This window comes from Phycodurus eques, chromosome 20 (genome assembly GCF_024500275.1).
Source record: "Phycodurus eques isolate BA_2022a chromosome 20, UOR_Pequ_1.1, whole genome shotgun sequence".
In the NCBI taxonomy this organism is placed as follows: domain Eukaryota; kingdom Metazoa; phylum Chordata; class Actinopteri; order Syngnathiformes; family Syngnathidae; genus Phycodurus; species Phycodurus eques.
Window position 1 is genome coordinate 15,375,418 of NC_084544.1, and position 144,179 is coordinate 15,519,596.

General features: G+C 44.4%; 2 protein-coding genes and 1 long non-coding RNA gene across 3 annotated transcripts in view; 1 reads left to right on the plus strand and 2 right to left on the minus strand.

Moving 5' to 3' along the window:
- Positions 1-11,568: 11,568 nt before the first annotated feature.
- gmeb1 (glucocorticoid modulatory element binding protein 1) lies at positions 11,569-92,222 on the minus strand. The gene is given in 11 exon segments (XM_061664204.1): positions 11,569-12,072; positions 12,074-12,603; positions 40,743-40,865; positions 41,042-41,179; positions 41,273-41,383; positions 66,262-66,407; positions 69,411-69,514; positions 81,618-81,733; positions 81,841-81,893; positions 91,155-91,344; positions 92,158-92,222. Coding segments are annotated over 10 exon segments (1,746 nt in total). The 5' UTR covers positions 91,283-91,344; positions 92,158-92,222; the 3' UTR covers positions 11,569-11,775.
- LOC133395379 (uncharacterized) lies at positions 17,220-20,049 on the minus strand. Its single transcript, XR_009767233.1, has 4 exons — positions 19,603-20,049; positions 18,250-18,385; positions 18,073-18,138; positions 17,220-18,006 (listed from the first exon to the last, which is right to left on the minus strand). It is a non-coding gene; the product is annotated as an uncharacterized LOC133395379 (long non-coding RNA).
- A 49,056-nt stretch (positions 92,223-141,278) lies between the features above and the next one.
- thrb (thyroid hormone receptor beta) overlaps positions 141,279-144,179 on the plus strand; it is a 47,956-nt gene continuing 45,055 nt past the window's right edge. The window contains exon 1 of the mRNA XM_061664249.1: positions 141,279-141,728. Within this exon, the coding sequence (XP_061520233.1) occupies positions 141,392-141,728 (337 nt within the window). The 5' untranslated portion in view covers positions 141,279-141,391. The remainder of the gene's footprint in view (positions 141,729-144,179) is intronic.

Here is a 144,179-nt window from a genome sequence, read left to right on the forward strand (position 1 = left end):
TGTCCGTACACCAGTTTTTGTTGATATAGAAGCATATCCCGCCGTCTTTTGTTTTCCCTGATAACTCCGTGATGCGGTCTGCTCGGTGCAGATGAAAACCCAGAATCATGATGGGTCCATCGGGTACAGCCTCACAAAGCCAAGTCTCCGTAAAGCATATGGCGGCGGAACGTCCGAAGCCTTTACTGGTCTTTATCAGAAGATGAAGCTTGTCCATTTTGTTGGGTAGGGAGCGTACATTCGCGAGGTGGATGGACAGAAACGCCAATCTGTATCCTCTCTTGCGGAGTTTCACCTGGATGCCGGCTCGCTTCCCTCTGTGGCGTCACCTCCGTTTCCATGCGCCGAGGACCGCGGTCGCTGCTCCGGTGAGTAACTCGGGGAAAAAACTGAGCGGATTTGCGAAAGTTGGTGAAAGATAGTCCGGAGTAGCCTCCTTGATGGTTAGCAAGTCTCCCCTTGTGTAAGTTAGTTGTGTAATGTCTCCAAAGACGAACGAAAAACACAAAAACAAAAACAATACTAGAGAGCGCTTGAATGAGGCGACCACACTTGTTGTTTATTGTGTTACAATAACGCTTTTCCTCATTGATTTAAAATGGCTGCTTTAATGTGCAAGTGCTGTAGGATATGACGTAATGGTCGGCCAATCAGAAGCCGTGTCGTGTATGACATAAGGCTAGGCTGCTCGGCTATCAAGAGCAAATAAATGTGCCTTTCGGGCTAAAGCGCAGTGGACGTGTGTTTACTCCTGCACTTAAGACAGAGTTTCAACACTGTTGCGTTTCAATCTGAAAAGTATACGGTTCGTTGCAGGCAGGATAGTCGCATTTAAGCTCCCCTGCGCCGGTGTACCTAATGAGGTGGCCAAAAGGAATGAAGGAATTTAATTGTCGTAGTGAAACTCGTATCAGAAATATGCACTACACTCTGACTGTGTGTAGTTACACAGTCAGAGTGAAATATTTCATGACTTTTTTAAAAATAGGTACATCTCAATAAATTAGAATATCGTTGAAAAGTTTTTCTTCAATACTCAGAGAGTGATTAAACACTGAAGTACTTTTCAGAGGGCAAATTCCAGCCTAATTTCTACATTAAAACTCACTTTATGTCTTGAATTAATTCACAATTTCGTTTGACGTATTTTAGTTTCTCAATATGAGAATTTTTAAAAAGTATTTGCTATGTGCTATAATCATCAAAATAATACATATTTTAAATATGAAATACTTCACTCTGAGTGTGTGCAGTTCATTTCTATAATTTCACTTTTTGAATTGAACTACCCAATAAAAGATTTACACTATTCATGTGTGAGTATAATCGATGTGTGCGTGCGCATGATTGACATGAACTCGTGAATGCCAGTGATGTGTGCGAGAATGTGATTGAGGTGCTCGCGTGAACGAATTTCAGTAGTTAATGAGAGCAAGAGTCATGCTTATGAGAGTGAGTAATGTTAATGAGAGCAAGACTTGTGCGTGTGAGAGTGTTTGAGTAGTGTTAATGAGAGCAAGAGTCATGTGACTGAGAGTATTTGAGTCGTGTTAATGGGAGCAAGACTTGTGTGTATGAGAATGTTTGAGGAGTGTTAATGATAATGTTTGAGTAGAGTTAATGAGAGCAAGACTTTGTGCGTACGAGTGTTTGAGTAGTGTTAATGAGAGAGTTTGAATAGTCCTTATGAGAGCAAGACTCGTGTAAACGAGAGTGTTTGAGTAGTCCTTATGAGAGCCTTTCAGTCCTTTGTGTGTGTGTGTGTGAAAGCATTTGAATAGTAAGTGTGAGAGCTAATCCTGAATAATGTCCCTAACGGCCCCTCATACATGACCCTGTCTGACCATACGTAACCCTGTCTGACCTCACGAGGCCCTTGATTACGTCAAGCGATACTTTTGTTTTACAAGAGGCAATTTTATAGCATGCACCACGTTTCCAATAATGATGACCCCGTGTGACCCTCTGAAGCGCCAGATTTTATAATGTGATACTTTTCTTGTTTTACAAGAGGCAATATTATTCCATGTTTCCTGTCTGGGGATAACCGCGTGTGACCCTTTGAAATGGCGAATATTAATAGTGTGTGATCAGAATCACAATCATCTTTATTTCACAAGTATGTGAAAAACACACAAAGAATTTGCCTCCGGTAGTTGGAGATGCTCTAGTATGACAACAGACAGTCAACTGGCAGAGACATAAAAACACAGTCACTGAGCAATAAAAGGTTACAAATAAAGTGGTAATGCCGGTACATTATTTCAGAATCAGAATCATCTTTATTTGCCAAGTATGTCCAAAAACACACAAGGAATTTGTCTCCAGTAGTTGGAGCCGCTCTAGTACGATTGACAGACAGTCAATTGACAAAGAACACTTTTGAGACATATAGACATTGACAAAAAACAGTCACTGAGCAGTAAAGGGTTGCTAGTTATCTGGTAATGCCGGTACATTTTTTTTTTGTTTTATTTTTTTTTTGACAATTGTGCAAATAGATGCAGAGTCCTCGAGCACTTAGAGCAGTTCGAATGACTAATATTGCAACAGTCCGTTGCAATGACCATTGTGCAAAGGGCGCTGAGACTTTAAGGAGTGTATGCGGTTTAAAGTGACGAGTAGTGCGATCATCTAGGACAATGTTGGTTGTGCAAATGTTACAGATACTCCTCAATCAGTGTGCAAATGGAGCAGATGCTACTCTGGCATGAGTGGCCAGTATATGCAAATAGTGCAGCATGGCGAGACAACTACAGTGAGTGCACGAGTAATACATCATTGGCCCCACAGAAATGTGACAACGAACTCAAGTCAAAAAATTCCAGCATGTTGTAATGGAATTATAGGTTAGGTGTTTAAGAAGTTGATCGCAAGAGGGAAGAAGCTGTTGGAATGTCTACTAGTTCTAGTTTGCATTGATCGGTAGCGCCTACCTGAGGGAAGGAGCTGGAAGAGCTGGTGACCGGGGTGCGGAGGGTCAGAGAGGATTTTGCACCCCCTTGTCTTAGTTCTGGCAGCGTGCAAGTCCTCAATGGTGGGTAGGGGGGTACCGACAATCCTTTCAGCAGTTTTGATTGTCCGTTGCAGTCGGAGTTTGTCCTTTTTTGTAGCAGCACCAAACCAGACTGTGATGGAAGAACACAGGACTGATTCGATGACCGCTGTGTAGAACTGTCTCAGCAGCTGCGGTGGCAGGCCGTGCTTTCTCAGAAGCCGCAGGAAGTACATCCTCTGCTGGGTCTTCTTGAGGACGGAGTTGATGTTGGTCGCCCACTTCAGGTCCTGAGAGACTGTAATTCCCAGGAACTTGAAGGTCTCGACGGTTGACACAAGGCAGCTGGACAACGTGAGGGGCAGCTGTGGCGAAGGATGCCTCCTGAAGTCCACGATCATCACTACAGTCTTGAGCGTGTTCAGCTCCAGGTTGTGTCGGCCGCACCACAGCTACATGCCGCTCCGCTTCCTGTCGATATGCAGACTCGTCACCGTCCTTGATTAGGCCGATGACAGTGGTGTCATCTGCAAACTTCAGGAGTTTGCCAGTCGGGTTCGCTGAGGTGCAGTCGTTCGTGTAGAGAGAGAAGAGCAGCGGAGAGAGGACACAACCTTGGGGCGCCCCAGTGCTGATGCTGCGTGTGGATGAGGTGGCCTCCCCCAGCCTGACCTGCTGTGTCCTGCCCGTCAGAAAGCTGTAAATCCACTGGCACATGGCTGGTGAGACGCTGAGCTGGAGAAGCTTGGATGAAAGGAGTTCAGGGATGATGGTGTTGAACGCTGAGCTGAAGTCCACGAACAGGATCCTCGCGTAGGTCCCTGCACTGTCGAGGTGTTCTAGGATGAAGTGCAGTCCCATGTTGACTGCATCATCCACAGACCTGTTCGCTTGGTAGGCAAACTACAGGGGGTCCAGCAGGGGTCCTGTGACACTCTTGAGGTGGTCCAGCACGAGACGTACAAAGGACTTCATGACCACAGATGTCAAAGCAACAGGCCTGTAGTCATTTAGACCCGAGATTGCAGGTTTCTTGGAGACTGGAATGATGGTGGAGCGTTTGAGCATTTTTATTTATTTATTTTTGACAATTGTGCAAAGTGATGTTGAATCCTCTAGCAATTAGAGCAGTTTGAAATGACTAATATTTTGGATAAAAAACGTAATTAAGAAATAAATTTGTCAAAGTTGAACGTCTGCATTCACTTCTGGTTTAGTCCGATAGACGGTTGTCAGAATCAAACTAGTTTTGTCTCGTGAAAGGCACCACATCACTTTTTATATGTGTAAAATGTAGGAAAAGCAATGACAAAGCTTTTATCAGTCTCATAATCTAAAGGTTGCTACATTTCATGAAATAGGAATCCTCGATGACAGAGGTTTGCTTATTGAACTCAAAACACAGGAAGGAGTGGACTTCTGTAGAATATTTAATAACATCTACAAGGGATCTATAGGGCAACACACAGAGTCTAACTCCAGGAAGAAAATAACATTAATAATGGTGAAAGAAAGAAAGATAGGCGCACAAAAATGGAAATAGAACACTGTGCTTGCTGGACTAAACTGGAAAACGTGAGCGTTCAATGCGTTCAGTCCGGACAAGAGAGAGATAGAACAAAGTTGGGATTTTGTGTGAAGCCAGTCATTTTCCTGAAATTATTAGGCACTAACATTGTACATTCTAGCAACCGTAGATCAGTTGGTCGGCGGGGATGATCTTTCATCTCAGGAGGAAATCGAGGCAGGTTTAGTTGGAGAAAAATGTGGAAAAAAATAAAACAAAAGAGACGGAAGAAGAAAAATTGTTGTCCCCTCGGGGTACTTTCCTGCTGATAGAACTGGTGGCAAGGCCAAGCTCTTGTTCTCAGCTGCGTGTGTGACTGGTACGAGATGCTGGCAGTTGCTTGCTGAGGCCCCGCCAACCGATCACGGTTAGGGAAAGCGATCGAATCTGCATGGTCAGTTTCATCGATCGTAACGGCGCTTGGTTGAGGCGGGCATTCGCGCAGATGGTGGACAACGGAAAAAGGAAGGGGGGGAGGGTGGCGGCCTCCACCAGCCGGGGCTTTATGGCAGAGTGGTCCGATGGAACCCTCTCCTCAGTGCAAGACACATGAAACCCCGCCTGGAGTTTGATCAAAAATACCTGAAGGACTCCAAGATGGTTGAGAAAAAAGATTCTCTGGTCTGATGAGACCAAGATAGAAATTGTTGGCCTTAATTCTAAGTGGCATGTGTGGAGAAAACCAGGCACGGCTCATCAACTGTCCAATACAATCCCAACAGTGAAGCATGGTGGTGGCAGCATCATGTTGTGGGGGTGTTTTTCAGCTGCAGGGACAGGGAGACTGGTTGAAATCGAAGAAAAGATGAATGCAGCCAAGTACAAGAAAACCTTCTCCAGAGTGCTCAGAACCTCAGACTGGGCCAAAGGTTCACCTTCAAAAAAGACAATGACCTGAAGCACACAGCTAAAATACTGAAGGAGTGGCTTCAGAACAACTCTGTGACTGTTTTTGAATGGCCCAGCCAGAGCCCTGACTTAAACCCAATTGAGCATCTCTAGAAAGACCTGAAAATGGCTGCCCACCAACGTTCACCATCCAACCTGACAGAACTGGAGAGGATCTGCAAGGAGGAATGGCAGACGATCCCCAAATCCAGGTGTGAAAAACTTGTTGCATCATTTCCAAAAAGACTGTATTAGGCTGTATTAGCTTGAAAGGGAGCTTCTACTAAATACTGAGCAAAGGGTCTGAATACTTATGGCTGTGTGATATTTCATTTTTCATTTTTAATAAACCTGCAAAGAATTTCCAGAATTCTGTTTTTTTCCTGTCAATGGGGTGCTGCGTGTATGTTAATGTGGAATAAAAATGAACTTAAATGATTTTAGCAATATAAAAAAGAGTGAACATTTTAAGGGGGTCTGAATACTTTCCGTACCCACTGTATAATTGGCTCGACAGAGATGCGACTACAATCTCAAGACAAAATTGGCAGCATGTTACAATGGAATTGTAAGTTAACTGTTTAAGAAGTTTATGGCAAGAGGGAAGAAGCTGTTGGAATGTCTGCTAGTTTTAGTTTGCATTGATCGATAGCGCCTCCCTGAAGGAAGGAGCTGGTGAGAGAGGTGGTGACCAGGATATGGAGGTTCTTAGATGATTTTGCATTCTCTTGTCTTAGTTCTGGTAGCATGCAAATCGCCAAGGGTTGGTAGGGGCGCTGTGATGGATGAACACAGGACTGATTCGAGGACTGCTGTGTAGAACTGCTTCAACAGCTCCTGTTGCACGCCATGCTTCCTCAGAAGAAGTACATAATGTGCTGGGCCTTTTTGAGGATGGAGTTGATGTTGATCTCCCACTTCAGATCCTGAGAGACTAATTCCCAGGAACTTGAAGGTCTCGATAGTTGACACAGGGCTATTGGACAGCGTGAGGGGCTGCTGTAGTGAAGGATGCCTCCTGAAGTCCATGATCATCTCTCCAGTCTTGAGCATGTTCAGGTACAGGTTGTGTTGGCCGCACCACAGCTCCACTTCCTGTTGATACTTTTATTGTTTTACAAGAGACAATATAATACGATGTTTTCTGTCTGCGGATGACCGCACATGACCCTTTAAGGTGCCAGATTTGATAGCGTGTGATACTTTTATTGTTTTACAAAAGACATTATTGATTGAAATTATTGGCTGCACGCTTACACAACACTGCATACATACTTTTGTCTGATACATCCCATTACAGATACACGCCCAGATCTACTTATAAACATATGGTTGCATTACACGTAGTCGCACCGACAACAAACACACAAAATATCAACACAGGGTGCGCTGGGAAATTCACTACGTTCACGCTCTCTGCACCCCGGAACCTTCGGTAACAGAGCGTTGTTGGAGTGTGCGGTTCGATACGAGAAGAACTGACACATTCAATATGGCGGATGTACTGACGTATTCTTGCCAATGGCCAACACGCTCATTAGTACCGCTATAGAAAATGGAGCGCGCTCTGTCTCCAAGTACCGCAAACTCAGGGCGCGGTGAGAGTATCGGACTGAGGTACCGAACGCACCCAGTCACCAAGGCGGAGCTAGGATTGGTCCGAGACTGCATGGCATCATGACAGGAAGCAGCTTTGGCCACAAAATAATCGGACGAACGCTTCTGCGGTCTCTTTCCTATGGACGCTGTTCTGAGCCATGTGCGGGAGAGCCCAGCGCTGAACCTTCACCAACCTTGTTGTTTGACTCTGTGTTTTCAAATAAATTGTTAAACTTTTTATTCGGCTTAATCATTGAAGAATTACCTCGACCAGAATAAAAGAACCGGGTAACAGAGTTTTGGAAGGCCACCTGGGCCGCGACTTATCTTTGTTCTCTTTTTACCACTAACTTTATTATACTATATTTCCTGCCCGGGGGATAAATGCAGCCCTAAGGGGGGCACAAGCCAGTGCAAACTCTAAGCTCGGATAAATGCAGAGGGTTGCGTCAGGAAGGGCATCCGGCTTAAAACTTTGCCAAAAAAATATGAGCGTTCATCCAAAGAATTCCATACCGGATCGGTCGTGGCCCGGGTTAACAACGTCCGCCACCGGCGCCGTCAACCTGCAGGGTGCCGTTGGAAATTCAGCTACTGTGGGTCAAAGTCGAAGAAGAAGAAGAGTTGGAAAGCGGGTTCTTTGGCAGAAAGAGAAAAGGAACGCACAGAGCCTAGAATTGAATGTTGGGACTATGACAGAAAAATCTCGGGAGTTGGTTGACATGATGATTAGGAGAAAGGTTGATATATTGTTTGTTCAGGAGACCAGGTGGAAAGCCAGTAAGGCTAGAAGTTTAGGGGCAGGGGGTTTCAATTATTTTACCATGGTGTAGATGGGAAGAGAAATGGAGTCGGGTTATTTTAAAAGAAGAGTTGGCTAAGAATGTCTTGGAGGTGAAAAGAGTATCAGATCGAGTGATAAGGCTGAAACTTGAAATTGAGGGTGTTATGTGCAATGTGATTAGTGGCTATTCCCCACAGGTAGGATGTGACCGAGAGGGCAAAGGTAGAGGTGGCAAATGACACATGGCAAAGGTAGAGGTGGCAGATGCCAAACAAGAGACATATGATGAAATGTATGGCATGTTGGACACTAAAGAAGGAGAAAAGGATCTATACAGGCTGGCCAGACAGAGGGATAGAGATGGGAAGGATGTGCAGCAGGTTAGGGTGATTAAGGACAGATATGGCAATATGTTGACTGGTGCCAGCAGTGTGCTAGCTAGATGGAAAGAATACTTCGAGGAGTTGATGAATGAGGAAAATGAGAGTGAAGGGAGAGTAGACGAGCCAAGCGTGGTGGGACCAGGAAGTGGCAATTATTAGTAAGGGGGAAATTAGAAAGGCATTTAAGAGGATGAAAAATGGAAAGGCAGTTGGTCCTGATGATATTCCTGTGGAGGTATGGAAGCATCTAGGAGAGGTGGCTGTGGAGTTTTTGACAAGCTTGTACAATAGAATTCTAGCGCGTGAAATGATGCCTGAGGAATGGAGGAAAAGTGTACTGGTGCCCATTTCTAAGAACAAAGGTGATGTACAGAGCTGTGGGAACGATAGAGGAATAAAGTTGATGAGCCACAGTATGGTTTCATGCCTAGAAAGAGTACCACAGATGCATTATTTGCCTTGAGGATGTTGATGGAAAAGTACAGAGAAGGTCAGAAGGAGCTACACCCACCATTGAGGACTTGCACACATTGAGGACTTGCACACTGCCAGAACTAAGACAAGGGCGTGCAAAATCCTCTCGGACCCTCCGCACCTCGGTCACCAGCTCTTCCAGGTCCTTCCCTCAGGTAGGCGCTACCGATCAACGCAAACTAGAACTAGTAGACATTCCAACAGCTTCTTCCCTCTTGCGATCAACTTCTTAAACACCTAACCTATAATTCCATTACAACAAGCTGGCAATTTTTTGACTTGAGTTCGTTGTCACATTTCTGTGGGGCCAATTATGTATTACTCCTGCACTCACTGTAGTTGTCTCGCCATGCTTCACTATTTGCATATACTGGCCACTCATGCCAGAGTAGCATCTGCTCCATTTGCACACTGATTGAGGAGTATCTGTAACATTTGCACAACCAACATTGTCCCAGATGATCGCACTACTCGTCACTTCAAACCGCATACACTCCTTGAAGTCTCAGCGCCCTTTGTACAATGGTCATTGCACCGGACTATTGCAATATTAGTCATTCGAACTGCTCTAAGTGCTAGAGGACTCTGCATCTTTTTGCACAATTGTTTTTTGGTCAATGTCTTTATGTCTCCAAAGTGTTCTGTAAATTGACTGTCTGTTGTACTAGAGCGGCTCCAACTACCGGAGACAAATTCCTTGTGTGTTTTGGACATACTTGGCAAATAAAGATGATTCTGATTCTGACATTGTGTCTTTGCAGATCTTGAGAAAGCCTATGACAGAGTACCCACAGAGGAACTGTGGTACTGCATGCGGAAGTCTGGAGTGGCAGAGAAGTATGTTGGAATAATACAGGACATGTACGAGGGCAGCAGAACAGCGGTGAGGTGTGCTGTAGGTGTGACAGACGAATTTAAGGTGGAGGTGGGACTGCATCAGGGATCAGCCCTGAGCCCCTTCCTGTTTGCAGTGGTGATGGATAGGCTGACAGATGAGGTTAGACTCAAATCCCCGTGGACCACGATGTTTGCAGATGATATTGTGATCTGCAGTGAAAGCAGGGAGCAGGTGGAGGAACAGTTAGAAAGATGGAGGCATGCACTGGAAAGCAGAGGGATTAGGATTAGCCGAAGTAAAACAGAATATATGTGCATGAATGAGAGGGGTGGTGGGGGAAGAGTGAGGCTACAGGGAGAAGAGATAGCAAGGGTGGAGGACGTTAAATACTTGGGGTCAACCGTCCAGAGCAATGGTGAGTGTGGTCAGGAAGAGAAGAAACGGGTCCAAGCAGGTCGGAACGGGTGGAGGAAGGTGTCAGGTGTGTTATGTGACGGAAGAATCTCTTGCTAGGATGACGGGCAAAGTTTATAAAACAGTGGTGAGGCCAGCCATGATGTACGGGTTAGAGACAGTGGCACTGAAGAGACAACAGGAAGCAGAGTTGGAGGTGGCGGAAATGAAGATGTTGAGGTTCGCGCTTGGTGTGACCAGGTTGGATAAAATTAGAAATGAGCTCATCAGAGGGACGCCCAAGGTTCGATGTTTTCGAGACAAAGTTAGAGAGAGCAGACTTCGATGGTTTGGACACGTCCAGAGGAGAAACAGTGAGTATATTGGTAGAAGGATGATGAGGATGGAGCTCTAGGCAAGAGAGCGAGAGGAACACCAAAGAGAAGGTTGATGGACGTCGTGAGGGAAGACATGAGGGCAGTTGATGTTCGAGAGGAGGATGCAGGAGATAGGCTGACATGGAAAAGGATGACACGCTGTGGCAACCCCTAAAGGGACAAGCCCAAAGAAAAAGATTTCCTGCCCGGGGATGACCGTGTGTGAGCCTGTCTGATCTCAGAAGACCTCCTGAAATTATGTCATGTGATCAACACAACCCCATAAAGGTCAAAGGTCAAAGCTACACACCTGTCAAGGGACAAACTGTCAAAGCAGGTTGATAAATTGTAAGACGTCAGGGTCATAAATCACTCGTTTGACATTAGCTCCACATTCTACTTTTTTCTGTGGTGGCAGATGGCAAGATACCTAAAGAACACCAAACACATAACACTACAGGGAAGATGTATTTTTTTCGAGTTGTGGGCATAGTTTCATGGCCAACTGCACACTATACTGGTGGAACTCGGTGGAACTAATTATGAACAAGGAAGTGCAATTATGGCAAATGTCCACTGCATGTAATAAGGGCGCTCTGTGTTTTTATAGCGTGGGGAGCTGCATCAGTGACATCACGAGGATACCTTTTTGCCCCGCCCACAAAATTGGTAAAATTTAGGTGAAAAAGAGTTTTAAACCATATATAAACAATTCAGTACTATATTGTTCTCAGTCTTTGCACGTGTTCAGCACTTCCAGTATCTTCAAACAAATACAATAAGTCAACGTTACTAACTTTATTTATTCCTTAATAAGCTTTATGGCGGCACAGTGGACGACTGTTTAGAGCGTCTGCCTCACAGTTCTGAGGAGCGGGGTTCAATCCCCGGCCCCGCCTGTGTGGAGTTTGCATGTTCTCCCCGTGCCTGCGTGGGTTTTCTCCGGGCACTCCGGTTTCCTCCAACATCCCAAAAACATGCATGCTCGGTTAATTGACAACTCTAAATTCCCCGTCGGTGTGAATGTGAATGGTTGTTTGTTTATATGTGCCCTGCGATTGGCTGGCTACCAGTTCAGGGTGTACCCCGCCTCCTGCCCGATGATAGCTGGGATAGGCTCCAGCACTCCCGCGTCCCTTGTGCGGAGAAGCGGCTCAGAAAATGGATGGATAAGGTTTATCTTAACCCATTTTGGGGCAGTTACATAACATCACTGAAAGGCTACAGGCTTTCACACAAAACCACAAGCAAAAATAAATAACTAAAAAAAATACAGATGACGCAGTCAGTCCTTTATTTCTTGGATAAGAATTCAAATGTGAAGTGTTACGAGAAGCATGTGCAAGAAAACCTGAAAGCAAAATAAAGTATATTGAATTATTTTTATGTAATTTATTAAATTCAGACTATGATATTTAAGTTCTTAAAAGGCTATCCAGTTTTTCCATACCTACCGTGATGGATAGGTGTGTCTTATTTAACTTGGTAGTCTTTCTTCCTGAGTATTTTCTTTTACCACCGCAATCTGTACAGCAGGTACATGTCCATTGGCACCCAGCTCCAGCTCCTGAACCTCCCGTTTCTGTGCCTCCTGCTCGTCTGCAATTGTGACGGCCATTCTCCGCTGAACCAATCCAGCCTTATCTCTAGCTGACTCACCAGTCTGCTGCTGCACCATGACTCCAACACCTTCTCCTGAACATGGGCTGATCTCAATGACTGTGTGCTCTTGGCTGGCCTCTACCTCTTCTCCCTGCATTGACTCCTGTTGCATCCAACATGGCGCCATCAAGCACCTGTGCCTCTATGGGTACTGCTTCTGCACACACATCTGGCTGGCTAAGGTGTAGCAGCTCTACAGGTTTGACCATTGAACCAAACTGGCTTGAGTCATGCATGGGACTAGTATTCACCAATGTGAGGTTGGAAGATGTGTGCAAGGTAATGCTGTCAGCTTTCCCATCTTCGGTCACCATGTATTGTGTGAAGAGCTGTGAGCCGGTGGGGAGCAGGGTGACAGTGTTCGATGACTGGGCTAGGGATGTGATTGGCAGGCCTGCCACAGTAAATGGCTGACCAAAGGAGGGTAATGAGATTGGGGACAGAAGGGTGAACAGTTGAGGTGTCAGGGAAGGCTGATGGTTGATGCTGGAGGTCAGGAGTGTATTGGTAGTAACAGGCCTCTGCAACCGAGGTCGCTTTGTCTGCCGTTTGACGGTAGTAATGGTTTTGGCAGGGTGTGGGCATGACAGGAGAGCTTGAATCTGTTGCTGCTTTCGTTGTTCTGCCAACTGCAACTCCAGTTCTACAGACAACAAAAACATTGGAGTAGAAGAAATGAAACATGTCATGAACAAAAAATTACAATCTCATAAAATCATGCCTAATTTATCGATATAAATGCAACAAAGTCACACACTTGGAGTTAGGCATGGGATGATTAGCGTTTTGAAGTTATACAGCGGTTTTAAAAAGTCACGGTAACCCTCACCGCTAAAATTGTCCGCTACCAGTAATAGCGGTTTTTTTTTTTTTTTTTTTTTGTGTCTTCAAAGAAAGTCCAGGAAACCGAGGTGTTGTTATGACTCCCATTTGAGTTCTAAGCAGGAACCCCCCAATGCCAAGCAGGATTGGCTGCTTGCAGTCAGGATGCTTGTGCAACTCATAGTGAACACGGACTCACACAGAGCAACTTGACACACTCGCTCTTGCTCCTCGTGTGTGTTTGGTTGTTTGTTTAGCACAATTTAAAAAGAGTGCAAAGAGGGAACGAAGCTGAGAAGGCGTGTACAGGATTCCACTCCCTTCAGAATGTGCTGTGAATGAAGATCGAAATAAGATCAATCTTGTTAAAACGGAAGGCTGTTACTTTGGATGCTCGGGTTAGGCTTGCGGCTGTCAAATCTCGCTTATTCCCTATTAGACAAGCACCGGTCTCTGTGCTCTTTTTCCTCCCTCCTGCTTCAGGGACACGTGTTCGTGAGCAGTTAGTTTTGTCCCGAAGAATTGCGCATGCACTAAAAGTGAGGACCTGTTTATGAGTGTACTGTACCGTTCCCGCTGTGTTTTGACTCACTTTTGCTCGCTTTGTCTGGTCATGTACGCGACGCATCTGTGTGCTCATTTTTGCCATTTGAAGCACCTCCATTATGCGGTAGTTGTATGTTGCAAACATAGGTTACTTGTGCTGTATATCATTCCCACCGTTGCAGAACCACAAATGTCTTTGGACATCTCGGACTTGCAAGTCTTTGGACTTGCCAGTGTGCATTAACGGGTGAAGACTATCATAGCCAACCGTACTTTTTTAACATTATTCGATAGTATACATAGTGGTTATAGTGTGGTGGAGTACTTTTCCACAAAAATCTATTAGATCATATAATACTGTGTTTAAATTTATGTTTAATCCAGTACTATGTTTCCAAATAGGGCTGGGCGATTCTATAATTGAGATTGAAGATTGTGATAAATGTCCCGCTGATCTCGGTTAATTGGTGTGTCAGTATCTCCTCCATCTAACACGGCGGGGATGTGCCTGACAACAGCCAATCAGTCGTCCTTTCCCTTCCTCTCTTTGGTCTTCGTTGACTGGAATGGCGGTAGAAAACTGTCGCAGGGTATCATTCAAAACATCAGCAGTCAAGTGTTCAGTTTGTATTTGTCATTGTTTGTACCAGAAAGTGTCCCGGTGTTTTAATCGCCTATTTTGTTGTTTGCTTCACGTTGATTTCATCATTCTTACGTGCAGAATCAGCTTTATTGGCCAAGTATGTTAAAACACACAAGGAATTTGTGTCGGGTAGTTGGAGCCACTCCAGTACAACAACAAACAGCTGCCATGACAAAATATATATAAAATACAAAAATATATATTGCTTTGACTTTGCGATCCCAAACTTGAGAAACGAGTTCTGTAGGGCCGCAGAAGGTTCCACTCACTTGACAACAATCAGCACTTTGGCTGATACAATCAGTAAAATATTTTTCATAAAAGAGGCTTCAAGCTGTACATTGCCAAAAAAACAGTAACTATAAGAGGATGAGATGTACAGTATATTTGAAACAACCACAGCCTCCATCAAGCATATGATGGAAAACACCGCAGCCATACGGAGTAAAAATTAACATAATACCAAAATAAAGTACAGTAACACCAGCCAGGTGTTTAAAAAAATGTAAAGCTGTGGACAAGAGATCGCTGGTGAAGTTACGGAGATGCCCCAAGCCACTGATGCGGAGGAATCACACATCGGCACGTAAAACATTATTCAAGGAGAACTGAATGTCACATGGGGTGCAAATCGTTTTTCCACAAGGTTTAGGAGTGTGTTTATTGAAATTCATGACCATTTTTCCAGAAGTGCATCTGTGAAGTTACACACTGATGTTGGACGAGAAGGCCTGGCTCTCAATCGCCACTCGAATTCATCCAAAAGTGTTCTATAGGGTTGAGGTCAGGATTGTGCAGGCCAGTCAAGATCATCTACATTAAACGGTCTCATCCGTGTCTTTATGAACCTTGATTGAACCTGATGTCCAGTCATGTTGGAACAGGAAGGAGCCATCTCCAAACTGTTCCAGCAAAGTTGGAAATATCCTAAATATTAGCCCTTTAGCTCCAGTGAAATGAACTCTGAATGCTTCAGCATACCAAGAGATTTTGGACGGTCAAACAGCTTGGGGATTACCCCTTCCTGTTCCACGATGTCTGTGCACCTATGCACAAAGCAAGGTTCATAACGACATGGATGAGAGAATATGGTATGGATTAACTTGACTGGCCTGCCCAGAGTACTGCCCTAAACCAGATAGAACACCTCTGGGTGTTATTTTGAGTGGACAGTGACTAGGCCTTCTCGTCCAACATCAGTGGGGGACCTCAGAAATATGCTCCTGAAAGAATGGGCAAAAATTCCAATAAACTCACTCCTAAACCTGGTAAAAATCCTTCCCACAAGAGTTGAAGCTGTTACACCTGCAAAGGGTAGACCAACATATTAAACCATATGGATTTAGAAAAGTTTAAATCACTTAAACTATATGTTAGTCAAGGCAAAAGTGAGCGAATAATTTTGGCAATTTAGTGTACCTCGGAAGTGGGAAGAGGGAGCTGAGAATGATGTCACTCCCGAGTTACCAGCGTTCCATTTACCAAGTTGAAAAACAAGGTGGCGACCACCGTGAAAGCTATCTCGCGTTTGCCTTGTCCGAATACAAACATTTTCTGGACAAATACGCAGTCCTTCTGGAACCTTCAAACACGGTGCATCAAGAGGAAACACAAAGAGGCAGAAGGTCGCCTTTTTTTTGTTTCAGCGTATTTCATTGTTTACATAAAGTAAAAGGGCACATCTTCATAACAAACAATGGTGTTTGTCTTTGTCTTGTCTCTTTTTCTCCATCCTGTAAAAGTTTCAGGATGAAGTTAAAGTGGAGGCGCCTACGAGAACACATGGATTGATACAGTGGCGATGATCATAATGGCACCTCGTTTTTCTACACGTGCATGGGTGCTTCACAGATCTGTCAGGAATACCTAACTGGATGCCCAATACAGGCAGATGGAAATGAGTAGAGGACACTGCAAATGTCACCAGGTCAAGCTATGAAATGATCCTGCTCTTTTTTTAAATGTTCATACTGTATAAAGGTATCAATAATGCACTGCTGTTATTACTTTTTTCCTTCCAATAAGTGCTTTGCTCAGTTGTTTTTTATTATTTACTGCAATGACCCCAAGTAGAAATACAATACAGTTTAATAAAATATTCCAAAAACAAAAGAATTGGGCAAAAAAAAAAAAAAATTCTGCTGATAGTAATTTAGTGAACATTGTGCAAAAGTGTAAAAATAAAATATAAACTATTAAGTGTCATCAATTTAACTTAAGAGTTGATCTATGAGTTGACCCATCAGCGCCTCAAACCCTTGCTGGGCTGACTTCAGCTGAGCCAACAACTGTTCGTGGCGCCTCAGACTAGCCTCCTTGAACTCACAGAGGAATTGGAGGGCGTCATCTTGTTCTTGCCGACATTTATGAGGCTGTGTGGGTGCTGGAGCAAGAGGCAGGCTGATACCTAACGGTCAAAGCTTCTCTGGTTCCACCCCCGCTTGAAGTGCCAACCACAGGAAAGATAACATCACGATGCCCTCACGTCAATAAGGAACCACGTCCGGTCCCTATTAAAACCTTCATTTGCAGGCATGCAGGAGACACAAACAGGAATAATTGGCTATCAAGCTTTGTAATATAGACATCACTTTAGTAACTGTTGTTTTTGGTTCCCAACTTGTGATGTGACTGTCCGCAGCCATAACGAGGCAGTCGCACTGATATCGTTCGTAGCTGCATCATGTACTCGCTAGAACAAAAGGGCCAAGGAAAAAGTGTCCTCCTGTGTCGATCCGAATATAATCCAGAGCTGTTGTCCACATAGACTGGAGGGGTGGGGGGGAGGTTTACATTACAGCTATCTCCCTTAGAATTTTTTTGCATCACAAATATTTTGGAATAAATGTTACATCCAGATTACTAGGGATATGCTGTGGGCATATCCCTAGTAATCCCTTGCTATGGGCAATGACAAACAATTAACAGGCTAAAAGAATATTCAGAATGTGCATCTGTAGTCCAGAAGTGATTCACTGCTACATAGTACTTCAGTTTTAAACATTCGCCACATAAACAGGTCACGGAAACGTAAATGAAAACAACGTTTAGCATGAAGCCGCCGGGCTAATGTTAGCACGGGCTGCATTGTAGCTCCCATATACATGAAAAAGGTATTTTGCACTCCAGCAAAAATAGCCGCTGTATACGTCAAACAATAATATGTATACGACTGATTTTGTGTGGAAAACAATATATACGGAAGTGATAAGAAACAGATTATTACAGGAGCTTGTACTTACTCTTTATACTCGCGGCAGCCATCTTTGAAAGCCAGCTCGGGGGGAAGTGGAAGTCTCCGACTTTCCGAGTACATCCATCTGGAAATCTCGACAACCTCAAATGACTCATCACAACATACTAACTAAAGTGGGAACTTTTCAAAGTGAGGGTCTCAGTTGTACCCCTGCCTTTGAAATGTAAGAACACATTCAAGTTGTGGTAGTGCATGAAAATATTTTTCCACCAACCCAAACTCTTTTGAATCGAAGCTATTGACATATTTTGGCATTCTCAGTCTCGTAAAATATTTCTACAGCGGGTATTCATTTTCACAGAACTTCTTCACAGCGCAGAGGTGCATTTTATCTAAAGCAGGCCTACTTTGCTCCTGAAACATGGCATCTTCATGCTTTCACAAGTGCATCGAGATGAAACGTCAAATCCTGAGAAACAGCCAATTGCAGAACATCATTTGAGTGGTAAATGGTCAGTTAAGTGGTCATCCGTGCTCCCTCCACTGGACAAAATTAGCAACCATCAAGGTCAAGGTGGTCAAGGTGCTTTTATTGTCAATTCTTCAATACGAGAGAGAGAGAGAGGCAATATTGGCTTTATGACAAAATGGTGGATTGCCGATGATGTCATCACTTGGCACGCTGCCAGCGGACGTGTCCGATGACGTCGCCTCTCGGGCCACCTTGTCCCCATTGACGTCAGATCTGGTGAAAACAAAATGTCGTCACAGCCGGTGAAAACAAAGTGACATCATGGTCCCTCGCGTTTTTTGTCGCATGACATCATGTTCGGGGACACCTGTAGGAACAAAGGAAAATAAAGGGGTGTCATATCGGCAACAAAAAAGGTCATTTGTGATCATACCTGTGAATATGTTCCTTCGGCCTCGCCCCGCGTCGATGGTGGGTTCCACGGATTTTGGCAAGACAGCTGCAAAGAATGAGGTCGTCACGTGACTTGTGCAGGTGACATCGGGTGTCTGAGGAGTTAGGGGCGCATGTCCAGAGGTCACACAGCATTGGCAAAAAATGAGGTACTCACGTGGCTTCAGCACGTGACATCGGGTGTCTGAGATGTTTGAGGGTCATGCCCAGAGGTCACAGCCCCGCACCTGTAGAGAACGGGACACTCACGTGGCTTCAGCATCTGATATAGGATGTCCGAGATGTTAGAAGATCTGAAAAAAAAAAGAGTAATTAGCCAAGAACATGTGTTTTCTCCTCCAACTCACCACAGGGTTGTGCGAAACGCTGAGCAGTCCATCAGTCTGAAAAAAAAAAATTCCCTCTGAGTGAACATGCCCAGACGTGTTCTCATTTTCAAGGCTCTTATCAAAAAAAAAAAAAAAACATGCAAGTGTAAAGCATCATGTGATGAACATTAATACATCTAAAGCATGAACATGTCAGTTTTACATACCACAAGGACGTCTGAGGCGAAAAAATGCCTCATGTATCTTTTGGGATTCCTCCAACTATCTTCACTCTTTTAGGACGAGGGTCTCATTTTTTAAAATTGCACGCGTGTGTGCGCGCGCGTGATCCAGGAGTCTCTCGTTTTCCATTATAAAATGTTAAAACATATTAGAAACAAATGGTTTGATGAATCTAGTTAAGATACATTCCAGAGGTTAAAGTATAGTTTCATGTTTTGCACTTCATCACCACCGAGTACAAAACCAGTGTGTGTGTGTGTGTGCGTGATCCAGGAGTCTCTCATTTTCTTTTTTAAAATGTTGAAACGTGTAGAAACAAGATGTTTTCTGTATCTAGTTAAGATACGTTCCAGAGTTTAAATTATAGTTTCTTTTCATGAAGCAAGTGTATCTTTTAATTGCACAAACAGGAGTACTCAAGGTCTCTGAACATTATGTCTTAATACATTCGAGAGATGATGGTACAGTTTTGCTTTGATCACATCCTCCCTTGGCGGAAATTAACTGGCACTACCAGGTTCTTCTTGTCAAATTGACATGACAGAAGCGTAACCTTGAAAAAAACGTGACGATCATTTATATATCTCAACCATAAACATATCAGTTTTACATTCCACAGGAACATTTCCAGACATGTTCTTGACGATGAAAATATAGATCGGTCAGATGATTCTGAAGATGTTTTGAGTTTTATGAGTATGATATAATAAGATTCAAAAGACTATTCCATAAACGTGCATCAGCAATTTAGAATACGGGCAGAGATATCGCAAATGTTTTCATGAAGACCATATTTCAGCCTGCCATGTCTAAGCAAGCCATATACCTACTTGATACTGATTTTCTACACGCCTTACATTCCCACAAGCGCAACCTTTTAAAAAAGAGGAAACAAATGGAAATATAATTTAAAGAAATAGTTTATCGGAAAACTATTAGCAATGCTAACATGTACTCACCTAATGTGAGAGCCTATCTCCTGCATCCTCCTCTCTAACGCCAACTGCCCTCGTGTCTTCCCTCACAACATCTATAAACCTTTTCTCTGGTCTTCTTTTATTTCTCTTGCCCGGCAGCTCCCTCCTCATCACCCTTCGAGCGATAAACTCACTCTCTCTCCTCTGGATGTGTCCAAACCATCCAAGTCTGCTCTCTCTGTCTCCAAAACACCGAATGTGTGAGCCTGACCATGCACAATATTTGTTCATCTGGTGATTTGCTGAAGTGGCCTATGTGATAAGAAAATGAAGTTTGTTCGTCTCCAAGTCATATTTTGACATCAGTCACATTTGATGATGAGGTTCTTCACTTGGACTCAATAGCTGTACGATATTTACTTGCCGTCACTTCATTTTTTTCAGAGCAGAATTTTTTATTTATTTTTTTATTAACTACATAAGAGTAGATGACAGTTTTTTCAGTATCAATAAATGTCAAAGGTATATGTTTAAAACAGTGTTTCAATCGGAATGAGAAAAGGTCTGCATGTATTACTCAGTAAGATTAAAAATAGGACTTCTGTAAATAACCAACAAAAGATCGTATTTACCTCGATCTTGATAGTAAGGTGTGTGCGTGCGTATGTGTCAGTTGACAGCACTTTTAGGGGTTAAGACTTGGTTTTATTAGTCTGTTTTTTTTTCTCTTCCAACTTTACACATCCTTAACTTTTAGCGCTAAAAGCTTCAAAAACTGATGACAAGATTGACAACTACAAAGGAAGCAGTTTTCACAACAGCGTTTCAATATTCCAAACTGTATTACTGATGAACAAATCTAACGAAATTGAGCTAAAATCGTTCTAATTTGAATTTATGATTGTGTGTTACTAGTAATAGAATTGGCTAGATCACAATAAAACACAGTCAAATGTAAATAGTGACCCTAAAGCCAAACCAAATGAATTTGGGAAGGTGGTTATCCTTCAAGGTGTTTACATTTATGAACATTTTCTCCCCATAACAAATAGTGGAAATGGAAAAAACAACAAAAACATTTAAACTTTTTTTTTTTAATAGAAGGAAATTAGTCACCCATCAATGGTGTGTGACATAGGTGTCAAGTCCACACCTTTTACCATTTTGAACTGTCATACAAGTGTAGAAATAAGTTAAACCACTCTGGTAAAAACACAACTTAGACTGATGTGGTATGCTTTGGATCAGGATTTGTCTTGAATAAACTTACAAAACAACACATTTTGTACTCACCCTTAACTTTGATGACACTTGGCAGACAATTGCAGTGGCAGGATTTCTCCGCACGCCTCGGAAGTCAGTCTCTTCAGCAACATAACTTACTTTGCCGCGTCATTCTTCGTTATTATTGAGGTCAACGGAACCATATTGTACTGAGCAGGCAGGACGGGTAGTACCAGCTTCTCTATGCTTTCATAAGTTCTATTCCTGCTTCCATGGCTATCATCGCACTTTTCCACTTTGTCATCAGTGTCCTCCCTTCTGTTTTGGGATCATAATACAGAAAAAAGACAAAATTAAATGGAACGTTATTCCTTAGCCAAATTCGTGCAGGATTTGTTGATGTCGCCACATGATGATGATGATGGTTTGACCTTATTGTATAACTTTGAGAGGCATACTATTCCAGAATATTTCGATGGAACTCGAAATTGTACCACTTGAAGAGCAATCGACTCCAACCATTGCATTCATAGTAGGCTTTACACCATCAGGATTTTTGGGGCCGATCTCTCCGAGTTTAAAAAAACGATAACCGATCACCGATCCGATCACAAGATAGAGGAATGTGTCTCTTTAAATGACCTGTTCATTTACTGTATATACTTGTGTATTTAATTGCTCAAAAAGTTATATTTACAATAAATAATGTATCTTTGTTTCTCCATTTATGCCAGTGAGGCATAGTGACAGACAGAACAAATGAATGGTCGTCTATTAGATGGCAGGAAGTAAATGCAGTCATTAATGTATCCACTGTTTGTGACACTTTTGTTTGTTGATGTCCCGTGAGATTTTTCAATTGTAAAATATGTTCCTTGGCTCCATAAAGGTTGGAAATCACTGCTCTCGTCACATCGTGTATTCTAATCAGTCAGGTCAAACCAGCATTACGTGACAGAAATAATGGGTGCTAATTTACTGTAATTGAATGACTTTATTTTTAATTAAATTACTTCACCCACACCGAAACTTTAGAGCATGATTCGACAGAACGGCGGCATGTTTACGTTCAACCGTTTGTGCTGCCGCTAGCTTGCTAGGCTCCATAACATTTTATTGCGTGCTTTTGCGAGCCGCATCGTATCAAAAGTACGTGAACATACCTCAAGCAAGCCTTAAACGAATGTCGTCTCCAGTCCTGAGCACCGGTGACCACCCACACACGTTTTGCCCCATTTTGTCCTTATAATACAGTCGAGCCAGCTCACTCCATTCTTGTTGTCGATGCCACTGGTAACGAGCGTATACGGTCGCATTTCAGTTGACAAGATCAAGCCCAGTGATCGTAAAAAACGGGATGCGGTGGTATCTGAATACAAGATTTTATTGAAGTAGTCTGCAATCGTGAAAGAGCTAGTTTTTCTTGTAGTCTGATTGGCATTACGTGTTGTCCGTCAAGGTGGTGAGTCTGTCTGTCCCACACCGCTGACTTTTTTTTTTTTTTTTTTAAATCACTTCAGTGGCCGTCAGATATTTACAGTACTACGTCAAAAGACACGCAACAGGGCTAAAAATAAACTGGCCTTTGGATTCAAATACACAGAGTTAATGTATTTTGCGGAGCGTCATTGATCGGATCGGCAAATTATGACATTAAAGCCGATCAGCATAAAATGCTAAATATCGGCCGATAAAACTCGGTGTAAAGTCTAAGCGGTGGCGGTAATGCAACTGGTTTGTCAACGACATTTGAAATTGAAGAGAGAACACATTAGGTTCCCTCTTCACACTCATGACACCCGACACAAGATATGTAGCAAAAGCATACCCATATAAGAGAACAATCCTCAATCAGTTTTGTCATGATCAGAGGTGCATTAATTTTTTGTCATGGGTTTATTGTTGTAGTTTGCACTCAATCATACTGCCGATGGAGAAATTGTACAGGTTCACCTCATGTTTCAGTGGATCACTTTAGTTTCAGTTTATAATCACTATTATTATGACTCTACCCATATTCATTTACAAAACTCAAGCTTCTATACAAGAAATAACCATGATGTAGACGAGATATCTGTGCCCCATGTCAAGCATAAAAACACAACACAAGCAACCTGTTGTTCAATTGTTCTAAAGAGTTGGACGTCTGTGTGCAGGAGAGGTTGGACCGGAGGCGGATTGAGCACTCTCTTTTTGTCTTGGTATTGTTGTAATATTTGATAGCTTGATGGCAATGAGAATGTTGGATTAAAAATAACACACACAAGTTGATTTTAGCGAGGGACCCATCATGTTCAATGGCTAGTTAGGTTTTTCTGTGATGAGATGGTTCAATCCCTTCTTTATAAGCAGAGAGAAAATACTGTTTTTTGAAAGTTGAGGTGAAAAAAAACGAAAAACCTTGTTGAGTAATAGATGTTAGTCAGTCAGCGTATGCATAATATTATTAATAAATACAGGAAGTCCTCGATTTACGAACAAGTTCCGTTCCTACGTTGCCGACGTAACCCGAATTTCTGCACAAGTCGGATTTCACCGTTAAAGTCGCAATTTACGTCGAAATACTTCTGTTACGGGTATTGTCCCACGTGACAGCAAGCTCTGTGTGTGAGTGAGACGGGACTGCGAAGGAGGAAGGAGTGCGCGCAGGTGCGAGTGTGTACAGTGGCAAGTGTAGTGACGGCGACCGGGGAAGAGTATAGCGATCAGCGCAGGACCCGTTGACGTTGAATGTGCAGAGGAGCTAATAAAGCCATTCAAATAGCAAATCGGTGATTCGTGCCTTTATTGTTGCCGCCACCAAGCTCAGCTGTGCAACGAGAGAAGGGAGTTAACCCCGAGGAGGACGACCTCGGCCCTGGAGAAGGCGTCTCCCCTGCGTCTCCCGACCACGGTCAGGTGACCGTAGCAGGAAAGATTAACACTTCGTATAAAGAAACTAAAATACATTAAAATAAACAAATAAGATGTTATACTTTAGCATTACTTCTGAGAGTGTGAAAAATGGAGGGCGAAAAAGGCAAAGATACTCCCGGCGCACAAAAACAAACAAGCACTTATGCACTAGATAAGCAGAAACACTATGGTGCTGGGGACAAAATGGCGGACGAGGTACGGGCGTCATAAAGTCCAAACGTCATAGGCCGAGTACGTCGTGACTCGAGGACTTCCTGTAAACGGATTTTGCAATGTTGGAGTTGGAAAATTTGAAAATGTCATCGGCATAATAGATCTATTGTTAAAACTCAGGATTTGTAAGAAACACGGAAGTCACGTTTTTGCAATTACCAATTGTCTATTGTAAAATATTGATTACTGATTTGAAAAGTTGAGGTGGAAACAAAGTCAAAAACCCTAAAACCTTGAATAATGGTATGCTAGTAGGCCTTGAATATGACCACGTGACACATTAATCGACTTCTTTCATTCCAATTCGAAAAGAGGACAGTGTTAGTATCTGACCATCTGAATTGTTTTCTTAGCTAGAGAAAACATCTGCTTACTCCTCTGAGCGTGATGAAATAAAGCTCATTATACTGTCAAAACCAGATTTCAATTTCAATTCCAGTTCTATGAATGCAATGGTTGGAGTCGATTGCTCTTCAAGTGGTACAATTTTAGAGTTCCATCGAAATATTCTGGAATAGTATGCCTCTCAAAGTTATACAATAAGGTCGAACCATCATCATCATCATGTGGCGACATCAACAAATCCTGCACGAATTTGGCTAAGGAATAACGTTCCATTTAATTTTGTCTTTTTTCTGTATTATGATCCCAAAACAGAAGGGAGGACACTGATGACAAAGTGGAAAAGTGCGATGATAGCCATGGAAGCAGGAATAGAACTTATGAAAGCATAAGAAGCTGGTACTACCCGTCCTGCCTGCTCAGTACAATATGGTTCCGTTGACCTCAATAATAACGAAGAATGACGCGGCAAAGTAAGTTATGTTGCTGAAGAGACTGACTTCTGAGGCGTGCGGAGAAATCCTGCCACTGCAATTGTCTGCCAAGTGTCATCAAGTGAGTACAAAATGTGTTGTTTTGTAAGTTTATTCAAGACAAATCCTGATCCAAAGCATACCACATCAGTCTAAGTTGTGTTTTTACCAGAGTGGTTTAACTTATTTCTACACTTGTATGACAGTTCAAAATGGTAAAAGGTGTGAACTTGACACCTATGACACACACCATTGATGGGTGACTAATTTCCTTGTATTAAAAAAAACAAAAAAAAAAAAGTTTAAATGTTTTTGTTGTTTTTTCCATTTCCACTATTTGTTATGGGGAGAAAATGTTCATAAATGTAAACACCTTGAAGGATAACCACCTTCCCAAATTCATTTGGTTTGGCTTTAGGGTCACTATTTACATTTGACTGTGTTTTATTGTGATCTAGCCAATTCTATTACTAGTAACACACAATCATAAATTCAAATTAGAACGATTTTAGCTCAATTTCGTTAGATTTGATTTGTTCATCAGTAATACAGTTTGGAATATTGAAACGCTGTTGTGTAAACTGCTTCCTTTGTAGTTGTCAATCTTGCCATCAGTTTTTGAAGCTTTTAGCGCTAAAAGTTAAGGATGTGTAAAGTTGGAAGAGAAAAAAAACAGACTAATAAAACCAAGTCTTAACCCCTAAAAGTGCTGTCAACTGACACATACGCACGCACACACCTTACTATCAAGATCGAGGTAAATACGATCTTTTGTTGGTTATTTACAGAAGTCCTATTTTTAATCTTACTGAGTAATACATGCAGACCTTTTCTCATTCCGATTGAAACACTGTTTTAAACATATACCTTTGATATTTATTGATACTGAAAAAACAGTCATCTACTCTTATGTAGTTAATAAAAAGGCCACTTCAGCAAATCACCAGATGAACAAATATTGTGCATGGTCAGGCTCTCACATTCGGTGTTTTGGAGACAGAGAGAGCAGACTTGGATGGTTTGGACACATCCAGAGGAGAGAGAGTGAGTTTATCGCTCGAAGGGTGATGAGGAGGGAGCTGCCGGGCAAGAGAAATAAAAGAAGACCAGAGAAAAGGTTTATAGATGTTGTGAGGGAAGACACGAGGGCAGTTGGCGTTAGAGAGGAGGATGCAGGAGATAGGCTCTCACATTAGGTGAGTACATGTTAGCATTGCTAATAGTTTTCCGATAAACTATTTCTTTAAATTATATTTCCATTTGTTTCCTCTTTTTTAAAAGGTTGCGCTTGTGGGAATGTAAGGCGTGTAGAAAATCAGTATCAAGTAGGTATATGGCTTGCTTAGACATGGCAGGCTGAAATATGGTCTTCATGAAAACATTTGCGATATCTCTGCCCGTATTCTAAATTGCTGATGCACGTTTATGGAATAGTCTTTTGAATCTTATTATATCATACTCATAAAACTCAAAACATCTTCAGAATCATCTGACCGATCTATATTTTCATCGTCAAGAACATGTCTGGAAATGTTCCTGTGGAATGTAAAACTGATATGTTTATGGTTGAGATATATAAATGATCGTCACGTTTTTTTCAAGGTTACGCTTCTGTCATGTCAATTTGACAAGAAGAACCTGGTAGTGCCAGTTAATTTCCGCCAAGGGAGGATGTGATCAAAGCAAAACTGTACCATCATCTCTCGAATGTATTAAGACATAAAGTTCAGAGACCTTGAGTACTCCTGTTTGTGCAATTAAAAGATACACTTGCTTCATGAAAAGAAACTATAATTTAAACTCTGGAACGTATCTTAACTAGATACAGAAAACATCTTGTTTCTACACGTTTCAACATTTTAAAAAAGAAAATGAGAGACTCCTGGATCACGCACACACACACACACACACACACACACACACACACACACACACACACACACACACGTGCAATTCTTAAAAAATGAGGCCCTCGACCTCACATAGTGAAGATAGTTGGATGAATCCCAAAAGATACATGTTTGGGCATGTTTTCGAAAAACGAAAACATGTCTAGGCATTTTTTCGCCTCAGACGTCCTTGTGGTATGTTAAACGGACATGTTCATGCTTTAGATGTATTAATGTTCATCACATAATGCACATTTGTTTATAAGAGCCTCGAAAATGAGAACATGTCTAGGCATGTTCACTGAGAGGGATTTTTCTTTTTTTCCTGACTGATGCTCAGCGTTTCGCACAACCCTGTTGTGAGTTGAAGGAGAAAACATTTTCTTGGCTAAATACAATTTTTTTTTCAGATCTTCTAACATCTCGGACATCCGATATCAGATGCTGAAGCCACGTGAGTGTCCCGTTCTCTACAGGTGCGGGGCTGTGACCTCTGGGCATGACCCTCAAACATCTCAGACACCCGATGTCACGTGCTGAAGCCATTTTTTGCCAATGCCGTGTGACATCTGGACATGCGCCCCTAACACCTCAGACACCCGATGTCACCTGCACAAGTCACGTGACGACCTCATTCTTTGCAGCTGTCTTGCCAAAATCCGTGGGACACGGTCACACCCACCATCGATGCGGGGCGAGGCCGAAGGACCATATTCACAGGTATGATCGCAAATGACCTTTTTTGTTGCTGATATGACACCCCTTATTTTCCTTTGTTCCTACAGGTGTCCCCGAACATGATGTCATGCGACAAAAACACGAGGGACCGTGATGTCACTTTGTTTTGATCGGATGTGACGTCAACGGGGACAGGTGGCCCGAGAGGTGACGTCATCGGACACGTCCACTGGCAGTGTGCCAAGTGATGATGTCATTGGCAATCCATCATTTTGTCATAAAGCCAATATTCCCTCTCTTTTATATGCTTAACACATACAGAGGATGGAAATTCCGGTAGTCAAGGGCCCGCGGTGCTACAAATAATAATATAAAAACCTAAGTAAAACTATGGTATATACAGTATAAAAAGTATTAATTGAAGGTGCAATATCAAAGATCAGGTGACGTGTGTAACATGGTCAAGGTCAGAGAGCCAAGGCAAATAGGACATAATATATAAATTAGATGACAAATCCCCGATGCTGCTGAAGTGGCTGGTGCGACCCTGAGTCTGGTGTGTGTGTGTGTGTGTGTGTGTGTGTGTGTGAGTGTGTATGTGCATGTATGTGGGGGATCAGAGTTCAGGCGGGGACAACACCCTGACGCAAGGAGGTGTTAATGGTGTCCGTGAAGACATCTGTGAGTTCAGCTGCAACAGTTCCTTAGAACACAACCAGGTATGTTATCTGGGCCCGGGGCTTTTCGTGTGTTGATCCTGTCGAGAGATCTTTTCATGCTGTCCCGGGTCAGTGTCAGCACTTGGTCACCAGGAGGGAGTGGAGTCTTGTGTGCAAGGGTGCTGTTGTGTACCTCAAAGCGAGGAAATAAGTCATTTAGCTCATTTAGCAGGGAGGTGGAGCTTTCGCAGGTCTGTGGTGAGGGTTTGTAGTCCGTATTGGTCTGAATACCACGCCACAGATTCCTGGTGTCACTGCTGTCACTGAAGCTGTGGGCAATCTTTCTGGAGTACTCCCTCTTGGCCTCTCTTATGCCACGGGACAAATTGGCCCTGGCTGTCCTCAGGCCCTCCTCATCCCAGATTTAAAAGCCACGTTGCAGACCTTCAGTAGTCTGTAGACCTCCCCCGACAGCCGTGGCTTTTGATTAGCTCGGACGGTGATGGACTTAGTGGTGTGACATGATTCATACACTTGCTGTTGTAGGCAGTAAAAGTCTCTGTGTACTCCTGATGGTCTGTGATGGAGTTGTAGGTGGCAGCCTGTTTAAAAATGGTCCAATCTGTGGTGGCGAAACAGTCTTGAAGTGTCTCAAGGGACCCTTATGGCCACGCTCGTACCTGTTTCCTAACTGGTTGGGAGACATTAACCAGTGGCTTGTAAGCTGGCATTAGTATAACCGTGAGATGGTCTGAGGCGCTGAGATGGGGAAGGGGAAGGGAAATGTAGGCCCCTCTCAATGGGGTAAAGACATTGTCCAGAGTGTTATTTCCCCGTGCTGGAAAGTCAATGTTTGAGTAGAGTTTAGGAAACACAGCCTTTGGGTCAGCATTGTTAAAGTCCCCAGCTAGGATGAGGAAAGCATCTGGGTGGGCTGTCAGCTGTTTAGTGATATGATGGTTTAGCCCATTTAGCGCCTAACTCCTATTATTGATGGAGTTTGGCGGAAAAAGACTGCTACAAGCAGTATGGCACTGAAATCCCTCAGTAAATAAATTGGCTGGCACTTCAGAGCCATAAACGCCAGTAGCGGTGAGCAGTGTTGACTGACCAAGATAGCGTCTCAGCACCAGGCGTCATTGATGTAAACACACAGTCTTGCCTCCCGCAAGAGTTCTGTCCACTTGGTAGCATGCTAGCCGGTCGAGCTGAATGGCGCTGTCTGGAACGCTGCTGCTAAACCATGTTTCCACAAACACAAAAACACAGCACTCTCTCACAGTCTTACGGGTAGAGCAAAGCAGTCGAATGTAATCTAGCTTGTTGTCCAGCGAGCGTACGTTGGCTAACACGATGAAGGGAACAGCCGGCTTGTGTGGTTTAGCCGCTAGCCGAGCTCAGATACCTCCGCGGTTGCCCCGTTTCTGCTTCCTCCTTCGCCGTCCGTGGCGCCTCCACTCTGGGCACGATGCAGGAGTGGGGGCCGGAGTTGTTGCAGGCACCCGGAGCAGACCGCAGTTCCGTAGCTCCTCAGTGAAAGTAGAGTCTAACTCCGTAAAAGTAGTTCTGCCGATGTCGAGCAGAAGCTTACGACTGTATCTGCGTCTTGGAACATGTCGACATGACAAAGACGGACTAAAACACTCGGACGTATAAGACGATAAACACAAACACACCGCTTGTTTGGGACAGAGAGCAGCTTCTGCGTATGCACGCGCCACCATCTTGTGTAACATCTTGCGTAACTGCCAGTGGCTGCGTCACGCAGCCAGTTACGAAACCAAGTTGCAGTTGCAGTTACTTTAAAAAATTGCAGTTAATATGTGCTATCCCCGTGGACCGGTTTAGTGCATAGGCATAAACGACTGTCATGACCTATCCCTCCACTCAAAGGCGCGGGGGGGTGGGGGGGGTCCATGCGTAACCCATTGGGAGGTGGACCTCGGTTGCCTCTTGGGCTGCAGGCATTCAATATTTTAGTCTTCGAATATACAACTGAAAATTCTATTGAATAATTGAGTAGTCAGATAAAATAAATTTTTACTTCCTTAAAGAAAAATGTATACACAATAGAAAAAATATTTCACTTAATAACAAACAACCAATTGGTTTCCTCTTTTAGATAAGTTTCTATCTTTTAAATTCACATTGTGTACAGCAGGAAACTATTTTCTTGTCTAGCAACATTTTTAGTGAGGCAATTTCAAACAAACAAAAATAAATAAAACACAAATATGGATACATTTCAGTTTAAACTTAACATTTCTTGAAATATAAAGACAACGCATTAATTAAAAAAGGCATAAATAGCCTTTGTGCGACTTCACTTCAGCAGATAGCATTTTAGCATGTGACATTGTAGCTTCATGGCTTTGCGTTGATGAGCTTAGACCAGCTGGTTTGGAATATTTTATATATTTATACATATATATATATATATATATTTATATATATATTTATATATTTACCATTTTTCCTTTTGGATCAATCTATTTGGGACTATTTTTTATTTATCCTCCAAATTCTGGGACTGAAGTATTTATTGTTCATTTATGAGTGAGCAGACATTTCGGAACCAGTTCCTTCTAGTAATTTTTATTATTCTTTTATTTTAATAATCGTGGCGCCTAATGTGGGGCCCTAAACAATATCCAAGTGCATATTTGTAATTTACTCAGTGTAAAGGGCCCTACGAACCAAAGTGTGAGTTTGTAGTTCTTCTTCCCAAATGACTGTGAAACTCTACTCATAAATTTCGTGTTAGATGACCCTGAGTTGTGTAGAGTGGTGGCATAATGTAATGAATGATGTGTATGATTGATGGTACAAAATATTTGTTGATCGGATACAGGTTCCGAAAAGTATTAATATGATTGACCAGATGTACCACAAATGTCCACCAGATGGAGCCAAAATAGATGTCAAACAGGTCATTGACGTGTCTTTCAGAGATGCCACACACAGTCTTACAAACATTTGCTTGCTTCATGCATATTAAGCAAACATAAATAATCTGGAACAGCTTTTGGCAGCACATCATATATATTGTTCTTTATGGTAACCAAGAGCTTGGACCCACAATCATTTGTGCCCACACTATGATATGTGAGTTAGATGATGAAGTAATAGGACCTTTTTATTGTGATTGCGATTGCAACGAAGTGTTATTTACTGAATACATGTTGTCATGTTTGATGTTATGCACACAAGTACCGTTTTAATAAAAAGATTGATCAGATGTGAGCTGTGCACCCGTATTGGGCAATAAGTTACTGTAAGTCATCTCCATAGCAACACAGGAAAGGGCTGTCTAATGGAAAGAGATGGTGAAATGTTACCGTTTGTCTGAGGAAGTGAAACCTCTGTCTGAAACAAAGGACTTCAAATAGGGTGAGCCGGTTCTGTCTGGTTCTGTAATGCCCTTGACAACGGCCAGTCCTATACAAAAGCTGAATGCTTCTGCTTTTTAGGACTTTAGTCGCCCATCCATCTTTGTGTAATACGCAAGATGATTAGAGCGGCAGCTTCTAAAAGACTGCTTGAAAAATCTTCGACAAAGATTAAGTGAAACCAAAGTGAGCTTTGCAACGACCTCAGGGACAGAGCCCTTAACCTCTCTCCTCAAATCCTTACCTAATTTTAATACACATTTTGAAGATTAAGCTCGTCGGAGGAATGCTTGACCTGATCCATCTGATATTCCTTTTGAATTTGATCTTATTTTTATCATGTTTTGGATTTACACATTTTGGAATTTTCATTTACCTTGAAAGAGACTTTGAATGGAACCAACTATTTCCTCGGACAGATGTTTTTGGATTTCATCTCAAAGGATCGGCTAGAAATATTTGATCTCATTTATGAGTGAGTAGATGTTTCACATACAGTTCCTTTTTGTGAATTTTATGATTTTTATTTTTACAGTTTGATGTTTACGCCCTTGCAAAATTATATTTATAAAAGAGCCTTTTTCTAATAGAAAAATGCCCTCTCTTTTATTCTAAGAATGTTAGGCACAGTGTTAACCATGTTAGCAGACATAATAACACTTTACCAACATAGCCTATGACCATTTTTCCTCCTATTCTTGAAAGGCTGTTTCGGCTAGAACCCAAATAACAACAGGTCCTGACTGTCGTGCAAAGACAGTCGAATCCTCCTTGGTCAGTACCAAGTGCAAAAGATCGTTAGAGGGAGCAGCTTTAAAGAAGCGTGGTTAGAGTTTCGCCTGACATCTGCTAAGGTTACTTTGTCGCGGTGTGGCCTAACTTAAGCGGGGCTGACGCTTCAGAGGAGGCCGTTAGAACCTAGGTGAATCTTTCTCGACACCGGCTTAACAAGCTCCCGTCACCATTTATGGTCCATTGTGTAATACGCAGGGATAACGGGGAGCTTTAACCCTTTAAACGGAGAGCCGATGAGGGCTCCATTAGTGCCTAAGGTGCAGGAGAGCCTGGGGTAAGCGAGATCGGACACAGTTGACATAAAATAGTTTTCTTTGAGGAAAGGTATTTCCTGGAAAATATTTGTTTTTGTCACAGCACTGAAATAGGCATGGCACAAAGAAGAAATAACTTTTATGTTAAAGACAACAGCAACAAAAGACCTTTCCGGTGACATGGCAGACTTGAGAATGCCGAGAGAAAGCATGTGGCGAGGAGAGAAACTTAGTCTTGGAACAGCATCATGGGTGAAGGACAACCTCAAGAAGTGGTATGAAGAACATCATACCACACAGCATCCGCTCTTTAAGTGCGGCAGCCCGATGGATTACAAATATTTTATTCCTTGTGACTGAAATTATATTCCACAGATCATCCGCTCTCTGAGGACGATAGTCGGGTGGATACAAATACTTTATTCCTTGTGAATAAAATTATATTCCACAGAGCATTTGCTCTCAATGCAGTCCAATGGGGGGCACAAGCCAGTGCAAACTGTAGGCCGGTCCCAAGGCCGGATAAATGCGTCAGGAAAGACATCTGTCTTAAAACTTTGCCAAACAAATATCTTCATCTAAAGAATTCCATACCGGATCGGTCGTGGCCCAGGTTAAGAACGTCCGCCCCCGGCACCGTTAACCTGCAGGGCGCCGATTGAAATTCAGCTGCTGTGGATCGAAGATGAAGGATAGGTGGAAAGCTTGTTCTTAGGCAGAAAAAGAAGAGGAGAGCACAGAACCTAGAAATTTAATTTGGGGACTTTGAATGTTGGGACTATGACAGGAAAATCTCGGGAGTTGGTTGACATGATGATTAGGAGAAAGGTTGATATATTGTGTGTCCAGGGGCCTCATGTACAGACTTGCGTGGATTTCCTACTGAAACATGGCGTATGCTCAAATCCAGAAAACGTCAGACGGACAAAAATATCCAGATGTATGGATCTGTGCGTATGCATGAATCCTTGTGGCATCCTTCGCCACAGCTGCCCCTCACGTTGTCCAGCTGCCTTGTGTCAACCGTCGAGACCTTCAAGTTCCTGGGAATTACAATCTCTCAGGACCTGAAGTGGGCGACCAACATCAACTCCGTCTTCAAAAAGGCCCAGCAGAGGATGTACTTCCTGCGGCTTCTGAGAAAGCAAGGCGTCCCACCGGAGCTGCTGAGACAGTTCTACACAGCGGTCATCGAATCAGTCCTGTGTTCTTCCATCACAGTCTGGTTTGGTGCTGCTACAAAAAAGGACAAACTCCGACTGCAACGGACAATCAAAACTGCTGAAAGGATTGTCGGTACCCCCCTACCCACCACTGAGGACTTGCACGCTGCCAGAACTAAGACAAGGGCGTGCAAAATCCTCTCGGACCCTCCGCACCCCGGTCACCGGCTCTTCCAGCTCCTTTCCTCAGGTAGGCGCTACCGATCAATGCAAACTAGAACTAGTAGACATTCCAACAGCTTCTTCCCTCTTGCGATCAACTTCTTAAACACCTGACCTACAATTCCATTACAACATGCTGGAATTTTTTGACTTGAGTTCGTTGTCACATTTCTGTGGGGCCAATTATGTATTACTCGTGCACTCACTGTAGTTGTTGTCATGCTGCACTATTTGCATATACGGGCCACTCATGCCAGAGTAGCATCTGCTCCATTTGCACACTGATTGAGGATCTGTGACATTTGCACAACCAACATTGTCCCAGATGATCGCACTACTCGTCACTTTAAACCGCATACACTCCTTGAAGTCTCAGCGCCCTTTGCACAATGGTCATTGCACCGGACTATTGCAATATTAGTCATTCGAACTGCTCTAAGTGCTAGAGGACTCTGCATCTTTTTGCACAATTGTTTTTTGTCAATGTCTTTATGTCTCCAAAGTGTTCTGTCAATTGACTGTCTGTTGTACTAGAGCGGCTCCAACTACCGGAGACAAATTCCTTGTGTCTTTTGGACATACTTGGCAAATAAAGATGATTCTGATTCTTATTCTGATCCAAGCACATTTGCTTCGTACATCCCAATCAACGTAGAATTGAGCGCATGTTGGAGTAGCCGACTCCTCCCTGTCCACATTTAAATATGCAAATCATATTGAAATGAACCCTGCACCTGAGATCCCGATCTCTGCATGATCAGAAAAAAAGGAAAATGAGCTAGGTAATGAATAATCTTTTTTTTCTGAATGTGAAGTTGCTCAATGAAGTGGAGGTGCGCAAGAAAATCCCCTTTTGGCACGCTGTCTCCGGCATTAACAACAAGCAAAAGAGGAGTCCATGGGAGAGCGTGTGTGCGGCTGTCAATGCTGTGGAGTCAGAACAGTGCACACACACTGAACTAAAAAAGAACTGGTTAGGTGGATGTGAAGCGGAAGACAGCTGCCCACCGCCAAAGTGTGGCCAAAACAGGCGGAGGAACCGGCGCGGAGGGCGCCGCCTCCTGCCCGATGATAGCTGGGATAGCTCCAGCACGCCCGCGACCCTAGTGAGGAGAAGCGGCTCAGAAAATGGATGGATGAATTCAAATAGAAGCACAAAAAATTTGACTCCTGTTTGATTACTCAATTATTTTAATACACAGGAGAGGACACGCAGTCGCAGCCATGTGCTACATGTTCGAGGGATTCGTGCACCGTCCCCGGTGTCTCTAGTGTCACAGACGCGGAGGATTCCTCCAGCGTCCCTTACTGGAAGGAAAACAAAAAACAAAAAAACAAAAAAAAAAAAAAAAAAAAAAGTCCTTTGAATTGACTTTATTTGAACATGTACATCGGTTGCAGATGATTAAAATCAGTTTTTTAGGAGAAGAGGGGTAAAATATGTCATTTTAACACATTTTAATCATGTGCAACCGATGTACATGTTCAAATAAAGTAAATTCAAAGGACTCTTTTTTTTTTTTTTCCCAGTCCTCACCTGTGCTGTGCTGGAGTCACAAGAGGAGATTATGAGGGCAATAGGCACCATAAATGATCGCCTTGATCAATTTATAGGCGTCCTCACAAATATTAGGGATTCATTTAATAAACTGCTTAACAAGTGAATTCCAAGTCCTTGTTTCTTTTACATTGTTGAAATCAAATGTTGTCGGGCATTAATAGTTCATCAGTACGAATTGTTCATGTGTCTCTGATGTGCAGATTTATTATAACAGTTTCTAAGCATCACCTCGGAGTGTTGCCAAAGCACCAACAGGTGTATAAACGTGCGTATGCTAGCCATGAAGTTGGGGTGAGGCATCGCACATTTCCACGGTCATTTCACTCTTGATACATCTGAACCTTTACGTGAAAAAGAACGTACGCCATGTTTTTGTGCGTACGCACCTTTTGTACATGAGGCCCCTGTAGAGCAGGTGGAAAGACAGTAAAGCTGAAGGTTTTGGGGCAGGGCTTAAATTATTTTACCATGGTGTAGATGGGAAGCGATATGGAGTAGTGGTTATTTTAAAAGAAGAGTTGGCAAAGAATGTCTTGGAGGTGAAAAGAGTATCAGATCGAGTGATGAGGCTAAAACTTGAAATTGAGGGTGTCATGTATAATGTGATTTGTGGCTATGCCCCACAGGAAGGATGTGAGCGAGAGGTGAAAGAAAAATTCTGGAAGGACCTAGACGAAGTAGTTCTGAGCATCCCAGACAGAGAGAGAGTCAAGATTGGTGCAGATTGCAATGGACATGTTGGTGAAGGAAACAGGAGTGATGAAGAAGTAAATGGGTAAGTACAGGAAAAGAACTTGGAGGGACAGGTGGTGGTAGACTTTGCAAAACAGTGTAAATGGCTGTAGTGAACAATTTTTTCCAGAAGAGGCAGGAACATAAGGTGACCTATAAGAGCGGAGGTAGAAGAAGAAGAAGAAGAATCACCTTTTATTGTCATGAACAAGCATGCAAGCACATTGTTCTCTGAATTTTACCCATCGCAGTGAACACATACCCATGTTAGTGGAACACACTGGAGCAGGGTGCAGGTGAAGCGCCCGGGGAGCATTTCTGGGTATCAGTGTCTTGCTCAAGGACACCACAGTCGTGAGTCCGGGGGATGGTCGAGTCGGGGTCCTGAACTTAGGTCCCCCACGGTGACAGGCTTAACCATTAGGCCACGGCTGGCGCAGAATTCCACACGTGCACATGGCACCAGGACACCCTAGGTCGCAGTTCGATGATTGACTTTGTGGTCGTGTCATCGAACTTGCGGCCGCATGTCTTGGACACTCAGATGAAGAGAGAGGCAGAGCTGTCAACTGATCACCACCTCGTGGTGAGTTGGCTCCGATGGTGGGGGAAGATGCCGGTCCGACGTGGCAGGCCCAAACGTATTGTGAGGGTCTGCTGGGAACGTCTGGCGGAATCCCTTGTCAGAAGGAGTTTCAACTCCCACCTCCGACAGAACTTTGGTCATGTTCCGGGGCAGGCGGGGGACATCGAGTCCGAGTGGACCATGTTCCGCACCTCCATTGCTGAGGTGGTCGACCAGAGCTGCGGCCGTAAGGTGGTTGGTGCCTGCCGTGGCGGCCATCCCCGAACTCATTGGTGGACACCAACGGTGAGGGATGCCGTCATGCTGAAGAAGGAGTTCTATCAAGGCTTTTTGGCCTGTGGGACTCCTGAGGCAGGTGATGGGTACCGGCTGGCCAAGCGGAATGCAGCTTTGTTGGTCGCTGAAGCAAAAACTCGGGCATGGGAGGAGTTCGGTGAGGCCATGGAGAAAGACTTCCGAACGGCTTCGTGGAAATTCTGGTCCACCATCCGGCGTCTCATGAGGGGGAAGCAGTGCACCATCAACACTGTGTATAGTGGGGATGGGGCGCTGCTGACCTCGACTCGGGACGTTGTGAGCCGGTGGGGAGAATACTTCGAAGACCTCCTCACTTGCACCGGCACGCCTTCCCATGAGGTAGCAGAGTCTGGGTTCTCTGAGACGGGCTCTCCTATCTCTGGGGTTGAGGTCACCGAGGTGGTTAAAAAGCTCTTCGGTGGCAGGGCCCCGGGGGTAGATGAGATTCGCCCGGAGTTCCTCAAGTCTCTGGATGTTGTAGGGCTGTCCTGGTTGACACGCCTCTGCAACATCGCGTGGACATCGGGGACAGTGCCTCTGGATTGGCAGACTGGGGTGGTGGTCCCCCTTTTTAAGAAAGAGGACTGGAGGGTGTGTTCCAACTACAGGGGGATCACACTCCTCAGCCACCCTGGTAAGGTCTATTCATGGGTGCTGGAGAGGAGGGTCTGTCGGGAAGTTGAATCTCAGATTCAGGAGGAGCAGTGTGGTTTTCGTCCTGGCCGTGGAACAGTGGACCAGCTCTCCACCCTTGGCAGGGTCCTCGAGGGTGCATGAGAGTTCGCCCAACCAGTCTACATGTGTTTTGTGGACTTGGAGAAGGCGTTCAACCGTGTCCCTCGGGGGGTCCTGTGGGGGGTGCTTCGGGGGTATGGTGTACCGAAACCCCTGATATGGGCTGAGACACCAGCTTGGGCTCCTTCCCTGCCAGAAAGGTGACATTCCACATCCCTAGAGCCAGGTTCTGTAACCAAGGTCCCTAGCTTCGGCCACCGCCCAGCTCACACTGCACCCGACCCCTATGACCCCTCCCATAGGTGGTGAGCCTATGGGAAGAGGGACCCACTACCAGTACTGGTACAGCTACAAAATAAAGATGAAAAATCAACACTATCACCTACTACAAAGGCAAAATTAAATATCAATACTGCTAATACAACAAGCGGCTCATTTACTACCACCAAGAGAAATTGCATAATTTGACTGAGATTCGCTACAGTTAAGGACTGATTGTGAGATACTAGAAGGATTCAATCGTAGGACACAGTTTATCTATATTGTCACAGTCATTGAACAAGTCAGAGTAGTATCCGACCCAATCTTTGGGGACATTCAAAATACACAACTTTCTACAGGAAGTAAACGTGCAAACCAAATCAACCAAATCACAGTCAAAGCCAACTTTTAAAGGCAGCAGTTTTGCAACTACTGTTACCACAATCCTAATCTTCTAACCAGGTTCAACGGCAAAGTATGTCAATTGCACAGATCAACAGCATTTGTGTGTGCTGCAATAAAGGTCACCTGTTGGAGGAGTGTCCACGATTTGAAGATAAAGCACAAAGGGACATGATGAACTTTCTAAAGGAGAAAGGAGTCTGCTTTGTTCGGACCCTATTAGGACCCTATTGGGGTGGGTTATTATTTGCACCCTTAATAGAGACAGTGATGAGCGGTGTGAGATTGGCCACACTGCTGTCACTGTCAAGAGCATATCCATGGAAAGAGAGATAATCATGGCATGTTTGCAGGCACTCAAATACAGGTGGTTGGATGATGGCTGCAGTGCAACAAGTTCAGGTGCTGCTGTGATCTGGAGGTAAAACGATAGACTCCCAAAACATCTCTAAGAAGGCCTCGATTTGTCATTCAAGCAGGTGGAGCACACAGCGGCGTCTGGCGCTCCCCTCTGTCTTGGCATGTCATTCCAGCTGCTCCAGCTTGCTGTCTTGTGGAATTCTCTCATCTGGCGTTGCCAGTCAGGTGGACCTACCCTTCTAACATGGTGCTCCTGATGTTCCTCAGCTTAGTGGGACACCAGCTGCGGTAACTGCAACCTCTGTAACTGCTTCTCCAAGCAAGGAGTCACTGCCTGCACTGGTCAGAGCCCTAGAGGAGAGTCTTGAGATGCTGACAATGAAGCACATGGAGGACAAGGCCAAGCTGAAGGAGCATCAGAGGTACACGACACAACCAGGGCAACTGCATTAGGGGAAGACCAGAATGGAGGAGCAGCAGGCCGAGCTACAGAAGCACCTCAGGGTAGCCCGGAGGGAGACGTGATGCTCAGGAGGCCGAGGACCGCAACATTGAGATGTCTGATATGGCAGACAAAGAGATGGCTACTCTGGACAAAGAAATGGCTGAAGAGCTAACAGAGTTTCTGCAGGTGGAGGTGGACATTAGTGTCGTGCAGAGACCCTTGGAGGAGCATGTGCTCAAAGTTAATAGGGGGTACATTGAACAAGAGTTTGAAATGTCTTAGCATATAGTATTACAGGCTATTCATCAAAACAGAATAAGAGAAGACACTTTGCCTTAAGAACACCAGGAATTGCAGTTTCTAGCAAAGGTGCGAACCATTCGCTGAGTTGTTAATCGGAATGATAACAAACCCACCACTTAGTATTTTGTGCGCAAATTACACCTATTTGTGTGCATATATTAGCATTTTGTGTGCATGTCACAACTATATAATGGCCAAAATAAAAGTCCCATGTCATGCTCTGTACATGTTAGTAGATATATTATATAGAACTGTTTTTTGTTACAATGAAACACAACTACAAAATTGTTTTTAGAAACCGGTGGACCTCACATTCTCCATTCACGGCATAGCATTGCTTCTCTGCCTTCAATTACTTTGTAATTATATAGATTTTGTTTTTTACATTGGAATGTTCGACACATTAATTAAGCACCTAATGCAGGACAATAAATAAAATATATCAACAATATATTCATAACATTCATGATCTTGACTGAATTTACCAAACCATTATCATAAAGGAAAATGCAATAATGAAAATTGCACAACTTCTATTGCGTTAAAATACAATGACGTCAAATGATGACACAAGATGGAAAGGAAGTGAAAAACAATTGAACCACTTTTTAAATAAAAATTAAGATTTCAAATCCTCAGAGTTTTAGTCAAATTGGACTACTTTCAGATTTTCTTAGTCCTCTGTCAAAGCAAACAAGTTCCCTTTGTGTTTTAAGCAAAATAAGACATTCACGGACTTCCGCTTTTGGAAAAGTGATCGACATTACTCCCTATTTTCTGACATGTTTGAAATGAAACACTAACCCAGTCATTCCAACAAGTCTGTGGTCTGCCCAATTTAAAATCCTAAGCCCCACCAAAACCTTAAATCAAAATTCTGATCAACATATGAGGCTAGAACCAATAATTTTGCCGTATTCTGCTTATTTTAGGCTGCTCATTTTTTTATTTTTTTATTATTCTGATGTTTACTGAAAATGCATACAGATCCACCATTCTGCATGGCCATGCCGCTGAACAGGACAGGTAAATAAATAAATAAATACAGTTATTGTTGGCTGTCATATTGTCCGAAACGATAATTTTTTGTTGTTGTTGCAGATTTACAGATGTTTTTGATAGGGGGCTGGGTCCAATTAGGATAATGCATGTTAAGTCACAATGTGTTCAACTTTCTGTGTTCTAAAAAGTATTTACGTGGTATACAGAAGGTCATTTCTTAACAGCAAAAAGTATGGTAATACCCTTGCAAACCCTTGTGTTTCAATGTATGCAATACTCACTGCAAAGAATGCCAAGTATTTGCTCCTGACTAGGATCAGTTTGCAGCCTCCTCTTGACCACCATCTTCTTGACAGAGTTGAGCAGTCCAAACACCTGGCCAAGGTTACTAAGCACTGCAACTTCTACCGGAGAGGAATTGTGATCAATTGGTCAGAGAGAAAGGATAAACAAGTTTAGCTTTTGCAACCACAGAACCATTGCTGATTCCAGGTGCTTCTTCTACCGATTCTCTGAGCTTGCCCTCAATATTAAATTTGGTCTGATTATCTTGTCTGGCAACAAATAAAAATCTCTGTACCTGTGTTCTGCAAGACAACTGACTCCTTCAGCAAATGCAAGCTGTTCAGCAGATCCAGCAGCTCAGTACTGATTTTGGTGACAACTTCACCCAGCAAACCCACATCAGCAATTCCTTTCCAGAAATTTAGCGTATCCTCTGGAGACATGCAGGTAATAGTACAGCACATTTGGTTTCTTTGAAATGCGTTAGGTATATTGAAATGACTGATACACAGTGGATATTAGGTACCTGAGATGTCATGAGATTCCTTGTTTACTGATTTTGCCGAACTTGAGCTCCAGTCCGCCTTTTCACTCGGTCTCTCTGTCTCTCGTACTTTATTACCAAATGACTCCTGAGCTGCAATAGTGACACAAGAGAACATGTTCAAATTGTAATAAAAGTTAAAATAGACCCATTTGCCGATGTCAAGGCATAAGTACAGCTAAAAACCCCAATAACAAGAGTTTTCATGATTTGTGCTTTGGGGGTGCTGCCTGAGATTTTTTTGTGGGTTGATTTTCCAAACAGCTGTTCGACGTGTATGTGCCATGTGCGACAACCGTCAATTGCGCACCTCTGGCCGATCGTTAATGGGGGGCGGGGGGGACCGGTGTGCCCCCCGCCCCCACACACACACAGGATGCTGCCCTGGGCAGGTGCCCATATCAGAAATCACCACTGCTTATGAGCACTTCGACAGTGGCCCGCAGGAAGACTAGCATCTCTCCAACAATGAGTTCCTCTTTGACATCTTCACAGCGGGACTCAACCAGTAACCCTCTGGTTCCAAAGCCCAAGTTTTCACCGTTGAGCAACTGACCACTTTTTGGTAGAGATTTTGAAATAATCTGGTTGCATTCCGCGACCCTAGTGAGGAGAAGCGGCTCAGAAAATGGATGGATGGATGAATGGATGGATGCATTCAGAGTGTACGTGCTGTGAGTCATTATTGGTACAGTGTCGTCAAGCATGTTTTTTACAGCCACACTGCTAACTAAATTGCAAGCAGACTTAGCATGTAATTTCTTTTAAATATGAACTGTTTCAATATTAATCTACAGTGGAACCTCAGGTTATGAACTTCATTTGTTCCATGACCCTGTTTGTAACCCGAACGTCCATTAAAATGAATGGGAATGCAATTACCGTAATTTCCCGTGTATAATGCACACCCATGTATAATACACACCCCCAAAGTTGACCTCAAAATTCTGGAAAACCCTTCCTTCCTATAATGCATTTTTACAATGCATGATTTCGCTTCTACCCATATGATCAAAACATGAAGTATTATCGATATTTTGTTAGTTTATTCAAAGAATTATTAAGTTAAGCACTTTAGTTTTATTGACTTGCTCTCATTTTTAAATTCACAGACCTACTTGTATTGACCAAATGAGAAAACACACAGTTCTCCTCATATGTTTTATTACCAAGGCAGATTTTGTAAGATTGTACAATTCTTTAAAGAAGACAAATAGGATCAGGTGAAACACATTACATTTTATTTTAATGGGATTTAAATTAAACTGTCAAGCTTTTCAGAAAAGTAAAGACAGCTCGGCCCCTCTGCTCAGCGGAAGAAGATGGATGGATGGATTAAACAAAACATAACCATAAAGAAATTAATGATTAATGAAATCGAAACAAAACAATACTTTCACAAATTCTGCCTGGTTATGTAAACTTATGAGCACAACTGTACATACAGTGGGTATGAAAAGTATTCAGACACCCTTAAATATATTTGACTTTTTTATATTGCAGCCATTTGCTAAAATCCTTTAAGTTCATTTTCTTCCTCAATGAACACACAGCACCCCATATTGACAGGAAAAAAAACGGAATTGTTGAAATCTTTGCAGATTTATAACAAAGAAAAACTGAACTATCACACAGCCATAAGTATTCAGACTCTTTGCTGTGACACTCATATTAAACTCGGGTGCTGTCCATTTCTTCTGATCATCCTTGAGATGGTTCTACACCTTCATTGGAGTCCAGCTGTGTTTGATTATACTGATTGCACTTGATTAGGAAAGCCACACACCTGTCTATACGAGACCTTACAGCTCACAGTGCATGTCAGAGCATGAGGTCAAAGGAACTGCCTGAAGAGCTCAGAGACAGAATTGTGGCAAGGCCCAGATCTGGCCAAGGTTAAAAAAAAATTCTGCTGCACTTAAGGTTCCTAAGAGCACAGTGGCCTCCATAATCCTGAAATGGAAGACGTTTGGGACGACCAGAACTCTTCCTAGAGCTGGCCGTCCGGCCAAAGTGAGCAATCGGGGGGGGGGGGGGGGCCTTGGTGAGAGAGGTAAAGAAGAACCCAAAGATTACTGTGGCTGAGCTCCAGCGATGCAGTCGGGAGATGGGAGAAAGTTCTAGAAAGTCAACCATCACTGCAGCCCTCCACCAGTCAGGGTGTTATGGCAGAGTGGACTGACAGAAGTCTCTCCTCAGTGCAAGACACATGAAAGCATGCATGGAGTTTGCAAAAAAAAAAAAACATGAAGGACTCCAAGATGGTGAGAAATAAGATTAATTGGTCTGATGAGACCAAGATAGACCTTTTTGGCCTTAACTCTAAGCGTACAGTCCCAACAGTGAAGCACGGTGGTAGCATGCTGTGGGGGTGTTTTCAGCTGCAGGGACAGGACGACTGGTTGCAATTGAAGGAAAGATGAATGCAGCCAAGTACCGGGATATCCTAGAAGAAAACCTTATCGAGAGTGCTCAGGACCTCAGACAGGGCCTAAGGTTCACCTTCCAACAGACAATGACCCAAAGCACACAGCGAAAATAGCGAAGGAGTGGCTTCAGAAGAACTCTGTGACTTTTCTTGAATGGCCCAGCCAGAGCCCTGACTTAAACCTAATTGAGCATCTCTGGAGAGACCTTTAAATGGCTGCCCACCACTGTTTACCATCCAACCGGACATAACTGGAGATGTTCTGCAAAAGGAATGGCAGAGCATCCCCAATTCAGGTGTGAAAAACTTGCACCATTCCCATAAAAGACTCATGGCTGTATTAGCTCAAAAGGGTGCTTCTATAAATACAGAGCAAAGAGTCTGAATACTTATGGCTGTGCGATATTTCAGTTTTCTTTTTTAATAAATCTGCAAAAATTTCAACAATTAAATTTTTTTCTGTCAATATGGGGTGCTGTGTGTCCATCAATGAGGAAAAAAAATGACCTTAAATGATTTCAGCAAATTGCCGCACTACAACAAAGAGTGAAAAATGTAAGGGGGTCTGAATACTTTTCTGTCAAACTGCTGAAGTTTGCAATGACACCACTGTCATCGGCCTCATCAAAGATGGTGAATTTTGCTGACTCGTCACCATGGTGCGGCCGACACAACCTGGAACAGAACACGCTCAAGACTGTAGAGATGATCGTGGACTTCAGGAGGCATACTTCGCCACAGCTGCCCCTCACGCTGTCCAGCTGCCTTGTGTCAACCGTCGAGACCTTCAAGTTCCTGGAAATTACAGTCTCTCAGGACCTGAAGTGGGCGATCAACATCAACTCCGCCCTCTAAAAGGCCCAGCAGAGGATGTACTTCCTGCGGCTTCTGAGAAAGCACGGCCTGCCACCGGAGCTGCTGAGACAGTTCTACACAGCCGTCATCGAATCAGTCCTGTGTTCTTCCATCACAGACTGGTTTGGTGCTGCTACAAAAAAGGACAAACTCCGACTGCAACAGACAATCAAAACTTCTGCAAAGATTGTCGGTACCCCCCTACCCAGCCTTGAGGGCTTTACACGCTGCCAGAACTAAGACAAGAGCGTGCAAAATCCTCTTGGACCCTACACCTCCTGGTCACCAGCTCTTCCAGCTCCTTCCCTCAGGTAGGCGCTACCGATCAATACAAACTAGAACTAGCAGACATTCAAACAGCTTCTTCCATCTTGCCATCAACTTCTTAAACAGTTAACTTACAATTCCATTGCAACATGCTGCCAATTTTGTTTGTCTTGAGTTTCTTGTCACATTTCTGTCGGGCCAATTATACATTACTCGTGCACTCACTGTAGTAGTCTCGCCACACTGCACGAATTGCATATCTGTTGTTGACCAATACTGGCCACTCATGCCAGAGTAGCATCTGCACCACTTGCACACTGACTGAGGAGTATCTGCAACATTTGCACAATCAACATTGTCCCAGATTATCGCGCTACTAGTCACTTTAAACTGCATACACTCCTTAAAGTCTCAGCGCCCTTTGCACAATGGTCATTGCACCGGACTATTGCTATATTAGTCATTCAAACTGCTGTAAGTGCTAGAGGAGTCTGCCTCTTTTTGCACAATTGTCAAAAAAATAAATTAAAAAAAATAAAATAAAATAAAAACTATTGTACCGGGATTACAAGATAACTAGCAACCCTTTATTGCTCAGTGACTGTTTTTCTCAATCTTTATGTCTCAAAAGTGTCTGTTGTCGTACTAGAGCGGCTCCAACTACCGGAGGCAAATTACTTCTGTGTTTTTTGGACATACTTGGCAAAATAAAGATGATTCTGATATGCAATCATATATACCCCTGTCATATTGGAATGAACATGTAGGCTACATCTTTTCATAACCTCTAGGTGGTGGTGGCATATTATAATGAAAGTGTACACCTTCTTCATAACCTCTAGGTGGTGGTGGCATATTGAATTGAAAGTGTACAGCTTTTTCATAACCTCTAGATGGCAGCATACATTTATAAAATGGAAAAGTTTTAGTTTTTTTCCATTTCCCCCTATACTTATGTATAATGTGCATTATTGACTTCTGACAATTTTGATTGCTTCGCTCACATTATTACCAGCGAGCGCTTTCTCATTTTGTTTTTGTTAGTGTAATAAAGAGCAAAAACAACAACAACAAAGATACAGTGCCTATCTTACATGCATTGCGTAATGCACAGTCAATGACAGTTGCACAATGCGAGAAGCACAGCACAAACATCCATTCATCCATTTTCTGAGCTGCTTCTCCTCAATAGGGTCACGGGCGTGCTGGAGCCTATCCCAGCTATCATCGGGCAGGAGGTGGGGTACACCCTGAACTGGTTGCCAGCCAATCGCAGAGCACATACAAACAACCAACCATTCACACTCACATTAACACCTACGGGCAATTTAGACTTGTCAATTAACCTACCGAGCATGTTTTTGGGATGTGGGAGGAAACCGGAGTGCCCGGAGGAAACCCACGCAGGCATGGGGAGAACATGCAAACTCCACACAGGCGGGACCGGGGATTGAACCGCGGTCCTCAGAACTGTGAGGCAGAAGCTCTAACCAGTCGTCCACCGTGCCGCCACAGCACAAACAGCTTCGTGGTAATAGTAATATGTCATGTTTTCTTTTTTGTAGATCTTAGCCTTCAGTTCTACGGTGTGGGTTGGTAAATAAAGATCTATGAAGAAAATGGAGCGAGTGTAGCTTCTGCATTGACCGTCTGCACCCCAACCCCCACCCCGTCGGCAAACCACACTGAAATATTGGACGTAACCCGAATTGTTCGTTAAATGGGTCGTTCGTAACCCAAGGTTCCAGTGCATTTTCTATTCTGCTCGTCCTCATTAGGGCTGCAAGTGAGGTGGAGCCGAGCCCATCTTACTTTGGCCGAGCAGCTGGTCACCAGTTAATCGCTGGGCACATATCAAACACAACATACCGTAAAGCAGGGATGGGCACAATTTTTTTGTCAGCACCACCAGGGGTCACATCGGACCGCACAGTTCCTAACGAGATGTGTGACAAAAATGCCATTTTACACATGGACAAATATAGGTGGTGCCTTGAAATATGAGTTTAATTTGTTCTGTGACCATGCTCATAACTCAAAACACTTTCCCCACTGAAATTAATGGAAATGGCGTTAATCTATTCCAGTCCCCCCCACCCCCCCCTTCCAATTTTTTTATTTTTTAATTGGGGAACATAGCACTCAAAAATATTGTACTTCATGAAAAACAGAGTGACAATATAAGTAAATAGAATGTAAAGCATTAACTAGTTTAGGCCTCATGATCTAATGCTTCATCCATTAGTCTGCTGTGCCTACCTTGGCCACCAGGAGGCAGTACCGCATAATACAGTATATGATATATGTATATGCAGACAAACAAAGAATAGGCCTCTTCTTCTGTAATACTATTCAGTAGGTTGCTGTACTATTAGTCTTTTTTTCATACAGGATGAAGAATATATGCCTGTATTGTTATATTATCTGCCTGTTTTGTTCGACCATATGCATTTAAATAGCCATTGCTGAAAGAGTTCTAAAACCGCAACTATTGTTGCTAACGGTTAGGATTTCTATAGCGTTTTCCATTTATTTGGTCCTTCCTTGTTAGCATTAAGCTAGCAGACCTTAACGCAAAGTTATGTAGTTGTTTTAAAAACACAATATGTAATTATCTTGCTTTATGTTCAGGTTGACGGCAAACCTTAACTGGGAGTAGCACTGAACAGCTTGATGCCTTGGGATTGCAGTCTAACCTCATCTGTCAGCCTATCCATCACCACTGCAACCAGGAATGGGTGAGCCTGCTGATCCCAGATGCGTCCCACCTCCACCTTAAATTCCTCTGTCACACCAACAGCACACCTCACCACTTTTCTGCTGCCCTCATACATGTCCTGTATTATTCTAACATATATCTCTGCCACTCCAGACTTCCACAAGCAGTACCACAGTTAATCCCTGTAATAGGGGTTTTTCTATATCTACAAAGACACAATGTAGCTCCTTCTGACCTTCACTGTACTCCATCAAGGGAAAATATGTGGTAACGTGGTACTCTTTCCAGGCATGAAACCATACTGTTCTGAGTCTAACCTCCAATACGTTTTACCATAACTTCATTGTGTGTCTCATCAAATGTATTCCTCTATTGTTCCCACCGCTTCACACTGCACCCTTGTTCTTAAAAATGAGCACGAGCACACTTTTCCACCATTCCTCAGGCATCTTCTCACCTGCTAGCATACCGTTGAACAAGCTGGGCAAAATATCCACAGCCATCTCTCCTAGATGCTTCCATACCTCCACACATATGTCATCAGGACCAACAGCCTTTCCATTTTTCATCCTATTCAGTGCCTTTCTACCTTCCCCGTGACTAACCATCAGCACTTCCTGGTCCACTACACTTGCCTCTTCTACTCTTACTTATCTCTCATTTTCTTCATTCATCAACTACCCAAAGTCTTATTTCCATCTATCTACAGAATCCGATAACTCAATGCATTTGTGTACCTGATCATCTGTATATGTGTATCCACAGTAGATCTACAATGTTTGCCTAAACATTTATTTCCCTCATTGTATAACCCTAATTCCAATGAAGTTCGGCTGTTGTGTTAAACATAAATAAAAACACAATACAATGATTTTCAAATCATGTTCAACCTATATTTAATTGAATACACTACAAGGACAAAATACAAAAAAAGAGAAAGTTGAGGAATGCTCATCAAACACCTGCTTGGAACATCCTACAGGTGAACAGACAAATTGGGAACAGGTGGGTGCCATGATTAGGTTTAAAAGGAGCTTACCTGAATTGCTCAGTCATTCACAAGCAAAGATGGGACGAGGTACACCTCTGTGAACAAGTACGTGAGAAAATAGTTGAACAGTTTAAGGACAATGTTCCTCAACGTACAATTGCAAGGAATTTAGGGATTTCATCATCTACGTTCCATAATATCATCAAAAGGTTCAGAGAGTCTGGAGAAATCACTGCATGTAAGCGGCAAGGCCAAAAACCAACATTGAATGCCCGTGACATTCGATCCCTCAGGCGGTACTGCATCAAATACTGACATCAATGTGTAAAGGATATCACCACATGGGCTCAGGAAGCCATTTATCAACAACACCCAACAACGCCGCCGGGCTCTCTGGGCCCGAACTCATCAAAGTTGGACTGATACAAAATGGAAAAGTGTTTTGTGGGCCGACGAATCCACATTTCAAATTGTTTTTGGAAATTGTGGACGTCGTGTCCTCCGGGCCAAAGAGGAAAAGAACCATCCGGACTGCTATGGACACAAAGTTCAAAAGCCAGCATCTGTGATGGTATGGGGCTGTGTTAGTGCCAATGGCATGGGTAACTTACACATCTGTGAAGGCACCATTAATGCTGAAAGGTACATACAGGTTTTGGAGAAACATATGCTGCCATCCAAGCAACGTCTTTTTCTTGGACGCTCCTGCTTATTTCAGGAAGTCAATGCCAAACCACATTATGCACGTGTTACAACAGCGTGGCTTCGTAGTAAAAGAGTGCGGGTACTAGACTGGCCTGCCTGCAGTCCAGACCTGTCTCCCATTGAAAATGTGTGGCACATTATCAAGCGTAAAATACGACAACGGAGACCCCGGACTGTGGAACAGCTGAAGCTGTACATCAAGCAAGAATGGGAAATAATTCCACCTACAAAGCTTCAATAATTAGTGTCCTCAGTTCCCAAACATTTATTGAATGTTGTTAAAAGAAAAGGTGATGTAACACAGTGGTAAACATGACCCTGTCCCAGCTTTTTTGGAGTGTGTTGCAGCCATAAAATTCTAAGTTAATGATTATTTGCTAAAACCAATTACGTTTATCAGTTTGAACATTAAATATCTTGTCTTTGTAGTGTATTCAATTAAATATAGGTTGAACATGATTTGCAAATCATTGTATTCTGTTTTAATTTATGTTTAAGACAACGTCCCAACTTCATTGGAATTGGGGGTTGTACAAGGATGACACATAGGAAGTCGTACAGTGTGGTTCAAATAGGAGGCATGATAGAAGTTTCTCCCCCCCTTAACTTATACATACAGTGTAAATACATGAACCAGCCCTGTGCTCGTGGAAATACTCATGTGGGCAAATGGTCCATTCAAAATAAACTTGTTCGGAGCGGGCAATAGGTGACGATGAGCAAATCTGAGGCTATGGATTCTGCACCGACCAACTTTACAGAAGACATCTCTCAACTCTACCTGTGGCACTTATTAAATAGAGTATTTTGCTGTCTTAATTAACATACAATGTAATAAATGTTGCCCACTCGAAATCCATTGTAGCCTGGTCATCCTGAAAAGGGATCCCTCCAACTATGGTGCCTTCTCAGGTTTCTTATTCTTTCCAAATTTGAGTTTTTACTTGCCCTACTGGGGGGTTTAGACCAGGGGATGTCAATGGCAGACCACTTAATACAAAAGCTGGGCATGTTAAAAGTCAAATTACAATCTGTTCCAGACTAATTTATCTTCTACGTTCCTTCCATTAGAAACAGGCAAAGGCTACAATACCATTCCAAGCAGTTCATTCCAGTTCATATAGGTACCATGGTGGAGGACCAGAGGAGAAAGCATAGAAGTCCTACTCGCACTAAATGAGCAACATGGATACACAGCACCGCAGGAAGATCACAACTTCATCTGACCAACAGACGACTTTCATAAGAGTTTGCCAACAATCCTCAAAAGTAGGGATGTTTGTCACTTTTTTTCCAGACGGATACCAGTACGAGTTTTTAATATTATGAAGAGTTGATGAATGAAGAAAATGAGAGAGAAGGAACAGTAGAAAAGACAAGTGTGTTGGACCAGGAAGTAAGGGGGAAGTTAAAAAGGCACTAAAGAGGATGAACAATGGAAAGGCAGTTGGTTTTGACCACCTTGTTCAACAGAATTCTAGCAAGTGAGAAGATGTTTGAGGAATGGAGGAAATGTGTGCTGGTGCCCATTTTTAAGAACAAGGAGCTGTGGGTACCACAGAGGAATAAAGGTAATGAGCCACACAATGAAGTTATGGGAAAGAGTAGTGGAGGCTAGACTCAGGACAGAAGTGAGTATTTGTGAGATGAGGTTAGACTAGAGTCCTCGTGGACCATGATGTTTGCAGATGACTGTGATCTGCAGGGAGAAGGTGGAGGAAAAGTTAGAAAGGCATCCACTGGAAAGGAGAGGAATGGAGATTAGCCGAAGTAAGACAATATATGTGCATGAATGAGAGGTGGCGGTGGAAAAGTGAGGCTACAGGGAGAAGAGATAGCGAGCGTGGAGGACTTTAAATACTTGGGGTCTACAGTCTAGAGCAATGGTGAGTGTGGTAAGGAAGTGAAGCGAGTCCAAGCAGGTTGGAACGGGTGGAGGAAGGTGTCAGGTGTGTTATGTGACAGAAGAGTCTCTGCTAGGATGGAAAGTGGTGAGGCCAGCCATGATGTACGGATTAGAGACAGTGGCACTGAAGAGACAACAGGAAGCAGAGATGGTGGTGGCGGAAATGAAGATGTTGCGGTTCTCTCTAGGAGTGACCAGGTTGGATAGGATCAGAAATGAGCTCATAAGAGGGACGGCTAATGTTAGATGTTTTGGAGACAAAGTTAGAGAGAGCAGACTTCGATGGTTTGGACACGTCCAGAAGAGAGATAGTGAGTACATTGGTAGAACAGTGAGTAGGATGGAGCTGCCAAGCAAGAGAACTCGAGGAAGACCAAAGAGAATGTTGATTGATGTAGTGAGGGAAGAAATGAGGGAAGTTGGTGTTTTGGTGTTGTAGAGGAAGATTCAGAAGATAGGCTTACATGCAAAAGGATGAAGGACTCTGACGACCCCTAACGGGACAAGCCGATAGGACCAAGACCAATACGAGTATTCAAACTTCAGTACTCACCGATATAGAGTACCCATACCACTGGTACTTTTGATACATAAAATTTAAATTAATACATTGACAATTAATTGTAAACAAATACTTTTCTTTCTTCCTGACACGTTATTATTCGCTGATGAGTCCAATCACTGCACTATAGTGCCAACTACTGGTGAGGAGGACTTATTTCATGTCAGTTTTTTATTTTCCCTTAAGTATCGGTGGGTGGTATCAGCAGCCTTCAGGTGTACCTGATATCCTAGAAATAAGGCCAGTATCGACCGATACCTGGTATCGGTACTCGCCCATCCCTACTCAAAAGGAACAAACTCTTCACCACATGCTCTGCTGCATCCGTTATGAGATTGGAATGCTGAGCGAGTAGGGAAGGTCCAGTGGAGGTGACTAACCAATTGGGTGCAACGTAACATGGAACAACCATGGATTTAAAATATATATCCACAACAAACAAATCACACGGGCCATAATGCAAATCCTTTAAAGCCCAACAATTGACCAGTCTTATTCTTTCTGCAGCAATGTTTACATACTCATCCACTATGATAACGCGGCTTAACTTTATGTCAATTTCTGAGTTTGATGGGTGTGTAACCAATGTAACCATCCAAGAGTAAGTGATTAAAGAATAACCAAAAGGAAGGCGTGTAATGGAAAATTGTATAGTATAACTTGTACCTTTAATAGCGAAGTGCAACACCTGGGACTGAATAGATTATTCAAGTGTGACTGCAGTTTGTCTGATCAAGAACAATAGTTTTAATTTTTACAGCCCTAGTCTAAACCATTTTCATGTAGGATGGTATAAAAAATAAAAATAATTTAAAAAAATCTGTGAGTCCCCTCTTGGCCAGACCTTCGAGGTGTTGCATGTCTCTCTGTCTAATTGTCTGGCCATTTTGCAAAGATAATAAACTGCGCAAGTTACTTTGTCTATTTGTGTTTGTTTCATGTATTCTCTGTCAAAACAAGTAGTTTTTTACAACACCACAACCAATACAGACCTACAGTTAAGATAATACACAGAACATATCACTCAGTACAAAATGGGACTGGCAAACAGACATCTACTCACAATAGATACAAAGGATGATTACTTCCATGCACTCTTGACCTGCCAACCTCTCACATTCACACCGATTTTATCGGCCTTATCGGTATCGGCCGATAATTAGCATTTTATGCTGATCGCCTTTAATGTCATAATTCGCCGATCCGATCAATGACCTCATTGATTGGCTCCGCAAAAGACATTTACTCCAGCGTCGCCATCGTGCACAGTATATTTGAATCCAAAAGCTAGTTTATTTTTCGCCTTGTGGCGTGTCTTTTGGCGTAGTCCTGTAAATATCTGATGGTCAATAAAGTTATTCAATTGTTTGATTTTATTTTTTTTTTTAAACATGTCGGCGGTGTGGAACAGACACGTCTGAGACAGACAACATGTAATGCCGGCTCAGACTACAAGGAAAATTTGCTCTTTCAAGATTGCAGACTACTGCAATAAAATCTTGTATTCCGATACCACCACATCTCGTTTTTTACGATCATTTGGCTTTATCGTGTCAACTCAAATGCGACCGGATACACTTGTTACCGTGGCGACGACAACAAGAGTGGATAGCGCCGACTATCGGTGCTCAGGAGAGGACGTTCGTTTAAGGCTTGCTTGAGGTATGTTCACGTACTTTTAATACGATACGGCTCACAAGCAGGCAATAAAATGTTATGGAGCCTAGCAAGCGAGCAGTAGCACGAACGGTTGGACGTAAACATGCCGCCGTTCTGTCGAATCATGCTCTAACGTTTCGGTGTGTAATTAAATTAAAAATAAGGTAATTTAATTACAGTTAAATTAGCACCCATTATTTCTGTCATGTAATGTTGGTTTGACCTGACTGATTAGAATACATGATCTGACTAGAGCAGTGATTTCCAACCTTTATGGAACCAAGGCACATATTTTACAATCGAAAAATCTCACAGCACACCAACAAACAAAAATGTCACAAAAAGTGGATAAATTAATGACTGTATTTACTTCCTGCCATCAAATAGAAGACCATTCATTTGTTCTGTCTGTCACTATGCGTCACTGGCATAAATAGAGGAACAAAGATACATTATTTATTGCAAATACAATTTTTTTGCGCAATTAAGTACACAAGTATATACAGTAAATGAACAGGTCAAAAGACACAAGATAAGATAATAATAATAATAATAAGACACATTCCTCCATCTTGTGATCGGATCGGTGATCGGTTATCGTTTTTTTAAACTCGCTGATCGGTGATCAGCCCCAAAAATCCTGATCATGTAAAGCCTAATTCACACCTACGGGCTATTTAGTCTTCAACCAATGACCATGCATGTTTTTGGGATGTGGGAGGAAAGCGGAGTACCTGGAGAAAATCCATGCAGGCATGGAGAGAACATGCAAACTCCACACAGGCAAAGCTGGATTTGAACCCAGATCCTCAGATGTGCGAGGCAGACATGCTCACTAGTAGTCCACCATGCCGCTACATATCAATAATAACAACTAATAAACTGACCCAGAAGTGATGTTTTGGAAGAGAATTTGCAACTGAATATTTGAAACTGAATGCTGAATTTCCAATTGAATGTTGACTTTGCAGCTGAATGTTGAAATACTAGCTGAATATGATGAATATTTGACACGGAACACAGATGTTTTCTCAGATGAATAGTGTGTGATTGCATGTACAACACCCACCCTCGGGGACACCTACACTGGCAAACTACTGCAGAAATCCAGTGGACTCATGAAGGACCCTTCCCCTCCCCCTGATAATCACTTTTCTCCTCCTTTCCGTCAGGATAACACCTCAAACCACAAGACTCAAAAACAGCTGATGAAATGCATCTGTCCACCCACCCCCCAAGGGAAGAACAAATGACTACACCCCCCTTTACACATAAGTGGAATATAATGAACAAGATCTGTGCGATATCAGAATCAGAATCATCTTTATTTGCCAAGTATGTCCAAAACACACAAGGAATTTGTCTCCGGTAGTTGGAGCCGCTCTAGTACAACAGACAGTCAATTTACAGAACACTTTGGAGACATAAATACATTGACAAAAAACAATTGTGCAAAAAGATGCAGAGTCCTCTAGCACTTAGAGCAGTTCGAATGACTAATATTGCAATAGTCCGGTGCAATGACCATTGTGCAAAGGGCGCTGAGACTTCAAGGAGTGTATGCGGTTTAAAGTGACGAGTAGTGCGATCATCTAGGGACAATGATGGTTGTGCAAATGTTGTGCAATCAGTGTGCAAATGGAGCAGATGTTACTCTGGCATGAGTGGCCAGTATATGCAAATAGTGCAGCCATGGCGAGACAACTACAGTGAGTGCACGAGTAATACATAATTGGCCCCACAGAAATGTGACAACGAACTCAAGTCAATAAATTGCCATCTTGTTGTAATGGAATTATAGGTGAGGTGTTTAAGAAGTTGATCGCAAGAGGGAAGAAGCTGTTGGAATGTCTACTAGTTCTAGTTTGCATTGATCGGTAGCGCCTACCTGAGGGAAGGAGCTGGAAGAGCTGGTGACCGGGGTGCAGACGGTCCGAGAGGATTTTGCACGCCCTTGTTTTAGTTCTGGCAGCGTGCAAGTCCTCAATGGTGGGTAGGGGGGTACTGACAATCCTTTCAGCAGTTTTGATTGTCCGCTGCAGTCGGAGTTTGTCCTTTTTTGTAGCAGCACCAAACCAGACTGTGATGGAAGAACACAGGACTGATTCGATGACCGCTGTGTAGAACTGTCTCAGCAGCTCCGGTGGCAGGCCGTGCTTTCTCAGAAGCCACAGGAAGTACATCCTCTGCTGGGCCTTTTTGAGGACGGAGTTGATGTTGGTCGCCCCGCTTCAGGTACTGAGAGATTGTAATTCCCAGGAACTTGAAGGTCTTGACGGTTGACACATGGCAGCTGGACAACGTGAGGGGCAGCTGTGGCGAAGGATGCCTCCTGAAGTGCACGATCATCTCTACAGTCTTGAGCGTGTTCAGCTCCAGGTTGTGTCGGCCGCACCACAGCTGCAGCCGCTCCGCTTCCTCTCGATATGCAGACTCGTCACCGTCCTTGATGAGGCCGATGACAGTGGTGTCATCTGCAAACTTCAGGAGCTTGACAGTCGGGTTCGCTGAGGTGCAGTCGTTCGTGTAGAGAGAGAAGAGCAGCGGAGAGAGGACACAACCTTGGGGCGCCCCAGTGCTGATGCTGCGTGTGGATGAGGTGGCCTTCGCCAGCCCGACCTGCTGTGTCCTGCCCGTCAGAAAGCTGTAAATCCACTGGCAGATGGCAGGTGAGACGCTAAGCTGGAGAAGCTTGGTTGAAAGGAGTTCAGGGATGATGGTGTTGAACGCTGATCTGAAGTCCACGAACAGGATCCTCGCGTAGGTCCCTGCACTGTCGAGGTGTTCTAGGATGAAGTGCAGTCCCATGTTGACTGCATCATCCGCAGACCTGTTCGCTTGGTAGGCAAACTGCAGGGGGCCCAGCAGGGGACCTGTGACACTCTTGAGGTGGTCCAGCACGAGACGTTCAAAGGACTTCATGACCACAGATGTCAAAGCGACAGGCCTGTCGTCATTCAGACCCGAGATTGCAGGTTTCTTGGGGACTGGAATGATGGTGGAGCGTTTGAAACAGGATGGAACTTCGCACATTTCCAAAGATCTGTTGAAGATCTGAGTGAAGACTGGAGCGAGCTGGTCCGCGCAGACTTTGAGGCAGGATGGGGACACATGGTCCGGTCCTGCCGCTTTGTTAATCTTCTGTTGTTTGAAGATGCGTCTCACATCCTGTTCATGGATGGTTAACACAGAAGTCAGAGGTGTGGTTGTGGTCGCGGGTGCGGCCGGGTGGGTGTGTGGAGTGAAACTGTCCTTTTCAAATCTGCAGTAGAAGGTATTCAAGTCGTTGGCTAGTGTGCTATTGTTCTCAGCTTGGGGGGATCGTCGCTTGTAATTAGTCAGCGATTGGAATGCATGCCAGACTGATTTAGAGTCGTTCGCTCTAAACTGTTTTTCCAACTTTGCTCCATCTTGGAATATTGTCTGATCAAAATTCTGTGCAATACCTGAATGTAAATAATTGCACTACTGCCATATCAATGTGGACATTCTCCGAAATGTGAATAACTGTTCTTTACATACTATAAATGTGTCTTTTTGATAATTGCCTGCTTATAATTTTACATCAACACGGCAAATTATGAGAAGCCTAACTGATTTTCATTGTGCCTATCACAATGACAATAAACTTAGGTTTTATTATATTGTAATCTATTCTACACTGAATAAGTTGGTAATTTTATTTTTATTTTTTTAAATGGTGTTGGTCAGTCAAGTTTAAAATCTGATGGCACAGATATACTTCATAGGCAGGGGTCAAACAATGAATCGGTTTGGAATACAACCCCAATTCCAATGAAGTTGGGACGTTGTGTTAAACATAAATGAAAACAGAATACAATGATTTGCAAATCATGTTCAACCTATATTTAATTAAATACACTACAAATACAAGATATTTTATGTTCAAACTGATCAACTTTATTGTTTTGAGCAAATAATCATTAACTTCGAATTTTATGGCTGCAACACATTCCAGAAAAGGGGACAGGTGGCAAAAAAGACTGAGAAAGTTGAGGATTGCTCATCAAACACCTGTTTGGAACATCCCACAGGTGAACAGGCTCATTGGGAACAGGTAGGTGTCATGATTGGATAGAAAAGGAGCTTCCCTGAATTGCTCAGTCATTCACAAGCAAAGATGGGACGAGGTACACCTCTGTGAACAAGTACGTGAGAAAATAGTTTAACAGTTTAAGGACAATGTTCCTCAACGTACAATTGCAAGGAATTTAGGGATTTCATCATCTACGGTCCATAATATCATCAAAAGGTTCAGAGAGTCTGGAGAAATCACTGCATGTAAGCGGCAAGGCTGAAAACCAACATTGAATGCCCGTGACCTTCGATCCCTCAGGCGGCACTGCATCAAAAACTGACATCAATGTGTAAAGGATATCACCACATGGGCTCAGGAACACTTCAGAAAACCAATGTCCGTAAATATAGTTCGGCGCTACATCCCTAAGTGCAACTTGAAACTCTACTATGCAAAGCAAAAGCCATTTATTAACAACACCCAGAAACGCCGCCGGTTTCTCCGAGCTTATGGATACAAAGTTCAAAAGCCAGCATCTGTGATGGTGTGGGGCTATGTTCGTGCCAATGGCATTGGTAACTTACACATCTGTGAAGGCACCATTAATGCTGAAAGGTACATACAGGTTTTGGAGAAACATATGCTTGCTTATTTCAGCAAGACAATGTCAAACCACATTATGCACGTGTTACAACAGCATGGCTTCGTAGTAAAAGAGTGCGGGTACCAGACTGGCCTGCCTGCAGTCCAGACCTGTCTCCCATTGAAAATGTGTGGCGCATTATGAAGCTTAAAATACGACAACGGAGACCCCAGACTGTTGAACAGCTAAAGCTGTACATCAAGCAAGAATGGGAAAGAATTCCACCTACAAAGCTTCAATAATTAGTGTCCTCAGTTCCCAAACTTTTATTGAATGTTGTTAAAAGAAAAGGTAATGTAACAAAGTGGTAAATATGACCCTGTCCCAGCTTTTTTGGAACGTGTTGCAGCCATAAAATTGTAGGTCAATAATTATTTGCTTAAAAACAATCAAGTGTATCAGTTTGAACATTAAATATATTGTCTTTGTAGTGTATTCAATTAAATATGGGTTCAAGACATCGTTCCAACTTCATTGGAATTGGCGGTAGGATACGCAGATTCACACTGAAAGGAAGGAGGCCCCCCTTTTGGAGGGAGGGAGCCCGCAGGAACAGATGAACGGCTGATCAGGTCTTTTATTCTCTCCGTCAGTGCTCTCTTCTCTCATTCCTCTTGAATCGCTCCTGCAATGCTCTTGGTCCCTGCGCTGATTTCTGGTCCTTGCTGTCACGCTGACTCGAATGCAGCCCTATCGGGGGCACAACCCAGTGCAAACTGTCGGCCGGTCCCAAGCCCGGACAAATGCAGAAGGTTGTGTCAAGGAAGGGCAAAAATCCGGCAAAAAACTTTGACAAACAAATATGAGCTTTCATCGAAATAATTCCATACCCGATCGGTCGTGACCCGGGTGAACAACGTCCGTGCCCTGCACCATTAACCTGCAGGGTGCTGGTGGAAATTCAGCTACTATGAGTCGAAGACAAAGGAGAGGTGGAAAGCGAGTTCTTGGGCAGAAAAAGAAGAGGAAAACACAGAGCCTTGAATTGAATGTGAGGACTATGACAGGAAAATCTCGGGAGTTGGTTGACATAATGATTAGGAGAAAGGTTGATATATTGCGTGTCCAGGAGACCAGGTGGAAAGGCAGTAAGGCGAGAAGTTTAGGGGCAGGGGTTCAATTGTTTTACCATGGTGTAGATGGGAAGAGAAATGGAGTACGTGTTATTTCAAAGGAAGAATTAGCTCAGAATGTCTTGGAGTTTAAAAGAGTATCAGATTGAAGTGATGAGGCTGAAACTTGAATTTGTGGGTGTTATGTATAATGTGATTAGGTAGGATGTGACCTAGAGGTGAAAGAGAAATTCTGGAAGGAGGTAGACAAATTAGTTCTGAGCATCCCAGACAGAGAGAGAGTCGTGATTGGTGCAAATTGTAATGGACATGTTGGTTAAAGAAACAGGGGTGATGAAGAAGTAATGGGTAACAACGGCATTCAGGAAAGGAACTTGGAGGGACAGATGGTGGTAGACTTTGCAAAAAGGATGGAAATGGCTGTAGTGAACACTTTTTTTCCCAGAAGAGGCAGGAACATAGGGTGAAGTACAAGAGCGTAAGTAGAAGCACGCAGGTGGATTACATTTTGTGCAGACGATGTAATCTGAAGGAGGTTGCTGACTGTAAGGTAGTGGTAGGGGAGAGTGTGGCTAGACAGCATAAGATGGTGGTGTGTAAGATGACTTTGGTGGTGGGGAGGAAGATTACGAAGACAAAGGCAGAGCAGAGAACCATGTGGTGAAAACTGAGAGAGGTAGAGTGTTGTGCGGCTTTTTTGGAAGACGTGAGACAGGCTCTCGGTGGACAGGAGGAGCTTCCAGAAGACTGGACCACTACAGCCAAGGTGATCAGAGAGATGGGCAGGAGAGTACTTGGTGTATCTTCTGTTATGAAAGGAGAGAAGGAGACTTGGTGGTGGAACCTCACAGTACAGGAAATCATACAAGGAAAGAGGTTAGCTTGGAAGAAGCGGGACACTTAGAGGACCGAGGAGAGGAGAAAGGAATACATTGAGATGCAACGTATGGTAAAGGTAGAGGTGGCAAAGGCCAAACGAGGCATATGATGACATGTATCCCAGGTTGGACACTGAAGAAGGAGAAAAGGATCTATACAGGTTGGCCAGACAGAGGGATAGAGATGGGAAGGATGTGCAGCAGGTAAGGGTGATTAAGTTATAGAGATGGAAATGTGTTGAGTGGTGCGAGCAGTGTGCTGGACAGATGGAATGAATACTTTGAAGAGTTGATGAATGAGGAAAATGAGAGAGAAGGAAGAGTAGAAGAGACAAGTGTGGTGGACCAGGAAGTGGCAATGATTCGTAAGGGGAAAGTTAGAAAGCATTAAAAAGGATGAAAAATGGAAAGGCAGTTGGTCCTGATGACATTCCTGTGGAGGTATGGAAGCATCGAGGAGAGGTGGCTGTGGAGTTTTTGAGCAGCTTGTTCAACAGAATTCTAGCAGGTGTAGCGTACATGCTCCCCGCAAACGGAGGTGACACAGTGGCTCCCCCAGGTTTCATAAACTGCAGCCTTCGAAGCCGCCCTGCCCTGAGACTGCCCCAAGTAAAACGCCTCGTGGGCCCTAAACTAATTAACATCGACCCTCGAAGTCTGAACTCCCAAGCATCAAAAGCCAGATGTTTCCACCGAACCACCTGTCTGTAAATAGGAACAATTGCTGGGGCAAGGCAACACCCGCTGGTATCGAGAGGAACTGCAGGAGAACCAGGCGGACTCTCATTTGATGTTTAACCAAGGTTAAATGTCTGTTTTGACATTTCATAAACGCTGCAGAAATTTGCCAAATGTATGCCTTGCTGTCTGTGTCAGTGTGTCAACTTTACAAATGCAATCGTGAGATTTTGAGAATTGTTTGTCTTGATTTGACTCCCAGCAGCATGAAATGTGATTTGAATCATAAGCAGTTGAGTTGCCAAAACTAAAGTATAAACATTCCATTAGTTTGACCTGTGAGTAAAGAGAGTACCAAGTTGAGGTTATTTTATATTAATATATGATTCTAAACCCATTTTATCAAATTTGTCGACCAGATTCAAGCCGATGGGTGTGGTCTTCTCCGTTCCTCTTCGACACGCCCCTGGGGTACTTAACCCTGGCGCTTGTGTGTTTTGCTCTCTCGTATTTTTTTTCCTCTCCTCTTGTCTTGGTGGCAGCTCGCCTGCCGGGCTGGCCGTGGGCCACCCCTTCCACTTTTGCCCTTTCTTTATTCGGGCACACGGCTCGGAGATGGAGATCTGGCTCCCTCGCTTCTGCGGATCTCCACTGCTAAGCCTCCCGAACAGTTGCCTGTTCGGCTACGAGCCTAGCGTGAGTCCTCCGGACTTGCGAGCGGATCCCGGGAAGCAGGTGGGGAGCGAGACGGTCCTACTCTCCCAAGAAGGCGTGACGCATAACAATTCTTTGTCTTTTTCTAAATCTTTTTCTTCTGCAACCAAATCTGTCGCCTTGCTTCCTGAGCCATTTTCAGAGAGAGAATACCACCCACCAGCTTGAAATTACACTCGTGAGTAGACACGGCAAAGGTTTTGCCAGATTGTACAATATTAGTGCCTAATAATTTCGGGGAAATTACTAGCTTCAGACAAAATCTCAATTTTGTTCTCTCTATCTCTCTCTCCCATCCGCACTGGACGCAGCAAACGGTCACGTTTCCAACTTTGGTCCAACACACGATGCTCTATTTCCCTTTTCGTGCACCTACTTTGCACCTTTTTATGATTATTAGTATTATTATTTTTCGTTAGTTAGACCCCTTTGTGTGTTTCCCTCTAGATCCCTTGTAGATGTCATTAAATATACCATAAAATTCCACTCTCGGTTGTGTTTTGTGTGTTCTGAGTTAAAGTAACCCTCTGTCATATAGAACTCAATATTTCATACAGTGTAGCAACCTTCAGATTACGAGACTGATAAAAAGGTTGGTCGTCACTTTCCCTATATTTAATACCTATAAAAAGTGACGTGGAGCCCTTTTACGAGACATATTAGTTTGATTTTAACATTTAAACCAAAAATTTAGTAACGCAAGCATCGCTTTCGGCTTACTCTTTTCTCTTAAATTAATTACATTTTTATTTGATAAATATACGCTACACGGATGAAAATATTATGTGCAAAGCTGCAAAGCTGTTAGAACTAAAGAGGAATAAAGTTGATGAGCCACACAATGAAGTTATGGGAAAGAGTAGTGGAGGCTAGACTCAGGACAGAAGTGAGTATTTGTGAGAAACAGTGTGGTTTCATGCCTAGAAAGAGTACCACAGATGCATTATTTGCCTTGAGTATGTTGATGGAAAAGTACAGAGAAGGTCAGAAGGAGCTGTGTGAACACTGAGTCTTTGTGTGAACACTGTGTCTTTGTGGATGTAGAGACAGCCTATGACAGAGTACCCAAAGAGGAACTGTGGTATTGTACTGCATGCGGAAGTCTGGAGTGGAAGAGAAGTATGTTCGAATAATACAGGACATATATGAGGGTAGGAGACCAGTGGTGAGGTGTGACAGAGGAGTTTAAGGGGGAGGTGAAACTGCATCAGGGATCAGCCCTGAGCCCCTTCCTGTTTGCAGTGGTAATGGATAGGCTGACAGATGAGGTTAGACTGGAATCCCCGTGGACCATGATGTTTGCAGATGACATTGTCTCCAGCGAAATGGTGAGCGCGGTAAGGAAGTGAAGAAACGGGTCCAAGCAGGTTGGAACGGGTGGAGGAAGGTGTCAGGTGTGTTATGTGACAGAAGAGTCTGCCAGGATGAAGGGCAAAGTTTATAAAACAGTGGTGAGGCCAGTCATGATATGAAGCCAGCCATGATGTACAGATTAGAGACAGTGGCACTGAAAAGACAACAGGAAGCACAGCTGGAGGTGGTGGAAATTAAGATTAGATGTCTTAAGGTTAGATGTTTTGGAGACAAAGTTAGAAATTAGTTTCACTTAAGATGTCTCTGAGCAGGTGAAAACAAAGTCTGCATACCAGCCAACTACCAAGAGAACCGCGCTCCAAGCTCCAAATGCTGACATTCACCTTCTTCTCCATGCATTCAATGTCCGAGGAAAATTTGCCGATCCAGCCAAGCATGAGTCGAGGTTGCGTTTACCAGAATAATGGCTTAATGCAGTAGTTAATTTTTGGGTGGATAAAAGTAACGGGAGAGGAAACATTGCATACCTATTGCTTTACTTAGCTATTGTATTAAGGCCGACTGCCATTTCCTTACCCTTAAGTACATATTAGAGGTTCTGTGTCCTTTTTTTCCTAAATACTTATGCTTTAGTAGTTTAGCATCCATCCATCAATTTTTCTGAGCCGCTTATCCCCACAAGGGTCACGGGAGTACTGGAGCCTATCCCAGCTGTCATCGGGCAGGAGGCGGGGTACACCCTGAAATGGTTGCCAGCCAGTCGCAGGGCACATATAAAAAAAACAACCATTTGCACTCACATTCACACCTACGTGCAATTTAGAGTATTCAATTAACCTACCATTCATGTTTCTGGAATGTGGGAGGAAACCTGAGTACCCGGAGAAAACCCACACAGGCACGGGGAGAACATGCAAACTCCACATAGGCGGGGCGAGGATTGAACCCCGTTCCTCAGAACTGTGAGGCAGACACTCTAACCAGTCGCCCACCGTGCCGCCTAGTTTACTATCATAGATGCCTTTTACAACTCATTTCGGCTGCTTGTATCCGGGATCTTGTTCTTTCGGTCACGACCCACAGCTCATGACCATAGGTGAGGAGAACGTAGATCGACTGGTAAATTCAGAGAACGCTTTACGGCTTAGCTCCTTCTTTACCACAACGGTCCGATACAAAGTCTGCATCACTGCAGACGCTGCACAGATCCTCCTGTCGATCTCCCGTTCCATTCTTCCCTCATTTGTGAAGAAGACCCCAAGATACTTGAACTCCTCCACTTGAGGCAGGATCTCATCCCCGACCTGGAGAGGGCACGCCACCATTTTCCGACAGAGGACCATGGTATCAGATTTGGAGGTGCTGATTCCCATCCCAGCTGCTTCAAACTCGGCTGCGAACCGCTCCAGTGAGAGTTGGCGATCACGGCTTGTTGAAGCCAACAGAAGCACATCATCTGCAAAAAGTAGAGATGCAATTCTGAGGCCAGCAAACCGGACCCCCTCTACGCCTTAGCTGCATGTAGAAATTCTGTCCATAAATGTTATGAACAGAATCGGTGACAAAGGGCAGCCTTGGCCTAGTCCAACTCTCACCGGAAACGAGTCCGACTTACTAACGGCAATGCAGACTCTCTGACACCGCCCGTGCACGGGCTGAACAGCCCGTATCAGGGGATTTGGTACCCCATACTCCCGAAGGACACAGGACTCCCTGAGGGACACGGTTGAACGCCTTCTCCCAGTCCACAAAACACATGCTAGACCGGTTGGGCATACTCCCATGGACCCTCGAGGACCCTGCCGAGGGTGTAGAGCTGGTCCACTGTTCATCCACCCACAAAGTCGATCATCAAACTGCGACCTAGGGTGTCCTGGTGCCAAGTGCACATGTGGACACCCTTATGCTTGAACATGGTGTACATTATGGACAATCCGTGATGAGAACAGAAGTCCAATAACAGAACACCCAGTATACCCAGACCCACTCGGCGCCTCTCACCGTGGGCAACTCCAGAGTGGAAGAAAGTCCAACCCCTCTCGAGAGCACAGGTACCAGAGCCCAAACCCTGTGTGGAGGCAAGCCTAACTATATCTAGTCGGAACCTCTCGACCTCACACACCAGCTCGGGCTCCTTCCTTGCCAGAGAGGTTACATTCCACGTCCCTAGAGGCAGTTTCTGTAGCCGGGGATCAGATCACCAAGGTCCCTGCTTTCGGCCACCGCCCAGCTCACACTGCACACGACCCCTATAGCCCCTCCCACAGGTGATGAGTCCATGGGAAGGGGGACCCACGTTACCCTTTTGAGCTGTGCCCGGCCGGGCGCCATGTGTGCAGGCCCGGCCACCAGGCGCTCACCTTCGAGCCTCACCTCCAGGCCTGGCTCCAGTGGGGTGACCCGCGTCCGGGCAAGGGAAACCTCAACCCATTAACATCTTTCATCATAGGGCTCTTTTTGCCGTGCTTTGTCTGGTCACTCACCTAGGACCTGTTTGCCATGGGTGACCCTACCAGTGGCGTGAAGCCTCAGACAATTTAGCTCCTTCAATCATTGGGACACATAAACCCCTCCACCACAATAAGGTGACGGCTTCCAGGAGGGGTGAGGTGAATTTGTTACACTTAATTGTTTTAATATAAACTATACTTCCGTTTAGGGATTAAAGTTGAATGCTTGCATTCTGCTATTAATCTCTTAATTAACCGTGCATTAACTAACTACCAATTTATGATACATTGTTCTCTTCATGTACAAAACACAAACCCAAAATGTACAATGCTGTGGCTCAAAAACAAAGGTGCGGACCAAATCCACGGTACTCCATAAATCACCCCTAATTTTAGAGGTATAATTTTTCTTTGTATTTATGTTGTGTCAAACGTTGCTCAATATAATGTGAATTTAAAATATTGTAGTTTCTGCAATTAGTGTTCAAGTATTTGTCAATGATAACTTCAGGAAATGGTAATATTTACTTGGCAAGTCGATTTACAGTGTGCACCCCTACATTTTAAAATTGAGCCCCTAAAGTTTTAACTTTGGGGCCACTATGCTGTCCGCAAAAAAAAAAAATAATAATAATCTGGAGCCCTGCTCTATGGTTATTCATCACCCTGCCTAATGGGCAGAAGAGAGATGGTTTATAACTGTGTTTGTGAAGTTCACTCAAGAAGCTCTTGTATTGTGCCAACAGAGGGGATTGGAGCAGCTACCATGTGAAAATCCACCTGCTAGTAGTGATGTTACTAATTAGTTGTCGTCATCATAGTAGAGTGGTGTGTGCTTTATGTAAAGGTAAGAAAGTCCTGATACTCATAATATACAGTATAGTTTGCAAGCCAGATAAAACTAAACCTTATCTTCTTACAGAAATTTAAAAAACAATCAAAATGCAGATTACAAAAAAACAAACAAAAACAAAAAAAGACCAACTAGAATTCTTTGAGCAAAAATCCTTCTGTAAACATGACATACAACAGTTTCGTGTACCAAAAATAAAAATATTGAAAAAATAGTTACATTGTGGCATGTCCTCACCTTGAGAAGACGCAGATGAGAGTCCACTGTTGTCTGGTGGGAACCGTGTGTTGTTGATTAACAGGTCAAACTTGGTGCTACGGCAAGTGTTTGTACACAATGTAGTGTGTTGATAGAAGTCAAGCTGGCCTGAATCCATAATCTTTCTGGAGGGAGTGGAGAAATTTAATGACGCTATGAACTAATTTGGAACTCATAATAAACAGAATAAGCATGTCAAATTTAGGTCTGGGACTTTAAAATATTCATTTTGAATAATTTCCTGCAGAAAAAACATTTCACACGTCTCCATTTCTGTAGTCCAAGTGATCATACTACAATCCGTAAGAACACGAAGGAAGACGGGGTTTGCAATAAAATGTTCATAAAAGCAAATTGTTCCATGCATGTTTTCAATGTTGTTTGTTGATATGATGAGTATATGTTTCACACACATGTGCTGTTTTGAAGGTTAATCAGATCTGGGCTGTCCTCCGGAGTTGAGAAGGAGAACGGGTTGGGTGAACAAGACAGTTACACTTTGGCTGTTTTTCCCTTGATAAAAGATTATAGGGAGCAATTGTAATCTTGACTGTAAATCGTCTCCATGGCAACACAGGAAGTGTGCTGTGTGCTGAAAATAGATGGCCAAAGAGGTGGAATGTCTCCTGCTCTTTTAAGGAAGTGAAAGGTCACCGGGGCCCCCCTCTGGAGCCAGGCCTGGAGGTGGGGCTTGAAGGCAAGCGCCTGGTGGCCGGGTCTGCACACATGGGGGCACAGCTTAAAAGGGTAAGGTGGGTCCCCCTACCCGTGGGCTCACCACCTGTGGGAGGGGCCATAGGGTCAGGTGCAGTGTGAGATGGGCGGTGGACCAAGGCAGGGACCTTGGCGATCCGATCCCCGGCTACAGAAGCTGGCTCTAGGGGCGTCAAATGTCACCTCTCTGGCAGGGAAGGAGCCCGAGCTGGTGTGTGAGGTCGAGAAGTTCCGACTAATTGTAGTCGGACTCGCCTCCACGCACAGCTTGGGCTCTGGTACCACTCCTTTGAGAGGGGTTGGACTCTCTTCCACTCTCGAGTTGCCCACGGTGAGAGGTGGCAAGCAGGTGTGGGTATACTTATTGCCCCCCGGCTCGGCACCTGTACGTTGGGGTTCACCCCGGTGGACGGGAGGGTAGCCTCCCTCCGCCTTCGGGTCGGGGGGACGGGTCCTGACTGTTGTTTGTGAGTACCCACCCTTTTTGGATTCCTTGGAGGGGGTGCTGGAGAGCGCTCCCACTAGCGACTGCAGCGTTCTGCTGGGGGACTTCAATGCTCACGTGGGCAATGACAGTGAGACCTGGAAGGACCTGAGTGGGAGGAACGGCCCCCCCAATCAGAACCCGAGCGGTGTTCTGTTATTGGACTTCTGTGCTCATCACGGATTGTCCATAACGAACACCATGGTCAAGCATAAGGGTGTCTACACGTGCATTTGACACCAGGACACCCTAGGACGCAGTTTGATGATCGACTTTGTGGTCGTGTCATCGGACTTGCGGCCACATGTCTTGGACACTCGGGTGAAGAGAGGGGCAGAGCTGTCAACTGATCACCACCTGGTGGTGAGTTGGCTCCGATGGTGGGGGAAGATGCCGGTCCGACGTGACAGGCCCAAACGTATTGTGAGGGTCTGATGGGAACGTCTGGCAGAATCCCCTGTCAGTAGTTTCAACTCCCACCTCCGACAGAACTTTGCTCATGTTCCGGGGAAGGCGGGGGACATCGACTCCGAGTGGACCATGTTTCGCGCCTCCATTGCTGAGGCGGCCGACCGGAGCTCTGGCCGTAAGGTGGCCGGTGCCTGTCGTGGCAGCAATCCCCGAACCCGTTGGTGTGCCGTCAAGCTGAAGGAGGAGTCCTATCGGGCCTAATTGGCCTGTGGGACTCCTGAGGCAGCTTATGGGTAACGGTTGGCCAAGCGGAATGCAGCTTTGGTGGGCGCTGAAGCAAAAAGTCTGGTATGGGAGGGGTTCGGTGAGGCCATGGAGAGACTTCCGGGCACCTTCAAGGAAATTTTAGTCCACCATCCGGCGTCTCAGGAGGGGGAAGCAATGCACCATCAACAATGTGTATAGCGGGGATGGGGCGCCGCTGACCTCGACTCGGGACGTTGTGAGACGGTGGGGAGAATACGTCGAAGACCTCGTCAATTCCACCGACAGGCCTTCCCATGAGGAAGCAGAGCCTGGGTTCTCTGAGGCGGGCTCTCCTATTTCTGGGGTTGAGGTCACTGAGGTGGTTAAAAAGCTGCTCGAAGGCAAGGATGAGATTCGCCCCGAGTTCCTGAAGGCTCTGGATGTTGTGGGGCTGTCCTGGTTGACACGCCTCTGCAACATCGCATGTACATCAGGGACAGTGCCTCTGGATTGGCAGACTGAGGTGTTGGATACAATATCCTTGTATGGTTCATTTTTGCATCGATAAACAGAACATAGAAAAGAACACTGTACCTACGGTGAAACAAGGAGAGGGCTCGGTTACATACTGGGGCTCCTTTGTGGCAACAGGCACAGCATGTCTTGAATATGTTGCAGAGCACAATGACATCTCAAGACGAACAAGGCATTGTGGAGCAGAATCTGCTGCACAATGTCATCAGAAAGCTTGGGCTTGCTGCAGGTGTCGGATCCTCCAACAGGATAAAAACTCAAAAGTACACAGCTAAAACCCAAATATGGCTCAAAACAAAACAAACTATTCTGAAATTGGCCTTATGAGCAATGATCGAAATCCTATCTGTGGAAGGAGATGAAACATGCAGTCTGGAGAAGGCACCCTTCATACTGTATCTTTCAAAGACAGCTGTAGTGGTTTACTTTGTGGACTTGGAGAAAAAAACATTTGAGGGTGTGCAGATGTGCTTCTAGTGGTCTTGATTGGATTATTAAAATTCAAAATGTGGACTGCTTTTCTCTAATTCAGGGGCATTAATTACCTGAGTAAATTAAGCTTTAGCCAAGATAGTGCATGATATGCTGCTTGCTGCTATGCCTTGTGATTTCAAGGAGGAGGATCAAGAGGTTTTTCATCACCCAGTGTCTATAATGGAACAAGGTCCAAATAAACATATACTGTATACGCATACCTATTGCTGCTAAACATTTAATTCATTTTACAGTAAAAGCCCACCTTAGCATGACTCCACCCATCCGGATTGCTCGTTTCCAGTCTTTCAGAGTGGCCTTTCCAGAAATATGTACAAACTGCTTTGGACTGATCAGCTGATCGTCATACTAGGGAAGAGAGGATTTGCAAGGTTTATATTAGTTACTTTGACGATAAGGATAGAGTATACAGAATGTATAGTATGTAAGGTACAGTTCTGTTCAGAATAATAGGATCATGCTGCATTGTGTGATTCTAGTGGAAGGCAGTGAAGTGTGGTGAGGTTCCCGGCTAGTGACGCATGAATACTGGAGTCCTATTTACTATTCGTGAACAAAACAGTGTATTTGCCATGAAATTAGCAGCCGGACATTTAGAAAAATGGTTTAAACACACACATACACACATTTATTAGGGGTATATTATTCGGGGTATAACGATTCAGCCCGTTCAGCAATTTCGTCCGGCCCGCGGGATCAGTTTGAAGTCAGCCACATCATCTTATGTGGCCGGCCAAAGCAAATCATTTGCATCAACTTCCATGATTCTTGCTAAAATATGTACCAAAGTTTCACATCATAATATGTGCATAAATAATGTTGAGATATTGCAAGCATTTTTTTGTTTGTTACCAAACCCCTTTTTACAGCAACTTGAACAATAGTTGAACATACTATTATCCTTTACTTCTGATTTGAAAGTTATCCATCATTTCGTTGTGTATATATAATACTATGATCAGGCAATGAATGATTTATATGGTTGCACGGTCATAACGGCCCTCTGAGGGAAACCATACCAACAATACAGCCCGCGACAAAAATTAGTTTGACACCCCTGACTCTAACCCTCCGAAACAATTCAGTGTTTGGAAATTGATTCAGTAATTTTTGAGCCAAAAATCCAACCAGCGTGACGGTGAAATAAATACCTGGATACTGCAAAGAGCAGGCGAATGTCCTAAATTTATTTTGTTTCTTCTAAAGGTATCAGATAACATTAATTATGGATATAATAAACAAACAATAAACAACTAAGTAGCGTATATTGGTTTTGGATAAAAACTTAATTAACTTAGGAGAAAAAAATAACCCAGCACCGACGCCTGCGTTGCTTCCGGTTTAGCGTGATTTTACATTTAACGTTATAATCACTATTTTTGTCTTGAAAAGGGGTAACCACGTCTCTTTTTTAGATGTGTAAAATTTAGGAATAAGGGACGAAAAACCTCAGTCTCATATTCTAGAAGGCTGCTACATTTATGAAATAAGAGTCCTCGATTACAGAGGTTTATAATGAACTCAAAACACAAGAAGTGGAATTTTATAGAAAATCTACGAACAGATCAGGCTGAGAAAACCGATCGAATCCTTCTTCGACCGGAAAGCGCATGTGGTGTCAACGGAGGACAGAGAGAAAAGGGGAAGGCCGCCCCGTAGCTGGAGAGCTGTTAGGAAAGAGCTAAGAGCAGAAGCAGAGGCGGGAGCCAAAAGCAGAAGAGGCGGGAGCCAAATGGTTAAATACCCCGGGGGGCGTGTCTAAGGGATGGAAAAACCTGAATTTTGGTCTACACAAACATCATATGTTAATATAAAACACTCCCAACTTTGTACTCTTACTTATAGATAAAGCATATAGAGTGATTGTTTAAACTTTAGTCTTGGCAGATCAACTGCTTATTGTTCAATACAACATTTCGTACGGTTTGGCTTCAAATCAAGACGAACAGTTCTCAAAGTCTTGGAGCTGAAACAATGACACAGACATCAAGGCATACATTTGGAATGTTTCTGCAGAGTTCCTAAAATGTCAAAACAGACATTTATCTTCAGTTCACGAAACTTCGAATGAGAGTCCACAGGTTTGCAGTTCCTCTCAAACGCCAGCGGGTGTCGCCTGTGTCCCAGCAATTGTTCCCAGTGAGCATTTGGCGGCGGCTTGCGTGCATGTCTTAATATTAAAACAAGTAGTTCATTGCTGTATTTGAGTTCCTGTAAAAGGCAGTGCTTAAACATAACTCAAGGTCCGGGTGTTGTAGTTCAACTTGTGGTATATCCAACTAATAAATCCATCGTTTTCGATCTGCCTCACCTTGGTCTTATTGGAGAGAGAATCTCCCAACCTTTTGGTCAATATCAGTTCTGCACATCAAAATGGTTTTTGATGTCTGGAATCCAGATTCGTCGGGGAGCTGCTAATTAGTTTAAGGTCCGGGTGAGATAAATTAGGCATCCTTATGGTCGTCTTGCACAGCAGGGCGGCTTGGAAATATGCAGTTTATCACATCATTGGTGTGGGGGAGTGTGGCAACCGGGCCAAAGGCACTACAACTATAAAGTCAAATAATAATAATAATAAGAAGACTTTTTGACTTTTCAATAAACTTTATTTAGCACACCTTTTGACAAAGACCCCAATATACATAAACAAAATAAAGACCAAAAAAAAAAATTAAAACCCCAAAAATTTAAATGTACACAAATATGTAGAAACATTTTTTAAAATGCAACACCAGTGATCCATATTCACTCCTGAGCACAAAACATTTTCAATAGCCTACCTATCCACAAAGGCATCCAGATTATTGGTAACCGTATAAAAGGTGTGCAACTAACTCCAACCATCTTGTTTTTCCTGCTTTTCCATATAGCCAATTTAGCATTAGCAAACATAAAATCCATTAACACCACAGTTTTCTTTCTTTTTCTGGAATAAGTTGGTCCAAAGATAAAAAGCTGGAAAGAGAAATCCTCTCCTAAACCCCCCACCCACTCCTTTAACATTTAAAAAATACCAGCCAACGGGGGACATAGAAGCACTAAGTGGTCCAACGTCTCTGCCTGTAAACAAAATGGACAACCTTCCCCAGTGCCAGTGTAAAAGTGAGCTCTGTATATGTTCGTAGCTATTATTCCATGTATAGTCCTCCATTTGATATCACCCATCCGTTTTTCATCAGAAGGCTTATACAGGACCGACCGGCTTCCTTTTGGGGAATATTCCGAACCAAACACCTCTGTCCACCTCGACACTCTGACTCCAGTGAGCGATCCATTGTTCAGCACCAACTCTCTTCCATTATAGGAGCTAAAGTTCCCAAGTTCTGCAGTTTTTAGGGACAGTACGACTCCACTCTGCTCCCTCCATTCCCCCACAGCAAGAATCACGCCAAGAGGAGGAAAGACAGACTCAGCCCCATCACTCCACTGGTGAGCTAAATCACTGTTCCGTATAAAGTCCTGGTGTTTTGCTGATAGTGACTGCCACACCTCCTTCACCAGACCATGTGAACTAAGTTAGAGTGGACACCAGTCCTCTCAGCCAGTGTCTCTGGGGATGTCCTTATCAAGTGTCCCATCTTAACATATCCCTGCCTCCCTGAAAGCTCTTCTTATAGTCCATCCATCCATCCATTTTCTACCGCTTATCCGGGTCGGGTCGCGGGGGCAGTAGCTTTAGCAGTGACGCCCAGCCACTTCATCCAGCTCTTCCGGGGGGATCCCGAGGCGTTCCCAGGGCAGCCAAAGGATGTAGTGTCTCCAGCGTGTCCTGGGTTGTCCCCGGGGTCTCCTCCCGGTGGGACGGGCCCGGAACACCTCACCAGGGAGGCGCCCGGGAGGCATCGGAATCAGATGCCCCAGCCACCTCATCTGGCTTCTCTCGATGTGGAGGAGCAGCGGCTCTACTCTGAGATCCTCCCGGATGGCCGAGTTTCTCACCCTATCTCTAAGGGAGAGCCCGGACACCCTGCGGAGGAAACTCATTTCGGCCGCTTCGCATCCGGAATCTTGTTCTTTCAGTCACGACCCACAGCTCGTGACCATAGGTGAGCGTAGGAACGTAGATCGACCGGTAAATCGAGAGCCTCGCCTTCCGGCTTAGCTCCTTCTTTACCACAACGGATCGATACAAAGTCCGCATCACTGCAGACGCTGCACCGATCCGCCTTTCAATCTCCCGTTCCATTCTTCCCTCACTCATGAACAAGACCCCAAGATACTTGAACTCCTCCACTTGGGGCAGGATCTCATCCCCGATTTGGATAGGGCACGCCACCCTTTTCCGACTGAGGACCATAGTCTCAGATTTGGAGGTGCTGGTGCCCATGGCAAACAGGTCCTAGGTGAGGGACCAGACAAAGCACGGATCAAAGACCCCTTATGACGAAGACAAAATATGGACTCAGGTTTCCCTTGCCTGGACGCGGGTCACCGGGGCCCCCCTCTGGAGCCAGGCCTGGAGGTCGGGCTCGAAGGAGACTGCCTGGTGGCCGGGCCTGCACGCAAGGGGCCCGGCCAGGCACAGCCCGAAAGGGTAGCGTGGGTCGCCCTTCCCATGGGCTCACCGCCTGTGGGAGGGGCCATAGGGGTCGGGTGCAGTGCGAGCTGGGTGGTGACCGAAGGCGGGGACCTTAGCAATCCGATCCCCGGCTACAGAAGCTGGCTCTAGGGATGTGGAATGTCACCTCTCTGGCAGGGAAGGAGCCCGAGCTGGTGTGTGAGGTCGAGAAGTTCCGACCTGATATAGTCTGACTCGCCTCCACGCACAGCTTGGGCTCTGGTACCAGTCCTCTCGAGAGGGGTTGGACTTTCTTCCACTCTGGAGTTGCCCGTGGTGAGAGGTGAAGAGAGGTGCAGGTGTGGGTATACTTATTGCTCCCCGACTCGGCGCCTGTATGTTGGGGTTCACCCCGGTGGACAAGAGGGTAGCCTCTCCGCCTTCGGGTGGGGGGACGGATCCTGACTGTTGTTTGTGCCTATGCACCAAACAGCAGTTCAGAGTACCCAACCTTTTTGGAGTCCTTGGAGGGGGTGCTGGAGAGCGCTCCCGCTGGGGACTCCATCGTTCTGCTGGGGGACTTCAATGCTCACGTGGGCAATGACAGTGAGACCTGGACCCCACCCCCCCCCCCGACAGAACCCAAGCGGTGTTTTGTTATTGGACTTCTGTGCTCATCACGGCTTGTCCATAACGAACACCATGTTCAAGCATAAGGGTGTCCACACTGTGCACTTGGCACGAGGACACCCTAGGTCGCAGTTCGATGATCGACTTTGGTGGTCGCTGAAGCAAAAACTCTGGCATGGGAGGAGTTCGGTGAGGCGCTTCTTATAGGGTCAGACAAAAAAGCATTCACAGTTAGAAAAACATTATTGAATAGTGGCTCTTCAAACAACCACAATCCAAGCTCTGCAGAGGCTCGAGTAAAGTCCAAAGTCTGCCAAGCATCAAAGTCAGAGCTGTAAAAAAGTGACAGACGATACAGACTGTAGCCAGAGGACAACAGGAACAGATGTACGGCCCTACGGCGCAAAAGATGAGTGACGGCTGACCAGATGTTTGTCGTAACCCAGCCGTACAACAGCCTCTGTGCCGTCCGTAAACGAAAAGCAGCCATCCCGGAGGCAATATCTATAAGGCCCTGCCCCCCTTCCGTCACAGGAAGATACATGACCGACGCTCTCATCCAGTGATGACCAGTCCAGAAAAAGTTCACCAGCATCTTCTGTAGCTGTTTAATCAGTCCTGGTGTCCACCAGAAGAGAGGCAACAAGATTGGTTACAATCAGAGTTCCTGTGACACAGCTGTGGTAGCAACCATTTTCATCTAGACAACTTAGCCTGCACTTTTCCCAGCACTCCCTCTCAATTCTTAGCAACCATCTTGTCGTCACCCAAATAAATCCCCAGAATTTTCAACCCACTATTTCCCCATGTAAGGCCACCAGGGAGACCATACACAGTCCCTTGTGTTGGATTACCTTCCCAACATACCTCACTCTTATCCCACTTCACCTTAGCTGAGGAAGTCTTTTCATACAGCGTTAGACTTTCTCTCAGTGTCTCTATGTCCCCATGTCCCTGGACCATTACATTAATGTCATCAGCATAGGCTGACACGACTATGGGAGGGCTATAAATCATCTCAGGCATTGACATAGACCGTTCAGAATTTTCCTAAATCTAAATAGGAGAGGCTCGACAGCATAACTATACAAAAGTCCCGAGATAGGGGAGCCTTGCCTAATCCCTCTCCCGACCATGACTGGTCTGCTCAGTCCTCCCCCAACCTTAACTACACAACATGCACTCTTGTACAGCAGTTTCACCCATGATAGAAAAAGCTCCCCAACTCCAAATGCCCGCAATGTGGAAAATAAGAAAGAATTATCCACACGATCAAATGCTTTTTCTTGATCAATGGAAATTATGCCTACATCAACACCTTATGCCATGCACACATAAAAAATGTCTCTCATTAAAAATAGATTATCCAACAAGGATATGCCAGGGACGCAGTACGACTGGTCTGCACCAATTACAAAGTCAATCTAAACTTTTAGTCTGTTTGCTAAAACTTTGGATAAAATGTTATAGTCCGTACATAGCAAGGCTACAAGTCTCCAATTCTTGAGCAAAATTAAAGCCCCCTTTCTTGGCAGAAGAGAGATCACCGCACGCCGACAGGAAGCTGAAAGAGTCCCTTTCCCAAAGGAGTCCTTAAAAACCTCCCACAAGTCAATCCCAATTATATTCCAGAAGTTTGTATAGAAATTTGCTGGTATTCCGTCCAAACCTGGGGCCTTACCAGAGGTCAACTGGGTCACCGCAGTCCTTAATTCCTTCAAAGTAATGTCAGAGCCAAGTACATCTTGTACATCAGATCCCAGCTGAGGGAAGTAGTGTCTCTGCTGCCTTTCCATCGCACCTTTCTGCCTCAAACAGGTTGGAGTAGAAAGACACTGCTAGCCTTCTCATTTCTGCAGAATCTGAAGTCTGCGTCCCATCAGGCCGCTGAAGGCACACAATTTGTTTCCTTTGTCCAAAAGAGCTCTCTAATCAAGAAGGAGGTGGGTGCATCGATGTCCCTCAGTGTGGTGAAACGTGAACGTGGAAAAAAAGTCAACTGCTGTCTTTTTTTTTTTTTTATTTAACTGCTCTGTATTTTCAGCAGCCACACACTCCAAAACCTCAATGTCTAGTTTCTCTATAGCCGTCATAGCATTAATACTAGAGAAGGATGTGTACTGGTGGCAAAACACTTTCACTTGACTTTTTCCTACCTCGCACCACTGATCGAAGGAGGAAAAAAACTCCTTCTTTGGCGCTCCAATTACTCCAAAACAATTTAAAAATTTCACAAAAAACTAAATCATGTAAAGCTTTAACATTAAAATGCCAGAATGATCTCGGCTTGTCCACGTGTGACAAAATTAATTCCAATACCAGATGATCTGTAAAACCAACCGGGGAAATTTGACAATTAATTGCCCTGGTGTTAAAAGCCACAGAGATAAAATCTGTCTAATCTGGCTGCAATAATCACACCATCAAAAACTTTCATTCGAGTGTATTGTCTGTCCGTTGGATGCTTCGTCCTCCACACATCTGCTAAGTCCAACTCCTTCATCATCTTTGACAAAAAACAGGATAACTGGGTATGGGGCTCCTGTCCTATTCTATCTAAAGTGGGATCAGTGCAACAGTTCCAGTTCCAGTCACCCCCCCCCCCCCTCCCCAAAACTGAAACACATTCTCCTTGAACACAGCTGTCCAATTTTTCTTTCAATACTTGGAATAAACTCCAAACGATCCTGCCCGCAATTTGGTGCATATACATTCACAAATTTAAACATAATATCTTGGATTTCTGCCTTAACCATTACAATCCTCCCTCCAACTATTTCTGTGATCAGAATCAGAATCATCTTTATTTGCCAAGTATGTCCAAAAAACACACAAGTGATTTGTCTCCGGTAATTGGAGCCGCTCTAGTACGACAACAGACAGTCAATTTACAGAACACTTTGGAGACAGAAAGACATTGACAAAAAAAAAAACAGTTACTGAGCAATAAAGGGTTGCTAGTTATCTGGTAATGCGGGTACATTTATTTTTGCAGAGTCCTCTAGCACTTAGAGCAGTTCGAATGACTAATATTGCAATAGTCCGGTGCAATGACCATTGTGCAAAGGGCGCCAAGACTTCAAGCGAGTAGTGTGATAATCTGGGACAATGTTGCAGATACTCCTCAGTCAGTGTGCAAATGGAGCAAATGCTACTCTGGCATGAGTGGGCAGTATTGGTCAACAACAAATATGCCTATAGTGCAGCGTGGCGAGACTACTACAGTGAGTGCACGAGTAAAATAGAATTGGCCCAACAGAAATGTGACAACAAACTCAAGACAAAAAAATTGCCAGCATGTTGCAATGGAATTGTAGGTTAGGTGTTAGGTCCGGGAGGATTTTGCACGCTCTTGTCTTAGTTATAGCAGCGTGCAAGCCCTCAAGGGTCGGTAGGGGGGTACTGACAATCTTTGCAGAAGTTTTGATTGTCCGTTGAAGTCGGAGTTTGTCCTTTTTTGTAGCAGTACCAAACCAGTAGCCGCAGGAACTACATCCTCTGCTGGGCCTTTTTGAGGACACAGTTGATGTTGATCGGCCACTTCAGGTCCTGAGAGACTGTAATTCCCAGGAACTTGAAGGTCTCGACGGTTGACACAAGGCAGCTGGACAGCATGAGGAGCAGCTGTGGCGAAGGATGCCTCCTGAAGTCCACAATCATCTCTACAGTATTGAGCGTGTGCAGCTCCAGGTTGTGTCGGCCGCACCACAGCTGCAGCCGCTCCACTTCATGTCGATATGCAGACTCGTCACCGTCCTTGATGAGGCCGATGACAGCGGTGTCATCTGCAAACTTTAAGAGTTTGACAGCCGGGTGCGTTGAGGTGCAGTCGTTCGTGTAGAGAGAGAAGAGCAGCGGAGAGAGGACACAACCTTGGGGCGCCCCAGTGCTGATGCTGCGTGTGGTTGAGGTGTCCTACCCCAGCCTCACCTGCTGTGTCCTGCCCGTCAGGAAGCTGTAAATCCACTGGCAGGTGAGACGTTGAGCTGGAGAAGCTTGGAGGAAAGGGATGATGGTGTTGAACGCTGAGCTGAAGTCCACGAACAGCATCCTCACGTAGGTCCCTGCCCTGTCGAGGTGTTCTAGGATGAAGTGCGGTCCCGTGTTGACTGCATTATCCGAAGACCTGTTTGCTCGGTAGGCAAACTGCATGGGTCCAGCAGGGGACCTGTGACGCTCTTGAGGTGGTCCAGCACGAGACGTTCAAAGGACTTCATGACCACAGATGTCAAGGCGACAGGCCTGTAGTCATTTAGACCCGAGATTGTAGGTTTCTTGGGGACTGGAATGATGGTGGAGCGTTTCAAACAGGATGGGACTTCGCACAGTTCCAGAGATCTATTGAAGATCTGTGTGAAGACTGGAGCAAGGAGGTCCGCGCAGACTTTAAGGCAGGATGGGGACACATGGTATGGGCCTGCCGCTTTGTTAATCTTTTGTTGTTTGAAAATGCCTCTCACATCCTGTTCACGCAGAAGTCGGTGGTGTGATAGTGGTCGGGTGTTGGGTGTGAAAGTGTCCTTTTCACATCTGCAGTAGAAGGTGATCAAGTCGTTGGCTATCGTGCTATTGTTCTCAGCTTGGGGGGGTCGTAGCTTGTAATTAGTCAGTGATTGGAATGCATGCCAGACTGATTTAGAGTGTTTTGCGCTAAACTGTTTTTCCAACTTTGCTGCATAGTTCCTCTTTGCAATGTTAATTTATTCCGTCAGCTGGTTTCTAGCTCGATTATACAGGGCCCTGTCCCCGCTTTGATATGCGTCCTCCTTAGCTTGGCGAAGCTGCTCAAGTGTGGCAGTGAACTACGGCTTGTTGTTGTTGAATGTGTGAAATGACTTTGTTGGTACACAAACCTCTTCACAGAAACTGATATACGATGTGACAGTGTCCATATATTCATCCAGGCTGCCAGCTGAATTTTCAAAGACACTCCAGTCTGTGCAGTCTAAACTGCTTTGAAGATCCACCTTTGCTTCATTGCTCCACTTTTTCACTGTTTTCACTGTAGGCTTCGTGCATTTAAGTTCTTGCCTGTATGTCGGTATTAAGTGAATTAAGCAGTGATCAGACGAGCCCAGTGCTGCACGAGGTTTGGCACGGTATGCGTTTTCGGGGTCAAATGATTGATAAAATGTCAACACTAAGAGTGGGACTAAATAAAATAGCGACCCCCGCACTGAGATTAGAGCCATGACTGCAAATGTAGTGACCGCCCCCAGTTCGTTTCATTTAAATTATCACTGTGTTTCTTGCAACATAGCGATGTCTATTCTTTTTTGTTTTATGACTTCTAACACTAGCGCCCTCTTCTGTGCATTTCTACCCCTGTTGATATTTAAAGATGCAACCCGTAAATAGTTCATATTAATAAAAAGAAAGAAAAAACAACCAGCCAAAGACAACAACAAAGGAAACATCCTGTGTTGTAGTTCCATTTCTAATTTAATGATGAAGTCTCTTTTACCACTTAAAATTTCCTAGCAGCAGTCACATGCTTCCTCAGGTTATATCTCTTCTTATCATCAAGCAAATCTGTTCCTACCATCTTCTGTAGGGTACTCACAGTCTCCACAAACTATCTAAAATCTGGAAAATATTCTTGTACATCAACCGTTTTACCGAATGTATCCCCCAAACACTCATCTATTTCTTTCAAAGGGTACAGATCCTTACTCTGGGAAATGCTGTAAGCAATTGAAGCACCATCAGGGTCACCATCAGTCTCCATCCCCAGAGCCTGGCTACCATCACCTGTTCCATTATGCTGAGATCATCAGTGTTTACCCTGTCAGCAGCCTTCAGCTGCTGTGTCACATCACTAACCTGCGCTATTTTCATCCGATCAACAATACTAATCTGTTCTATAATTTGCATATCATTATTACGTTCAACATTCTCAATAATAGCACGTTTTTCCTCTACCTTCGCTACTACCGATCCAGGGCTTTCATGAAGGGGTACCTCCGCCGTTGAGACGGCATTCCCACTCATAGAGCCCACTCCAACGGCCGTCCGCCCCTCAACGTCAACAACCCGGCTTCCACAACCAGACTGCCTGGGCGCGATCCTCGTGGCTATCAGCAGCAGCAGGTCTCACTGTAGCATTGTTATGCGGGCACGCCACCCGTTTATGACCAACATCTCCACACTCAAAACATTTAATCCTTCCCGAGCCTGCATACAACATATGAATTCCTTCCTCATGCCGAACACGGAAAGAAAAATCCAACGTCTGCGTCAGAGAGTCTAAAAACATAAAAACCTGTCGTCTAAATGACTGACCATGCTTCAGTTTTTCATCCTTACATCCTAGCCCAAAATTACGAAAAGCTAGCAAACTCACCAAAACGCTTCAGCTCTCGTTCCAGCACCTCGTTCGAAATAAACGGAGGGACGCCCGACACAGTGCTCCGTGTTGACGGTATGGCCAGCGGGGAAACTGGGATAAACTCGTCATTTAGAATTAATACATTCTCTATAAATTTCGTTACATGTTTTTGATGTTTAAAAAACACGACCACCGCTTTATTCATGCGGGATGCATGTGAGATATGCAAATATTCCACCTGTTCGCCAACAGCCATCAACACTTGCGCCACCGTGAAGCTAGGCTGTGGCACAATCCACACGCCATGCCTCAGAGACGGTGGCGTCTCAGGCGGCGCCATCCTGGCCACAAGGCACGGACAAACCGTACGAAAACAAGACTAACCTCTATTTATACACCAAAAGCCTACACAGTGACGATACAATAATCACACTGTGAGAAAAAAAGTATTTACAAAAATATACAAATTTGTTCTTCCAAATCTCCCCCACACTTCTCTGAAACACACCACCCCAAAAGATGAAGAAGAAGAGCAGCATGGTGGCCAACTGGTTAGCACATCTCTCACAGAGTTCTGCGGACCAGGGTGAAAATTCAGCCTCGCCTGTGGGGCGTTTGCATGTTCTCCCCGTGCCTCCGTGCGTTTTCTCCGAGTACTCCAGTTTCCTCCCACATTCAAAAAGCATGCATGGTAGGTTGATCGAAGACACTAAAATGCCCGTAGGTGTGAATGTAAGTGTGAATGTTTGTCTATGTGTGGCCTGTGATTGGCTGGCGACCAGTTCAGGATGTTCCCCGCCTCTCGCCCAGCATTAGCTAGGATAGGCTCCAGCACGCCCGCGACCCTAGTGAGGATATAAGCGATACAGAAAGTGGATGGATGGATGGATGGATGATAATAATAATAATAATACATTTGTCCATATCATATTGCTGAACATGCATGACAGGTGCAGTTGGAAATTTAATTTCATGTGTAAATGAGAACTACTAACCTTTACACATTTTACATTGATTCCTGGGCATACAAATTTCTTCACTAGTAATGTTGCTTTACTGTCACCGCATGTTATCGGACAGCCAATTTCAACATCACCTCCCTCAGTCTCTTCTACAAGAATGAAAACATACATGTCAAACATGATCACAGTGATGGAGTGTATTTTGGAAAATGTACAGGTACCCTTATGTGTCTCTGTATAATTGTGACACTGTTACCTGGATGTTCTTCATCTGCCATGCCTGACATAGGCGTTCCATCAAATTCTTCTCTGTAACGAAAGCACTTTGGGTTAACATTTTCATTTTTCAGTTTACAGATGCTGTCATACCATAACCATGGGCATACCATTGTAAGTTCGATTTCATTTTATGCTGTTTTGGGGGTTTTCAAAGCTTGTAACTATTCCATCTTAGTGTTTTATTTAGGTAGCTATATACATCCATCCATCCATCCATTTTCTACCGCTTATTCGGGTCGGGTCGCGGGGGAAGTAGCTTTAGCAGGGACACCCAGATTTCCCCCTCCCCACCTACTTCATCCAGCTCTTCCGGGGGGATCCGAGGCGTTCCCAGGCCAGCCGAAGGACGTAGTCTCTCCAGCGTGTCCTGAGTCGTCCCCGGGGTCTCCTCCCGGTGGGACGTGCCCGGAACACCTCACCAGGGAGGCGTCCGGGAGGCATCCGAACCAGATGCCCCAGCCACCTCATCTGGCTCCTCTCAATGCGAAGGAGCAGCGGCTCTACTCTGAGATCCTCCTGGATGACCGAGCTTCTCACCCTATCTCTAAGGGAGAGCCCCGACACCCTGCGGAGGAAACTCATTTCGGCCGCTTGTATCCGGGATCTCGTTCTTTCGGTCACGACCCATAGCTCATGACCATAGGTGAGGGTAGGAACGAAGATCGACCGGTAAATTGAGAGCTTCGCCTTTCGGCTTAGCTCCTTCTTTACCACAACGGACCGATACAAAGTCCGCATCACTGCAGACGCTGCACCGATCCGCCTGTCGATCTCCCGTTCCATTCTTCCCTCACTCGTGAACAAGACCCCAAGATACTTGAACTCCTCCACTTGGGGCAGGATCTCATCCCCGACCTGGAGAGGGCATGCCACCCTTTTCCGACTGAGGACCATGGTCTCAGATTTGGAGGTGCTGATTCTCATCCCAGCCGCTTCACACTCGGCTGCGAACTGCTCTAGTGAGAGTTGGAGCTCACGGCTTGATGAAGCCAACAGAACCACATCATCAGCAAAAAGCAGAGATGCAATACTGAGGCCACCAAACCGGACCCCCTCTACGCCTTGGCTGTGCCAAGAAATTCTGTCTATAAAAGTTATGAACAGAATCGGCGACAAAGGGTAGCCTTGGCGGAGTCCAACCCTCACCGGGAACGAGTCCGACTTACTGCCGGATATGCGGACCAAACTCTGACTCCGGTCGTACAGGGACCGAACAGCCCGTATCAGGGGGTTCGGTACCCCATACTCCTGAAGCACCCTCCACAGGACTCCCCGAGGGACACGGTCGAACGTCTTTTCCAAGTCCACAAAACACATGTAGACTGGTTGGGCGAACTCCCATGCACTCTCGAGGACCCTGCCGAGGGTGTAGAGCTGGTCCACTGTTCCACGGCCAGGACGAAAACCACACTGCTCCTCCTGAATCTGAGATTCGACTTCCCGACGAACCCTCCTCTCCAGCACCCCTGAATAGACCTTACCAGGGAGGCTGAGCAGTGTGATCCCCCTGTAGTTGGAACACACCCTCCGGTCCCCATTCTTAAAAAGGGGGACCACCACCCCAGTCTGCCAATCCAGAGGCACTGTCCCCGATGTCCACGCGATGTTGCAGAGGCGTGTCAACCAGGACAGCCCCACAACATCCAGAGCCTTTAGGAACTCCGGGCGACTCTCATCCACCCCCGGGGCCCTGCCACCGAGGAGCTTTTTAACTACCTCGGTGACCTCAAACCCAGAGATAGGAGAGCCCGCCTCAGAGAACCCACACTCTGCTTCCTCATGGGAAGGCGTGTCGGTGGAATTGAGGAGGTCTTCGAAGTATTCTCCCCACCGACTCACAACGTCCTGAGTCGAGGTCAGCAGCGCCCCATCCCCACTATACACAGTGTTGGTGGTGCACTGCTTTCCTCTCCTGAGACGTCAGATGGTGGACCAGAATTTCCTCGAAGCCGTCCGGACGTCTTTCTCCATGGCCTCACCGAACTCCTCCCATACCCGGGATTTTGCTTCAGCGACCACCAGAGCTGCATTCCGCTAGGCCAGCCGGTACCCATCAGCTGCCTCAGGAGTCCCACAGGCCAAAAAGGACCAATAGGACTCCTTCTTCAGCTTGACGGCATCCCTCACCGTTGGTGTCCACCAACGGGTTCAGGGATTGCCGCCACGACAGGCACCGACCACCTTACGGCCACAGCTCCGGTCGGCCGCCTCAGCAATGGAGGCGTGGAACATGGTCCACTCGGACTCGATTTCCCCAGCCTATCCCGGAACATGAGCAAAGTTCTGTCGGAGGTGGGAGTTGAAACTCCTTCTGACAGAGGATTTTGCCAGACGTTCCCAGCAGACCCTCACAATACGTTTGGGCCTGCCACGTCGGACCGGCATCTTCCCCCACCATCGGAGCCAACTCACCACCAGGTAGTGATCAGTTGACAGCTCCGCCCCTCTCTTCACCCGAGTGTCCAAGACATGCGGCCGCAAGTTCGATGACACGACCACAAAGTCGATCATCGAACTGCGACCTAGGGAGTCCTGGTGCCAAGTGCACGTGTGGACACCCTTATGCTTGAACATGGTATTCGTTATGGACAATCCATGACGAGCACAGAAGTCCAATAACAGAACACCGCTCGGGTTCTGATCGGGGGGGCCGTTCCTCCCAATCACACCCTTCCAGGTCTCACTGTCATTGCCCACGTGAGCATTGAAGTCCCCCAACAGAACAATGGAGTCCCCAGCGGAAGCGCTCTCTCCTCCCCTCCAAGGACTCCAAAAAGGGTGGGTACTCTGAACTGCTGTTTGGTGCATAGGCACAAACAACAGTCAGGACCCGTCGCCCCACCCGAAGGCGGAGGGAGGCTACCCTCACGTCCACCGGGGTGAACCCCAACGTACAGGTGCCGAGCCTGGGGGCAATAAGTATACTCACACCTGCTCGGCGCCTCTCACCGTGGGCAACTCCAGAGTGGAAGAGAGTCCAACCCCTCTCGAGCGGACTGGTACCAGAGCCCAAGCTGTGTGTGGAGGCGAGTCCGACTATATCTCGTCGGAACTTCTCGACCTCACACAACAGCTTGGGCTCCTTCCCTGCCAGAGAGGTGACATTCCACGTCCCTACAGCCAGCTTCTGTAGCCGGGGATCGGATTGCCAAAGTCCCCAGCCTTCGGCCACCGCCCAGCACACACTGCACCCAACCACTATTGCCCCTCCCACAGGTGGTGAGACCATGGGAAGGGGGACCCACGTTACCCTTTCGGGCTGTGCCCGGCCGGGCCTCATGGGTGCAGGCCCGGCCACCAGGCGCTCGCCTTCGTGCCCCACCACCAGGCCTGGCTCCAGTGGGTCCGGGCAAGAGAAAATGAAGTCCATTGTTTGTCGTCATCATTAGGGGTCTTTGAGCCGTGCTTTGTCTGGTCCCTCACCTAGAACCTGTTTGTCATGGGTGACCCTGCCACGGGCATAAAGCCCCAGACAACTTAGCTCCTAGGATCACTGGGACACACAAACCCCTCCACCACGACAAGGTGAAGGCTCAAGCAGGGGTAGCTATATACAGTGGGGCAATTTAGTCAGCCACCAATTGTGCATGTTCTCTCACTTAAAAAGATGAGAGAGGCCTGTAATTTTGGTATACCTCACCTATGAGACACAAAATGACAGACAGACACACACACACACACACACACACACACACCATTGCTCCCACCACAGTAATTTTGATGCAAAGAGCGAGAAAACTTTCTCTTACTACGTGACGTCAGCCATTCCAACACGTCCAACCAGCTCACAGACGTAGTTGAGTTCTCACTTTTCATTGTAAATATTATTTAAACTAAGTATTGTAAGTCTTTCAGTGAGTCAGTCCTTACCCTCCATGACCAACTGATGAACGCACACTCGGTATGAATTATTAACCCACAATGCATTGTGCGTTTAACACGCCAGTAAAACTGTAATGTGTAAACAAAAAACGTAACAACAATGAAATACACTTTTTACTAAGGAAAATAAAAATTGCGTGGCGACGGTGAAATGGTGCATTTCTTTGCACTTTTATGGTACTGGACCGTTACTGGGCATTGTGTAATAAGCAATCACTTCCCAATCGCTTTCTTCTATTCGTTGGAAAAAAGAGCGGTCTCGGTTGAATGCCTCTGCACATTTGGACTTCTCTTTGTTTGAATCAGCAGCTACAAATTACTGTTTGATGCAAAAGTAACTATTGTTGGATTGAAGAAGTAACTGTAATGTAATTACTTTCCCGGGAAAAGTAGCGCGTTACTTCGCTCGTTACACAAAATGGCGGATGTTTGATTAATCATTAAACAATACCAAATAAACAACAATAATCAGTTAATAAACAGTAATCAGGGGAACAAATATTTTGCAATACATTTTAAGGAAAAATAAATTTGTGTCAAATTTGTTGATGCAGTAATCGAGAGAAAACAGTTATTTTTTCTGTGAATATGTGAAAATGGGAAACATGCTTGACACCATGTTAAACGTTCAGTCTAGGCATTTGAGAGTACATTGCAACCAAACAATAATGGTGAACCACAAAGGCTGTATCATTTGGGAGTCGCATTCGATAGCTCTACATCAGTTATATTACCAACTAGTGGTCAGACATGCATATTCAAACATTTCAATAATTTGAGCAGCTCAAGTGACAATGGTGTCAAACTAATTTTTGTCACAGGCCACATTGTAGTTATTGCTTCCCTTCGAGGGCCGTTTTGACTGTGAAACCATATAGCTGACACGCAAAACTCATTTTGAAATCCAAATTCAAGGAAAACAATTTTTCAAGTACTGGTCAATTTATTTTGAGAAGTGGTTTGGTAACAAAAATAATGATTGCAATTTCTTCACGTTATCAAAACTGAAGACAATTTACAATTTTGGTATCAGATTTTAGCAGGAAACATTAAGTTGACGCGCATGATTTGCCTTGGGGGCCACATACAGTAAATGATGTGGCGGGTGGGATCTGGCCTTAAGTTTGACACCTGTGCCTTAGAAAATGTTGTCACTCATACATAAAGGTTTTCCAAACCTCATTGAAAATATCAAATACATAATGTGTTTGGATCATATGGGTTTTTATCTAAATGAGCACAATCGGAGCAAAATGAGGACTGCATGTATAAAAGTTGGTTCGTACACTGTAAAAAAATTATTTTGGAGAGTGGTAAATTTTACCTACACTACCGATTTTACCCCCCACTTCCTTCACAAAGAATATTTTTGATTTTAACATAAATTAAGCAATCTGGAAGACTCTGAAGAGTACAATAGTGCAAAATCAACACATTTTCTTCACACAGTACAACATTTATTTAAACCACTCAAGTACATGTTAATGTACAATTTAAGATTACAATTTAATTTGCCTCATTTCTTTGCTTTTTTGTTTGGCCTCCAAAATGAGCCAAGCCCATCTCCACCTGCACCTGACGCCTGCTGCAAGCTGTCAGAATCAGAATCAGAATCATCTTTATTTGCCAAGTATGTCCGAAAAACACACAAGGAATTTGTCTCCGGTAGTTGGAGCCGCTCTAGTACGACAACAGACGGTCAATTGACAGAGAACACTTTGGAGACAGAAAGACATTGAGAAAAACAGTCACTGAGCAATAAAGGGTTGCTAGTTATCTGATAATGCCGGTAAAATATTTTTCATTTTATTTTTTATTTTTTGACAATTGTGCAAAAAGATGCAGAGTCCTCTAGGACTTAGAACAGTTGGAATGACTAATATTGCAATAGTCCGGTGCAATGACCATTGTGCTAAGGGCGCCGAGACTTCAAGCGAGTACTACGATAGTCTGGGATAATGTCGATTGTGCAAATGTTGCAGATACTCCTCAGTCAGTGCGCAAATGGAGCAGATGCTACTCTGGCATGAGTGGCCAGTATTGGTCAACAACATATATGCAAATAGTGCAGTGTGGTGAGACTACTGTGCCACATGAATAGCATTCTCCTCTTTAAGCACTCTCACTCTGGAAAAGAATTGAGTAAACTCATTGTCTGTTTCACTTCATTTTTCACTATTTTATTTTTTTTTTTTCACTATTACCAACTTCATAGGCTAATCCCAAATGCATCCTCCAGGAAAATATTAAGTACAATATTTTTCTGTTTTTATTGGCCATTTCTGAATTTGAAGTTAGTTCATTCTGTGTTGTGACATAATCCCTAACATTGCTCCGTCACTTAATAAATTGAACATTAACATCCGTAAACTAATTAGTTAATTGTAGGCGCGTTTCCTAATTAATACAAGATCTACTAGCGGATCAGCTCTTGTTATGTGTGCTTTGCGGTTCTGCTGTCCACGTTTGGGCAGACAGTGCCAGACAAATACTACAATACATGAAAGCTGTTGTTTTTGTTTGTCTAATTGTAAACAAGAGTGGCGTGCCGTTGCCTTCATAGTAATGACGACCTTCCCAAAATGGTGGCCATTAAGGCACGACGATCAGCCGGGCTGGTCTATCTAGTGTTAATACCTATGCCCGGGAAGCCCAATAGAAGACATTGTGTGAGGTCATGTGATTTTCTTTTGTCATTTGATTGGTGAACTAGACTTAAATGTCACTAGCGCTTAAATTAGATCGGCGCAAACAGCGCCCAATGCGGAAGTCGTCGTAGTCTCGCACACGAAATAGTTGATAAATAAGCAATAATTGATAAATAAATGTAGTGAGCGACATTTAGATCATTGTAACGGAGTAAAAGTAAAGTTACCGCTAGCTGTCAGCATTCAAGGAGTACAAAATCATACAGCCCATGACAACGGTGACCCACCAACCCCTCTCCCCACCCAGGAAAAACTCAACTGATCTATCCGATTCACGGAAATGGCCCATTTTGAGTTCAAAAAGGCGACTGATTTGCATGTATATTGAATATATATTTATTTAGGCTTTGCCATCTTGCAGAGCTCTGCACAGAAGCACAATCCTAATAGTAGTAAAGAGAGTAGAAAAGACCGAGGTTGTGTTTGAAATCAGTCCCAGTCCACTAGTTAGTGCCTTATAAAGTAAGTTTGCTAACTAAATTTGTTGTGCTGTTCAAAATGTGCAATTATACGTTATCCCCTACACCACAGGTGTAAAACAAAAGGCCCGCCACTACATCATTGGGTGGCTGTGGATCAGTAGGTCGAGCAGTTCGTCCAGTGACCAAATCTCACTGGTTCGAACCCCGGCTACGACTGTCCGCATGTCGAAGTGTCCTTGGGCAAGACACTGAACCCTAATTTTCTCCCAGTGGGCCTGGCAGCGCCTTGCATGGCAGCAGTCGCCCATTGGTGTATGAATGTGTGTGCGTGTGTGTGTGAGTGGGTGAATGTAAGGCTTTGTAAAGGGCTTTGGGCACTGTGATGGTGTCGACAAAGCGCTATGTAACTCCAGTCCATTTACCATAATTTTATGAATCCTGCCGAAAGCAAATCATTTGCCTCAACTTGGCCTGGCATGATCATTACTATATCAACTTATCGTTCGATAAATAAAATCGCTTCGCTCCGAGTTGTTGTGTGTGTTAGTCCCCAATTAACACAAACACAGAAACGTTAACTGTTTATTAAGCATGCCCTCAGTGGCACACGTTATTCAGCCAGTAGTTGCCGACGGCGTATATTTGATTGACAGGTGAAGGGCTCGTCTGCAGCAGACCAACCACACAGTAGCCGGGTTTACAGAGACATTTTTGTCATTCCGATTGAAATCATTCAAATTGAAGATCGCGAAGCAACTGTTCATATGTGAGGGGATCTATTCCGATCGCGTGCAAACATGATGTGCACTTGTCGGAACAGCTGTGAAACATGCATATGTCGTAGTGAAAGTCATGTAATTTATCAAGATGGAGGTCCATTGTATATTCCGAACAGTAGTTGGGATTGTTTTATACATTTTTTTAAAAAAAACAACAACAAAAAAAACCCACTTGATCAAAAAAAAAAACTAGTTAAAAACAAGATCTCCGTCACATACGCGCTCCGTTGGGAGCCACCAAATTTACGGCGTGCGTAAGCAATGACGTCACCACGCATTTACGTCCAGACGAAGCAGAGCTTTTCCAGGCTCTATTCCAAATGGCGGTATACATGGAGAAAATTTACTTCTGATCGGTTTGGCATAAGGGATATTCTATGAAACCGAATGAAATTCCATCCACAACCATTCACACTCATATTCACACCTGTGGGATATTTAGAGTTTTCAATTAATCTGCCTTGCATGTTTTTGGCATGTGGAAGGAAACCGAAGTACCCGGAGAAAAAACCCCGCAGGCACGGGGAGAACATCCAAACTCCACACAGGTGAGCCCAGATTTGAACTGGCTTCTCAGAACTGTGAGGCAGATGTGCTAACCCGTCACCCAATGTTCCACCGCCTCAACTATAAATACTGATGCTGAGCTATTGCAAGCATGTTTTTTGTTACCAAACCCAGTTTTACAGTAACTTGAACAATAGTTGAACAAACTATTATCCTTAACTTCTGACTTCAAAACTCATCATCATATTTATGTATATGTAAAATACTATGGTGAGGCAATTAAACGTTTGTTTTCACAGTCATAATATCAAATCGCGCCAACAATGTGACCGCCTGACAGAAATTAGTTTGACACCGCTGTCCTTGAAAAGTAGTGCACAACGAATGGTCACTACAAAAGCAATATAGCCCATTGTGTGTCATGCCAATACAGAAAAATTATCTTCCGTTTTCGATTGATTGTTGGATTTTCGGCACGAGAAACATTTTGATTGTATTCGTTTTGTAAAATACACTCAAAAAAAAAACAATATATTATAAAAAAACAATATATTACGAAGATTTATTTATTCGGTCGATTTATTTATTCGGTCAATGTTCTTGCGAAAGGTCCACCAGCTGATGTTGATGAGCTGTAATTAATCGACAGCAATGACATAATTATCAGCGTGCTGGAGTGGTCTTTAAAAACTCATTTTCATTTGTCTAATGAGTGGGTATGAACCCTCTATATAAAAATCCCTATACAGAGAGTCGAGAATGACTGCATGGCTCCGAACAAAGCCCTTAGATGCTGCATATTTCAGATTGCTTCTGTTTTGAAATGAATAAACAAAAGCACAAACATCGGACACGCATTACATTTTTTGTTTTGCATTTTTGACTTGCGACAAACTTTTACTATCTCGATGCCATCGTTGTCGTGTAAACGGTACCTTAATTGCAGCTAAAAAAAAAAAAAAAAAAAAGAAATCACTGAATCCACTTACTTACCGTGCAGTATTGGACTGGAGCTGGATGATGACCTGGGTATTATTCAGATCCTCGATGTTTCTTTCACCATCAGGCTTCACCACAACTACCTCCTCAGTGGATATGGTTCCATCTTCAGTCGTTGCCATCACACTCTATAGTGTTTTAAGTTTCGGCCTTTAAATATTACGAGTCACAGAATTTCATGTTGCTAAAAAAAAAAAAAAAAAAAAAAAGGATAAAGATACATGTGTAAAAATAGTTACAACAATAATAATAATCTTGCAAGCCTTAAAAAAAACAACTGCATGGTGAAATTTGTGAATTACCTGTATATTTGTATTATATAGCACTCATCCAATACAAATCTACAATGGTGCATATTGTTAGTCAGTTAATCTTTAATATTAGAAAGGTTGGATTCATGAAAAATGTAAGATCGATACAGGGGAATCACAATTTCAATTGTAAGATGTACGATACTCTTCACAGTTCAAAAATACGTTTGATTTAGGAGACAGAATGTCGTGTTTTCGTCGTTAGTCGCATCGCATGAGCGCGTAAAAACTAAACATATCATGTTCAGTGCACATAAAACTCGTTTTTTGTTTGTTTTTTTTAAATCCCAGAATTCGACGATACGAGCACAGCTATCTATTTTCCTCAAAACGGCCATCGATGGAAGCCATTACGTCTAACACAATGGCGTAACATATTGATGGGAGTGAGTGCAGTAGTGGGAACTTGATTCCCTAAGACGGGTAAAGCCTTCTACTTTTTGTGTAATAGTTACGTGCCACTTATCTACGAAACGTACGTCGTTTCGTAACACGACATTTTAACTCTCCGATCCCCCCGTAAAATGACGTCTGCTCGTACGGCGCCACGCACAGCAAACAACGGCGGCACGCAATCCCTACTTTTCGTCAAAGGAAAGACGTAAGTGTTTTCTTTACGCCATAAAGGAGCTAGTAACTAAAGACCATATATACTATAAGGATTAAATTAAATAACATTTATTTACCGGTTGAGGAGAATATACACATACACCCAGACAGATTGAAGCAGCTGCGCATGCGCAGTTGACTATTATAGCTTGACTTCCTGCATAACAGATCGCCTTGTCAAACACAGGACAACTTTAGACCTTTTCCTGCAAATGTCCATTTGAAGTAACTCCAAATGTACTTTTAGTTTCATGGTTCAGTGACTTACACTACTGTTAATCCACCGGATACAATTTTATGTGTTTAAGCCTCTGTGGCTCTAATTTTCGTGTCAGTGTTTATTAGTAAGAATTCGTTTGAGTGTTTTATGGTTCTTTGAATTCACATACAAAAAAAAAAAAAAAAAAAAAAAAGCAGAATTGCATCTTTGCAAGGATACTTATAAGGGTACAACGTAAATGAAATTTAAAAAATAATTTAAAAATTATACAATAGAATTTCAGTATGATGTGTGAAAGAATTGCTGTATATTATTAAAGCACATTTTAAATGTGTGAACAGATTTCAGGAGGCTATGGTGTGTGAAAGGATCTTAGTCATGTATATTTTTAATATTGTACTGTTAACATTGACATGGAAAAAATCTGACACATCACATATGGGCAAAAAAAAAACAACGTCATGACCTGCAGTGTGAACATAGGCCACAGAGACATTTGAACCATCTCCCACAGAAAAAAAAACAAATAATACAACAGGAGCCAAAAAACCCTTTTGACATCGAAAGAGAGGATAAGACAGCTTTTTCTTTTACCTGTATGTATATAGCACTGTATACTTTAGTGTGTTCAGTCATCCATTCATTCATTTTCTTTCACTTATCCGAGGTCGGGAGCGGGGTCAGTCGCTTTAGCAGGGAAGCCCAGACTTCCCTCTCACCAGCCACTTCCTCCAACTCTTACTAGGGGACCCCGAGACGTTCCCAGGCAAGCCGAGTTATGTAGTCTCTCCACCGTGTCCTGGGTCGTCCCCAGGGTCTCCTCTCGGTGGGACGTGCCCGGAACACCTCACCAGGGAGGCGTCCACGAGGCCACCTCATCTGGCTCCTGTCAATGCGGAGGAGAAGGGGCTCTACTCTGAGCCACTCCCGGATGGCCGAGCTTTTCACCCTATCTCTAAGGGAGAGCCCGGACACCCTGTATCCTGGATCTTGTTCTTTCGGTCACGAACCACAGCTCGTGACCACAGGTGAGGGTAGGAACGCAGATTGACCGTTAAATAGAGAGCTAATTTTCATCCCAGCCGCTTCACACTCGTCTGCAAACCACTCCAGTGAGAGCTGTAGATTCCAGCTTGATGAAGCCAACAGAACCAGATCATCTGCAAAAAGCAGATATGCAATACTGAAGCCACCAAACTGGACCCCCTCTACGCCTCGGTTGCGCCGAGAAATTCTGTCCATAAAAGTTCTGAACGCAATCGGTGATAAAGGGCAGCCTTGGCGGTGTCCAACCCTCACCGGAAACGTGTCCGACTTACTGCCGGTCATGCGGACCAAACTCTGACACCGGTCATACACGGACCGAACAGCCCGTATCAGGGGGTTAGGTACCCAATACTCCTGAAGAACCCCCACAGGACTCCCCAAGGGACACGGTTGAACGCCTTCTCCAAGTCCACAAAACACATGTAGACTGTTTGGGCAAACTCCCATGCACCCTCGAGGACCCAGCCGAGGGTGAAGAGCTGGTCCACTGTTCCACAGCCAGGACGAAAACCACACTGCTCCTCCTGAATCTGAGATTCGACTTCCCGACGGACCCTCCTCTCCAGCACCCCTGAATAGACCTTACCGGGGAGGCAGAGGAGTGTGATCCCCCTGTAGTTGGAACACACCCTCCGGTCCCCCTTCTTAAAAAGGGGGACCACCACCCCAGTCTGCCAATCCAGAGGCACTGTCCCCTATGTCCACGCGATGTTACAGAGGCGTGTCAACCATGACAGCCCCACAACATCCAAAGCCTTTCGGAACTCCGGGTGAATCTCATCCACCCCCGGGGCATCTTCCCTCTCCATCGTAGCCAACTCACCACCAGGTGGTGATCAGTTGACAGCCCCGCCCCTCTCTTCACCGACTGTCCAAGAGATGCGGCCATAAGTCCAATGACATGACCACAAAGTCGATCATCGAACTGCGACCTAGGATCGCCAAAGTCCCCGCCTTCGGCCACCGCCCAGCTCACATTGCACCTGACCCCTATGGCCCCTCCCACAGGTGGTGAGCCCATTGGAACGGGGGCCCACATTACCCTTTCGGGCTGTGCCCGGCCGAGCCCCATGGCAGCAGGCTCGGCCACCAGGCGCTTGCCTGGCTCCAGAGGGGGCCCCCGTGACCCGTGTCCAGGCAAGGGAAAATGTCTTCCTGAATTTTTTATCTTCATAGGGGTTTTTGGAGCTGTGCTTTGTGTGGTCCCTCACCTAGGACCTGTTTGCCACGGGTGACTCTGCCAGGGTCATAAAGTCCCAGACGACTTAACTCCTAGGCTCACTGGGACACACAAACCCCTCCACCACGATAAGGTGACAGCTCAAGGAGGGGCTTTCGTGTGCTGCATTTATGAAATAAATGACCTGCTTCAGAGAGCTCAAAATTTTATCTCTGCATGAAACAAAAACATTTTGGATGCATAAAAAAGACACTTGGTTGAAGCTTACTTTCAAATGAAAAAAAATATCCATCTCCAGGGAACCAAAAATGCCCTCTGCATTTGTGTTCCATCATCATTTTATCACATGTGGAGTGTGCAGTCAGCTGTCAACTCGAATTAAAAAGGACTGCAGTATTTCACTTATCAATGTAAAATATCCATCCATCCATTTTCAACACTGCTCATCTTGGTTAGGGTCACGAGGCGCTGGAGCCTTTACCAGCTGACTTCGGGCGAATGGCTTCGGCTACACCCTGAACTGGTCGCCAGTCAGTCGCAGGGCACAATGTAAAATATATATTTGTAAAATACTACACAATTTAAATATTTATTTTCCCTGGTTAATGCTAATTTAGGTCGACAACATCAGCGCACAGCAGTTGGCACATGCGGGTGGTAAGACGTCACCTTAATCACACACGATTGTAAGCCGTCATCTGAGAGGTGTGAGCGATATTTGTTTTTGATATACAGTAGTTCATGTAGCACATAACATTGAAACATTGTTTTCTTCAGAAACTCTTCTTTTCTTGGATTTATTCCACAGTTTATTTATTTAACTGTTCTGATATTTCGATTTTAAGCCCTCGTGAAAGGCTTACCAGGAAACACATTGTTACAACTTGTTTAACTTTCTCTATTTAACAAATGACCACAGGTCATAAACCTGAAACAAAAGACAGATTGAGATAGAAATATTATCTTAAAATAAATGATATATCGCTGGCGTCGGGTGGAATCCCTGTATCTGCAAAACCATCACTCAAAAAAAAAAAAAAAAAACGGCATGTTAGTTCAGTCATTGCATCGTCAAAAAGAGTAGGCCATTTTCAATACTTTAGTTTGGTCAATAATTTGTAACATAAATAAATAAATAACACCCATGTGGGGCCTGACCAGTAGTATCAATTTGTGATCAAATATGAAATTGACCAAATTTGAACATAAAAAGTTTCAGCCCGACGCCAACGATATATTATTATGTATTGATTGCTATTGTCAAACATTTAAAAATCTAAAGCCTTTAATATCTTTAAAGTTATTACCTTCTATGTCATTTCAGTGAGAACAAAGCTGATGCAAAATAATTACATTAACTATATTACCCAGAATGCTTGTACATTACAGGCTATTTGCACAATAGCTCTCTACCACCTGTCACTAATGGTAAAGGAGAAACATGTTACCGAAACAAAAATCATTTAACACGCCAACACTAGTGTCATCACAGTTTTCGAGCTTATAAAATAATAGGAATTACACTAATGGCTAGATCAAGTCAAGCCAAGGTTATTTCTGTAGCCCTTAATCACAAAAGAGTCTCAAAGAGCTTCACAGGCCCAAGGTTGGCAATGATTGACGACATCCCCTAATCTAAACCCCCCAATCGGGCGAGGAAACAAATCAAAACCCCATTTTGGGAAAAAATAAACCTTGAGAAGGGGCCGCAGTTGGGGGATCCCCCTTCCAGGATGACAAGGCTTCAATGGCTGTCGAGTGGGCAGCCAGACACTTCAAAGCGTCCATGTCACCGAGCGTCTGCGACCCGCAAATTATAAAGAATTTGCGGCTAGTAATCATTACCTGCTACTGACACTGACACACAATCTTCTTCTTCTTTTCCTTTGGGCTTGTCCCTTTAGGGGTCGCCACAGCGCGTCATCCTTTTCCATGTAAGCCTATCTCCTGCATCCTCCTCTCCAACACCAACTGCCATCATGTCTTCCCTCACGACATCCATCAACCTTCTCTTTGGTCTTCCTCGAGCACTCTTGCCTAGCAGCTCCATCCTCATCATCCTTATACCAATATACTCAATATCTCTCCTCTGGACATGTCCAAACCATCAAAGTCTGCTCTCTCTAACTTTGTCTCCAAAACATCGAACCTTGGCTGTCCCTCTGATGAGCTCGTTTCAAATTTTATCCAACCTGGTCACTTCGAGAGCGAACCTCAACATCTTCATTTCCGCCACCTCCAGCTCTGCTTCCTGTTGTCTCTTCAGTGCCACTGTCTCTAATCCGTCCATCATGGCTGGCCTCACCACTGTTTTATAAACTTTGCCCTTCATCCTAGCAGAGACTCTTCTGTCACATAACACACCTGACACCTTCCTCCACCCTTTCCAACCTGCTTGGACCCATTTCTTCACTTCCTGACCACACTCACCATTGCTCTGGACGGTTGATCCCAAGTATTTAAAGTCCTCCACCCTTGCTGTCTCTTCTCCCTGTAGCCTCATTCCTCCCCCACCACCCCTCTCATTCATGCACATATATTCTGTCTTACTTCGGCTAATCTTCATTCCTCTTCTTTCCAGTGTATGCCTCCATCTTTCTAACTGTTCCTCCAGCTGCTCCCTGCTTTCACTGCAGATCACAATGTCATCTGCAAACATCATGGTCCACGGGGATTCCAGTCTAACCTCATCTGTCAGCCTATCCATCACCACTGCAAAAAGGAAGGGGATCAGGGCTGATTCCTGATGCAGTCCCACGTCCACCTTAAATTCGTCTGTCACACCTACAGCACACCTCACCGCTGTTCTGCTGCCCTCGTACATGTCCTGTATAATCCTAACTTACTTCTCTGCCATGCCAGACTTCCGCATGCAGTACCACATTTCCTCTCTGGGTACTCTGTCATAGGCTTTCTCTAGATCTACAAAGACACAATGTAGCTCCTTCTGACCTTCTCTGTACTTTTCCAGCAACATCCTCAAGGCAAATAATGCATCTGTGGTACTTTTTCTAGGCATGAAACCATACTGTTGCTCGCAAATACTCACTTCTGTCCTGAGTCTAGCCTCCACTACTCTTTCCCATAACTTCATTGTGTGCCTCATCAACTTTATTCCTCTATAGTTCCCACAGCTCTGCACATCACTCTTGTTCTTAAAAATGGGCACCAGGACACTTTTCCTCCATTCCTCAGGAATCTTCTCACGTGCTAGAATTCTGTTGAGCAAGCTGGTCAAAAACTCCACAGCCACCTCTCCTAGATGCTTCCATACCTCCACAGGAATGTCATCAGGACCAACTGCCTTTCCATTTTTCATCCTCTTTAATGCCTTTCTAACTTCCCCCTTACTAATCATTGCCACTTCCCTGGTCCACCACACTTGCCTCTTCTACTCTCCCTTCTCTATCATTTTCCTCGTTGCCTCTTCTGGAAAAAAGTGTTCACTACAGCCATTTCCATCCTTTTTGCAAAGTCTACCACCATCTGTCCCTGCAAGTTCCTTTCCTGGATGCCGTAATCACCCATCAATTTCTTCATCACCCCTATTTCCTTCACCAACATGTCCATTACAATCTGCACCAATCACGACTCTCGCCACTAATCACATTATACATCCATCCATCCATCCATTTTCTGAGCCGCTTATCCTCACTAGGGTCGCGGGCGTGCTGGAGCCCATCCCAGCTATCATCGGACAGGAGGCGGGGTATAGCCTGAACTGGTTGCCAGCCAATCGCAGGGCACACACACATTCACACCTACGGGCAATTTAGAGTCGTCAATTTACCTACCATGCATGTTTTTGGGATGTGGGAGGAAACCGGAGTGCCCGGAGAAAACCCCGGTCCTCAGAAATGTGAGGCAGACGCTCTAACCAGTCGTCCACCGTGCCGCCCACATTATACAAAACACCCTCAATTTCAAGTTTCAGCGTCATCACTCGATCTGATACTCTTTTAACCTCCAATAAATTCTTAGCCAACTCTTTTAAAATAACCCCGACTCCATTTCTCTTCCCATCTTCACCATGGTAAAATAATTTAAACCCTGCCCCTAAACTTCTAGTCTTACTGCCTTTCCACCTGGTCTCCTGGACACACAATATATCAACCTTTCTCCTAATCATCATGTCAACCAACTCCCAAGATTTTCTTGCCATAGTCCCAACATTCAAAGTCCCCAGATTCAGTTCTAGGTTCTGTGCTTTCCTCTTCTCTTTCTGCCGAAGAACCCTCTTTCCACCTCTTCTTCTTTGACTTCGACCCACAGTAGCTGAATTTCCAACGGCGCCCTGCAGGTTGTCGGCGCCGGTGGCGGACGTTGTTAACCAGGGCCACGACCGATCCAGTATGGAATTCTTTGGATGAACGCTCATATTTGTTTGGCAAAGTTTTAAGCTGGATGCCCTTTCTGATGCAACCCTCTGCATTTATCCAGGCTTGGGACCGGCCTACTGGTGCCCCCCATAGAGCTGCATTACACAATGGTAGATGTTAATGCGTACAAATAAATTTACATGATATAAATACTGTATCAATCTGAGTTAACAAGGGCAACAAAGTACTGGGAAAGTTGAGGAATGCTCAAAAACACCTGTTCAGAACTCTCCACAGGTAAACAAGTTAGGTGGAAAATGGTGAGTGTCATGATTGGGTATAAAAGGAGCATGTCCAAAACACTCATTGCTCACAAGCAAGTATGGGGCGAAGTTCATCACTTAGTCCAACAGGTGAGCCGAGGTGCTCCCTCTCCCGCCCTCGGGCTAGGTGGGGACTGGCTGCATCGCGAGCCCTGCGGGTTAGGAGGGGCGTCTGGCTCTCCTGGGGGTGGTGGGTGGGGTGGTTGGCTAGGGGGGTGGTATTGGGTCCCCCCGCTGGGTGGCCGGTTGTCAACGACATGTCCCATCCACCGGTCTGCTCTCGGGTGGACCCTTGGGCCTGATCCCGCCCCTCGATTGATTGGGTGGGGTCCTCAGCCGCCGCGGTGCGGCCACAGCAATTACAGGGCACTTCTGTCAGTCTTTGTGCATGTAAAACGGTATCAATTCACTTGCATGTATCCGCAGGCACACACCCCTTACTGCAACAAATAACTCGTGAATATGCAAATCGCTTGTGTATCCACTCACTTGTACTCTCGTCCTGTACACTTTTAAAATTTACATAATTAATGCCACCACACTTCAGTTGTACAGCCGGGTTCACGACCCTGGTCCTGCATGCTTCTTCTCCTGTCCTTGTCCTGTTCTATCTTGTCCTGTACTGCCCTCACAGGGTGTAGCACTACAGCCCCATCCAACACTCATATTTAATGATTCTTCTTAAACATTCTGCTTGACCTAACAGCCGAACAGGACAAAACAAAACAAAAAGTCACCCACACCCAAGATGTGGGAATGTATGTGGTGCATTAAAAATCCGCGGGGGAAAAGCATGGTGGGCCAGATAGCAGGCCGGAGTGCAAGGACACCTGGCCGAGTGTCCTCCTCAGCCTAACCCTGCCCTCCCCCCACAGACGGGTGTATGATGCATTAAAACTGGAGGACCCTAACCCTAACCCTGAGACATACTTATTAGGGTTATCAGTCGCCTGACATTATTGTTGGAGCTCCGTCCTTTAATGAAACCTATTTGGTCAGAATGTATTATTTTTTCTCGTCTGTTGGCTAAAGTCTTAGAAATGATTTTAATGTCCATATTAATTAGTGACAGCAACTGGTAATTAGCTGGATAAGTGGGCTCTTTACCTGGTTTCAGTCGTAGTTTTATGGCAGCTTTATTCATATGGCTTCCAAATAGGCCTTTATCTTTTATCGCTATAACCATTCTGAAAAATAGTGGTTCTAGTATACACCAGAAATGTCGATAGAACTCTGTGGAAAACCCATCATTGCATGAAGCTCTACCTGTTGGCATAACGTTTCAGGCCTAATATAACTCTGTGAAGGTTAATGGGGCATCTAAAAACTCTTTACTTTCTTAAGTTAATTGAGGGATGTTTAGGTTATTGAAAGTTTCAATGTCATTTTTATTCGGCTTATTATGGGATGAATATCAGCTACTGTAGTAATAAAAATCATTACTATCCTGTGGTGATTGAGTAAATTTGCCATTTGAATCTTGTATACGGCATGGTGGATGACTGGTTAGAGCGTCTGCCTCACAGTTCTGAGGACCGGGGTTCAATCCCCGGCCCCCGCCTGTGTGGAGTTGGCATGTTCTCCCCGTGCCTGTGTGGGTTTTCTCCGGGCAGTCCGGTTTCCTCCCACATCCCAAAAACATGCATGCTAGGTTAATTGACAACTCTAAATTGCCCGTAGGTGTGAATGTGCGTGCGAATGGTTGTTTGTTTGAATGCGCCCTGCAATTGGCTGGCGACCAGTTCAGGGTGTACCCCGCCTCCTGCCCGATGACAGCTGGGATAGGCTCCAGCACGCCCGCGACCCTAGTGAGGAGAAGCGGCTCGGAAAATGGATGGAATCTTGTATAGTTGTAATTAGTGTTTTTTCTTTCTTACGTTGAAGTTGGTTTGCGAGAAATTTTCTGTCAATCTGTTTGTATTTAGTTCCCTGGTTTCTTTCAGTTCTTGTCGGTTCATTGTCATTGTGGTATGTCATTGTCAGGTGTCATTGTCCCTGTCTGTTCCGCGTCTTACTCACCAGTCATAGTTTGTTTCCAGTTTTAGGTTTATTGAAGTGTTTCTTTGTTACTTTGGTTATCTGTTGTGGGACTTCGTTTAGTTTGCTTTATCTATGTTCCTTGTTTGCCTTTTTTTTTTGGGGGAAATTAAATATAATTTTTTGAGACTCCTGCACTCATGCCTTGCCTCCCTGCTTCCCTGCACTTGAGTCCTCCACGCATTGCTCCCACAGAGCTACAAGAATTTACTGTATGCATGTGCAGGAGAAAATGATTGACACAGTCCAGGGCCACGCCTTAAGTTTGTACAGTATCTAGTTGGCTATGCACGTCCAGTTGCGCCAAGTTTTAAAATAATACTTACATTTAAATTAGGAGCAAAAGATGGAGCAGGAGAGGAAGGAGTTTTCAAAAGATAATTTTAATCTGAATACCGTTAGGTGATACAGTTTTAACGTAGTTATTACAAAAAGTGTTTTTTTTGTTGTTGTTTTTTTTAAAGACTGCAAATGTTCCCTTTAATTGCCTGAGACCGATGAAGAGGATGCCTAACTTGAATCGTCATTCTCTCTGTTGCTGGCGTTGCTGCCACAACCAGCACTATATTTTCAGGCAAATTCTTTGATGGTAGCAGATGAGGAGTTGCAAGATGCAAGCGTGCCACTGTTACCTTTGCCGAATGCAGCAGTTGTTGGCATATCCATGCATCGGACGCCTTTTATATTAAAGTGCCTCCTCAGATTGGACGAATTACCCTCGCTGGCCTTGTACTTTCTATCCATGCTGTTGAATGCGATTGAATTGGCAACTACTGATTGACATCATTACGCTCGTGCATGCTCTGCTGCGTTCAATTATGCCTCTTCTACTACCGCACAGTAAAAAGGATGCATTTAAGTACCGAAGCATGGTACCGTTTGATTTTACGAAATTGATCGGTACCAAAAGAAGTCAAGTGACTTTGGTACCCTTCCCTACTTGCTTGCTCAATTTCTGACTTCAGAGAAGCCCAATGAGGTCACTCAAATTTGGGTAAGCATTTTTTTAAATTTGGTTTGAATTTTCCTATTCCTGTTTAAAATAGTAAAACGTTGCTAGCTGACTTAAATTAAGGCATTCAAGCATTTCATGAGGGTGGGTGGTCTCTTGTTTTCATAACAGGTAGACTAATATGTTTGTGAAGCATTGTTCATTCTTAACTGCCTGATAAACGTCTCAAACTATAACCATTAACAGTTTGTGCTGTCTGTTTCCCCTTAACTGCAAGGGGAATTGTTCACCAGTGTGTCCTCAGATAACAAAGAGTAGCTCAGGACAGCTGGGTCAGGGTCTCACGCCAGTTGAGGGCCCAGGTTAATGGAGATGACCTACGTCCAAAAATTGTAGATGACCAGCTTTGATCCCCCTCAGGCCAAGTGTAATCAATCACTCAAAGGAATTTATCTGTGCAAACACCTGCTCAAGAGCAACTGTGGGAAGGTAGCAGAGGCAGAGGCATTTATTCTTGTTTACTATTCGGATGGGAAAGAAAGGGCAGATAGTTAGAAACAAAAGGCTTTGAGACAAGAAGTCTCATCACTTTCAATGGCTCCCAAACTGGCGCCATCTCTAAAGAATATTCAACACTGCTTCAGAAACAGGAAACATTTATTAATATAAATATTATATATATAATATAAATACAAGAATATTCAATTAGACCAATAGGAGATTCCCTGAGAGGGGGAAAAAAACATAATTGAGGTAAGTAATTTTTTTAACTTTTTAAAGTGGCCTACTTTATTTTAAATATATTTTCATCTTCAGTAAAAGTTTTTGTAGTACTATATAGTAAAAAGTAAAGTGATTTTTAATAATCAAATATTTTAATAAGAAAATACAGTTACTGTGACAATATTTTGATTCTCTAAAAACAGATTAAAAATTACGTAATGTAATAATAATGTAATAATTGGTTTAAACAACTTTATGTACATGTATCAGTGCCTATAAATATTATAGTCTGGGAAGCAAAGCCTATCCCAAAATTAAAAATGAGGTGTGTGTGTGTTCACTATCGCATTGTCTCCCTGTGCCTTGACTTTTATGCTGTTACAGAAAAAGTTATTATTATTATTTTTTTAACTGTACATTCTTAACTAATTTGTTTTTGTTATAATTTTTTAAAACTCAAGATATATGACATGTTTGAAACAAATATTAAGAAGGCCAAAAAACAGCATTAATACTGTCCACCCAGACAACAGATTGTTGCAGTATTGATAGGTGCGTCTCTGTCTGATAAACACTTAACAATACATGACATTCATTTAAAGTCCAAACAAGATTAGTGCATGTCAAGGACATCACCTCATTGAAAAGTTAAACTGGTATCAAGCCTTCTTTGCACTCAGATTTGCCTCAAAGAGCCTGCCTCACACCAGCTGTTGCTGGTTAATTACAGCTACTTGCGACCCACTCACAACTATTGTACTGAGGAAGTCAATAATTCCTCTGTGGTCTCTGAGATGCTAAAATTAATTTGGAAAGATTTTGCCAATGAAGGAAAACATTTTCAATGGTAGTATCATGACACGTATGAGTATCTGTTACAAAAGGCAATGGAAAGGTTAGACTAACACTAAAAGAAACATTTTTAAAAAATGCTATTTTATCATGGTGCTCAAATTCAATCATAATCATGTTTGTCATAGAGTATTTATAGGCGCTGTTGGTGCCTTGGATATGAAAAAGATTTTGTTGGAATTGGTTTGATATAAAATTCAGATGTGGGCTATTTTGCCAACTTGGAAAATTGTGGAGTCCCAAAATCAGAAAAGGGATTAAACAATTCAAAACAAAGTCTCAATGCAAGAGTTGGCTTGTTTGATCATTTTGATTTTGAAGTTGTTATAGAAGTGAGGAAAATCTCTTGCAGTCTTTCAAAACGACACTGACAGTCTGTTGTTGTGGGGGCTCCGGTCGTAGAGTTCTCGTTTCTCAAACTGAAGGTTGTGTGTTTGATCCTCGAGCCTTGTGACCATGTACGAGTATCCTTGAGCAAGACACTGAACCCCCAGTTGCTGTGTCATCAGTAGGCGAATGAGGAGAGTGTTAAAGCCCTTTGAGTACATTAGGTAGAAGCGCTTCACAAGTGAAAGCCCATTTATCATTTGTTGTTGTACAGGACCTGGCCAAAAAAAATGCCAAGTCACCACCGAGAGTCAAATAAGCAACTACAGGTATGTGATGATACAAAAAAAAAAAAAAAAAAAAAAAAAAAAACAACAACAACCTCAATGAATGTTTGTCACCATTTTTCAAATAAAAACATATTTTAGGGCTACTTTACACATACTGTAAACATCTAATTGTTCTCTTAAAATTATTTGGGGGTAAATCATCTCCTCATTGTATTTGCATTTGTCTCCACAAATGTTATGGTTTAGTGCTAGTGATCATGCGCTACAATTGATGACCTTTGAACTTTACTTTTTATTTTTAATATTGTCATTTCCAAATTTACACCAATGCAAGTGTGATTAAAAAAAGAACAGCTAAAAATAAAGTTAGATGTCGCTCACTAGTAAGTGGCGCTATTTCCCTTTGAATAGCAACACACACAAAATTAGACATCTCACTTTTGAGCTATTTTTAGAACAAGCGCGCGGACTACTCATGTGGTCCTTGGGGGCTGGATGGTGGATGGATGTTGGTGACAGCTTGTCTATACAGTTGATTTTAATTGGCGCGATAGGCGCGGTGGACGACTGGTTAGCACATCTGCTTCACATTTCTGAGGACCGGGGTTCAAATTCTGGCCCCGCCTGTGTGGAGTTTGCATGTTCTCCCCGTGCCTGTGTGGGTTTTCTCCGGGTACTCCGGTTTCCTCCCACATCCCAAAAACATCCATGTTAGGTTGATTGAAGACTCTAAATTGCCTGTAGGTGTGAATGTGAGTGCGAATGGTTGTTTGTTTCTGTGCCCTGCGATTGGCTGGCAACCAGTTCAGGGTGTTCCACGCCTCTCGCCCGAAGATTGCTGGGATGGGCTCCAGCGTTCCCCTGGTGAGGATAAGCGGTTCGGAAAATGAATGAATGAATGAATGGCGCAATAGGTCGCTACTTAAAGGTCAGAGGACAAAGTTGTCAAACATTTTCTTGATAAATCTTGAACCCCTTTCCAAACCACATCTGCCATTTCAAAGTGATTTATATAGCAGATATACAGCTGTTAAATCGATAAATATGATCCAGAATGCGCCTTCTGCTTTTTGCATCCCGGTCTTCGTCTCTTCCCGGCGCCGTGACGTAACACGAGCCAAACATCCTGTTCATTCGACGTGTGCTATTGTTCCATGTTCCTTGTATATTCGTTGTCGTATGATTCAGCGATTTCACGATGGTTTAGTGTGTGGCATTTGGTTGTACAAATGGTACAGGCAGTGGCAAGAGTTCCTTTGGCTTTCCAAGTGAAAAAGGAATACGTGACCAGTGGATAGGGAAATGTGGTCAGCTACGGGTGCCTAGCAAGTATTCCAAGCTCTGTGATGATCACTTCGAACCATCGTGTTTTGAGAAACATTTAGTACGCAGCATTGGATACACAGGCGCAGTTAGGCAGAGACTGAAACCAGCTGCGGTGCCTACTATTTTTTCTACGGCCATCGGGACCTCCACCGCCAGCAAGAGAACTGAATCTCCTAGCCGCCACGATGCGGCAGCAAAGCGGAGTAGATAAGAGGTGAGCATTTCCTTGTATATACCTACGACTCTATTATGGTTATTATGCACTGGGCAGTGGGGGGAAAAAGACCCACACAGTACTTTTCAGTACAGTCGTCTGTACTTTTGCCTATATGACAAGCCAACAGACACACGACAAAGACTTTCTGTGCGGCGTGTTATAATGCAACTTGAGCGAGGGGCACACAATGTAGAGGAATATTGCATACTATGTAAAAGCTCGTGCCGTGTCACTGGAACATATATGAATATATAATACGTGTGGTCGTGCTAAAAAATATTGGCACCTCTCGCCATGACTATAAAAAGACACGCTTTTTTTCCCCTCAACTGTCTGACCCCATGAGCATGCGTGTTATATTTTATTGAAGCAGGTGCTGGCCCTTTCAAAAAAGGCTGGTTGCGAGGCGGTGTTGAAATGGTCGCAGCCCATCACCATTCACATTTCTTGGCCATCAGCATCAAGCAAAGGGAACAGTGAGGAATGTCAGCAGAAGTGGATGTCAATGGCCAACCATGTCGTGAATGTTCCCAAGGGCCATGGTGACGCATTTACAGAATGTCTGCATTAATGAACTGGTAGAGGAAAGAGAATGGCTCATAAAAGGTCAAGTGAATCAGATAAGCTTATTGAAAGATGATTCAGAGATGCTACTTCTGTTCATTCTGCCCATTGACGTGTTCATAACAATAAACTGCTCATAACAATAAATAATAAGATGCTGCTCAAAGACATTGGCAACTTATCACCTATTCAACAAACAAGCCTTGAAGCCGACCATAAAGTAGTGCTGTACTTCGCTCCAAAGGCCTCCCATTTCTCACACAAGCCAATGAAAGCAAGGTACTGTACATGAGGGGGGACTAAATATACAGTTCCACGCAGACACAATGTACATTGCTCATGTGTTTGAGGAGCAAATGAAATGTGCTAAATTTGTCGGGCCTCTAAACTTGGTTACACAGGTGTCACTATCGAATATTTTTAGAAATATGACAGGGTTAACAAGGTGCAGGTGGTGTGTGGGGAAAAAAAGAACGCACCAGGTTCAACAAAGTTCTGGTTTAATTAGACTTTTGGATATTTCAATCCACAATAATTGTAGTTCTCGCTGTCCCACTGAGCACGTATTCTACTCACAACACAGGATGGCAGAACTCTTCTATTTTTCTTCCCGAGGATGTGATAGATTCATCGTGTGAATCGTCTGGATGCAATGTACCTGTCGACCCTGATTGTTAAAAAAAAAGAATACAGAAAAACAAGTCAGTGAATTGCACTTTTTGCATTTTCTTATTTTCAAGCGCAGAGTTGATGCTGTAACTGTGCATAATGTTTGACTATTACAGTAATATTAAAAATACTCTTCAGGAATAAAATTATTTGATGAACACATAGGCCTACTATGGGACTGTGTTTGTTTTAAGGATGGTCATTATGGTGGTACTCGGAGAGGCGAGAATTTCTTTTTACGGTGGTACTTTGTGTAAAATACTGCATTTGAGAACCACTGGTCTACCTGGTCTTCTCTCTGAAAAACGTACTCATTTACAGGGTCTTCATCACCAACTGGGCCATTTGTCTGGATGTACCGGTACTCCCAAAAGCTGGTTTCTAGCACATACTGACTTAGACAGTTGGCTTCAAATCCTTTATGTTCAATAATGCAAATCATTCCAACAATCAACTTTTCTGCTACGGCTGACAACTCCTGGCAACCGACGCTCTCCACCCCTATCGGCTGTGGATGGCATTCTCCACAGGAACACCTGCAATGGAAATGATTTGGAATTAACATCAGACCATTAACATGAATGGACAGTTCACTCATGCTTTTTTTGAAATAAAACATTTACTTCAGTGCTATTTATGAAGGGATCCCAAATAGATTTTCATTGTTACTGTAACAGTGACAATAACCAAACAAAATCAATACCTTTATTTAACCAGAAATTAAACCCCACTGAGACGACTGTCTCTTTTTCAAGAATGTTCTCGCCAAGAAACCGGAAGAACACTGACCGAATGTACATAGTGCACGTACAATCAAATAATCTATCATATCACAACAATTAAATGTAAGCAGTACAGAGACGGATGGATGAACCAACGCGTTTTGAATCCCACACGAACGGCCGACTGCTCATACTGCGTCTGTTCACGACTATGTTTCTATCGACAAGTGATGATGCCGGAGCAAGTAAATTAGGGATTTATGGGCTGCACAAATATACCAGTCTGTATCACCAATCCGCTCTGCACGGTATTGTGTCGTCTCTTCTGCACGCAGCGCTGTCACTTCGAGCCAGTGGCCACTCTCCTTTTCTGTTGTCGAGCTGCTACTTGGCCGCTCGTCGTCGTCAAACATGTACCGTTTTGATGACGCCAAGTTCAGTTGGGTGCTCCTGTACATCGAAATCTCCTCCTCATTCAGGGACACTGCGTAAATGCGAGTAACTGTGTTCTTTCCTAATACAGTTGATAAGTGTAAAAATGGATTACTAGAAAAAATATGATTTGTATCAGAATGCTTTATTTAAAACACTGTACAATCACACTGTGTTAATATGGAATGTACGCCTGTGTGGAGTTTGCATGTTCTCCCTGTTTCTGCGTGGGTTTTCTCCGGGTACTCCGGTTTCCTCCCACATCCCAAAAACATGCATGGTATGTTAATTGAGGACTCTCTCTGTCCGTAGGTGTGAATCTGAGTGCGAATGGTTGTTTGTTTATATGTGCCCAGTGATTGGCTGGCGACCAGTTCGGGGTGTACCCCGCCTCTTGCCCAAAGATAGCTGGGATGGGCTCCAGCACGCCCGCGACCCTAGTGAGGATAAGCTGTATGGAAAATGAATGAATGAATATAAGAATAGTCAGTGGGCCGAATACTTCGAAGACCTTAATTCCACCAACAAGCCTTCTCATGAGGACTCTGAGGTGGGTTCTTCTTTCTCTGGGGTTGAGGTCACCGAGGTGGTTAAAAAGCTCTTCGGTGGCAGGGGGGATCACATTCCTCAGCCTCCCATATAAGGTCCATTCAGGGGTTCTAGAGAGGAGGGGTCCATCAGGAAGTCGAATGTCAGATTCAGGAGGAGAAGTGTGGTTTTTGTCTTGGCCGTGGAACAGCTCTACACCCTCAGCAGTGTCCTCAAGGGTGCATGGGAGTTCGCGCACATCTGCTTGTGGACTTGGACAAGGCGTTTGACCGTGTCCCTCAGAAAGTCCTGTGGGGGGTGCTCCGGGAGTATGGGGTCCGTACTCCCTGATATGGGATATATGGTCCCTGTATGACCAGTGTCAGAGTTTGGTCTGCATTGCCGGCAGCAAATCGGATTCGTTTCTCGTGAGAGTTGGACTCCGCCATGGCTACCCTTTGTCACTGATTCTGTTCATTACATCTAATGGACAGAATTTTTCAGCGCAGCCGGGGCGTTGAGGGTGTCCGGTTTGATAACATCAGTATCACGTCGCTGCTTTTTGCAGATGGAGGATCAGTGCAGCGTCTGCAGTTTCGGTCTGTTGTGGTGAAGAAAGAGCTGAGCCAAAATGCAAACCGTCTCTTATTACGCGGAGTTACCACACGTTTCGCTTCCTTATTGAAGCAGTTTTGCGGATGTTTGCTTCCTCTTTCTTAATGTACCGCACTGTAGATTCATTCACGCCATAATGGCATGCCACAGATGCATAACCTCTGCCCTCTTTGATCATATCTAAAAGTTTCACTTTTCCGCTGATGGTCGTCATCTTCTTCTTCCTCTTGGGCGCCCCGGAGGAAGCTTTCGCAGGGGCACAGCACTTAGGCAGCATTGTAAGGGCTTAACTAATCAAAAAACGTACAAAGCCTCTGAGTCAGCTCATCTCTTTGTTTGGCATGCAGGGAAAACTTCTCTCTCGTGCATCAACATGAAACGACTCGTCTTTCTGCAATATGGCTGCTGATATAGCTGTATTTTTTCATTTTTATTTTTTGATAAATTTTCCTTTTTTTTTTATGAACATTTTGGAAAAACCCGCGAAGCACTGAAGCCGCAAAACGTAAAGCGCTAAGTGGCGAGGGAACACTGTATCTGTTTTGTTGTGGTTTATTCATTCATTCATTTTACGAACCGCTTATCATAACTAGTGTCGAATTGAAGAAAATTTGGGCTCATCCAGTTATTTATCTGTTTTAGACAGTGACACAACACCTCAATTGAACTGTAGTCACCTGGAGACACTGCTAGATATAACTGTGTCATCTGCATAGGTATGATAGTCAAAATTAAAGTTCTGAAAGAATTTGACCCGGCGGCACGGTGGCCGACTGGTTAGAGCGTCAGCCTCACAGTTCTGAGGACCCGGGTTCAATCCCCGGCCCCGTCTGTGTGGAGTTTGCATGTTCTCCCCGTACCTGCGTGGGTTTTCTCCGGGCACTACGGTTTCCTCCCACATCCCAAAAACATGCATTAATTGGAGACTCTAAATTGCCCGTAGGTATGCATGTGAGTGCGAATGGTTGTCTGTTTGTATGTGCCCTGCGATTGGCTGGCAACCAGTTCAGGGTGTACCCCGCCTCCTGCCCGATGACAGCTGGGATAGACTCCAGCACGCCCGCGAACCTCGTGAGGAGAAGCGGCTCAGAAAATGGATGGATGGATGGATGGAAGAATTTGACCCAAGGGTAGCATATACAGTCTGAACATGAGGGTTCCAAGAACTGACCCTTGAGGGACCCCATAGGTCATTGCCATTCGAAGAGAGAACACTTCCAATGGTTACAAAATAACTCCTTTCCGCTATGTAGGACCTGAACCATTTAAGGACTGTTCCATTTAGTCCTACCCACGTATCCAACCTGTTCAGCAGTATATTATAATCTACGGTATCAAAAGCCGCACTGAGATCCAACACTGAGATCCTTATATCATTTAGCACTTTGATAAGCGCACAATCAGTACTGTGATGAGTTCGGAAACCTGATTGAAATTTGTAAAAAAGTCAATTTAATTTAAAGAAATTGCTGAGTTGATTAAAAATAACTTTCTCAACAATCGTGGCTATGAAAAGAAGTTTTGAGATGGGTCTATAGCTTGCTAACATGGAAGCGTCCAGCATTCTTTCTTCGAGGAGGCTTAATTTTTTTGGTCAACTGTATCAAATTCTGACATGGTAATAGAGTTTTTCCTGGGTGGCTTCAGATGTAGTATTATTTTATCATTTTGCTGATTTGTGCTGATATTTAAACCTGATGGATTGTATTTTGGGTCGTGACCGAAAGAACGAGAACCGGGTACAAGCGGCCGAAATGAGTTAGGGTGAGAAGCTCGGTTATCCGGGAGGATCTCAGAGTAGAGCCGTTACTCCTTCACATCGAGAGGAGCCAGATGAGGTGGCTGGGGCATCTGATTCGGATGCCTCCAGGACGCCTCCCCGATGAGGTGTTCCGGGCACGTCCCACCGGGAGGAGACCCCGGGGACGACCCAGGACACGCTGGAGAAACTACGTCTCTCGGCTGGCCTGGGAACGCCTCGGGATCCCCCCGGAAGAGCTGGATGAAGTGGCTGGGGAAAGGGAAGTCTGGGTGTCCCTGCTAAAGCTACTGCCCCTGTGACCCGACCTCGGATAAGCGGTAGAGGATGGATGGATGGATGGATTGTATTTTTTCACTAAAATAACAAGCAAATTCATTCCATTTATCTGCTCTTAGGAATTTTGGAGCTATCTGATTCGGGGTGTTGTGAGCTTATCAACCACAGCAAACAGAGTGCAATTTAGAGTCTCCAATTTATGCATGTTTTTGGGATGTGGGAGGAAACCGGAGTGCCCGGAGAAAACCCATACAGGCACTGGGAGAACATGCAAACTCCACACAGGCGGGGCCAGGGATTGAACCCGGGTCCTCAGAACTGTGAGGCTGACGCTCTAACCAGTCGTCCACTGTGCCGCCCTCTACAATTGTATAACTGAATTGTAAAGCATGTTAAAAACAGCCAAAAAAGCGAGGATAAGCGTTTCCTCGCATAACTAACTAATTATACTGTAAATAACATAAATATACATTTTTATTCATACGAGTCTGTGAAGGCATCGTTTAGTTACGTGACACTTCATGCACACACGCCGCACTACAACAACGCTGTGCGTGTGTCGGCGTGTGTGCGTGACGTGACTAAACGACAATGAACAAAACAACATGAGACTGAGGCAAAACTTCCTTTCAGAGGAAGATGAACAAAAACGAAATGAGACTGAGGCAAAAAAAAACAACTAATTTTCCAGCTTTCCAGCTAAAGTGTTGATATGGTATTTAATTTTTGTTTATGTTCTTAATGTTATCATGTTATTTCTATTTCATATGTAGGTTTGAGGGGATGGACTCTCATCCACTCTGGAGTTGTCCACAGTGAGCGGCGCAGAGCAGGTGTGGGTATACTTATTGCCCCCCGGCTCGTGCCTGTACATTGGGGTTTTGGTTGACACACCTCTGCAACATTTCATTTACATCAGAGACTGCCTCTGGATTGGCAGCTGGGGGGGGTCGTCCCCCTTTTTAAGAAGGGGAGCCGGATGGTGTGTTCCAACTACAGGGGGCTCACACTCCTCAGTCTCCCTGCTAAGGTCTATTCAGGGGTGCTGGAAAGGAGGGTCCGTCGGGAAATCAAATCTCAGTTTCAGGAGGCACAGTGTGGTTTTTGTCTTGGCTGTGGACTAGTGGACCAGCTCCACACCCTCGACACGGTCCTTGAGGGTGCATGGGAGTTGGGCCAACCAGTCTACATGTGTTTTGTTGACTTAGGGAAAGCGTTCAACCATGTGCCTCGGGAGTCCTGTCGGGGGTGCTTCGCGAGTATGGGGTACCGAACACCCTGGTATAGGCTGTTCGGTCCCTGTATGACCAGTGTCGTGTCATAGTTTAGTTAGCATTGCCGACAGTAAGTCGGATTCTTTTTCGGTGAGGGTTGGACACCGCCATGGCTGCACTTTGTCACCGATTCTTTACATAACTTTTATGGACAGAATTTCTCGGCGCAGCCGGGGTGTAGAGGTGTCTGGTTTAGTGGCCTCAGTATTGTATCTCTGCTTTTTTCAGATGATTTGGTTTTGTTGGCTTCATCAAGCCGTGATCTCCAACTCTCACTGTAGCGTTTCACAGCCAAGTGTGAAGAGGTTGGGATGAAAACCGGCATCTCCAAATCTGAGACCATGGTCCTCAGTCAGAAAAGGGTGGAGTGCCCTCTCCAGGTCAGGGAGTTAGATCCTGTCCCAAGTTGAGGAGTTCAAGTATCTCGAGGTCTTGTTCACAAGTGAGGGAAGAATGGAGCGGGAGATAGACAGGCGGATGGGTGCAGCATTTGCAGTGATGCAGACTTTGTTTCTGTGTGTCGTGGGGATGAACGAGCTACGCCAAAAGACGGCGCTCTCAACTTACTGGTCATTCTACGTTCCTACCCTCACCTATTGTCACAAGCAGCCAAAAAGAGTTTCCTCCGAAGGGTGTCCAGGCTCTCTAGGAGATTGGGTGAGAAGCTTGGTCATCCGGGAGGGGCTCAGAGTACAGCCGCTGCTCCTACACATTGAGAGAAGACAGATAAGGTGGCTTAGGCATCTGATTAGGATGCCTCCTGGACATCTCCCTGCCGAGGTGTTCCGGACATGTCCCGGGGATGATCCAGGACACACTGGAGTGACTATGTCTCCCGGCTGTCCTGGGAACGCTACAGGGTGACCTACAAGAGCGGAGGTAGAAGCGTGCAGGTGGATTAAATCTTGTGCAGATCTGAATCTGAAGGATCTGAATCTGAAGGAGGTTACTGAATTTAAGGTAGTGGTAGGGGACAGTGTGGCTAGATAGCATAGGATAGTGGTGTGTAAAATGACTCTGGAGGTGGGGAGGGAGATTAAGAAGACAGAGGCAAAGTAGAAAACCATGTGGTAGAAGCTGAGACAGGAAGAGTGTTGTGCGACATTTTGAGAAGAGGTGAGACCGGCTCTCGGTGGACAGGAGGAGCTTCCAGAAGACCGGACCACTACACCCAAGGTGACCAGAGAGACAGGCAGGAAAGTACTTGATGTATCTTCTGTTCGGAAAATGGAGAAGGAGACTTGGTGGTGGAGCCTTAAAGTACAGGAAATCACACAAGGAAAGAGGTTAGGAGGAGGAGTGGAGACAAGAATACATAGAGATGCAACGTAGGTGGCAAAGGTTAAACAAGAGGCATATGATGACATGTATGCCAGGTTGGACACTAAAGAATGAGAAAAAGATCTATACAGATTGGCCAGACAGAGAAGGGATGGCTGTGCAGCAGGTTACGGTGGTTAAGGATAGAGATGGAAATATTTTGTGCTGGATAGATGGAGAGAATAGTTTCAGGAGTTGATGAATGAGGAAAATTAGAGCAAAAGAGGCAAGTGTGGTGGACCAGGAAGTGGCAATGATTAGTAATGGGGAAGGTAGAAAAGCACTAAAGAGGATGAAAAATGGAAAGACAGTTGGTCCTGATGACATACTTGTGGAGGTATGGAAGCATCTAGTTGAGGTTGCTGTGGAATTTTTGACCAAGTTGTTCCACAGAACTCTCATGGGTGAGACAATGCCTGCGGGATGGAGGAAAATTGTGTTGGTGCTTTTTTAAGAACAAGGGTGATGTGACGAGCTGTGGGAACTACAGAGGAATAAAGTTGATGAGCCACGCAAAGTCACACGAAGTTGTGGGAAAGAGTAGTGTTGTAGTGGAGGCTATAATCAGGACAGAAGTGAGTAATTGCGAGAAACAATATGGTTTCATGTCTAGTAAGAGTACAACAGATGCATTGTTTGCCTTGAGTTGATGGAGAAGTTTAGAGGAGGTCAGAAGGAGCTACATTGTGTTTTTTAGATCTAGGGAAAGCTTATTACAGAGTTCCTAGAGAGAAATTGTGGTACTGCATGTGGAAGTCTGGAATGGCAGAAAAGTACAGTATGTTAGAATATTACAGGACATGTATAAGGGCGGCAGAACAGTGGTGAGGTTGGATAGATTAGAAATGAGCTCATCAGAGGGACAGCCAAGGTTAGATGTTTTGGTGCCAATGTTAGAGAAAGCGGACTTCAATGGTTTAGACATGTCGAGGGGAGAGATAGTGAGTATATTGGCAAAAGGGGGAGGGAGGGTTGAGCTGCCAGGCAAGAGAGCTAATGGAAGACCAAAGAGAAGGTTGATAAATGTAGTGAGGGAATACATGAGGACAGTTGGTGTTGGAGTGGAGGATCGAGGAGATAGGCTTCCATGGAAAAGGATGACACACTGTGGCGACCCCTAACAGGACAAGCTGAAAGAAAAAGAAGACATTTTCCTTCGTTTTTAGTTTTTGAGACTATTTAGTGTAGTGGCCTCGTTTTTCGAGGGTAGGGGGCGGTGATCTGGTGCCCGTGCCCCTCCCTTTGGGACTGGACTTTTCTGTCTTCTCTCATCTTGTTCTCTTGTTTAGTTATTGCATGCCCCCCCACACACACACACACACAATCCACAAATAATAACACGATTTAACTGTTGTAATGTTACTTGTGTTCAAATATCTAGACTGTCTCACTATTGTTCTGATGTGGTTCTCACCCTTAGTCCCCTTGTCCACTCTGTTCCTCTATCTGTCCCCTAAAACCCTTTTCTTTCCAGCTGCATTTTCATCCATCCATCCATCCATTTTCTGAGCCGACTAGGGTCGCGGGCGTGCTGTGGAGCCTATCCCAGCTGTCATCGGGCTGGAGGCGGGGTACACCCTGAACTGGTTGCCAGCCAATTGCAGGGCAACCAAACAACCATTCGCACTCACAGTCATGCCTACGGGCAATTTAGAGTCTCCAATGAATGCATGTTTTTGGGATGTGGGAGGAAACCGGAGTGCCCGGAGAAAACCCACGCAGGCACGGGGAGAACATGCAAACTCCACACAGGCGGGGCCGGGGATTGAACCCGGGTCCTCAGAACTGTGAGGCTGACGCTCTAACCAGTCGGGCACCGTGCCAGCTGCATTTTCAATAAACATAAGAATAATAAGACTCTAAATTGCCCGTAGGCATGACTGTGAGTGCGAATGGTTGTTTGTTTCTATGTGGCCTGCGATTGGCTGGCAACCAGTTCAGGGTGTACCCTGGCCTCCTGCCTGATGACAGCTGGGATAGGCTCCAGCACGCCTGCGACCCTAATGAGGAGAAGCGGCTCAGAAAATGGATGGATGGATGGATAATAATAATAATAATAATTATTATTATTATTATTATATATATATATATATATATATTTTAAAAATAAGCAGAGGGAGTATTTCAAACTCCCATGTTGCACAGCAAAACTGTTCCAGCACAAAAGGCATACAGATCCACCATTCTGCAAGGCCATGCAGCCGAACAGGACACGTTTAAAAAAAGAAAGGTATTAGATGAAATTAGACGTTTAGCCAACTATTCTCGCTAAGACTAAGGGACTGCAGTTTGTAGATAACTGGCCTTCCTTCTAGGGGCAACCTGATTTTCTGAGGATTTACGGCCTTCACCCCAACGGGTTAGATGTCATCACTCTTTCTAGAAACATAGATTACTGTTTGAGATTTCAATGACAGCACACTCTAGAGCAGACATGCCCAAAGTCCGGCCCTCGGGCCAAATCCGGCCCGTGTTCATATTTCCACTGGCCCGAAGCCTCTGTCAGTACAAAATACACGCGCAATTCTATATTTCACCACAGGATGGCAGTTAACTTGTGGCTTAACTCTCGCGGGGCCGTTTTGCGCATGATCTGTTTTTTGCCCATTTCTAAAATGGCAACTGGAAGTAAGTAAAGGAAAGTTGATAGCGAGGGCCGACGTTTCCAGGACAAATAGAAGTCTGAATATTTTTTTCACTGAGTTTAGAAACAACTGCGTCTGCCTAATTTGCCAAGAGACTGTGGCTGTGTTCAAGGAGTTCAATATAAAGAGGCACGACCAGACGGAACACGTTAATTACGACAAGCTAACTGGGAACGAACGCAGTGAAAAATTGAAGCAACTGGAAGCTGGTTTAACGGCACAGCAACACTTTTTCACAAGAGCCAGTGAGTCGAATGAAAATACAACAAAGGCAAGCTATGAGGTGGCAACGCTGATTGCCAAGCACTGCAAACCTTTTACTGAGGGTGAATTTATTAAAGACTGTGTGATGAAAATGGTGGAGAACATTTGTCCTGAGAAAAAGCAACAGTTCGCCAATGTTTTCCTGGCTCGTAGCACTGTGGCACGAAGGATCGAAGAAGTTTCTTCTGATATTAAGAGACAGTTGGACGCAAAATCCATCCAGGTCAGGCAGTTATAAGATCTACCGAGTAGCAGACAGCAAAGTAAAACAGTAAAATAAATATACAAAAAAAAAGCATTGCCCTCGTCGGTAGCATGTAAAATTAATGCTGGCCCGCATGACAATTTTTTTACGGCAATGTGGCCCCTGAGCCAAAAAGTTTGGGCACCCCTGCTCTAGAGCAAGCCGTGACACAGGTAATTAGCAAGCCTGTTAGAACGGATGTGGAGTCAGTAAGGTTAACAAGCCCAATGCTCCACTCTAACAATACACACAGTTCTTTATGTTGAATAGAATTACCCACTAGGGCTGGGGGGAAAAAGGATTTACTCGGATAACTCGACTTAAATAAACAGATCGACACAGATACTGTATCTCTGCTTTGAAGCTCCACTGGCTCTATAAAAGCCACTTTACATTCAGACATATCCAGATATACTTCCATTCTACTGTATTAAAACTCTGTTCACAGTGTATTAGCACCCTCTATTAGTGGAAAGTTGGTATTTCAGGCAGAAACATTAATTGAATAAGGCAGTCATCATACATATTCAGTTGGAATGGTAATATAGTGTCTTGCCTTGACTCTCCCAGTTGTTAATGTCCGTGCCCGGGATTTGAACTAGGGTTTTCAGTGTCCCAATGCAGTTGTGTTATCACTGAGTTAAGTGGACTCTATCGCAGGGTAAGTTATTAATATTACATAATCGTAAGCCGCAACGTACATTGCCCAAAGTGCGCGCTGTGGGCTGGGGAGTGATGGATATATTTGTTTTAAAGTGGGCTGTCGGCTCACTCGTACCCACTCTTAGCGGGCATGCGATGCCAACAGACCGAGACCAAGTTTTTGCAGGGGGAAGGGAGGTGATTATGGGGGGGTTGTATCCATTCGATTACCCGATTATTAGTTTTTTAAAAAAATCTTTGGGGTGGGGGTGATTATTCGATTAGTTGATGAAATCTCTATCGGATAATCGATTAAAAAAAGATTCGATAGTGACAGCCCTACCACCCACTAATGTATTGCAGACTGTTATGCATTGTACTAAGGTGGTACTGTGTGATGAGTTTAAGCATTCTTCCCCGGTTCGTTTTACCGACAACAAGTCGACAAAAAAGTACCAGATTCCTACAGTATTAATCTCTCGCCGCGCCCACAGCAACTCGAAATATAACATGGGTTCTAGACATAATCTTATTAATATTGTGACTAGGAATACTCTGGGGGCAAATAGCACCGATCACCCCACTTTAATGAAAGTTGGTCTTTTGAATATTAGATCACTTTCCTCGAAAGCTTGGCTCGTCAAAGATCTTATCAGAGACAATCATTTTAATATGATTGGCCTTTGCAAGACTTGGTTAAAACCAAATTAGTTTTTACGTCTACCCCCCCAACTTTGGGAGTTCACATGTTGCACGTCTTATTAAGTGGAGGGGGGGGGGTTGGGCGTCGCCCTCATCTCCGAATCCATTCTCAACCTTAACTTTGGCTTTAGCTTTGGTTGGAGTTTTACAAAGAACAACTTTATTATGGGACTACGTTTGGGCAATCTGCCCACACGCATTGGGCCAGCATGGCAGATTAGGGCCTTCTTCATGGCAGTACGATAAAAAACACGGCCCTCATTCCCCGGTGGCCAAAGAGCCTCTGCCTACGGCAGCAGGCAGACAAGCTTGCGGCAGAGGGTGCTAAGAATCAACGGGATAATTATGGCTGTTTATGGACAATGGACTTGGCTATACTAGACCAGAATACAGTTACTCCTACAAAACTTGTGGGTCAAACCAAAGGACAATCTTTAGAAGTAGCAAAAAAGAAGCAAAAAAGACATAACGTACAAAATCTTATTTTTGGGACGCTCAACATGTGAACGCTAAAGGACGATTCTCGACTAGAAGAGCTATAACATGAGCTAGAAGCCAGAGCAAATGTTGTTGGGATCACTGGTTAGAACATCTGATTCCAAGATGGCGCCTACCAAGTGTGGTCGCCTCGGTAACGCGCTCTCTAGTATTGTCTTTGTTTTTGTGTTTTTCGTCCGTCTTTGGAGACCTTACACGACTCACTTACACAAGGGGAGACCTGCTAACCATCAAGGAGGCTACTCCGGACTTTCTGTCACCAACTTTCGAAAATCCGCTCAGTTTTTTCCCCGAGTTACTCACCGGAGCGGAGTCCGCGGTTTTCGGCGCATGGATGCGGAAGCGGCGCCACAGAGGAAAACGAGCCGGCATTCAGGTGAAACTCCGCAAGAGAGGACACAGATTGGCGTTCCCGTCGATCCACCTCGCGAATGTACGCTCCCTACCCAACAAAATGGACGAGCTTCATCTTCTGTTAAAGACCAGTAAAGACTTCGGACGTTCCGCGGCCATGTGCTTCACGGAGACCTGGCTTTGCGACGCTGTACCCGATGGCGCCGTCACGCTTCCCGGCTTCAACATTCATCGAGCGGACCGCGACATGGAATCATCGGGAAAAACGAAAGGCGGCGGGATATGCCTCCATATAAACGAAAAATGGTGTACGGACGTCACGGTGCTCAGCACACACTGCAGCCCGCATTTGGAGTCGCTGTTTTTGAACTGTAAACCATTTTACTCGCCACGTGAGTTTGCATCGTTTATACTGGCTGGAGTCTATATTACACCGCAACCTAACACGAACGCCGCATTGCTAACGCTCGCCGAACAAGTCAACGAAATAGAAAAAAAACACCCTGACTCACCCCTCATTATTCTAGGGGACTTTAACAAAGCTAAACTCAACGACGAACTCCCTAAATACAAGCAGCACATCGACTGTCCTACCAGGGAAAATAATACTTTAGACCACTGCTACACTACGGTAAAAAACGCATACCGTGCTATACCTCGTGCAGCCCTGGGCTCGTCTGATCACTGCTTAATTCACTTAATACCGACGTACAAGCAAGAACTTAAATGTGCGAAGCCTACAGTGAAAACAGTCAAAAAGTGGACCAATGAAGCAAAGATGGAACTTCAAAGCTGTTTAGTCTGCACAGACTGGAGTGTCTTTGAAAATTCAGCTGGCAGCCTGGATGAATATGTCTGTCACACTGTCACATCCTATATCAGTTTCTGTGAAGAGGTTTGTGTACCAACAAAATCATTTCGGACATTCAACAACAACAAGCCGTGGTTCACTGCTAAACTTAAGCAGCTTCGCCAAGCTAAGGAAGATGCATATCAGAGCGGGGACAGGGCCCTGTATAATCGAGCTAGAAACCAGCTTACTAAAGAAATTAACATTGCAAAGAGGATCTATGCAGCAAAGTTGGAAAAACAGTTTAGCGCGAACGACTTGAAATCAGTCTGGCAGTGCATTCCAATCGCTGACTAATTACAAGCGACGATCCCCCCAAGCTGAGAACAATAGCACACTAGCCAACGACTTGAATACCTTCTATTGCAGATTTGAAAAGGACAGTTTCACTCCACACACCCACCCAGCCGCACCCGCGACCACAACCACACCTCTGACTTCTGCGTTAACCATCCATGAACAGGATGTGAGACGCATCTTCAAACAACAGAAGATTAACAAAGCGACAGGACCGGACCATGTGTCCCCATCCTGCCTCTAAGTCTGCGCGGACCAGCTCGCTCCAGTCTTCACTCAGATCTTTAACAGATCTTTGGAAATGTGCAAAGTTCCATCCTGCTTCAAACGCTCCACCATCATTCCAGTCCCCAAGAAACCTGCAATCTCTGGTCTGAATGACTACAGGCCTGTCGCTTTGACATCTGTGGTCATGAAGTCCTTTGAACGTCTCGTGCTGGACCACCTCAAGAGTGTCACAGGTCCCCTGCTGGACCCCCTGCAAGTTTGCCTACCAAGCGAACAGGTCTGCGGATGATGCAGTCAACATGGGACTGCACTTCATCCTAGAACACCTCGACAGTGCAGGGACCTACGCGAGGATCCTGTTCGTGGACTTCAGCTCAGCGTTCAACACCATCATCCCTGAACTCCTTTCAACCAAGCTTCTCCAGCTCAGCGTCTCACCTGCCATCTGCCAGTGGATTTACAGCTTTCTGACGGGCAGGACACAGCAGGATCAGGCTGGGGGAGGCCTCCTCATCCACACGCAGCATCAGCACTGGGGCGCCCCAAGGTTGTGTCCTCTCTCCGCTGCTCTTCTCTCTCTACACGAACGACTGCACCTCAGCGAAACCCGACTGTCAAAGCTCCTGAAGTTTGCAGATGACACCACTGTCATCGGCCTCATCAAGGACGGTGACGAGTCTGCATATCGACAGGAAGCAGAGCGGCTGGAGCTGTGGTGCGGGCGACACAACCTGGAGCTGAACACGCTCAAGACGGCTAGAGATGATCGTGGACTTCAGGAGGCATCCTTCGCCACAGCTGCCCCTCACGTTGTCCAGCTGCCTTGTGTCAACCGTCGAGACCTTCAAGTTCCTGGGAATTACAATCTCTCAGGACCTGAAGTGGGCGAACAACATCAACTCCGTCCTCAAAAAGGCCCAGCAGAGGATGTACTTCCTGCGGCTTCTGAGAAAGCACGGCCTGCCACCGGAGCTGCTGAGACAGTTCTACACAGCGGTCATCGAATCGGTCCTGTGTTCTTCCATCACAGTCTGGTTTGGTGCTGCTACAAAAAAGGACAAAGTCCGACTGCAACGGACAATCAAAACTGCTGAAAGGATTGTCGGTACCCCCCTTCCCACCATTGAGGACTTGCACGCTGCCAGAACTAAGACAAGGGCGTGCAAAATCCTCTCGGACCGTCTGCACCCCGGTCACCAGCTCTTCCAGCTCCTTCCCTCAGGTAGGCGCTACCGATCGACGCAAACTAGAACTAGTAGACATTCCAACAGCTTCTTCCCTCTTGCGATCAACTTCTTAAACACCTAACCTATAATTCCATTACAACAAACTGGCAATTTTTTGACTTGAGTTCGTTGTCACATTTCTGTGGGGCCAATTATGTATTACTCGTGCACTCACTGTAGGTTGTCTCGCCATGCTGCACTATTTGCATATACTGGCCACTCATGCCAGAGTAGCATCTGCTCCATTTGCACACTGATTGAGGAGTATCTGTAACATTTGCACAACCAACATTGTCCCAGATGATCGCACTACTCGTCACTTTAAACCGCATACACTCCTTGAAGTCTCAGCGCCCTTTGCACAATGGTCATTGCACCGGACTATTGCAATATTAGTCGTTCGAACTGCTCTTAGTGCTGGAGGACTCTGCATCTTTTTGCACAATTGTTTTTTGTCAATGTCTTTATGTCCCCAAAGTGTTCTGTAAATTGACTGTTTGTTGTACTAGAGCGGCTCCAACTACCGGAGACAAATTCCTTGTGTGTTTTGGACATACTTGGCAAATAAAGATGATTCTGATTCTGATTCTGATCAAATGGGATATAATTGGACTTTGTGAAATACATCAGAACGATAAAGCTATGTTGACTCTTGATAATGGCCATCTATTTTATTACACAGGATCCCAAAGTGGACGCAATGGTAGAGTTGGTTTCATTATTAATAAGTTATTTCCGACAGAATCGCCAAATGTACCATCTCTATTAGAAAGTGTTACGAGAGGGAAACGTTTTACAAAGATTTATCCCGTTTTTACAATCAATTGAAGCACAAATTTCGAGTAGTCATGGATGACTTTAACGCCAGGATTCGCCGTAACTCTGGTGAGAAATCAATTGGATCCTATGGAATGGGATCAAGAGACGAAAGAGGAGAACGCTTAATATAATTTTTTGAACAAGAAGGCTTATACTTTATCAATTCATTCTTTAGCAAGAAATGGAACAGAAAGTGGACATGGAAAAGCCCCAAAGGTAACACTAGGATCGTACACTACTTCCTGTCCAACGACGAATGGGTAATTATGGATTACATCGCCCTCAACAAATTTGACATTGGAAGTGACCACAGATACGTTCGGGTCAAAGTGCAAATCAACTGCCAACTTGAACGAAATAAACTTCTAAAGAGCAAGCTTACCAATCTAAACTTAATTCAAGGAAGAAGCGACTAATACGTTTTAAAGCTCTTCTAATGCTCTTCTAAGACACAGATTTGTCAACACACAACAACGACATTTTAAACGGCATTGTTCAAACTGCACACAAAGTAGCACCATCAACGAAAAAGACGACAACATCCACAATATCTAAAATGACTTTTGAATTAATGAAAAAGCAACAAGAAATGAAGAAAAGGGGCAGCATTATCAACAAAATTTTATATGTTGAACTTGTGCAAGACGATTCGGAAAAAGATACGAGAACAATTGAGAACTTCGTTCCGCTTGTTCAGAAAACGCTTGAAGCTGGAAATAGAATAAAAAATGTTAAACGTGAATTAATTCACCAGAAGAGAATATTTTTTTATTTGAAAATGGCAGATGGAACGATATGTCACAGCCACCAAGAAATATTTCAGCTAAGCAAATATTTCAGCTAATCAAATAATCATAGCAGCTAACATTGTTTGCAATAAGTAGATTTAATTTCAAATGATTTTGGTCATAAACATAAACCGCTTTGGCAATATGCTGGCAAGTGTATTATTATCGTGTTTGTCACAGAAGGGCGGAAGTCGCACGATCTCTCAGATGTTGCAAGATGTGGCCCCAGATGACAGCTGACGAACTGAAAACAAGTCACGCTCTCGACGACACCAGCAAGAATACCTGCATCACCCACTCTCGGGTGGCGCTTATCACCAAGAACCAGACGGGGCGTGGACACAGCAGCAACATCTAGAAGCGTCTTAAGCATAACCTATACAATGTAAGGGACAGGAGCTCTTTTTTCTCCGTCTACTCTGTGGACGAGAGGTTCGGTGGCAGGGGAAAAAGGCCTGGAATTCCGTGTGTGACTTTGTACTCTTATTGAATTTTGGAGATAAAATACGGATCAAATTGCAATCAGTGTGGGTTTCATTCTTTGGTTACCTTATATTGGGAAAAACAACAAACACGCAGCGGGGTTTTTGGCGATAGTTGTTAATTAAGGGTGTAGCGATTATGTATGAAATAAGAATTGTAATTATCTTAGGATAAAGTAATAAGCGAAGTTTGTGTTACTTCCGGTTTATGGTAAACGACAAACCTATTTAAATCAGTCTCAGAATCTGGAGGTTGCTACACTCTACAACATTTTGAGTCCTAGGTTACAGAGGTTTATTAAATTCAGAACACACACAAAATACGACCCAGAGTGGAATTTTATGGTATATTTAATGAAACACACAACTACAAGCTACAAAAGGAAAATAACACTTGAGGGTAAACGAAAGAAAAAAAATAAGGCGTATGAAAATGGAAGAGAGGTGTGGTCGCTGGGCTAAAATAAATGAGCGTGTGAGCGCTTAATGCGTTGAGTCAGAGCGAGAAAAGGCAAAGTTGGGATTTCGTATGAAGCCAGTAATTTCCCCACAATTATTACGCACTGATGTTGTACATCATAGTAAGGATTGCAGTGTTGACTCACGCAGATCAGCTGGTCTTTGGGGTGGTCTTCCTCCGGACCTCAGGAGGGAAAGAAGCAGGTTCGGTGAAAGAAAAACCACATGCACAAAAATAAAAAGAAGTAGGAAAGGAAAGTTCTTGTCCTGTTTGGGATGCGCTCGTAACTTCCCTTCCGATTGACCTGGTGGCGGGCCGAGCTCTGGCCAGCAGAGGCTTGCGGGATCCGTCTGGGATGCCAGCAGTTGCTAATTGAGTCCCCACTGACCGATCGTACCTAGGGAAAGCGATCGGAGCCACATGGTCGACTTCTTTGATCGAAAATGCCGCCGGCTTGGTTGCGGCGGGGGTTTGCGCATGTGGTGGCACCCGGAGGCGCCCAACGCCAAAAAGGGAACAAAAAAAAGGGCAGGGGTGGCCTCCGGCGAGCTGCCAACAAGGTACGAGGAGAAAGAAAAAGAAACCTCAACTCCAACTCTAACTCCGAGAAAGGTGTGAGTTTAGAGTTAAATAGGAAGAGGAGTGCCGACTTGGAGAAGACCACACCCACCAGCCTGAATCTTGTCTACAAATTTGAGTAAATTGGTTTTAAAATAATATCTAAAACACTCCCAACTTTGTACTCTCACGCCTCGAATCATTGTTTCAACTTGTGGCAGATGGGTTGCTTATTGTTCAATACAACATTTTGTACTGTTTGATTTCAAATCATGAACAGCTTTCAAAATCTTGCAGATGACCTGTCAAAGTGAGAATGGGGGACACAGACACCAAGGCATACATTTGGAATATTTCTACCGAGTTTGCAAGATATCAAAACGGGCATTTTATCTTCCGTTAACAAACATCAAAGGCACGTCCACAGGTTCTGGCGCTTGCAGTTCCTCTCAACGCCAGTATGTGGAGCCTCACACGCATGGGTGAATATTAACCACATAGTCTTCCCCAACCATTTGGTTCAGTAAGGGGTCTTTTGAAGACAGGAATCAAGATTTGACGGGAAGCTGCTTATTAAGTTAAGGTCCACTTGACGTACACCAGGCCCTGTCCTTGTCACCATCTCACAGCAGGGCAGCGTGGAGGAGTGGGGTTCTCAGGTGGTCGCTAGTCTATGTGGCGCCTTAAAGTTGCAGCGCGCATGTCCGCTGCAAGGGTAAGGAATTGATGCACACTCCCAACAAATTGGTGCCCCGACGTGATTTTCCAGTGAAAAGGTGTTTCCTGGGAATCCGGGGCTACCCTTCTCTACTCCACTAATAACCCAGCCCAGCCAACAAAATGTAAGGGGAAAACCTATTTATTCAAATTCTCCTGATTTGCTGCGAAATTAATTTGGGATATTGTGCAATGAGGAGTGGGGCCGAATTTTGTTAGAGAGTAATCAAGAGTTCAGTAATAGGTTGTATTTACTCATTAGCAGAAATTGCTATAGGCTCGCGTACAGATCCGGGATCCGTTGCGTGGGGGACTCTGTGTCTGGGACACAATATTTGGGAGGTTTATTTTAGGCCAACAATAACATCAGAGTTCCGGGACCTTGTACCAGGGGCACAACCAGGCAGTGGGCTAGCCAGCTCCTGGGAGTCGGTCCCAATAGGAGGTACTTTCGGCGCGCAGTGCTGTGCCTCCGTGGAGAGTATAAGCAACCGACCCACGTCGAGTTAGTCCGTGAGTGTTGAGTTTGGTCTCCTCTCACGCTGGACAATACTTCGTTGCAGGGGCCTCTGCTGACGTTACGCAGGGAATACCACTAGCTATGGGAGACTTGATAGCAATCGTAGGAATAAAACTCACTTATCAAGAGATGCAAACGTTTCTTTCGCACTGCAACCTATCGGGATGAGCTTCCCTTGGATGGCGACATTCTGGGTGAGATTGGTATTGCCATGCGTGAAATGTTCCCGGCACAATTAGGGCCCCTCGCTAACTGTGTTTTTCAGATGGATGGGGAACAGACAGGCCTTGCTTATTTGTCATGCACACGCCGCGACTGGACCGAAGCCTCAGGTGGGGATCCGTCAGTTAGTCCAGTGATGACTTAACTTTACCCAGAGACAGTTCTCAAGGGAGCCCCCAATCTAGTGGGCGAAGCCATGAGAGACAATCCAGCTCTGACAACCACGTGGAGTGGAAAACACACTTTTTACATCACTTCGCCAGATATATTGAAAAAGAAAAAGTTGAGACAAATAAGGATGCTGTACTGAAAAAAGAATTATTACATCGGCATGTGCAGGAGGCAAAGCGGGCAAATTCACACTCTATTAAGAAAGAGAAATAATTTGTGCAGCAGAAGTCCACCACCACTGCTCCACCTGCACCAGGTCAGACTACCAGTTAGGCACAGCATAACCAATCGGGACCGCCACGCCAGACCAACCAGCGAGGGCGTGGATGAGGAGCGAGAGATAGGGGTAGAGTGAGACAGAGGGTGTCTGATGGGTCATGTTACAACTGCAGGTTGTGGGGTCACTGGGTGAGGGACTTGTAACTTTGAGATGGATAAGTGCTCGCCACACTGCCTCAGCTTGCATCGCCAGAACGCATCCTCCCACTAACCTGGACGTACCAGGCCACCTCAGCAGCCTGTGATGCGCCACCAACCACCTTCGGGCCAGTACCCAGCGTATCAATAGGGATGCCCAGGAAGCCTCGACGTGGAGGGTTTGGCAGACCCCTGCATTCCAGTGACCGTAGATGGGCATCATCTCTCCATGACGGTCGACACTGGGGCTTGATACTCTACACTCAGCACGTTCCCTCCGCGGGTTCTAGTGAGCGACATAAAAGTCACTTTGGCCGGCTTCTCAGGTGTGGCTGAAGCTGTGTCGTTGATACAAACTACTCCCATGCAGGTGGGAAAACAGACACTGACTCATTCATTCATCTTCTCCCCCAGTTGCCCAGTGAACCTTATGGGCCATGACATGCTCATCCAGCATCTTTTGTGGGGCAGATGGGCTTCAAGTGAGCTTCCCGGATGGGACTGCAATTGATTGTGACTATGCACCGGGGGCACCAGATGTTATGCTCTCCACTGCCCCCACAGCAGATCAAGATCAATATGCTGGCATCTATTGGGCAGCCCTGAACCCTGAGTCTCCCTCCTCCCACAGTGTGCACACACTCTTATCAACTTTGGTCTCCATGGCTTACTAGCCTGCACCCTTACACTCCGCCAATTGACCCCTTGTATTGTACATTGTATTATGATAGGTCACTTTTCAGTCACCAGTGGTCATTATTTTCTGACTATTTGTATGTCACTTCAACTGGCATTGCCTCACATGTTTGTCTTACGCAGGAGCAAGGGGACGGGTACGCGATGGTGGACACGGCTGTACTACACATCATATTGGCGATCGGAGGTCAGCATCAGCCGAAAGATCTGAGTCTCAAAATTAGCCAGTCCGTAAAAGCCACTGATTGGGTCCAGACCACATTCCTGACGTCAAATTATCATCCGGTATGTTAGCATATCACATTTCGGCCCATGTTACAAATTCTTTGATTTTAGAATGTCACCAAATTTCACGAGATCGGTAGAGAGAGAACGGATCACCTTGAGGCTGAGGGGGCGCAGTTGCCTGAGGCACTGTGGACCCAAGGGTCCAACAGATGTTGGCTTCTGCTCCACTGTGCCTCCAATTACTTTCTCAGTCTCCTCCCCAAAACCCATCTGGCAGAACTGGAGGCCAAAGAAGGCATCCGAAACACCATTTGCGGGTCTGAAGGGGCCATGTGGTCTCACGGTTAGGAACAGCTGTTTCTCCAGCTCACCAGGAGTCCATTATGTCCCATACAAAACCCCGTACTGTTAAAGACATGCTGTCCTTTTTGGGCCTGACTGGTTACAGCCACAATTACGTAGCAGACTATGGTGAATTGACTGCCCCCTTGAGGGCTATGGTTGCGGTTCACGGCATGCGCAACTTGTCTTCCATTATGAATTGGACGACAGAGGCGCAGAGTGCTTTCATTGTGTTAAAAAAATCACTGGCATCAGCATCAGATTTACGTCGACCCGACTACTCCAAACATTTTTATTTAGACATTTCTGAAAAACCAAACACTATCAGTGGTGTGCTTTTTTTCAGAAGGGGAATGGGGAGAGACATGTCCTCATGTACATACAGTAAGTGTACAGTTGGACCAGACTGAAACCCCACCATGTCCTTTATATGTGGCTGGATTAGCTAAAATACTACAAAAGACTGCACATATTGTGATGTCACACCCCTTGACAGTACTCTTAACACATGCGTAATTGCATATGTAACTTCTTCTGCATTTACAATAAAATGTTTAAGAACATTTTTGTAGAACATGTTTGTAGAACATCTTGAATGCACAACACAGCACATACACACGAGAGCATTAAAATGGGAGACACTATCCAGAAGGGGGAAAGCCATTAGTGTGCTGCAAGGGCTGTGGAGCAGTCTCGAATCAGACAGGATTTGCAAGGTACGCCCTACTCTGATGCCGAGATTATTTTGTATACAGATGGTGGTTGTTTCATGTATCCGGTGAGAGGCCTACAGGCAGCGTATGCAGTGGTACAGCAAGATGACAGGGAGGTGAGGGAATCAGAGAAGGTGGAAGGGAAACAATCGGCACCATTGGCAGAATTGAAAGCGGTGGTAAGGGCTTTGGAGGGAGAAGGGAAAATTGTGAACATTGATACAGATTCAGCATACGTGTGTAATGTAGTGCATATAGAACTTGCAAGATGGTTAAGAGCAGGTTTTCTCACGGCCACAGGAACGCCGATAAAGCATCCAGGTGAGGTCATTCGACTGTGTGAGGTTTTAATGAAGCCCCACAAAATGGCCATGATAAAATGTAAGGGACACAGTAAAGGTGATGGCTTCGTATAACAGGGAAATGAGGCGGCGGATGCCGCCGCAAAGCACACAGTGGGTTATGTGACAGTATATCAGATGGTGAGTGCAGAACCAGGATTCGTCAAATTATTTCAAAGGTGATGTTAGAAAAAATGCAAGAGGATCAAAAACGTGCGTCCCCAGAAGAGAAAACGATTTGGAAGGCCAATAGGGCCTCTCCGGACACCACAGGCTTATGGCGAATTGACACACACTCCCAACACCCTCAGCGAATGATTACTGGAAAGCTAGAAGCAGACCCAGTTCCATGAATGAAGAGGTGGAAACGCTATTAGTTCACTTAAGGCCGTAAAAGCTTGTAGTCTGGATAAAATTTCAGTTGAAATGCTTAAAGCAGGAGGCAACGGACTTAATAAGATCTTAAAAGTCTTGACAAAGATATTGGACAAACAAATTGGAATCAAACTCAATGAAGCACAACCGATCGAACAAGCGGGTTTTCGTAACGGTTTTATTACTATGGCCCACATACAGACAGTTCAACAAATAATCAAATGACACAATGAGTACGGAATGCATCTGTGTGTAGCCTTCATCGACTATGAAAAAGGGTTTGACACAGTCACCACCACTTCAATATTGCAGGTGCTGGTAAATCAAGGGATAGAGTCGACCTATATCAGAAGGAAAAGGCATCAGGCAAGGCGACACAATGCCTCCGAACCTATTTAAAGCTTGTCTTGAAGAAACATTTAAAAAAGCTCAATCGGGAAAAAGGACTAAAAATTAAGAGCGCTTATTTGAGCCATCTTCATTTTGCAGACGACATCATTTTATTCTCCTACGATGCTGAACAACTACAGCATCATATTCAGGAATTAGACTTATAAAGCCGTCGCTCAGGTCTCAAAATTAATAAAAACAAAACAAAGGTAATGCTCAATCGTTACTGACCACAAAAAGATGTCAAAATGGACGAATATGTCCTTGACGCCATCTACAACTACATCTATTTAGGCCAACTTGTAATATCCATCCATCCATCCATTTTCTGAGCCGCTTCTCCTCACTAGGGTTGCAGGCGTGCTGTAGCCGATCCCAGCTGTCATCGGGCAGGAGGTGCTGAACTGGTTGCCAGCCAATCGCGGGGCACAAAGAAACAAACAACCTTTCGCTCTCACAGTCATGCCTACGGGCAATTTAGAGTCTCCAATTAATGCATGTTTTTGGGATGTGAGAGGAAACCGGAGTGCCCGGAGAAAACCCACGCAGGCACGGGGAGAACATGCAAACTCCACACAGGCGGGGCCGGGGATTGAACCCGGGTCCTCAGAACTGTGAGCCTGACGCTCTAACCAGTCGTCCACCGTGCCGCCCAACTTGTAACAATGGATGGAAATACAAGCACTGAGGTTGAACGCTGCATAAAGCTTGCCTGGCAGGCTTATGGAAGGTTAAGTGTAATATTTAAGAACAATCTTCCCATTTGCTTGAAAAGAAAGGTTTTCGATCAATGTATTTTACCAGTCCTCACTTATGGAAGTGAAACTTGGACAACAAATGCCAAAGTTATACAAAGGCTCCGCGTAATCAAAAGGAACATGGGACGCCAAATATTGAAAATAAGCCTTCGTGACAAGAAAAGATAAACTTGGATAAGACAGCAGACGCGAGTTTCAGACGTCATTGAAAAAATATAAAGGCCTAATGGAAATGGGCTGGTCACGTTGCCCGAAGAGCTGGACCACAGAAACTATCAATTGGATACCACTGGGCACAAAACGGCCATGACGAAGACCTAAAACTAGATGGCTAGGTGAAATGATTAAACACAACAGAATACACTGGCAACAAATTGCAAACTGCCGTAGTAGAAGAGAGGCCTTTATTCTGCTGTGGATAGAAAATGGCAGATGATATATATATATATATATATATATATATATATATTTATACACCCCTCCTTGAGCCGTCACCTTATCGTGGCGGAGGGGTTTGTGTGTCACAATGATCCTAGGAACTAGGTTGTCTGGGGCTTCACGCCCCTGGTAGGGTCACCCATGGCAAACAGGTCCTAGGTGAGGGACCAGACAAAGCACGGATCCTAAAACTCTTGTTATGAATATAACAAATGGATATAAGTTTCCCTTGCCCGGGCACGGGTCACCAGCCCCCCCCCCCCCCGGAGGTGCGGCTCAAGGCAAAAGCCTGGTGGCCAAGCCTGCACCCATGGGGCCCGGCCGGGCACAGCCCGAAAGGGGGATGTGGATCTAGGGACATGGAATGTCACCTCTCTGGCAGGGAAGGAGCCCAAGTTGGTGTGTGAGGTTGAGAGGTTTCAACTACATATAGTATAGTATAGTATAGTATAGTATAGTATAGTATAGTATATACATCTCACCCTCCCTGGTAAAGTCTATTCAAGGGTGCTGGAGAGGAGGGTCCGTCGGGAAGTCAAAATCTCATATTCAGGAGGAGCAGTGTGGTTTTCGTCCTGGCCGTGGAACAGTGGGTGCATGGGAGTTCGCCCCCAACCAATCTACATGTGTTTTGTGGACTTGGAGAAGGCGTTCGACCGTGTCCCTCGGGGTGTCCTGTGGGGGTTGCTTCGAGAGTATGGTGTGCCGAACCACCTGATACGGGCTGTTCGGTCCCTGTACTACCAGTGTCAGAGTTTGGTCTGCATTGCTGGCAGTAATTCGGACCCGTTTCCGGTGAACGTTGGACTCCGCCAAGGCTGCCCTTTGTCACCGATTCATAACTTTTATGAACAGAATTTCTAGGTGCAGCCAAGGCTTAGAGGGGGTTTGGTTTGGTGGCCTCAGTATAGCATCTTTGCTTTTTGCAGATGATGTGGTTCTGTTGGCTTCATCAAGCCATGATCTCCAACTCTCATTGGAACGGTTCGCAGCCGAGTGTGAAGCGCCGTGGATGAGAATCAGCACCTCCAAAACTGAGGCCACGGTCCTCAGTCATAAAAGGGTGGAGTGCCCTCTCCGGGTCGGGGATGGGAGCCTGCCCCAAGTGGAGGAGTTCAAGTTTCTTGGGGTCTTGTTCATGAGTGAGGGAAGAATAGAACGGGAGATCGACAGGTGGATCGGTGCAACGTCTGCAGCAATGCAGACTTTGTATCGGTCCGTTGGGGTGAAGAAGGAGCTAAGCCGACAGGGCGACGCTCTCTATTTACCGGTCTATCTACGTTCCTACCCTCACCTATGGTCACGAGCTATGGGTCGTGACCGAAAGAACAAGAACAAGCAGCCGAAATGAGTTTCCTCCGCAGGGTGTCCGGTCTCTCCCGAGAGATAGGGTGAGAAGCTCGGTCATCCTGGAGGGGCTCACAGTAGAGCTGCTGCTCCTCCGCATTGAAAGGAGCCAGATGAATTGGCTCGGGCATCTGTTTAAGATGCCTCCTGGACGCCTCCCTGGTGAAGTGTTCCGGGCTAGGAAAAGCTGGGGCAGGGTCATGTTTACCAATGTGTTACAACATCTTTTCTTTTAACAACATTCAATAAACGTTTGGGAACTGAGGAAACTAATTGTTAAATTTTGTAGTTGGAATTATTTCCCATTCTTGCTTGATGACCAACTTCAGCTGTTCAACAGTCCGGGGTCTCCGTTGTCGTATTTTACGCTTCATAATGCGTCACACATTTTCAATGGGAGACAGGTCTGGACTGCAGGCAGGCCAGTCTAGTACCCACACTCTTTTACTATGAAGCCACGCTGTTGTAACACATGGAGTATGTGGTTTGGCATTGTCTTGCTGAAATAAGCACGGACATCCATGAAAAAGACATTGCTTGGATGGCAGCATATGTTTCTCCAAAACCTGTATGGTCCTTTCAGCATTAATAGTGCCTTCACATATGTGTAAGTTACCCATACCATTGGCACTAACACAGCCCCATACCATCACAGATGATGGCTTTTGAACTTTGTGTCCATAACAGTCAGTATGGTTCTTTTCCTCTTTGGCCCGGATCACACGACGTCCACAATTTCCAAAAACGATTTGATATGTGGACTCGTCGGACCACAGAACACTTTTCCACTTTGCATCAATCCATCTTAGATGAGCTCGGGCCCAGAGAAGTCGGCAGCGTTTCTGGGTGTTGTTGATAAAATGCTTTTGCTTTGCATAGTAGAGTTTTAAGTTGCAGTTACGGATGTAGCGCCGAACTGTATTTACTGACATTGGTTTTCTGAAGTGTTCCTGAGACTATGTGGTGATAGCCTTTACACATTGATGTTGGTTTTTGATGCAGTGCCACCTGAGGGATCGAAGGTCACAGGCATTCGATGTTGGTTTTCGGCCTTGCCGCTTACATGCCGTGATTTCTCCAGATTCTCTGAACCTTTGGATGCTATTATGGTCCGTAGATGATGAAATTCCTTGCAATTGTTCGTTGAGGAACATTGTCCTTAAACTGTTTGACTATTTTCTCACGCACTTGTTTACAAAGAGGTTAACTTTGCCCCATCTTTGCTTGTGAATGACTGAGCAATTCAGGGAAGCTCCTTTTCGACCCAATCATGGCACCCACCTGTTCCCAATGAGCCTGTTCACCTGTGGGATGTTCCAAACAGGTGTTGGATGAGCATTACTCAACTTTCTCAGTTTTTTATCCCACCTGTCCCAGCTTTTTTGCAACGTGTTGCAGCCATAAAATTCTAAGTTAATGATTATTTGCTAAAAACATTAAAGTTAATCAGTTTGAACATTAAATATCTTGTCTTTGTAGTGTATTCAATTAAATATAGGTTGAACATGATTTTCAAATCATTGTATTCTGTTTTCATTGATGTTTAACACAACATCCCAACTTCATTTGAATACGGTTAGTGTATGTATATATATATATATATATATATATATATATATATATATATATATATATGTGTGTGTGTGTGTGTGTGTGTGTTTGTGTGTGTGTGTGTGTGTGTGTACAGGGTGATTGAAAAGTAACTCCCTATATTTAAGTACTTGTAATTTGTTTCTGAGCTATAATTCTTACAAGAAGTGAACATGAGAAGAAAGTGTATTGCATGGAGTTTTTAAAATTCGGTATGGGCGCCAGCATTAGCCACCAGTTTCTCAAGCTGGCTGGGAACCGCATTAACTGATTTCACAAGGAACTCTTGTGAGATGGAAGACATAACTTCTCGTATTCACCCTTCAAGTTCTTCCAAAGTCGTTGGTTTGGTAGAATAGAGTTGCTCCTTTATTAGTGGAACATACACAAAAGAAATTTGAAAAATATTACATATGAAAAAATTATAAGTATTTTAAAATAGGGAGTTACTTTTCAATCACCCTGTATATATATATATATATATATATATATATATATATATATATATATATATACATATATATATATATATATATATATGTGTGTGTGTGTGTATATATATATATATATGTTCAATGTTCAATCTCCGGCCCCGCCTGTGTGGATTTTGCATGTTCTCCCCGTGCCTGCGTGGGTTTTCTCCGGGCACTCCGGTTTCCTCCCACATCCCAAAAACACGCATGAATTGGAGACTCTATATTGCCCCTAGGTGTGAATGTGAGTGAGGATGGTTGTTTGTTTGTATGTGCCCTGCGATTGGCTGGCAACCAGTTCAGAGGGTGTACCCTGCCTCTTGCCCGATGATAGCTGATGACAGCACTCCCTTGTGAGGATAAGCGGCTCAGAAAATGGATGGATGGATGCTATATTGCAGCCATTAGTTAAAATCATTTAAGTAATTTTTTTTCCTCATGAATGTACACACAGCACCTCATGTTGAAAGGGGGAAAAAAACTTATTTGTTGAAATTTTTGCTGATTTATTAAAAAAGAAAAACTGGAATATCACACAGTCATAAGTATTCAGACCATTTGCTGTGACACTAAGATTTAACGCGGGTGCTGTCCATTTCTTCTCATCATCCTTAAAACGGTTCTCCACCTTCATTGGAGTCCAGCTGTGTTTGAATATACTGACTGGACTTGATTAGGAAAGCCACACAGCTGTCTACATAAAACCTTACAGCTCACAGTGTCAGAGCAAATGAGAATCATGAGGTCAAAGGAACTGCCTGAAGAGCTCATAGACAGAATTGTGGCAAGGCACAGATCTGGCCAAGGTTAAAAAAACAATTTCTGTTGCACTTAAGGTTCTAAGAGCACAGTGGCCTCCATAATCCTGAAATGGAAGACGTTTGGGATGATCAGAACACTTCCTACAGCTGGCCGTCAGGCCAAATTTTGCAATTGGGGGAGAAGAGCCTTGGTGAGAGAGGTAAAGAAGAACCCAAATATCACTGTGGCTGAGCTCCAGAGATGCAGTCGGGAGGTGGGAGAAAGTTCTAGAAAGTCAACCATCACTGCAGCCCTCGACCAGACGGGTTTTATGGCAGAGTGGCCCGACGGAACCCTCTCCTCAGTGTAAGACACATGAAAGCCCGCATGGAGTTTGCTTAAAAAAAAAAAAAACACCTGAAGGACTCCAAGATGGTGAGAAATAAGATTCTCTGGTCGGAAGAGACCAAGATGGAACTTTTTGGCCTTAATTCTAAGTGGCATGTGTGGAGAAAACAAGGCGCTGCTCATCACCTGTCCAATACAGTCCCAACAGTAAAGCGTGGTGGTGCAAAGCAAGATGGCGCCTACCAGTGTGGTCGCCTCGGTAACGCGCTCTCTAGTATTGTTTTTGTTTTTGTGTTTTTCGTCCGTCTTTGGAGACCTTAAACGACTCACTTACACAAGGGGAGACCTGTTAACCATCAAGGAGGCTACTCCGGACTTTCTGTCACCAACTTTCGCAAATCCGCTCAGTTTTTTCCCCGAGTTACTCACCGGAGCGGCGTCCGCGGTTTTCGGTGCATGGAGACGGAAACGCCGCCATAGAGAGAAGCTTGGCAGCATTCAGCTGAAACTCCGCAAGAGAGGACACAGATTGGCATTCCCATCGATCCACCTCGCGAATGTACGCTCCCTACCCAACAAAATGGACGAGCTTCATCTTCTGTTAAAGACCAGTATAGACTTCGGACGTTCCGCGGCTTCACGGAGACCTGGCTTTGCGACGCTGTACCCGATGGCGCCGTCATGCTTCCCGGCTTCCACATTCACGAGCGGACCGCGACATGGAATCATCGCGGAAAACAAAGCGTGGCGGGATATGCCTCTATATCAACGGAAAATGGTCTACGGACGTCACGGAGCTCAGCACACACTACAGCCCGCATTTGGAGTCACTGTTTTTGGACTGTAAGCCATTCTACTCGCCACATGAGTTCGCATCATTCCTACTGGCTGGAGTCTACATTCTGCCTCAAACTAACACGAACACCACATTGCTAACGCTCGCCAAACAAGTCAACGAAATTGAAAAAAAAAAAACCTGACTCACCCCTCATTATTCTCAGGGACTTTAACAAAGCTAAACTCAACCACGAACTCCCTAAATACAAGCAGCACATCAACTGTTCTACCAGGGAAAATAATATTTTAGACCACTGCGACACTACGGTATAAAACGCATACCGTGCTATACCTCGTGCAGCCCTGGGCTCGTCTGATCACTGCTTAATTCACTTAATACCGACGTACAGGCAATAACTTAAATGCGCAAAGCCTACAGTGAAAACAGTGAAAAAGAGGACCAATGAAGCAAAGATGGAACTTCAAAGCTGTTTAGACTGCACAGACTGGAGTGTCTTTGAAAATTCAGCTGACAGCCTGGATGAATATATGGACACTGTTACATCCTATATCAGTTTCTGTGAAGAGGTTTGTGTACCAACAAAATCATTTCGCACATTCAACAACAACAAGCCGTGGTTCACTGCCAAACTTCAGCAGCTAAGCTAAGGAGGATGTATATCAAAAGGACAGTTTCACACCACACACCCACCCGGCCGCACCCCTGACCACAATCACACCTCTGACTTCTGCGTTATCCATCCATGAATAGAATGTGAGACGCATCTTCAAACAACAAAAGATTAACAAAGCGGCAGGCCCAGACCATGTCTCCCCATCCTGCCTCAAAGTCTGCGCGGACCAGCTCACTCCAGTCTTCACTCAGATCTTCAATAGATCTCTGGAACTGTGCAAAGTTCCATCCTGTTTCAAACGCTCCACCATCATTCCAGTCCCCAAGAAACCGGCAATCTCGGGTCTAAATGACTGCAGGCCTGTCGCATTGACATCTGTGGTCATGAAGTCCTTTGAACGTCTCGTGCTGGACCACCTCAAGAGTGTCACATGTCCCCTGCTGGACCCCCTGCAATTTGCCTACCAAGCGAACAGGTCTGTGGATGATGCAGTCAACATGGGACTGCACTTCATCCTAGAACACCTCGACAGTGCAGGGACCTATGCGAGGATCCTGTTCGTGGACTTCAGCTCAGCGTTCAACACCATCATCCCTGAACACCTTTCATCCAAGCTTCTCCAACTCAGCGTCTCACCTGCCACCTGCCAGTGGATTTACAGCTTTCTGACGGACAGCAGGTCAGGCTGGGGGATGCCACCTCATCCACACGCAGCATCAGCACTGGGGCGCCCCAAGGTTGTGTCCTCTCTCCGCTGCTCTTCTCTCTCTACACGAACGACTGCACCTCAGCGCACCCGACTGTCAAACTCCTGAAGTTTGCAGATGACACCATTGTCATTGGCCTCATCAAGGACGGTGACGAGTCTGGATATCGACAGGAAGCGGAGCGGCTGGAACTGCGGTGCGGCCGACACAACCTGGAGCTGAACACGCTCAAGACTGTAGAGATGATCGTGGACTTCAGGAGGCATCCTTCGCCACAGCTGCCCCTCATATTGTCCAGCTGCCTTGTGTCAACCGTCGAGACCTTCAAGTTCCTGGGAATTACAGTCTCTCAGGACCTGAAGTGGGCGACCAACATCAACTCCGTCCTCAAAAAGGCCCAGCAGAGGATGTACTTCCTGCGGCTTCTGAGAATGCAAGGTCTGCCACCAAAGCTGCTGAGACAGTTCTACACAGCGGTCATCGAATCAGTCATGTGTTCTTCCATCACACTCTGGTTTGGTGCTGCTACAAAAAAGGACAAACTCCGACTGCAACGGACAATCAAAACTGCTGAAAGGATTGTCGGTACCCCCCTACCCACCATTGAGGACTTGCACGCTGCCAGAACTAAGACAAGGGCGTGCAAAATCTTCTCTGACCCTCCGCACCCCGGTCACCAGCTCTTCCAGCTCCTTCCCTCAGGTAGGCGCTACCGATCAATGCAAACTAGAACTAGTAGACATTCCAACAGCTTCTTCCCTCTTGCGATCAACTTCTTAAACACCTGACCTACAATTCCATTACAACATGCTGGCAATTGTTTGACTTGAGTTCGTTGTCACATTTCTGTGGGGCCAATTATGTATTACTCGTGCACTCACTGTAGTTGTCTCGCCATGCTGCACTATTTGCATATACTGGCCACTCATGCCAGAGTAGCATCTGCTCCATTTGCACACTGATTGAGGAGTATCTGTAACATTTGCACAACCGACATTGTCCCAGATGATCGCACTACTCGTCACTTTAAACCGCATACACTCCTTGAAGTCTGGGCGCCCTTTGCACAATGGTCATTGGACCAGACTATTGCAATATTCGTCATTCGAACTGCTCTAAGTGCTAGAGGACTTCTTTTTGCACAATTGACAACAAAAAAAAATAATAATGTACCGGCATTACCAGATAACTAGTAACCCTTTACTGCTCAGTGACTGTTTTTTTTGTCAATGTCTTTCTGTCTCCAAAGTGTTCTGTAAATTGACTGTCTGTTGTCGTACTAGAGCGGCTCCAACTACCGGAAACAAATTCCTTGTGTGTTTTTGGACATACTTGGCAAATAAATATGATTCTGATTCTGGCAGCATCATGCTGTGGGGGTGTTTTTCAGCTGCAGGGACAGGGAGACTGGTTGCAATCCAAGAAAAGATGAATGCGGCCAAGTACAGGGATATCCTGAACGAAAACCTTCTCCAGGATGCTCAGAACCTTAGACTGGGCCGAAGGTTCATCTTCAAAAAAGGCAATGACCCTAAGCACACACTAAAATACCGAAGGAGTGGCTTCAAAACCACTCTTTGACTGTTTTTGAATGGCCCACCCAGAGGCCTGACTTAAACCCAATTGAGCATTTCTGGAAAGACCTGAAAATGGCTGCCCACCAACGTTCACCATCCAACCTGACAGAACTGCAAAGGATCTGCAAGGAGGATCCCCAAATCCAGGTGTGAAAAACTTGTTTCATCATTCCCAAAAATACTCATGGCTCTATTAGCTCAAAAGGGTGCTTCTACTAAATACTGAGAAAAGGGTCTGAATACTTATGGCTGTGTGATATTTCAGTTTTTCTTTTTTAATAAATCTGCAGAAATTTCAACAATTCCGTTTATTTTTTTTTCTGTCAATATGGGGTGCTGTGTGTAGTTTAATGAGGGGAAACATTTCACTTCAATGACTTTAGCAAATGGCTGCAATATAAAAAAAGAGTGAACATTTTCAGGGGGTCTGAATACTCTCCATACCCACTGTATGTGTGTGTGTGAAAATCCTGACCTGAGGAGATGGTCCCACTCACTTTTTACATATGCATAGCATCGCTTCTCTGCCTTCAACTACTTTGTGATCATATTTTTAAATCTGTAGACACTTGACATTGAAGCAGCTTCTGTCGTACAAAAATAAATAATTATCTCAACAATACGTTTCCAAGACTCTTGAGCTCGACTGATTTTAATGAACCATTCTCATTTCGGGGAAAATGCATTCATTAAAAGTGCCGCTGAGTTTAAACACAACAATGACAGTGAAGCATACGTCACAAGATTATTAAATGGCCATCCATCCATCCATTTTCCAAACCACTTATCCTCACTAGGGTCATGAGCGTGGTCCCAGCTGACTCCGGGCAAAAGGTGAGGTACAGCCTGGACTGGTCGCCAGCCAATTGCAAGGCGCATACTGTATAAACAAACAAACCATTCGCACTCACTTTCACATCTTACGGATACCCATGTTCCAGAAGTACAGTCACAGGGAAAATTGTTAGACCACCCTTGAGGAAAATATTACAACATATGAATAAATTATAAGTATTTTAAAATAGGGAGTCTTGTTAATTTTAATGCCTGGTACTGCTAAAGCTATATTATCTGAAAAATACAATGAACACGACAAAGTGTAGCTGACTCCATAATACTTGATTTCCTATTTAACATGCTTAAACCTGATTGTATTCTGCGTGATTTTCACTTATTATCACGAAAACCATTGGAAATGGTGAATATCAGGTCTTAAATTAAACTCTTATTAGCTATATTTGTTGCCATCATTTTATTTGTCCAAACAAATGTCCCTTTTGTTGTACCAGACATGTTTTCATCCAAGTGTTTCATTTAGAAATGCGTTCTATTTGCTCGATGTTACAAGTGGGTATTTGCCGTAGGTGCAATGCGAAAGGTCTTAATCTGTGACATCGCCACAGTCTGTGGCACATCAAGGATTTGTGGCGTGTGAGATTAGGGCTCTACGTCGTCATAAATCTCTACGTCCCAATACAGTCGGGTGGTGGCGAGTGGGCAATTGCTTTCTGTGGTCTGCGTCATTCGTGGCATTTTGGTATTCCTTTAGGTTCTAAAATTGTCTTCGTTTGGTTGGTAGGATGGAATTTTTCCAGACTATTTTTTAATTGATTTTTTTTTTTAGTTTTGATGCAGATTTTGATTGGTTGATTGATTGATTAGAACCTGGTAATATCTTTTTTTCTTCTTCTTTTTTTAATACAGAGTAATTGGAATTTGTTCCTATTTTGATACTTCTCTGCAGTTGATTACCACGATGAATTACTGCATACCAGATATTTATGAGGTGTCTCAATCTGTGGTTGGTGAATACACAATTCAGGGTGGTGGAGAACATTGTCTGTTCGCGGGTGAAGGACCACGGTATGGACACTGCGAACCGCAACCACTTCACCACCCCCCCTGCCTGGAGCAGGTTTGGCCATGTAGCCAGCGCTATAATTGTTTGTATAGTGGTGTCCCTTCTGGTTTAAGCAGTGACTTTTGTAGCATGGAGATCCCGCTCAGTAATTTCCATCATCACCCTGAGTATTTTCCTGAGATTAAATCAGACCTCTCACACTTGCAATGGATGCAAGGAGCACACAAGAAAGGTAGGATAACTGGATCATGATCAGTAGTATTTTGTGTGGAGGAGAAACGATTCATGCAAAAGTATCGCTTCACGTAAAAGTAATTTATCCGTTTGTTATTTCTGCTTTATATTTTTCAAATGTTGTTTTTAATATGGTTAATTCGGGATGACTCTTTGATCAATGAATCAATGATGTCTGGGATTTCCGATTTAAGTCTCAGCATAAATCCAAGTCTTGGCGTCATGCAGCGGGATTCCTTATTGATTGGATTATTATTGATTGGATGGCGAGGCGACAGAAGGCTCATGCAAGATAATCATTCCTCTTTTTTCTCCACAATCCCCCCGCACCCTAAAAAAATATGTATATATTGATCTTTACCTCATGTCCCAAAGAGTGCTACAAAACAGAACATACCAAGATGAATCCTAATTTTGGACAGATCATGTGATGATGTGAATTTGTATTTAGTTCATTATACTGCTATAAGCTTTTCACTTGTTGTAAACGGACTCATATTTATATATTTTCTGTTACATGCATTTATTGGAATCAAGCTACACAGGTGTATAAATGGATGCATGCAGGGTCCCCAAACATTGATATATCTTTTGAGGGTTTGATGTCTTGCTCAAAGGAACTTGGGCCAAACTCCCTCCAACAATCAGTCCCACTTTCTGTATTTTTGGTTCTGTGAACCTGGAAGTGTAGATATTTATCTGATGTTAATTTCAACCGCTCAAGAATTTCACACTCTCCCTGTGTCACTTTTTGTACATGTGTTGAAATCTTGCATGATTAATTTAAACCTGGGGTGTCGAACTCATTTTAGTTCAGGGCCCACATTCACCCCAATTTGATCTCAAGTGGGCCGGACCACAATATTTGCAGTTTACAAACCCATGAATAAAAATGAACTATTCCAAATTTAAATTTTAAAAGTACTTCTGGAAAATATTCACATTTATTCACGATTGTCTTGTTGCAAATCGTATGAGAAAGCTGACATTTAATAAAAAACAAAAATCGATTTCAACACTATTATGAATTAGTGACTGGGCATCATTCAGTTATGCATCCTTTGTAAATGTATGTAAAAGATTGCAACACACCAACCTCTTTTGAAGTTAAGCATTTGAGTGAAATTTTGGAATATTCAAAATACTTAAAATACTAGAAAGAGAGCGAGAGAGAGAAAGAACCCACTTCACAATAAGCAGCAGTTTGGCGAATAGTGAACAATTCATCGAAGAGTTGAGTTGACGTTTTGTTTCAAACTTAACATAAAACAAAGAGAATTTATCTATTTCAAACAACCGCAGCTTTGTCTTAGGAAAATTAGTTTAATGCGAACAAACAATGCAAAATGCCATTGACATGCTAATGACCAGAGAACACTTTTCCACTTTGCGTCGGTCCATCTTAGATGAGCTCGGGCCCAGAGAAGCCGGCGTCGTTTCTGGGTATTTTTGATAAATAGCTTTTGCTTTGCATAGTAGAGTTTCAAGTTGCACTTACGGATGTAGCGCCGAACTGTATTTACTGACATTGGTTTTCTGAAGTGTTCCTGAGCCCATGTGATAATATCCTTTACACATTGATGTCGGTTTTTGATGCAGTGCCGCCTGAGGGATCGAAGGTCACGGCCATTCAATGTTGGTTTTTGGCCTTGCCGGTTACATGCACCGATTTCTCCAGATTCTCGGAATCTTTTGATGATATTATGGACAGTAGATGATGAAATCCCTAAATTCCTTGCAATTGTACGTTGCGGAACATTGTCCTTAAACTGTTCGACTATTTTCTCACACACTTGTTCACAAAGAGGTGAACCCCGCTCCTTTTCTACCCACTCATGGCACCCACCTGTTCCCAATTAGCTTGTTCACCTGTGGGATGTTCCAAACAGGTGTTTGATGAGCATTCCTCAACTTCCTCAGTCTTTTTTGCCACCTGTACCAGCTTCTTGGGAACATTTTGCAGCCATAAAATTCTAAGTTAATGATTATTTGCTAAAAACAATAAAGTTGATCAGTTTCAACATTAAATATCTTGTCTTTGTAGTGTATTCAATTAAATATAGGTTGAACATAAATTACAAATCGTATTCTGTTTTTATTTACGTTTAACACAACATCCCAACTTCATTGGAATTGCCGTTGTATAACTATACTCACAGGCATATACTGTATTATTTTGCCTCTACGGAAAATTATTAATACAACATCTTACTGAGTCACTTAGAGTAGGAGCAGATGAAGAAGTACAATTCATCGTTATTTGTGTCTGCATGACTATAGTAGTATACTGCCTCCGGGTGGCTAAGACGGGCACACCAGAAGGAGCAGCACAATGAAGTGGATTGCAGCATTAAATGATAATTGATTTAAGATACAAGTGTTCTGAGTTACAATTGTGGTCACGGAACAAATTAAACTAGTATCTCAAGGCACCACAGTATTCATTTCC